Raw genomic sequence first — 144,179 nt, 5'->3', positions numbered from 1 at the left:
CTACCACCACCACAACTATGGCATGTTAGTAAAGGAAACCATCATTACCATGCATCCTTCGCTGTGCCTACGTTAAACATCAAACAAAGGTAAGAGAAGTTTGGGGAAGGCATAAATAATACTGGACATGTTTTCAATCAATTCACACACCCCTTTGAGTCCAGTTAAAGAATGCATAGACTAGAAGAGAGAGACTGACAGTACTAGTAGGATAACTCAATCAGTGAGGGGTGCTGCATCTATCTTTTTGTATCTTACAAAGTCTGCCAATTATTTAATGAAACACTGGCTATGGGCAGCCCTGCACCAGCAACGAAACAGTGTGATGTAAAACAGTAACCCCACCCACAAAATATTAGCAACATTGTATGTAAATTAGAAATATTGACTTAATAATAACCCTAACAAAAATAAACGATGTAAAAAACCCACAAAACCTGACCAACCCCTCTCCCTAACCCCAACCAATGTCCATAAAGAAGTCCAACCAAATGTCCAAAACCTCAACGCCCATTCCCACCCACCAAAACAATAAACAAAACAGGGGCAATAAAAAGGGTCTCCTAGGTTCAGCGGGATTGTCTTTTGAGGACATGCACCGCCTCCTCCAGTTGGGCGATGCAGCTCTTTAGAGCGCGGCAGTTGCAGCCACAGTGGGGGGCACCAGTGATGGAAAGGCGGTGGCGGCGGGCGGCTGCCAGGCGGTGGCGCCGTACCGCTGGAGGGCGGTGGCTGGGGCCCAAGGCATTGGAGTAGTGTTCAGCTGCTGCCGTCTCCTCCTCCTCCTCTTCCAGGACCACCAGCTATCGAGATTCCACTTATATCGCTTCCGGAGCCGTACCTTGGTGCCCAACTCCTTTCGATCTGGTTTGGAAGGAGTAGCTGTATATCAAAAAGAAAAAACAAGACTATTGTAAAATATACTCTTAGAAAAACAGTAAGACAAGTTAATTATACACATAGTGGCATGGTAGCACTATAAAGCACAGTACATAACATTTGTGGTATGTATCTATCCTCCCACTTGCTTGGTCTTTAACATTTGCGGCATCTTTTCAGGCATTTAACCAACCATGCATCAGATTCCTATCAGCCACCTTTGCAATTTGCATGCTTGCATCACACGTATCCTTCTCTCTGTCAGACATAAATATTAAATCTTGCCCGTCCTTCTTCCTTCCACCCATTTTTCCCTTTTTAGTTCAACACCAGGTGATCTGATCTGACTTTTAGTCTTCTCCATAAAACTTTCAAAGCGGAGTTGAAATCAGATAGAAGAGGCCATTGGTTACTCAATGCTCCCGCCCCTAATGCCTTTACTAATGCCAATTAAAGGGTGTCTTGACTCTTCAAACGTTCACAACAACTCTTACTTACTTAGGGCATCCTCATGCTAAAAGGGACCGCCCGCCATAAGGGCGGGGGTCCCGTGGGAGCAATTAGGATGCGCCCACCACAGTGGCAGGTGCATTCCGTATTTTTAACATTGCGGCGGTTGGTGCTAAAAGGACCGCCCGCCGCAATGCTAAAAATACATGTAGTGCTTTTCAAAGCACAATGTGACAGGCAACGCCGCGCGGTGCCTGCCATGTTGTGATTTGAAAGGCAGGGGGTATCATAGGCACCCGCCCATGTCCAAGGGGGCCCGCAATGGCCCCCCAAGCATACTCTGCATGCCTTTCTGTGGCGGCAATGCCGCCACGGAAAGGCATCCCAAAATGCACATTCTAATATGGCTGGTGGTGTCTTTCAAACACCGCCACCATATTGAACCCTTTTCCACCCAGTAAACATGTCTACCGTGCAGAAAAGCAGCGGACGGTCTTTCCATCTGCCGCTGACCCCCCAGCCATTTTAATATGGCGGGGGTCTTTTCTACAGGGATGGCGGGCGGTTTGCCGCCGCCGGGCCGGCGGTGACTAACACTGGCCCGGCTGGGGCAATCCGCCTTCCATCCTAATGGGGCCCTAAGTCTCAACAGTACAATATACATACAGTACACCCTTGCAGTGAGTGTAATGTCAATAGTTAAGGATTATGAATCTAACTTACCACCCCCGCCACTGGTGCTGGCTCACGCCCTGCATCTTCATCCCCAACTGCTGCATCCTCATCAGCCACGTCGCCTTCGCCGCTGGCCCCGGCACTGGTGGTTGCTAGTGAGCCTAAAAAAACATTACAAATGTTTTAGGTGTCATATACACCTCCCCCATTGGTCAGTAGCAAGATTGAAAAATTAGTTAATAGTATACAATACATCACTAGTACAAATCAGGTAGTACTAGAGTAGACACTAGTAGTTATATGGTCCCTTGGGTCATTCTAGTCTTTGCTTAGTTAGCCCGAGCCATGCAACCATTTTACCTTTGTGTCTTTTATTTTTGCACACGTGACGTTACTTCGCAGCTTGTTGTATAAAACACCTTTGAGCCCACATGACCTCATACTGCTACAGTCTAAGGGCTGCGTACAAGGTCAACCAAAACATTAACAAGCCACTTTTTTATGAAGTTGTGGTGTTAGTCCATATTGCTTATCCATCAAAATGCTACACTTTTTGGCACGGCTGAGAAATGCTTGCAATATACTAACGCGCACCATTTTTCTCATTACAGACGGAAGATTCCCTTTCTACGAACCAGAGCTTTGCAGAGCTTATGATGTAACAACTACCAGTACTAGGTTCTTCTAAGGTGAGGGGTCCCCAGAATTTGCTCAGAGATCTTCATTTAAAATTTTGTATAAACTATATTCCTAACAAGGGGATGGTGGTGCTTCCACCACTGTTCAGTCATCTTGATTTCCCTTTTTTCTAGTATGGACTTCTAGTTGTTGTAACTGTAAGTGTAACAATGTTTATTGTTTTAATGTTATGCATTTTCCTGTTGGTGCTGCATTATAGAACAACGTAGATAGATTGTCAATTAAAAATAAAACTTTTGAACTTACATAGACTCAGTGGTATTTGGTGTGGACTTACACGAGTGAGCGAGCGAAAGGAAGGGTCAGGGGCGTAACACAGGCCCCCGCAACCCCCGCAGTGCGGGGGGGCCTCACTCTCCAAGGGGCCCCTTATTGGAGCCAGCCAGCAAGCCTCTTTAAGACTTTGAATCATGAATGAAATGCTGCGCAGCCGCACACGGCGCCCAAGTCCAGGCGGCCTCTTCATTAAGTAAAGGCATCTTTGGTGCGCACGTCCGGGCCCCTCTGGGGCTCTTCCGCGTGTAATGTGAGTATATTAAACTCCGGACACCTCGAGGTGAGCCCAGAAGGAGGAGACAGTCTATGCTAGGAGATCATTGGAAGGGGCCGAAGCACCTGCGGCTCTGCTTCCAATCTCCCTCCGGCCTCCGGCGTAAAGCAGCACCCCCTCATCCCATCGGAGTAGGTGCTGTGGGGCAGAGGGCATGAGCTTGTAACCTTGTCCGGTGGCAGGGCCGGCTCTAGGTCGGTGCGACCAGTGCTACCACATCGGGTGCTGGCTTGCTGCTGCTTTCCTTCCCACCGGCAATTACCGGGCCTAACAAAACTGCCAAGTTAACTCTTGTAACTAATGTTCTACCCACCTGGAGAGAGATAGCTGTGTCCCGATGCAGCATGCAAGGCAGGGAGTCCCCGAGACGGCAGGTTTTACCGAGTAGGACACATGCAGCCTGGGCCTCCACCCACGGTGAGTGCTGGTCTGGTACTTTGCACGCTGAGCTGTGCAGTGCGTGCCCAGGGAGGGACGATCCTGGTGCCATTGTTCTTGGTATCGAGGGGAAGGCGTCACCCACTGCAGACATTGTTTATTGTGCCTAGCATGTTTGGATGCCCCGCTGTTTACGACGCTCTCAATGCGCATGCAGTCCCAAACATCGGAGTGCTTAAGTCAAACATTTTTCTTTGTACGACTTGCTGAATGGGAGTGCGCTTGTCAAACCGTTTCCCCCTTGGATTTGTTACCCCTCCCCTGCCTTTTAAATTTTCCGTTGTGTGGTTGCCTTTCAAACGTTCCTGTCGAAAATGCACTTAATCTAACCCTGTGAAACATCCCTTATCTGGGTTTTCAAAGATGCCTCCTACGTCTAACAGGCCTGCTTAGCTAAACTACCCTTCTGTGCTTTCACTTCAGAGCTGCCTGCAGTCGGTGGCTGGGTGCTGCTTGTGTCGCAGAACGGATTGTAGTAATGGCCTGGCAGTGATCTGTTGCGTCCAAGAGCAAACTAGTGGATTTCAGCCGTGAAGGGAGTAGCAAGGAAACGTGGGTGGATGATAATGTCAGTGTGTTTCTTAATTTGAAAAGTCGACATTCAATTTATGATTCTTACTTTGCTTTATAAGTTATTTTCGGCTTTGTTCCCAGAGTGACTTGATTGGTGCCCTTCCCTGTGCTAGAAGGCTTAATTGTATATTATGACTATTTTGCATAATTTGTTTCCCTTTTTCACAAATTTTTTTGCAAACTATGCAGCTTTTTGTCTTCTCACGTGTTTATATGGCCTTTAACATGTCAGTTATTTGTACTTCAGCGGTACTAGCTTCTGGAGATTACCATGCCCTCCCCCTGACGATCCCCCCTTCCCGAATTTAAGTGTCTTCTATGCCCGCACAGACAGACAGCAGGACATGCAGCCACCTAAACCGATTGCGAATGGACTCAAAAGCAGGGAATCTGTATCTTGTTTGTTGCACTCTGCTCTGACGGACATCCAGCAGGTGCTTAGAAGCGTGCCCTTCTGCACAGCGCTACAAAAACCTACTCAAACAAGGACATGTACATACCATGCAGTTGTCCTAAGAGACTTGTATGCACGAGGAAGGGCTTTGTTGTGCAAGGTGTCAGCCTGAAAGAGTTCTGTAAACTGGAAGACAGTTCTGCTGTCCAATAACAATGTTGTTATCCCTCTACAACCTGAGGGGTAGCCCTGCTGTACTGGTGTGAGCTAGTGGGATCCAGCAATCTGTTGTCTCAGGCGCAGTGAAACCTGGTGCACTAGTTTGTGGCAGTCCTGCCAAGTACCACTCATCAGGCGATTTGCATGGCAAACTTTAATGCTTGCACTTATGCAAAAAACGACCTAAAAGTGTCAGACTAAGGATGCGTAGCACTTGGCAGGGCTGATACCCTGAAACTGTTAGACAAAGATGACCCATACACTGGCATTTCAGAGCTCCCAGGCACAGCAACTTGTGCCCAGTGAACCACATACAGAGTGTACTCAGGATGAAAATGGGAGCCTTCAGTATTGCATTTCATTCTGCTAAGTGTTGTCACAAACAGGACCAGAGCACAAGGAAGCTGAGAGCAGCTGGGCTTGACATCACACCTGGCTAGAGGGGCAGTCTGAGGAAAACCTGACAACCTATGGTGAAAATATATCACCAGTGGATTGTCTTGTATACTTCGCACTTCCCCAGGAATTTATGAATACTTGATTGCAGCCTACCTCTAAACCAGGCCCCTAAGCTGCTGTCCGAAAGTGTACTAAGACAGTATCCATCCTTCTATTGTAGTTACAAGTCAGGTAACTATTGATACCTTCTCTCTCTCCATCCTTACCTTTGTCCCGTTATCTCCTTCCTCTTCAGTTTTAATTCCCATCCTCCTCTTCTCATTATCACCCCTTCCTCCTACCTTCACTCTCACTTTCCCTTTTTCTCGTTTTCCCTCTTCCTTCATCTCCTTCTCTTGATCCTTCCTACCTTAGACTTCGATCTTCTTCCTCTTGTCTCTCCTGTCTTTCTTCTTTTCTCCCAGTCACTTTTATCACTTTGCTTTAGGTCCTCCCATTTCCTCCTTCTTGTCTCACATTTCTTACTTCTTTTTGTATGTCTTCCTCTTGTTACCCTATTCCATCTATCTTCTAACTTCTTTTCTGTCTCAGTTCTTTTGTCTTTCTCAAAGCCTCTTCATCCTCCTTTTCTTCCTCCCTCTCACAAATCCTCCTTTTTCTTCTATTCCTACTTACCTGCCACACTCTCTCCTGGGGCCTCATTTATGAGAAATGACGCATCGCTGCGTGAAAGCAGCGATGCGTCACTTCTCAGTGCGCACTCCTTGCGACATTCCTGATGCGTCATATTTAATGTATGACGCATCATGTCGCAAGGAGTTACAAATACGTCAGTATTTCTGACGTATCTGTAAGCGCAAAAGTGACGCATTACTGGGGTGTGTCACAAAAGTGACGCAACTCCAGCAATGCGTCCTTTCACATGGGGCAAGCCCCATGTGAAAGGGCCTGCATCAGTCTTAAGCCTGCTGTGAGGCAGTCGCAAGATTTTGACGCAATGGTGTCCTAAAAGTGACGCAGTGAAATCTCATAGATTTTACTGAGTCACTTTTACGACCCTTCCTTGCGTCAATACGCCCCCCTTGCATACATTATACCTGGCGCAGGTATAATGTGGCGCAGGGGTTTACAAAGTGACGCATCTACCTAGATGCGTCACTTTGTAAATATGGCGCAACAAGGCGCATTTTTTACGCCACTGGTGCGTCACAAAAAATGACGCACCGGCGGCGTAAAAATGACGCACAGCCTCAAAATGAGGCCCCTGGTTACTCTCTCTCTTTTACCCTTTCAATTCTGCTTTTGTCCTTCTCTTTCCTCAAATCTCACCTACACCCCTTCTTTTTCCTGTCTCTTTCCCTCTCTCACATCTCTCCTCCTTTTGTCTACCTCTTCCCCTCTCACCACTCTTCCTACCCCCATTGTCTCCCTCCGTCTCTCTCTCCTCTCCCTGCTCCTGTTGTTTCTCTTCTTCTTCCTCATCCTTGACAGTCTGTGTGCTGTGCAGTCAGCTGAGACTGTGGGACACTTAGGCAGCTGAGATGCTTCAGTGTGTAACTTGTTCATGTTGGGCTCTCACACATCCTTCCTGTTGGGCCGGGTCCCATGTGGACAGAGAGACCGTTTCTGGTACTTTTTAGCATTTTTAAGATCTTCTTGGAGTTTCTCCATGCGGATCACCACACTTAAATGCGTTAGTCTAACTCCCAAAGCGTGGTACGTGGCAGAGCTGGAGATTGGAGTTTTGTATAGTTGATGTTTTGACTTATGTCAAGGTAGTGCAGAGGGTTAACATGCCTGCTGCAAAAAACGTGTACAATGTACATTACAGAGTGCATATAATTTTAATAGATCAACAGGTTACAGCTTTTAGAAGCGACATCCTTTTGTTCCTTGCTATTGATAACTTAAAGTCCTAATATAGAACAATGAGGTATGAACTTTCATCATAGAGCTGCATACACACTGCAAAGTATACATTAGAACATAGATTAATGTTACAAAAAGTGTTATTTTTATTAAAGAAAACTCCCAACTATGCTGTTTCTTTTTCGACTCTGAGTTTGAGCTTCTCCAAACCAAGCACTCCTAAACTATACGGCCTACCAGTATGGATGACACGTGACTCCTTAGTCCTTTGGCTTATGCAACATTTCCTATAAGCTGGTTTACAAACTTATGTTTGATTGTCTCTGTGTAATGTGTGTGTGATGCTAAAAGCTCTGACATCCTTTACTGGTATGAGTGGCGCTGTATAACTAATTCAGTGCATCTGAGAGAGAGTAGTTAGGGGGACTTGGTCACTGTTAAAGGGTGCTAGTGAGAGATACCCATGGTGGAGGGGGTCATGGGGGGAGGGCGGGTGCCAAATAACATTGCCTTACTGGGCGCCACCAGCGGTAAAGCCGGCCCTGTCCAGTGGTCTGGAGGAATCCTTGCGCCTCTGGGAGGCGAAAACCGCTGCTGCGAAGGCCTGGATCCGTCGCGGCCTCGCTCCCCCTTACTGAAGCTGTCACAGAGCTGGGCCTGTCCGTGCACATCTGTAGGCCCCTAACACCAGCAGAAGACTGAAAAGCAGAAGAGAATAGTCAAGTCCTCTGCCAGATCATCAGTAAATTTGATTCCTCTGGACTGCCCCCTGGATCAGCAGCCATGGCCCCCAGGCAGAAATCTCTGCAGCTTGGGCAGGCCCACGTTTAACAGCTCATCTGCCCTCCACCTGTGTTTGGAGGGCAGTGGGGGCACAGGATTGTATCTGGGGATTAAAAGACATAGCTAACAAGTTTAACAGACTCAGCTCACCATTGACTGCAGCACCATCTGAGCCACCCCCTCAGTCCAGAGAAAGAGGCTTGGAACCTGCCTACCTGTGTGACGCAAGCAGGGCCAAAGAGTCAAGCACTGCGCAGCATTGAGACACATGCAGTGTAGCATCCAACATTTCCCATCAGTGGGTACGTAGCCAGGCCAAAAGGGACATCTAACTGGTTAGAGTGATGTCTCTTTGGAGAGGTGTAATTTGGTATTTACCTATGAGAAGGAAGAGTTTGGATGTAATTGTCAGCCCTATGGTAAAGTGTATAGAGTCAAGCATGGCCAGGCATTGTGATTTATCCATAGTAGTGCAAGCAGGTGCAGTGGAGCAGGTGTAAAATTTAGGATGTGTAGAGATTGTGCAAGTGTATAGAGGCCTTTCGAGGAGAGTCTATTAGTGACATTCCATTCCAGGTGTTTTTGTGGCAGTTTCAAGATCTATTTAAAGCTTCTCATTGCTCAAGTGTCATTCCTAATATTTCTTTCCATACACTGGTTACTTTATTTTGCTCGCAAAAAATGTCACTCGTAGTCGTTGAATGTCACTCATAATTACACTTGAAGTAGGAAAATGTCACACATGGCGATCTGAAACCTTGGCAGCTATGAAGGCTATTCATCTCGGCCGCTGGCTACGCCGGTGCTGGGCATGTAGCGGCGTGCCAACTGGGCCGTGGAACACTTGCTTCAGGGTAATAGTTTGTTGGGGCCTCACACATCCTGTTAGGGTGGCCTAGTCGTGAAGGGCACTTTGTTAATGACCTTCCATTTCAAGTGCTGTGTAGCAGCTAAGTTAAGAGTTTCTCATTGCTCAGATGAGTGTCATTTCTGCTATTTGTGTTTTCCTCGTCTTCATCCCCTGATTTTGCTTGTGAAAAAGTGTCACTCATATTTGTGGAAATATCACTCATAACTACACTGAAGATATGAAAATGTCACACATAGCAATCTAAAATCCTGGCAGCTATGCCCCCAGCAGCCCCCGTTTACCAGCCTCCAGGGGCCCCAACAGCGCTGTAGTACAAAAACAGGCAGCACTACACTCTCTCGCCGGCGTTGGTTGTACCAGTGAGTTGTCTCATAACAGTCCTACCTCATAAATTAAATGGTGCGTGCTGCATGCTGTGGGTGCAGTTGACCTGAGCTTTCAGGCCCAGAACCAAGGGTTATTGAAGGCAACTGCCTCGAGGCCAGAGACCATTTGCATATTTACATACCTTTGTAAACTGGTTACAGAGGCTTAGGTTTTTTTTCTGTTCCAGTACCCCCTGGGCCCCCACTCTGCCTATTCCTTGTATTTGAAATATACATTTACTGCTGTAGTGTGAGAATGCATTTCATGAGAAGGAATATAAAGTAGGGTTGCCAAAAGAAAAATGCCAGCCATGTGTTTAAAGAGCCTGGAAAGACCCCATCTTGGCACTAAATAGGGTTATAAATAAAAAAGTATGTATTAATTTGTAATGTGACTTTTCTGTCTTTGTTCCCTTTAATTATCAGTCATGGATCTTATCATTGAGGCAGCCCTAGAACACAATTAAAGTCCTTTCTATTTACATTTGCTGTTCGAAGTATGCACAGAAAAGTGCTGATTATACGGCTTTAGGTGACTGCTTATTTTTGTCGGTGGGGCAAAGTGGTAGGTGGTGAGCCGGGCCGCTGTGGGGGGGCCCCCCCATTGTGCTTTGCAGGGGGGCCCCCTCAAGTTTCGTTACGCCACTGGGAAGGGTGTGCATATGCATTGCTTCCACGACTGAAAGGTCGGGTGTGTTATGTTCTGGGTTGTCTACTTGTTGGGTATCTTGGGGGAAGGGTTCGGAGAGCTAATAGTTATGACGAGACACTACTATAATTAGTCGGGCATGGGATTGTGGTGGGTTCTGAACTTCTGATTGAGTTGTGAGGAAGGTCCAACCTACCATCACCAACATCCTATTTTCTTGTGCAAAGTTCTGTATGTGCAAAATCCCTACAATAGTAGTAGTATGTCCTATCCTATCAAAATAGTAATAAATCTGGTTGGGCATTTGTTGGTGGGAATTGTTGAAAAGCCTCAAGATTAACAAAGATCAAGATCAATAAGACTAGAAGTAGTACAAGAGGACAACCCAAAGGACTGGACTCAATGGCTAGAGCTACTGGTGAATCTAAGTTTTATTTCAAACCTTTTAAATAAAGAGTGGCCAACTGGGCAAGCTTAGCTACTACAGACAGACAATAGTAGTAGTACAGAGAGTCATTATAGCAGAGGCAGGGATAACAAGAATTTTGAAACAGATAGTACAGATCAGGGCCAGCAGAAGAGCCCTCGTTGGTGTCCTCCTGTTGCTGGTGTTGTGCTCCTCCCGCTGACTGCGACCCTGTCTGCCTACTCCTGGGTGCTGAACAGGAAAGATATAAGAGAGAGACAAACATAGATGATTGGTGTGAAACAAATAACATATTTTAAAGAACGGTCAAAAAAACAGTTATGTAAACAATTGCAATAACTAAATTGACCAATCTCATCTGGTTAACAAGTAGTATTGGGGGATTTGCGGATCAACTACTTACTATTTATCAACACTAATCCAGTCTTCCATTCTGTTTCCAGAATACTAACTAAGCCTAAGTACGATGTACCACCTGACCTAGCCCACCTATTCCAGGCGTGCCAATTGTACATTAAGTATGCATTTCCACTTCTTTTAGTCCTCAATAATGCATATGGTCAAATGGAGGACACATGACTACATTTTTGCATACACCAAATTTTTGGTTGATGATTGATGCTGAATGCTGTTCTGCTAGTGCTAAGGCTATTACCACTCATTTCACAAACTAGAAAAGGTTCTACTAAAGACTGGGGTAGTAGCAGCACGTGACGTAACAGAGGGGGTATCACACATACCAGTAAAAAATTACAAACTCATACAAAGTAACTAAACCTAAGTATCAATCCGCCCCTATCTCTTAGTGACAGGGCAAAGTAAGGACTAGAGTCACTATAGCATTACGTAACTTAATTTCTCTAACATAAACTCTTACATAATCACGCTAAGCGAGCGCAAATGCAAAGTTGCAGACAAGTAAGATTACTAGCGCAGAAGAGCACCTGTGTCATAACAATCACAGAAGACTTTTAAACGTAATTTACCTGTAATGTAAGCAGCAGCATTCTGGCTGGTTTGAAAAAAAAGATATTTGCAATATATAACACAGAGCAGAAGAACAGACACAAAGTAGTAATAATTAGTTACTCACCAAGACCTGGGTCCTCCACTCCTAGCAGGTCCAGCAGGTCCTGCTCCCAGTCCAGGATATCAGACCACTGGTGCGTCAGTTCGTTCTGGGTGCGCCGGACCACAGAGCAGCGAAACACTGCCCGTCGTACCTTCCCCCACCGCTGCCGACCCAGGTCTGCCACCTGCTGCCAGGGTTAAGGGGATGTCACAAAGAAAACGAGTGCAGCCAACTCCACCTCCCCAAATAAGGCCCGTGCCTGCACCCCTTGTGGGTGCCGCCTTCCCCAAGCAAGGCAGTCGCGGCTCTGGCTGCGATGAGCCTTGTGGCCCTTTGCCATGGATCTGGGGTAGGCGGGGGGTGGAAAAGAAAAAGTAAAAATTCAAAAAGAAATGGAAAAAGCAGGTAATAGAAAAAGAGTGAAAAAGTCGTTAAAAAACACACAAAAAGTAGACAAAAACCAAAAATATAGAAGCAGGAAAATAGTCAGAGAGATAATAAATAAAATAGATTAAAAAAAAGTGTCTAGAAACAAAGGATTGAAAGGATAGAGGGAGGATTCAAAAGCAGGCCCCAGAACCATGCAATAGAATGAAAAACAAGATGGCCTGCTCCCATTGCGACCGCGTGGGCAAGTTTGTGTGATATTTTCTCCCCGAGCACGCAAAAAGCATTGCAAACATGTAAAAGCGTTCCCAAACAGGAAATACGTATGGCGAACGGGCGCGAGCATGCATTGTGTGACCCGGAACAGGAAATAAGCATCGTGAGCGGGAGGGACAAGTGAAAACAAGATGGCCGCGCCCATAGGCGACCGCATGGGGAAGTTGGCGAGACATTTTCAACGCAAACACACAGAAAATGTTGCGAACAGGCGGGAAAAAAACTACTGCGTCTTCGCGATATGTCCGCGTGTTTGCGGATATTTTTGACATTTTCGCGATAGTTTCCGAAAGTGAATTTCATTTCGCAATTCCACTCACCCCTAGTGTTAAACTGGTACTAATGTTGAATAAACCTAACTTGTTTCTGTGCCTCTCTTGCCTCTTTCTTCATTTCTCTTGCTTCTTTCTGCACCTTTATTCCTCTATCTCCACCTAACGGTCTTCTTTCAGCACTTCACTTGCCTCTTTCTGCACTTCTCTTTCCTGTTTCTGCACCTCCCTTGCCTCTGTCTGCACCTCTCTTGCCTCTTTCTGTACCTCACTTGCCTCTTTCTGTACTTTTCTTGCTTCTTTCTATACCTCTCTTACCTCTTTCTGCTCCTCTCTTGCCTTTGTGCATTTCTCGTGCCTGTTTCTGCAGTTCCCTCTCCTCTTTCTGTACCTCTCTTGCTACTTTCTGCACCTCACTTGCTTCTTTCTGCACCTCACATTTCCTTCTGCACCTCTCTTGCCTCTTTCTTCACTTCTCTTGCCTCTTTCTGCACCTCAAGTGCTTATATTTGCACTTCACTTGCCTCTTTCTGTACTTCTCTTGCCCCTTTCTGGACCTCACTTGCATCTTTCAGCACCTCTTTTGTTTTTTCTGCAGATCTCCTACCCCTTTCTGTACCTCCCATGCCTCTTTCTGCATCTCTCTTGCCTCTTTCTGCACCTCACTTGCCTCTTTCTGCCCTTCTGTTGCTTCTTTCTACACCTCTTCCTGCTCCTCTCTTGCCTGTTTCTGCATTTCCCTTGCCTGTTCCTGCAGTTTCCTCACCTCTTTCCATACCTCTCTTGCCTCTTTCTGCACCTCGCTTGCCTCTTACTGTACCTCTATTTCCTCTCTCTGCACCTCACTTGCCTCTTTATGCATTTCTCTTGCTTTCTTCTGTACATCTCTTACCTCTTTGTGTACCTCTCCTACCTTTTTCTGCACGCCTCTTGCCTCGTTTTGTACCTCTGTTGGTTCTGTCTGCACTGCTTTTGCTTCTTTTTGCACTTCTCTTGCTTCTTTGTACACCTCTTTTGCTTCTTTCATCAATTCTCTTGGCACTTTCTGCACTTCTCTTCCTTCTTTCCTTCTTTCTGCACCCCTCCTGCCTCTTTCTTCACCTATGTTGCCTCTTTGTGTACCTCTGTTGCCTCTTTCTGCACTTCACTTGCTTCTTTCTGCACCTCTCTTGCCTGTTTTGGCACCTCTGTTGCTTCTTTCTGCACTTCGGTTGCCTCTTTCTTCACCCTAGACTTAGAGGTAGTTTTGATCCCCCTGCCCTATAATGTACTAGGGACTTACATGGGAGATCATGCCAATCAGGGGTACCCTAACCCATAGTGTACCCTAGTGTGTATAGGTGTTTTCACTGTATTATAAGTGTCTTTCAACATAGCTCCAGGCCTGGTTAGTCAGAGTCAGTTACCACCAGTACTAGTCGGCACAGGATGACGTTGTAACAAGGCCTCTTTCTCCACCTCTGTTGGTTCTTTCTGCGCTTTTCTTCTTCTTTCAGCACATGTCCTACCTCTAGAGGCATAGTTAGAAACTAGCATTTAAAAAACCTTTGAAATTCACTGAAAAAAACATACGTTTCAGAGAAGTTATAGTTAGGAATTAGCATTTAAAAAACCTACGAAATTCACTGAAAAAAACATAGGTTTCAGGAACGTTATAGTTGGAAATTAGCATTTAAATTACCTTAGAAATCACTGAAAACAAAAAACCCACAGGTTTCAGGGACATTATAGTTAGTTGGAAATTTCACTCAAACAAAACCAGAAAAATGCAGCCTTTATAGTTAGTAGAGCTAACTATAACTCGTGCCCTCAATGCACTGCTGATAGCGTCACATATTACAGCACTCATTACATGGTTAGTGACATCACAGATGACATCACTGATGACATCTCAAATGACATCACTGGTCTTTGAACCTGGGATAATTTGGAAAATAAAGAACTTGGAAAATTGTTTCTCTGCAAATGCGACTTCATTTTCCACAAAAAGGATTATGTTTGATATATATATTATTACTACTGGCGGTCGCCAGTAGGTAATTATAGTTAGAACTAAGCATGGGCGAATTTAGCGAATCTGGTGTTCGCAAATTTGCGTATTCGCAAATTTGCAATCCGCAAAATCCGCGAACTCTCACGAATTTGCGGATTTTTTGTTTTTTTTGTGTTCGCAAGGGTTTCTGCCAGTTCGCGAGGGTTTTGTACCAGTTCGCAATTGCGAACTTACTTGTCGGCTCGCAACGGTCGCGACTATGTTGTTTCTACGTCTGGTTCATCATCACAGGTTCACAGCACCCTCTGTATCAACACTGCCACCCTCTGGTTCACCCATGCCACCCTCTGGTACATCACTGCCACCCTCTGGTTCATCACTGTAGATTATGGGGGGAAAAGCTAGCACACCTGCCCTGCATCAACTGACATGAATTAATTTGGGGTTGATTTATTAATGTGTCACTGAATTTAAACTTCCAGTCTGGCACCTGCTTCCTTATCTGTAATTTGCTTTCTGTTGCAGTGCAATTTTTTTTCCCAGGACCTTTGTGGCCTACTTGTAGCTCTTCTATGAGCCTGCTGTGAGGATCAGACAGGGTCATAGAATAGTTGCAAGTAGGCAACTGAACTCTGGAGGGGCCCCTCAGGAAGCACTACAGGGAATGGTTACTAATGATGAGTTTGAACTTTTGCACCTGCTGAGTGCTTTCAGTTTTGCAAAACTTGTTTTTCTGCAGAACAGCAACTGTAATGCCCCAAACAAACGTAGGCAACTGAACTCTGGAGGGGCCCCTCAGGAAGCACTACAGGGAATGGTTACTAATGATGAGTTTGAACTTTTGCACCTGCTGAGTGCTTTCAGTTTTGCAAAACTCGTTTTTCTGCAGAACAGCAACTATAATGCCCCAAACAAACTTACTTGTGAAAAGTTGATTTCTAATCCAAAAGTGATCCAAAGAAAGTCAAAAAGGCCTCAAATCCAAATATCCAGCAGCATCCACAAAAAGTAATCCTTCCAGGTCAAGAATCCAAATGAAAGTGACCAGCACATGAAGAAAGCACTGGGAGGAGCCTGCTGGACAGGAACAGGAAGTTGGAGACTGTGGGGCACTTCCTTCCTTCCCCCCCCAAAATGGACTCCTTGCAAAAAAAAGTGCAGGCAAATGTCAACCTGAGGAGTTATTCTGATTAAAATCATCATTTTCAGAAGGTTTATGCTGCTTGCTGGTGGATTTCTTGTGCGGAATTGCAAATTTTGTAATTTCGCGAGTGCGAGATTGTTGCTGCCCGCCGCATCTACGTGTTCGCAATAGCGAACTCCCGCGATACGTGATCACGGCGTACTCGCTGTGCAAGGTGGCAAGCCGCGATGACGTAATCGCGGTCGCCAAACTCCCACGGGATCCCGCAGTAAGATCCAAAATGGCGCAGCACTCGCAAAATATCGAGAAAAACAACTCGGCAAACGCTGAATGACGGTAAGTGAACGTCGCGCCCCGCAATATTGTATCACCAAGCAAAAAAATCCGCTGCGTGCGAATTTGCAGATTTTTGGCAAATTCGCGAGAGTTCGCGGATTGCGAATTCACCAAAAATCTGCGAAATCCGAGAGCGGAACGGATTTTACGCCCATGCTTAGTTAGAACCTAGTTTTCACAGGAAAAGTGTTTTTTGATTTGCTAATAACTTTGGCGTAGTTTGATGAATCTTCGCGAAATTCTCTAAAAAAAAAAAGTCTATCCAGGTCAGCATCTATCCAGAAAGTTTGGGTGTGATTCGTCAAGCGGGGGCTGAGAAAAAAGGGGCGTTCCAAAAAGTGTTTTTCGTGTGTTAATTTCCATAGGAAATTTTGAGACAGGCTACAAACCGAACTGCTGAACGGAATTACACCAATTTTGGCAAAAATGTAGTGCTTGGTTCAGAAAACGACCTTTTTTTAAATGGTGTAAATCCATTCAGTAGTTGCTGAGAAATTTAAAAAATAAGAGTCAAAAAAACAATTTCCCAATGGAAAACTTAGGCAAGGCTACAGCCCGAACTGCTGAATGGAATTATCCCAAATTTGGCAAAAAGGTAATGCTTGGTACAGAGAGTAACCTTTTCTTTCAATGGTGTAAATCCGTTCAGTACTTGCTGAGAAATTCAAAAAATAAAAGTTTCAATATCTATGACTGCTGTGGATTTGTGATCCCTCCCAACCACAAGCTTCATTCTAATTGGCTGTCAACACTCCATACCAGGAAGTGTTGGCAGTCATCTTGTGACTCAGTAGAACTGAGTCACAAGAAAACAGAGAATTAAGCATGAAAAACAAGAAAAGGGGCAGGATAAAACACCCTGACCCCCTAGGCCTGCTCAGGGGGTCCAACAAGGACCCCCAAGCCAAAGAAAAACTATTTTTTTCTTTAAAAATTGGCAGAATTTACGCTAGGTGCGCGAATCCAGACCGAAAATTTTAAAAAAACAAAGCACGTGCTCCCGCTCTTCGTTTTCAAAAAGCCCCCAGGTGGGCTAGGTCCCGGGAACACTCATAAATTATGTGTGCCCCAGGGTGGCGCGGTTGCACAGTGGTGCAAGGAGGGGGCGGGGCCTGACATAGCAAGTGTGCAAACACACCCCCAGGCACATTGTAAATTGGGGGATTAAGTCCCCTTGAATACTGAGGGTCCCTGGGGGCCAACTAGCCCACCAGGTACCTCAAGTATGCGCCACAGAGCTGCGTTGCAGAGAGGTGTAAAAAGGGGCATGGCCTCGGACCACCTCTCTGCAAAGCAGCTCTGTGGTACTTACTTGAGGTACCTGTTGAGCTAGTTGGCCCAGAGGGAACCTCAGGATTCAAAGGGACTTAATCCCCCAATCTACAATATGCTAGGGGGCATGTTTGCACAGTGGTGGAGGGAGGGGCGGATCTGATATAAGAAGTTAGCAATACTGCTGTGTGGGACTTACTGGTGGTAATAAAAGGGATAGTTGTCCCCCAAGGTTGACGTTGGGGGCTAACTACTTCTCCTTTTACCTCCAGTAAATACCACACAGTGGGATTGTAAAGAGGTGTTTCGAAGGCCACGCTCACCTTTCTCCACCACTCTGGAAACGCAACTGGTATGTTATAGTTAGAAATTAGCATGTAAAAAACCTTTGAAATTCACTGAAAAACCATAGGTTTCAGGCATGTTATAGTTAGAAATTAGCATTGTCATCAGTGATGTCATTGACCATGTCATGAATGATGTAATATGTGACGTCACCAGCAGTGTATTGTGAGGGGGTGAGTTATACAGCCAAATGCATCAACAGATGGAATTGCGATTCCTAAATAGCTATTTTTAAGGAATCGCTATTTAGGAATCGCAAAAGCCTATGCATGTAGTAATCGCTTTAAAAATAGCGATTCCTACACATTCCTTAATTGCGACTCACAAATTGCGAATCGCAATTAAGGAATACCTCCCCATTCATTCTTATGGGCCTAGAGGCCCATAGGAATGAATGGGAAGACATTCTCAATTTGCGACTCTTAATTAGAGAATCGCAAATTAAGATTGCAATTTCAAGGGTGCCAGGGTGTCAAAAGGACACCCTGTTGCACCCCTGAAATTCATCTGTGCACATATGTTGCACATATGTTGCACACACACATGCCCTAAGGGCATGTGTGTCCGCAACATGAAACTTTGAAAAATGCACAAAAGTGCATTTTTTTCAAAGTTTTTGCAAATTACCATGATGTTCAACTTCTTGGTAATTTGCTACTCCTATTAGCGAAATAGCTCCAGTGTCCAGAAAACAGTTGCCATACCTGCCTGGGAGCCCTTGACGAGCCGCCGGCACTGCTGCCTTCGCCGCTGCTCCATCGCTGCCTGCCACCTCCCCCCGCCGCAGCCTCCCTCTACCAGTGCTGCCGCAGTGTGGGGGAGGGTGTGACTACAACACCCAGCGGCCTCCGCGACCGGAAGTCGCGTTGAGGCGGAGCGCGCCAGGAGGCGCTTAAAAACGGCCTTCATCTCCCGCGACGCTGGAGCGTGCGGGGACGCGCCGGGCTAAGCCCGGGCAAAGGGCGGGCCCTCTGTAGCCCTCAGGGGACCGAATAGGACGGGACGGGCCACCCCCCTGACATCTTCTGCCGCATACAATCATCCAAGGTGAACTCTGTCTATTACACAGTACAGTTGTTAATCAAAGCGTAACTTAGTATATATTACATACCACTTCAAGTAAAAGGATGTCTAAAGCTAGGAAAACCCCTGTGACCACGAGATCTACAACTAGAACTAAAAATGTCTCCAATACGCCACTACCATCTTTAACTGCTATCGATCTCATGATCCAGAAAACGATTGGCGTAGTGGCGGATGCCATACAAGATACTGAGAGACGCCTTTCAGTAACCCCAGATTTGTGCTTTCCTGATCTTTCATTGCACACCACCAATAATATTAATACCATGGACAACACATTGAATTCCCAAGAGTCCATACTAATGCTATCGTTTACGGGGCTCCCAAGCTCCCAAATTAGAGACAACACACCATCAGATCTGTTTACACCCTCTATAGGTAACAGCAGGGATAGTAGTTCCATGCAGACTAGCAATCATGGCGACAATATATGTTTTCTGCCCACAGCCTCTCTAGTCCCAGGGGACGTACCCGTAGGGGGTTTATTGCCTATAACATAACCTGCCCCTGGAAAAAGTTATGTCACTTCTAATGTAAATCAGCGCTGTGGGAAAAAATGCAAAACAAAATCCTTAATGAGGAAAATTTATCGCTCAATAGCTAAACAGAAACACTCAGTCAAGGATATCTAGTCAAACTTCAGACTGGCTAAACTTGCCATAAATACAGCAATCCCGGCCTTACCACCATCCAGTCAAGGTCTAGATCCACTTTTACGCGAAAAGCGGGCTGTGCACACAAATACGGTAATACACCAGACAAGCCAGACAGACCAGCTACCGACAACGAATAATTCCCTCCTGAATGAAATAGAAACTCTAGTTAGGTCTCTCTTGTTGCCTATCAGCGAGAGAGTCATCAACATTGAGAAGGCATTAGGGAATTTTGAGAGGGCCCAAAACGATGCATCTTCCAGTTTGCTAAAATACTGAAAGCACCAAAATCGACTTCCACTTTCGTACCAGCAAGCAGCTCTCTTAATTCAATTAGTACCAAAAACGCGAGGGCCAAGAAAGTTATACAAAATGCTGCCACCAAACAACCTTTGCTCAATCGCCAGGGCGACACAGTTCCTACTAAACTAGTAACAAACCCACACGTAGATGACATTTCATCACAAATAGTGGCCACAATCCCGAGCAGTGTTCCAACCTTGCCCGTAATTGAAAATGATGAAAGCGAATGGGCCGCTGAGGGTTCCCCTGCCAAACCAGTTAAAATTGACACGGAGCCCCTGCGCCATACCAAAACCCCAAACCTGATTACAACCACAAATACAGTAGGGGACAAATTGTTAAAACCTGCGCCAGCTAAAAGACCCCTTCACATAAATCTCCCTCCTGAATCTAGCCCATACACCATTGTTTTGATTGGGGTACCTAAACTAGTTGGGGAGAGGTCAGAGACCCAAGTGGAATTAAAAAATAAGGTGAGCCACTGGCTGACCACACATAGACTGATTCCCCATCATATAAACAGTCACATTTCCCACGTGAGAAGGGTAGATTGGGTGGGCACTAGATTTAAATCGACTGAGGGCGACTGTATTGTGGTTAATTTTGGGGATAGTCGCGCGGCTAGTTTCATTAGCAGCTGGAAGGGTGGCTTGACAAATAGCCTGATCCGTACGATGGATCTAAGCTATTTTTACCCCTCTAATTTCTCTGGCCAAAATATAGCACAACCCCAAAGGATCCACGGACAGGGGGGGATGCTTGAGCCAGCAGTTCACTACCAACCAAGGGCAACTCCATGGCACCATGGCCAGGACATCACAACGGATCCCACACACCAAAGGCAGGAACCACTATGGGAGAGTAGGCCTAAAAATTATCTCTCAACATTTCATGAGAGAAGGGAGTTTTTACCCCATACACATCAACGAGATTACTCATACCCATATCATTTAAATATGCAATACGGGGTTCCCATCTCAAATAGATTTGATGCCTTCTATGCTCAAGATTACCTGGATGAGATTGACTGACTTACAGCACTCTCGCCCCTTCCTGCCCATTCTGACTCCTCACAACGGGTAGCACCACCCAATATAATAAAAAGCATCAACCCAGAGAGTGCACCAGCTCCCACACCAGAGTTAGAAATAACCTGTATAGCAGAGCCTCTAGCACACTGTCTTGAGAGCACGCTTTTACAAAACGGGTTTATCTCATCACATCCTACTACCCAAGTTTACAGCCCTGCCCTCAGCGAGGTCATCACCCGCCTCCTATTAGTGAAGCGCATGCAGATATAGTGATAGACCGAGCTAATCAAGTTCCATCTTCGCCCTCAAACATGGCACAGGAAGTAGGACCAGGTTATGTACCACCTAGCATTATAAAATTTCTCTCTTGGAATATAGCTGGACTGGCTGCTAAGGTAAAGGATCCAACCTGGGTAGCATATATAAAGAACTACACTGTACTGTGTTTTCAAGAAACATGGTTGGAAGAAAAAAACATCCACATTGAGGGCTTTCAGAGCTTTTTTTCACCAGCAGCCCCGTCGAACAGTGGCAGATCAAAGGGGGGTCTGGTAACATACATTAGTCTTGCACTTATCTGCCAGGTCACCAATAGACAACCTGAAAATAGAAACATTCAAGCTTTGGAGCTCAGGAGGGGTAAAAGGGCACTTACCCTGATCAACTTTTATAATGCAGTAACTCCACAAGGGGAGTGCAACATCCTTCAGTTACACAACTTTCTAAAAGCCAAAGCGGCGAGTTTGCCTCGAAATACATTAATTGCTGGTGACTTTAGTGCGCATCCATGTGGCAACCCAGAAGTGACATCCATTGGCTCTCTAGGTTGTAATAACAGGTCTGGTTTTCACTTTGATCACTCAATGCGTGGCACGCATGTTAATAACTTAATTGACGATATGAATCTAACTGTTGCTATGTCCATGACGGTGGATTCTCACATTTTTGATGTTCCCACTTTTAAAGGCTCTGGTCATGGTTCCTACATAGATCACATTTTACTTTCCATTGACCTTGCAAATCTAGCCTCTGACTTTAAAATTCAAACAAGTATTCACAGCGACCACAATCCTATCTCCATTGTAGTGGGAGCAGGTATTTTTGGGCAGCGGAAGACGCGTAAAGGCTGTGGGTCTCTAAAGTCGATAAATGGAAACCGCCGATTGAAATGGTCAATGGTGAACAGTGACATTCTGTATAGCTCAATTAACACCAGTTGCGGCCAAGAACTTGCACTTTGTGTTTCTCCAACTACATCGCCTGAAATGACTTTAACCGCCTTTTCTGTTGTGGTACAAAGAGTTGGTCAAATGTTATCTATGCCAGTGAAGGGTCAGTCTGATTGCCACCCAAAATGGTTCGACCAAGCTTGTTCCAAGGCCGGGCGAAACCTTAAAAAGGCTTTAAAGACTAAACCAAGAGACTCTGCCTGCATTAAAATCTTGCGAGCTAAATATAAGGCAACTCTGGCATGTCGGAAAAGAGAAGTAAAAGCACGCACCTGGGAGTCTCTGCTCGACCCTACAACCTTGGGTAACAGCTCAAAGTTTTGGAACATTATTAATAAACCATTATTTGATGATCCTAGCAACTCAGTACTTGGCACTAATATACCCGAGGAAGAGTGGGTCTCCCATTTTAGTTTAATTTTTAAAAGCGATGAGCCACAAGCGGAATATGACATTAAAACTCCTGAGGAAGCTTCTTTGTGCTTTACAGCCGGGGAGGTAGAAAAGGGGATTCGGGGTTTAACCTGTAATAAGGCTCCTGGCCCTGATGGACTCCCCCCTGACCTATTCAAATCCAACATCCACCTATGGGCTCCTGTCCTTACTGCAGTAATTAATGCAGGAGCATTAATTGGGTGCCCAAAGTCTTGGGGGTCATCAACCATAGTACCTGTATTTAAGAAGGGCGATTGAAACAGTGCAGTATGTTTTAGGCTTATTTCCCTGATTAACTCAGTTGCTAAGGTGGTGGGGGGTATAATTTTAAATAGGCTGGTAGCATGGGCAAACGATAATAATGTAATGTCGCCAACTCAATATGGGTTCAGACCAGGTCACTCAACGGTAACCCAGTGTCTGAATCTGTATTTAATTAATGGCAAATATACTATGGCCAGAAAAGGGACTGTCCACATGGCCTTTATGGACTTATCGTCCGCTTTTGATTGCGTTGACAGAGGCAGGCTTTGGGAGGTCCTGTTAAAAATGGGGGTCGAGCAAAACTTGATTAATTTTCTGGCCGACCTTCATTCGGACACAAGAGCAAATGTCCGCTACACCCAAGACATGAAAGTAACTAGGGATTTTACGATAAATCGGGGGGTTAGGCAGGGGTGTATTTTAGCCCCGTTCCTTTTTAATCTTTACATTAATGAATTAGAGGAGCATCTATTAAAAACAGGCACAGACTACCCATACATAGGAAGGAAGGGCGTGCCCGTCCTGCTATACGCGGACGATGCCGTCCTAATTTCTAGAACAGCAATTGGCCTCCAAACCTTGTTAGACTCCTTCTTTGTATTTATGAACTCTTGAGGCCTGAGTATCAATAATTCAAAATCATATGTTATGAAGACAGGATTAGGCTCTAGAAAGTTATGCTCCTTTTCAGTAAATGGTGAGAAAATACCGACAACTAAGACCTTTTCGTACCTTGGTGTTCTTTTTGACCACAAACTAACGTGGGCACCTGCAGTACGAAAGAAGAAGGGTGAGGTAGTGCGGGCAAATGCAGCGATAATAGATTTCGCAAGAAAAATGGGAAATAGCCCAGTGGCTGCTTTGTTGAAACTATACCAAGCTAAAAGCACCGCTGTCGCATGTTACGGGAGCAAAATATGGGGTTTTGTTCCCCTAGGCGATCTTGAGGTTACCGAAAATAACTTCCTAAAACAAGTATTAAGGGTGCCAAGGGGAACGGCAAATTTCTCCGTTCATGAAGAATTAGGCATGCCCTATTTAAGCGACAGAATAGCTGCTAATCCCTTGCTGTGCTGGCTAAATAGCTGGCTGAATACAGACATACCCCTCATCAAAAACATCTTACATGAAGCATTATCGTGGGAAGGGAGGTATAAGATCCCCTGGATAAAATATGTTAGAAAATGTCTTCTTGAAATGGGACGGCTGGACCTCTTCCTAGCTCCGGAGTCAATAACTAAACTAGATGTAACCTATGTGAAGAACACCTTTATGTCAACTAGGTACCTAGCTAGGGAGGAGAGAGAGCTTAAGAAAGACAGTGTGAGGAAGCATGTTCTGACAAAAACCTGTCTACAAATGGAACCCTATCTATCTTGGCCCATGTCTGGTTATGAACGTTTCTTGTTGACAAGGTTTCGCTTTGATTTGTTTCACCTACTGCTAGCTGTACCAAGTGGGGCCCACAGAGGTCAAGTGCTGCCAGCTTGCGGCTGCGACAGTAAGTCTCCGCAAGATCTGGCACACTTTTTATTCATTTGCTCCAATTATATAGTACCCCTTAAATTGTTTTTAAAACCTCTTCTTAAACAGCTGAATTTTGCACAAACCAGACCAGTACTTTATTACCTTCAAATGCTAAACTGTGACTGTACTATGTTTGTATGTAGCTTTTTAAAACTAGCACTCAAGTTTAGAAAAAGTATGGAAGGTTAATTAATTATGCTACTGACAGTTATATCTTTTTATCTAATTGTATATTTATATTTTTTAACTAGATATTCCGCTTGTGTCCTTCCCTCTCTGGAAATGCCTTTTTTACAATTTTATCTGTGTCAAATGTTTATGCTTTGAAATGTACTTTTATGATTGTTAAATGCAAACAATCGAATAAAGATATTTGACTTGACTACTGAGATCATAATCCCATAACTTTTAATTTTGAGTTAAACATTCCACCCACCCCTAGATCATGGTCTTTCGACCGCAAACTATTGTTTGATTTATCTTATGTTGAACATATGAATATCTGGATTCCTGAATTTTTTTCCAACAACAAGGGTACTGCATCTTTAGAAATAGTTTGGGACGCTTTCAAGTGTGGGGTTCGGGGAGAAACACTGAGCTACTCAATAAGAAAACAGAAGGAGACTAGAAAGCGAGAGGAACTAGAAATGAAAAATTTAACACTAATAGAGATGCAGCTTATGCAGGCGTGCAACAAAGGATTAGCTACAGAAACTATTATAAAGGAACTATTGGCTCTTAAAGTCAAGATTCATAAAGGATTTGCTTTAAAGTTTGCTCAGCAAATCTCTGCTTTTCGGACGGAAGTCTATGAAGTTGGAGAAAACTCAGGAAAATATTTGGCTAAGAGGGCTAGGCAGAAAGCGACATTTGCTAGTATTGATAAAATTAACAATCTGACTGGGACGACTGTTAACAAAATAGAAGATATACTTAAAGTATTTTGTGATTTCTACTCTAAATTGTATGCTGAGGATGTTACGGGAGACTGCTTAGATCAGATCACTCAGTTTACTTAATTAGCTTTGAATGTTACTTTACCTAGTCATGAGAGGGAGAAATTGGATTTAATTTACCAATTACCTGGGAGGAAATTGAACTTTCTCTGATGTCTTTAGCTTCAGGAAAAGCAGCAGGTCTCAATGCTATTCCTTTAGAGTTTTTTAAACATTTTCAGGGTGCCCTAAAATTAGAACTAGTGGACTTATGTCTAAGAGCTCAACAAGGTATTGCCCCTCAATCATGGCATGACTCTATAATTACTGTCTTTCTTAAAAAGGGCAAACCCCCCTATCACCTTCATCTTTTCATCCCATATCACTCATAAACGGCGACAGTAAAATTTTCTCCAAAATTCTAGCCTCACGATTATCCAATATTATTTCTCCTTTAGTTTCTATATATCAACATGGTTTTATTCCAGCCAGAGATACTGCTGATCATATTTGACGAGTGATTACGTTCTTGGATTGGTCCCAAGCAACTCGGTCTAATGTTGGACTTGTATTCTTAGATGCTGAAAAAGCCTTTGACCGGGTTGCTTGGGGCTACCTATGGGAAATCTTATCCAGGAAGGGACTAGGTTTTGGTATTATAAAAGCTTTAAAAACCTTGTACACTGCTCCTAAAGCTTGTATTCAAATCAATGGTCAAATCTCCCCTTTTTTCCCAATCACCAGGGGCACCCAACAAGGATGTCCTTGCTCACCCTTACTTTTTGCTTTTTATATCGACCCTTTAATCAACCGTTTTATTTTGGAACAAAAATTAAACCTATTCATCTAGCTAATATTAATTATCGAGCTCTAGCCTATGCCGATGACATAGTGATAACCACTACTGATGTTCAGACAGCTCTATTAGCGATTAATGACCTTGCCAAACAATTTGGGTCTTTCTCTGATTATAAACTCAATCTGGAGAAAACGCAGATTCTATGTTCTGGGGATAACCCACCTTTGAAAATTCCCACTATCTCAGAGGTCACATATTTAGGAATTAAGATTTCTCTGCCCATAGAGAAAATACCAGAGCGTAATATAAATCCTGTAATAGCTCAAATTAACATCACATTGCAGCGCTTAGATCATTTACATTTATCACTGTACCGCAGACTTAACATCTTAAAAATGCTGATTTTACCAAAAGTACTGTATATGTATCGCACAATACCATTAGAATTCCATTCGCTCTTTTTAAAAAATTTAGAAAGGAGTACTTCTCGGTTTTTGTGGGGCTACAAACGCCATTGTAAAGCTCTGAAGAAAATGATACTTAGCAATGAATGTGGCGGATGGAATGTTCCTTACTTTTTTTCTATTACTTATCTGCCGCACTACAATATATAAGTCCTCTAATTATGGGAGATAGAGTAGAAGTGCCGAACTGCCAAACTCCGTCAATCTATGAAATGATTATGGGCGAGAAAGTGAAGGGTAGCTTCCTCAAGGTTGTAGAGCCTAGCTACCACAAAAAAACTAAGTATAAGAGATTGAAGGCAGCCTTTGGAGTGTGGCAAAAAGTTCAAAAACATTTAACTCTACCTAAATTAAATTCTTATACCCCCTTAATATCAACGGGTCTTCTATCAGACATTTTCTGTGACCTAACGATGTATAGGTGGGAGCAGAAAGGAATACGGTATTTGGGAGACTTATTTAGCTACGGTCAAATTGCTTCATTTCAGGAATTAATGAACAACTTTTCTTTAGTAAGAAATGACTTTTTTAAATTTCTTCAACTTCGAAGCTTCTTACAGAGTCACCTCTTAACTTCCCCAGCTAAAATGACGAAAATTCAATTTTTAGAACTTTTGCAGAAAAAGCCCAAATAGGTACTCTTTATTCAAGCCTGATTCAGGAATGTGGGAACGATCTGGGACAATGTCAGTTGAAATGGGCTAACAGCCTAGGTATACCGGATGTCGATATTTTGCTCTCTATTAAAGTTGCTTCAGAATGTCTGATCACAGGGATGATGAAATCCCAACATTTTATGTGTATACACAATCTTTACTATACTCCGAGTAAAGTTGTCAAGTGGAGCACGACAACGGGAACGAACTGCAGTCGCTGTGGGCTATTTGCAGCTGATGAATTACATATGTTTTTTTCATGCCCTAAACTTAGCATGTTTTTTCAACAAATTGAAAATTTCCTTTCTGTTGTTCTTAAATGTAAATGTGAGATTAAAATAACTGCTGAACTGGTGTTACTGGGCATTGACCATACCTCGATTAGGTTAAAACCAATTTCTTATTTTTTATTTATATGTATGGCTGCAGTCAGGTCCTGCATTACTAAGGAATGGATTAGTCCGGATCCTCCTTCATTCTTTACTTGGCGCGCAAAATTATTGTTTATGTATAACATCGAATCTGCTATTTACAAGTTAAAGGGGGTTAAAAGAAGAGTTTTGGGAGAGAAAATTTGGGCACCAATTGCCGAATGGATTTAATTAATTATGCTGCTTGAATTATATACATTTTATAAATGTTTCTGTATTTAATGTGGGTGTCTTGTTATTTGTGTAACTGTGTACTGCTGTATTTCCTTGCAACAAAATTAAAAAAAAATAAAAAAAAAAAGCAAAGGGGCAGATTCTGAGAATCTGCCCGTTTACGACCATTTTTAGCTTGATGCATGTGGCTGATAGTTAGCTGAACTCACTATAAGGGCCGAATTTCTTTGGTTTTGTACGAGTGAAATGTCCAACTAACAAGAACGTGCATGAAACCTATGTTTTTTCAGTGAATATATATATATATATATATATATATATATATATATATATATATATATATATATATATATATATATATATATATGAAATCCAACAACATCCCAACCTCCTTTCAGCTTCAGCGATGGAGAGACACACGAACACCACTTCTTGTGATTCCAGGTTATTTTGTATTCTTTATTTTTGTATGCAGTGCTCCCGCAACCCGTCATAACGTGTTCCGGCCAGCCAAGGTGGCCTTGAGCACAAGTAAATCACTCAACGCGAGATTAGAAATATAAATACACACCGCACTAGTGTCACATGGTTTTCACATATGGACATAGAAAAAATACTCTATGATAATATGCATCAACCAATCCCATGAATAAAAAACTCCATAGTTTAAAATTTCATTTCATGGCTGGCAGTTCATGTAAATAAGCTATGTATCACAAATACCCACAACATACTTATTAGCAGCTATAAGTAAAATACAATATATCCAGTACAAAATACTGCAATTGTGCCTAAAGTTTGAGATCCGTCAGACTCCAGATGCATCAATAATTACAAAACTCATATCTTATCTGCAAATATAGCAAAACGGTGCAAAATACGCAAATAAAGTGCATAGCCTGGTAATACCAAATTTTTTGCCCACATTGCTAAATATTGGCTTACAGTGCAAAATACTATTAAACCAGTGCAAATCCGTTATGTGCAAAACATCGCTAATGTGCAAAATACGCAGTCCTGAGTTTGCCACCTGATATTAGAGTCTTTGAGATGGTACAAGGATGTGAGTCATGACGGAAAATACAGTACACATGAAAAGTATCAGTCCATAAAAACCATGTTAAAAGATATGTTTGTGATATAAAGTGCAAATAGATTACTATATTAACAATAAATAATCCCAATGAATTGGAAAAATGGGAGGTCAGGTAGGCTGTTAAGATATAACTCCAATGAGTAAATGTAAGAGATTTCGGTCTGATGATACATTTCCTATACTTCAGGGACAGCATCTATGGAGTGAACATCAAATCTACAAGAAAGTAAAAAAAATTAATATACATCTCTGTGTGTCTAAATCAATAAATAAACAAATCCCCTAATCAAATGGGTAAAAGACGAATAGACAACGCTGGCTAAAATGTATACCACAACTGTGGATGAAGAACATATATGGCTTGTATAATACCCTACATCAAACAAAAAGGGAAAGACATTTATTGAAAACTTATTTTCATAAAACTATATGTGTCTTATAAAAAATTATGTAGGTCTTCCGTATTATTCAGACCATTCGGGGCCTTACTGTCAAATTCCAAAATGTATGTTGACTCTAGCTGCCTAAGAAGTTTCTCTCTGTTCCCACCTCTGTGCAGAGGGGCAATGGCATCAATTACAAAATATTTAAGACACTGAAGATCATTAGCATGTGTCTTTTTAAAATGTCCTGCCACCGGATAGCTAGAGTCACTATTGACAATGACCCGGAGGTGCTGTAAAATACAGGCATGTGCCTGCAATTTCGTGCTGCCAATATACGAGAGACTACATGTGCAAGTTAAGACATATATCGCAAATTCTGTGCGACATGTAAAATATCCTGTGATTGGTCTCTCATTGGGGCTAAACAGAACTTTGTGTTTGGTTTTGTTTACCCCAAATTTGCTGGCTTTGCAGGTGGAGCATTTAAAAAAAACATTCCTGGTTTTAAGCCAAGTCCTCTTGTCCATCTCACAAACACTATCTGATTTGAGAACCATTCTCATTGATTTAGCCTTTCCTGAAAGCCATGGTCGGCCTATTAGCTAGTATGGGGGCCAACACACCATCTGTTTGTTAAATTGGCCAATTTTTATTCATGATCCCCTTGATCTGTCTATGCTGTTTGTTATACGTCGTGATAAATCTGGAGGCCAATTGGACAGTAGGTGTGCTGCAAGGTGCAGATGTCGTCTCTTCAGAAATATTATTTACATTCAACAGAGACTCTCGAGACCTGGTTTTAGCCTTACTTTCTGCATTGTTGAGAACTTTCTCACTGTACCCCCTCTATCTAAATCTGTTGATTAGGTCAGCCGACCACTTATCGCATTCCTTAGTTGTACTGCAGATTCTTTTACCCTGAGTAGATCACCATAGGGGATGTTGTTTATAACGTGTTTGGGGTGGCTACTGGTGGCATGGAGGGTTGTGTTGCCCGCTGTTATTTTCCTGTGCAGTGTAGTCTGAATGGTATTACCCTCAATATAGACTGTCGTATCAAGGAACTCTACACTAAATTCACTACTTTGTGACATGAATTTTAAATTGAGAACAATGTCATTTAGTAAATTGATGAATTCCTGTGCACTTTCAACATTGCCATCCCAAATTAAAAACACAACATCAATATATTTATACCATTTAATCACTTTGGTATTAAAAATAACACCATGCCTGCCTCTGAGAACCTGCTCCTCCCACATGCCAACATGTAAACATGCATTGATTGGGGAGAAGCAGGAACCCATGGCCACCCCTCGTTTCTGGAAAAAGAGCTCTCTACCAAAATTGAAATGATTGTTAAAAAGACACCATTTGATGAGTTCTAAAAGCATCGGATTGTGGGGATAAAAATTTTGCGGTCTTGTACCCAAAAAATGTTTGACCACTGCTAGGCCAGTTTGATGGTCTATGCTGGTATACAGCACTTCGATGTCGAGTGTAATTAAAAGCTGCCCTTGTGTCCATTCTGTGACTCTCAGTTTATTAACAAAGTCCCCAGTGTCTTTTAAGTATGAAGAAAGATCTTGTACTAAGGGTTGAAGGTAGAAGTCCACATATCTGCTGATATTTTCACTGACCCCCCTATTGCCGAAATAATTGGTCGTCCCGGAGTGGGGTTGACTTGTTTATGGATTTTCGGAATAAGGTATAAATATGGGGTAATTGGGAACTCATTATGTAAAAACATATATTGCTGATTGGATATTAACCCTTGTCTCTTATAATGCAACAAGGATTTCTTTAGGGACTCCTTAGCTTTTTTTAAATCTGACATTGTTGCCATTTGTTAACATGAAGAATCATTTAATTGTCTTTTGGCTTCCATCACATACTCCTTTCTTGGCCAAATAACAATATTCCCCCCTTATCTGATTGGCAAACAATAATTTCATGATTGGTTTTGAGCTTCGACATAAGGTTTCTATACATAATCTCATGGTGTTTTAGACTCTTTTTTGTCCCACATACCTTGCGGTAAAGTTTCTTGAGATCCTCCGTGATCCTTCCGTGAAAGGTGTCCACTGCATATTTCAGCATCATTGGTACAAAAGGTTGACTTCCCTGAAGGACTGGGTTATTTAAGACCCAGCGGTGCCAGGGAACAACACCTGAAACCTTTGTGGGTAACCTGCTCCGGCGTACAAGTGACAGAGACACGGGACACTTCCTTCGGCGTCAAAGATTCGAGCTTTATTTACTGCAGGGAACACAGAAGTCACGGCAAGTACAACGCATGCTACTTGTGGAGACTGCTTCAAATTGGTTCTGTGGATCGCTCCTTTTATACATAATCCACCCATAGGTTTACATGGTACACAAAGGTTTATGGCTTGGTTCCCATAGTTATCCCCCAGAGGGGTCGCTGTGGTCTCTTTGATACATTCAAGGTCCGGAACATAAGTGCGGAAACATTTGGTGGTTCCCAACTGTAAAAACCCATCTTCCCACCATTAGTATATTCCAATCAGCAGTAAAACAAATCGAAGAAGGAACAAGGACAGGTGCGGAGGAAGATGGAGACAGTGGGGAATTGAAAAGGGTGTAAAAGGGAAGGTATCGGGAAACACGAGCTACAGGCATCAAAGGGACGTGCCTAATGAGATGCACGGCTAAGACAATAAAACGGCATGGCAAGATGAGCCTCGAGCGGGGCCATTTGCCTTAAAGTATCATCCCCCTCATCATAAAGACACTTTCAAAGGACATGTGTCTTCCATACATATCTTGGAAATCCCCGGGTCGCGAAGCGGACAACGTCCGTTCGCTGGCTACTTGAGGGCAAGAGACAAAATGGATGCCGTATCTAAGATGGAACCCGTGGGTACAGATAGAAAACCCACGTAACAGACGAACGGTTTAGGTTAGCACAGCGAAACTGCGTACACCCACTAAACTTGTCATTTGCGGTTCATAGATACCAGACTCGACCATATTCGTGCGAGTCGAAAACATCACTTACAGTTGTCACGGAACCTCAGACGCTCATTTTGCCCTCATGTAGGCAAGCACTAGTCGGAATCATACTCGATATTCATCAGACCATCTAGATGTTGCTGTAACATAGCTCTGTCCAACCAGGCTCCCTTGGTAACAGGTGGTTGCCTTATACACGTTGTAGCACAGAGGCCATATAAGGCAGGACCACACTGCACACAAAGACAACACGTGAACAGGAACGCCACAACAACTCCGATGATCATCAGAATCTTCCAACCCCAAGTCGACATTAGGCCCCAAAACCACCCAAGTAGCGTCCAACCCCCTACATCCACGTGTATGGACTCAGAGATTTTATGCAGCTTTGAGATGGCTTGATAAACAGTCGGAGCGTTATCAGGAATGAAAATACAGCAGCTCGAATGGATCACCTTGCATACCCCACCTCGATCTGCTAAGATCACGTCTAAAACCATACGGTTTTGTAATGTCATAAGTCTATCCGCCTGAAGTTCTGTGGTGATATTACCAAGGGCACTGGCAGTAATATTAGCTGTCGATTCCACCACTCGAGTCAACTGTCTCAGGTTCCTACTATTAACCATAGGCCCCCAAAACGGGAGGAAACCCTTGAAAAAGTCTCCTGCCTCTTGACCGGCAGTGTCCTCTTCGCTAATTACGCCCCTCACAACTCTAGTCTTGTGATAGTCTGCATCTACAGTGAACGTCGGAGGCAACAAATTTGCGATAAAACATGAGCCCACAAAGTCGAAGGGCAACCATGCATACGCACGATCATGGCAGATAAAGTATGTACCCTTGGCAGCCAGAAACACAGGGGACGAGACCATCGGCAATATGTAATTTTCGGTGCAAGCACTCTCTCCAAGTCGGGCTTTCGATCTTCGGCCACGACCTATTAGACAAAAATTACCAATGTGGGGTACGACCCATATCGGGGGCGAGCTTTTAAGCTGTTTTTCACTAGCGAACACACTATACTCGCCTCTACTCAGGACCCTATAGGCTTGTACCTCTTCTTCGGGAATAAGCGAGGGATCATAGATATCGCTATCTAAATCCTCTATCGCTATAGACAAAGGCTTTTGATACGAGCCATGGCCAGAGTAGGGAGAACGTGGTTCTCGAATGGGGTGGAAACCTAGTGCGCTTCGAAACATTGTTTGAAATGCTCGAGCGGAACCCTGGGAACTGTACGGCAAAACTAAATATGGAATTCCCTTATCCGTGGTATGTGGCATCAACCCACACACCCAACAATTAGTAGTGTTAACCACTAACTGGTGCTGGTGAAGGAGCTGAATAAAGGAATTATTGCGAAATTCTGCACGTCTAGCCTGCTCGTGTTCGGGTAAGATATGGAAAGAATGAGGAGACACAGTAGAGGTGAATTTAGAGTCAGAAATAGAAGTAGGTGTAGGTATGGCAGAAGGTAAGAAGTACGACATCATATAGTATACCCCACCCGCCAATAAAGCAGAAGCAATCAAAAGCAATACAAATATCTGAAACATAAAGCATTTCGTACGACTAAGTTGCTGTAGCTCAAATCTTTGTGCCTGTGCTCTTTCCACATCCATCAGCTTTGAAAACGCCATCCCCTATGACCGTCCGCAACGTTTCTTGACGCACTTCGTTCTGTGTAGCAGTAGTCAATTCCTAGGAGTTCCCAGGAACCGACGGTCTTTAACCTAGCGTCAAGACCTACTAACCAGAAAGAAGTACGCGCGCGGCCCTACGCCCTTTATTTATAATATATATGCAATGTCTCTCAGCTGTGGAAGCAAAAATACGTAGGAAAAAAACCTTCAATATGTACAAGAATAATTACAATGATACAAGTGTTCGGACTGATCGTGGAAAACGAAATAATGCAGTTGTCAAGGGACAAAACAGGATCTTTTATTAGTCTTTAGTGCGGGATCGCAGAAACTATCGAGTTTTCCCAGAACGCGTCTGTTCGTCAAACAAAGGATCCGTTGAAAAGACAGCGTTCTGTTGATCAGTTGAATGTTCTGGTTTTGAGTCTTCTGATGATAAATGTTCAACAATGTCTTTCTGCTGCACTGAGGATTCTTCCACAGGTTGTGCGTCGCTGAAAGGAACAAACGCCGGCAATCCTTTGGACTCAGTTGATGCAATGCCTCTCCTCACCCACGAGTCTGCCGGCAACGGAATAGGGACTTTCTTCGTATGGGTGGCATGCACCCAATTTTTCCGACCCTCTAGATGAACAGCAGTTCTCGTGGCAAGGAGGACCTGGTAGGGTCCGGTGAACCTGGGCTCCAAGTTCTTCTTCCGAGAAAAGTTTCTGGTGACCACCCAGTCTCCAGACTGGAGCTGGTGGCCTGGACCCTCCGTCTGCGTCAGCAGTGCTTCGTAAACCTGTTGGTGAATTAACCTCAGTTTAGCAGTCAAGTCATGAAGATAATCGATCAACATTGGGTACTCAAGATCACAGAACACACCTGGTCTAGGGACCCCCCACACATTTGCAGGACGACCGAACACTATTTCATAGGGACTAAGCCCTACTCGGGAGTGTACGGTTGCCCTTGTTGATAGTAAGGCTAAGGGTAAAGCGTCAGGTCACGAAAGACCAGTCGTAGCCTGAATCTTCGCTAGTTTTAGTTTAAGGGTGCCATTATACCCTTCAACCAAACCAGCTGACTGGGGGTGATTGGCGCTATGGAATTTTTGATTAATTCCAAGGCCTTTGCACACACTCTTCATCACACTCCCCACAAACTCACTTCCGTTATCAGACCACACAACCCGAGGCATTCCGTACCGAGGAAAGTATTCCTTCAGTAGGATTTTTGCCATTGACAAAGCAGTGTTGTCCTTGAGGGGATAGGCTTCAATCCATCGGGAGAATGCACAAACCACAACTAAAACGTATTTCAGGTTATTGCATCGCTCCATATGGATGAAGTCTAATTGAATCACCTCAAAGGGACACGAAGGGGGAGCAAAACTACCAGGAGGAGTTGGGGTTCCCTTACCAGGATTGTACAACATACATACCATACAATTCTTAACCAAACGCTCAGTACATTTTGTGATACCATCATTCTTCCACACAGGAGACAGCAACTTACAAATACCTTTCACGCTAATATGTGCTAACCCATGCGCCATTGTCACAACAGCCAGCACATACGCATCCGGCAACATCCATCTCTTATGTTCCGACAAATCTACCCAACAACCATTTGCATCCAACTTTCCCGTACTTTTTTTCCACTTCATCCTTTCAGTCTCGGTGGCCTCATTCTGTATCGCTTTCACACTCTCGATAGTATCCTCACACATACTAGTCTCCGCAGGCCACCTAACCGAACTTGCCACATACATCCGAGTGCTAAGGTTCCGGGCAGTCTCCTTAGCAGTCTCATCCGCAAACGCATTACCACGACCAACATCATCTGTCACCTTACGATGTGCACTACATTTAACAATCGCTACCTGCTTAGGCAACGTAAGTGCATCCAAAAGATCATTCACAAGCTGGCCATGCTGAATCTTCGTACCATGCGATGTCATAAAACCTCTCTCTCCACAACCGTCCAAAGCTATGCGCGACACCAAATGCATACTGACTGTCAGTATACACATTCACACGTTTATCTTTCGCTAACACACACGCTCTAGTTAAGGCAATCAGCTCTGCAGCCTGGGCAGAATTCTGATTCAATCTTGCAGCTTCCACAACAGTACTCAAAGTTACAACGGCATACGCAGTGGTTACATCACCATTCGGCAATTTAAAACACGAGCCATCTACATACAATGTCCCATCTGGATCTTCTAAAGGAGTGTTTTTAAGGTCCACTCGACCTTTTGTTTCCTCCTCTGTTCGCAAATAGCAGTCATGGGCTGCTGTTTCATCTGACTCTGCACTAATGGGTAACAAGGTTGCCGGGTTCAGGACATTACAACGTTTTATCTGAATATGACTTGCCAACAGCGTCAACTCGTATCCAGACAACCTCGCACTTGTCAAGTGCTGAGTTTTCGTACGATTTAAAAGAGTGTCGACTGCATGCGGAACCATCACCGTAAGCATATTATCCATGACCAATCCTGCTGATTGTCGGATGGACACCGCAGCTGCCGCTGTCGCTCTCAAACAACTTGGCAATGCTCTAGCTACCGGGTCCAAGGTCGAGGAAAAATATGCACATGGACGTTGCTTACCACCAAAAGGTTGCGTTAAGACACTCAAAGCACAACCTTCCCTCTCGTGAACATATAACGTGAACGGCTTACTGTAGTCAGGAGTACCTAACACAGGAGCCGAACACAATGAGTCACGCAATTCAGAAAAACTTTTCTGACATTCTTCCGTCCATGGTAAAGGAGTTGAAACGTCCTTGCACGTAAGAGCCACCAATGGTTTCGCTAGCAATGAAAAATTTGGAATCCATTGCCTGCAGTACGACGTGATACCTAGAAAGGCACGCACATCTCTTTGTGTTGTTGGCACAGCCATTCGTGCAATCGCTGCAATTCTCTCTGGGGTCAACCGCCTTCCCTCCTTTGACAACAAGTGGCCTAGATAGGTTACTTCTTGGCAACAATATTGGAGTTTAGTAGGTGACACCTTGTGATGTAAGTCACAGAGATGTTGCAGCAACGACACCGTAGCAATTTTGCAAATGTCCTGAGTATCCGCAGCTACCAATAAGTCATCGACATATTGGATTAAGGCCGCACCAACCGGCAACGTAAAAGCATCCAGCTGACCCTTCAAGGCTTGACTGTAAATCGATGGACTCTCACAGTAGCCTTGAGGAGCGCGTTTAAACCGGAAGCTGCGCCCACCAAGAGAGAAACCAAAAAGGTCTCTGCTCTCTTCTGCGATCGGGATGCTGAAGAACGCATTCTTCAGATCGATCACCGAAAACCAAGACGCAGATGCTGGAATCAGAGTCAGTAGCGCCGTGATGTCAGGCACAACGGGGAACTGAGGAATCACAATTTTATTTACCTCCCGTAAATCAATAACAAAACGATAAACAGGCGGCTTCGAAGGATCAGTACGTTTTAGAATGGGCAGTACAGGGCTGTTGCACACGTTTCCCCGAGTTTCCTCAATAACATCTTTCTCGATCAGATCATAGATGATCGCTAACAGTGCACGTTCACCATCAAGAGAGATACGATACTGGGGAATACGTGGCAATCGCACATTAGATTTCAACTGAACAATATAAGGGGAGATGTCAAGCAGGCCCACATCATTGGGACCTGTTGCCCATAGAGATGCAGGAAGAGAACTCAATTCCGGTGGAAGCTTATCGAGAGACAAGTACATAGGAGAGACAACCCTCTCGCCTAACGTAAGCTTTACTCCCGCAGGAGAACAATACAAAGTTGCATACAAACGTTTTAGCAAATCCAGGCCCAAAAGGTTTTCACCACAACCAGTAGTCAAAATCAATGGAGCTTCAAGCTCACATGGCCCAATCGTAAGAGGCAGAGGGCGCGACACTGGATTGCTAACGGGGGCGCCAGAGAATCCAACGGAAACATTTGTTAAGCCAGACAAAGGTGCACCAGGGAGTTTCGAATGCATAATGGAACTTTTCGCTGCACCAGTGTCCAACAGAAAAGGCTCAACGACGCCCGATGTAGCAACTGCGACGTAAGGCCCTCTCTGATCTACCGGAACTGATACCACTCCCTCTCCTTGTCTATGGCTATCCTAGTAATTACTGTCGTCAGTTCCCTGATCGACGTAGTAATCGTCTACATTGTACTGCGCAGATCGTCCTTGCGATGATCCACGTTGATCAAAACAATTATTAGAATTTGATTGGTTATCTGAACGGTCATTCTGAACACCACGACCCCTACCGCGTGATGTCTGTTGCGAACCACCACGACCTCCTCTAGATGAATTACCACTATTACGATCGTTCAAAACAGGACAATTGAATTTTATATGACCCTCCTGTCTACAATAGGCACACTGATTGTACCCTAACGAAGATCTTTGAGATGGGGAGTCATTTCTAGATTGTGATCGATTAGATTGCGACTGCGATCTATTCTGTTGCGAAGCATTTGGATTCGATCGCGGAGGATATGCTTGTTGTAACAACACTTTAGTTTTAAGTTCTTTCGTCTTTTTATCAGCACGGTCGTTCTCTTCTTTCTCTCTGTTCTCATAATACTGTGCTGTAGCCAATATGTGAGCCGAAGTAGAAACGGCCCACGCACTTTCAGAATTTTTCAACTTACTGCCCACGTCAGGCAATAAGTTAGAGACAAATTTATCCACGAACAACCGTTGACCACCCTCAGTGCCCATATCCTGCCCGCTGTGATCAATGAATGCCTCCTCAAATCTTGTAAAGAAGTCGGCGACACTCTCGTCCTTTTTCTGCTTACAAGCTGACAATTTGTCCCAATTCACCCTCATAGCCGGCAGAAGAGTTTTCATTAGTGTAATTATTCTCTGAGGGAGAGCAGTAATCAACTGCTCCGGTTTAGCACCACCGGTTTGCAACCCATCCGCCGCTATAATGGCAGCCCAATCACCGCCCAATTCATTAGGATGGTTTTCCTGACGAATCTTAGCCCAGACCGGTTGCGGTACTACATTGCCAAACAGCATATCAATATCGGCAAGATTCATGATCGTAGCATCTACGAGCTGCGATAACTCTTTATAATACCCTGCAGGATTTTTGCGAGGGTCAGGCAAAGATTGCTTCACCTGTAACACTTCAGATCGTTTCCAAGGGAGATGAATCCATACTCTCTGGAAATAGGGTGGAACAATGGGATTAGCAGCAGGATCGCCTGGCATCCATACTGGTGGAACTTCCCGCATAGGAAACTGACCAGACGCATCTAACTGTCCTTCAACATCTTCAACAAACAGGGCTTGAGGTATAGGAGTGGGACGAAAAGATAACAACCGCTCAACCGCACGTCGAACGTTGGTATCCACTATTAGTCCATTCGAGAACTGAAGCTGTAGATCAGACAAAGCGGACAGCACCTCATCAGGCGCATCGGCAGATATCTGATCACGAAGGACCTTACACATTTCTTCGAACACAAATCTTTGGGTTGGTATATTAAATTGACAGAACGTATCGAGTACAACACGTGGTGGATTTCTAAGAGGATGTGTCATCCAACCCATCGCCATATTATATAGCGAAGCGCGTTCCCTGTTACCAGGAAGCTGACTACGTCTCTGAGGACCATCTGAACCAGCGGACCCAAGAACAGGTCCGAGAGAATGAAAGAAGCTAGCCGCAAGAGGAGAAGTACGACTACGAACAGGGGGAGAAGTATAGGACACAGGATTGACAAGAGAAGGAGTAGAAACAGAAGCAACAGCAGGAGTTAGTAGAGCAGGAACAGTAGCAGGAGCAGGAGTATGTGGAAGTGGAGGAGCAGTGGGAATAGCAGTAGGCAAAGGAGCAGGAACAGTCGGAAGAACGGGTGCAGGTTGAGGAACAGGCTGAAGAACAGGTGGAGGAACAGGTACAGGGGGAACCACTGGAGCAGCGGTACCCTGCACATACGGAGGTGGCGACTTCAGAAGATAAGACATTAAAGGATCCTCAACTGATTCTTCCTTCTTATCCGACTCCAAAGGCAAAGCAGGATAGCATTTATCTTTGGACATACGCTGTAGCCTATCAAACACTTCCTTTTCCTTATCCTCCTTATCACGCTGGAACTGCTCTGCTTTCTTTACAATGGTAGCCACACCATCTCTCTGATTACGTTTAGTCTGTCTGATTTCTTTCTGTCGGGCTTCTTTACGCCACAACCGAAAGGCATCAAACATGGCCGGCCTTGACTTTTTCGCAAATAATTTAGCCTCTAGATTATCTAAGATCGGAGTCTCAAAGCTACCATGAGGTGGCCAACTAAGGACACCATCCTTCTTAGTATACCGAATCCAATAATCATTAAAAGTAATCGGGCCTAGCCCGTGCTTACTGTACAGTTCATAAGTGGGAGTTCCAACCGGAGGTATCGGACACGAGTCCTCCAGTCGGGAATCCGTACCACAACGTCTGAAACAACTAAACAAAGTACTACCACCAGGCATCTTGCACACTGGCCGAGTTTCACAAACTTCAAGGGTTACGGGATTTACCAAGTCCCAGCAAAGAGCAAAAACCCTCGGTTTTTGGCGTCTGCAGTCGTCAAATATCACAACAAAGTACCAAGAACCACAAATGCAATGGAACCATGCAACAACTAAGTAACCACAACCAAGAACTCTGGGAGCGACCCACAAATACTTAACTCAAAGATCGATGGCGTCACCAGGAAGGCCCGTCAATCGTCTCGCTATACCAGGGTCTACGCCAGGCGCCAAAACAGGTCTACAGTCAGGGCAGCAGTCCGTCGCAGCCGTCAGGAGGCGGGAATCTTCGCGGGAAAAGTCTTCGGGCCACTTATTTCGACAACAGGATCGATGAAGCGGAGTGCACCTTCCCTCAGAGATTTCACACGAAGTTCCTCACGATCGTCGGGCTTGGACCGGTACCACTGATGCAGCCCCACGTTGGGCGCCAACTGAAGGACTGGGTTATTTAAGACCCAGCGGTGCCAGGGAACAACACCTGAAACCTTCGTGGGTAACCTGCTCCGGCGTACAAGTGACAGAGACACGGGACACTTCCTTCGGCGTCAAAGATTCGAGCTTTATTTACTGCAGGGAACACAGAAGTCACGGCAAGTACAACGCATGCTACTTGTGGAGACTGCTTCAAATTGGTTCTGTGGATCGCTCCTTTTATACATAATCCACCCATAGGTTTACATGGTACACAAAGGTTTATGGCTTGGTTCCCATAGTTATCCCCCAGAGGGGTCGCTGTGGTCTCTTTGATACATTCAAGGTCCGGAACATAAGTGCGGAAACATTTGGTGGTTCCCAACTGTAAAAACCCATCTTCCCACCATTAGTACATTCCAATCAGCAGTAAAACAAATCGAAGAAGGAACAAGGACAGGTGCGGAGGAAGATGGAGACAGTGGGGAATTGAAAAGGGTGTAAAAGGGAAGGTATCGGGAAACACGAGCTACAGGCATCAAAGGGACGTGCCTAATGAGATGCACGGCTAAGACAATAAAACGGCATGGCAAGATGAGCCTCGAGCGGGGCCATTTGCCTTAAAGTATCATCCCCCTCATCATAAAGACACTTTCAAAGGACATGTGTCTTCCATACATATCTTGGAAATCCCCGGGTCGCGAAGCGGACAACGTCCGTTCGCTGGCTACTTGAGGGCAAGAGACAAAATGGATGCCGTATCTAAGATGGAACCCGTGGGTACAGATAGAAAACCCACGTAACAGACGAACGGTTTAGGTTAGCACAGCGAAACTGCGTACACCCACTAAACTTGTCATTTGCGGTTCATAGATACCAGACTCGACCATATTCGTGCGAGTCGAAAACATCACTTACAGTTGTCACGGAACCTCATCCCTTTGAAAGGACTCTTGTCCGCACTGGGATGAATAGGAATGATGTTGGCCGATTTTTCTTGTAAGGATGTTGTATCTTCCTCCTCTATTGTGTTGTTGCCATCATTACCTAAATCATGCAAATCCACCAACGGAACTGCATCCAATGCTAATAAATTGCTAACACAAGCAGAAGAGGGTGTTGTACTTGAAGACGATTGCATCAGGTCCTTATTGCCTTTGATGGTGAAATCTTTTTTCAATTTTAACTTTCTAATGTAGGTGAATACATCCACTCTGGTCTTGCTGTAGTTAAAATTATTTTCAGAACAGAATGACAGCCCTAGTGCCAGCAATTGCTTTTCCGCCTTAGTCAAGGTTGTTTTCGAAAGATTGATGATGATGTTGTCCTCTAACGCTTTTGCCATTGCGTTCTCTTGCTTTTTGGCACCTCATACATATGTGGGTTACAAACTGGTGGCAGGGCCGGACTGACCGTAGGAGGCATCGGGCGTTTCCCCCGGAGGCTGGAAGGGTGGGGGGTGGTTTTAGAGTGGTGGGGGCCAGGTTTGTTACTGGGGGCTGGTTTCACAGCTGTGCTGCAATATCTGCCTCAGTAACAAGAGCAGCATTGCTGGGATCTGGTTAAGTTAGGCATCACTGCATCACATTTGTACCCTTGCCCGAGCCAACACCCCCTTACCCAGGCCAGTCTGATGCTTTGTGTTCTCAGTTTGGCCCTAACTAGCAGTCCCCAGTAGGTAGTTAGAGTTAGTGCCATGTTTCCATAGGAAAAGCTTTTTTTAACTTGCCTGTAACCTTGTTATCGTTTGACCAATCTTCATAAAATTTCCCCCAAAAAGTGTCAAGGTAGGTTCTGTGTGTCATGGAAAGTTTAGGGGTGATCTGTGCAGTGGGGAACAAGAAATAGGGGTGCGAAATCAGGGTATATTTGTAATGTTAATTCCCATATGAACTTTTAGCTTCACCTACAGCCTGAACTGCTGTACGGACTTACACCAAATTTTGCAGGGAGGTAGATGTTGGTTCAAGGAAGTGTCTTTTGCTTATTTGGTGCAAATCTTTTCAGTAGTTTTTAAGAAATTTAAATGGAAAAAGATAGTAATATTTATGGTTGCAAAGCCTTTGCGTTAAACGACAAACTAGTGCAGGGAAATTCACAGCTCTGATTGGCTGCCAACACTTCAGCTACAAAGTGATGGAAGCCATCTTGGGACTTGGCTTCACAGAGTTCCCCTAAAAAATAAAACAAAACAAGAAAAGGGAGCAGGGTAGGAATACCATGACCCCATAAAGTTTGTCCAGGGGTCCCATAGGAACCCCAACAGTGCAAAAAGCACTTTTTTAAATGAATAGAAACAGAAATTGCGATATTCGTGAGTCAGAAGCAAAAAATGTAAGTAAAGTAAATGCAGGCTCTTGCGCTTGCTTTCTAATAACCCTCTGGTGGGCCAGGTCCCGGGGGCATATAACAAAAATAGGAGGGGGGTGCATGGAGACCCCTCTTAGGGCTTATGAAAACCCACGGGGATAGCCAACTCCAAGAGGCATGTGAAAAATAATGTGGGGTGGCCGGTGTGGCCCCGCCCCAGCGACCACCACCTCTCAGGAGAAAATGTAAAATATTGCAGGGAGCCCCTTGGCCCCCCTCAGCCCCAGGGACTGCTGCTGCCCCAGCGTACTCATTAAGTTGCATGGAGGGAGTGCGGCTCCCATGCCCTGGGGACGCCCACCACCCTGGGGCTACATTTAAATAATGAAGAGGTGCCATTGTGGACCCTGGGGACCACCATGTACCCGAGGCTACAACAAATGATGCAGTGGGGCTGCACAGCCCCCCTGGAGGAGCCATACATTGCCCTGGGGACTGCCAACCCCCAATACTGGCTCTTGCTACCTCCTGAGGTGCTCACACTTGGGAGGAAGCTGCTGGCTATAGCTTAGTGAGAGCTTCCACTTCCTCACAAGCCATAGCAAACTCTGCTCCGATTCGTGCAAGCAAGGGCAGAAAAATGCTCTTGCTTGCACAAAGTAGAGCAGAATTGCTTTTAGACAGAGGAAGCTGCATGTTTAGCAGCCCCCTTTGTCCAAAAGCAATACCGGCTCCCGCAGGATGCGGGTAGCTGGCAGGGAATGTGGGAGCCTCCAGATTTCCCCCACGGTTCCCAAAGTGAATAACTGGGTGCCCAGGGTGGTACCAGGGCTCCGAGTATTGAGGCCAGGCCCCAGGGGAGGGGGTCCCCGGGTCTAAATTTGGCCCAGGTTGTGGGATCTGCAATCCCCTCTCTTGTTTTATAAAAAATAAAATAAAGGGCAAGCCCTGGGGAATAGGGTCTCTGGGGCCACAATCGTCACAGAGAGAGGGGGGCATGTGGCAACCCTTTCCTTTAGTTGAAAAAAGGAATAATACATTTTAAAAAGAAATGCCGGACCCAGGCAAATGGGGTCCCCAGGCCTGTAATCAACCCTAGGAGGAGGGGCATGTGGCACCCCCTCCCCATTCTAAAAATGTCTGATCCCGGGGAATTGGGTCCCTGGGGCCTAATATGGCCCAGGAAGGGGGTCCAACCACCCTTCTTCCCTTATCATTAAAAAACATTATAATAAAAAGCTACCTGCACAACTCTGAAGGCCCCACCCTCTTTCTCCAACACTCTGCAAATGCAACTCCTGTTGCTCTGCTTGATGGGTGAGGAAGTCTCCTTGCCTCTTGAGGGCCTCTGAACTAAAGTGGACTTCTTCCCCCAATGAGTAGTGTGTCAGGAGGAGTGTTTGCAGAGTGGTGGAGTAAGGGGGCGAGGCCTCTAACAACCTCTTAGCAATCCATCTGTGTGGGACTTAAAGGAGGTAACAGGAGAGGAAGTTGGCACCCATGGACCTTCAGCCATAAAGTGGACTTAATTCCCCAACAAGTGCTGAACCAGGAGGTGCGTATGCAAATTGGTGGAAAAATGGGGCGTGGCCTCTAAAGACCTATTAGCAATCTAGATGTGTGTGACTTACTGGAGGTAACAGGAGGGATAGTTGGCCCTCTGGAGCCAAGGGGACTTCATACCCTGCCTGCAGTGTGCCAGGAGGCGTGTTTGCAGAGTGATGGAGAAAGGGGGCGTGACCTCTAACAACCTCTTAGCAATCCATCTGTGTGGGACTTAAAGGAGGTAACAGGAGAGGAAGTTAGCACCCATGGACCTTCAGCCATAAAGTGGACTTAATTCCCCAACAAGCGCCGAACCAGGAGGTGCGTATGCAAATTGGTGGAAAAATGGGGCGTGGCCTCTAAAGACCTATTAGCAATCTAGATGTGTGGGACTTACTGGAGGTAACAGGAGGGATAGTTGGCCCTCTGGAGCCAAGGGGACTTCATACCCTGCCTGCAGTGTGCCAGGAGGCGTGTTTGCAGAGTGATGGAGAAAGGGGGCGTGACCTTCGAAGATCTCTCAGCAATCCCACTGTGTAGCCCTTACTGGAGGTAACAGGAGGGCTTGTTGACCCCCAAGGACACTCTGGAGCCAAGGGGCCTTCATCCTCCCACCATCAGTGTGCCAGGAGATGCATTTGCAGGGTGATGAAGAAAGGGGGCGTGGCCTCCAAAGACCTTTAACCAGTCATGCTGTGTGGGACATACTGTAGGTAACAGGAGGAATTGTTGGCCCTCAAGGATGTCCTGATGGGCCAACTACTCCTCCTGTTTCCTTCAGTAAGTCTCACACTGCAGGATTGTTGAGATGTCTTTGTAGCCCCACCCTCTTTCTCTGCCACTCTGCAAACATGCCTCCTGGTGCACTATTAGTTGGAGGATGAAGTCCCCCTAGCTGCTATTAAATCCTTGGGGGTGAACAGCCCCTCCTATTACCTCTCGTAAGTCCCACACAGCGGGATTGCTAAGAGGTCTTTGGAGGCCATGCCTCCTTTCTCCACCAATCTGCATACGCGTCTCCTGGTGCACTACTGGAGGAATGGAGACCTCTTGGATGCTGAGGGACCTTGGAGTCAAGAAGCCCTCCTGGTACTTTCTGTGATCTCTACACAGCAGGATGTCTGAGAACTGCTCAAAGGCCCGACCCCTTTTTCCACCAGTCTGCAAACACCATTACTACTTAAAAAACCATAGACATTCACTGAAAAAACTAAAGGTTACTGGGACCTTATAGTTAGGAATTCGCATTTAAAAATCTTAGAAATTCACTGTAACAAGCAGAGGTTACTGGGACATTATAGTTAGGAAATTGAATTTAAAAAAAGTAGTAATTCACAAAAAAAACAAAGGTTACAGGGACGTTATAGTTAGGCTTAGGTTTCACTTGTACAAAACCAGTGACATTAGCAGTTACCTGAGCTATCTATAACTTGTTCTCCTGCAATGCACTGCTTATGACCTTACATATTACATCACTCACGATATGGTCAGTGACATCACTGATGACATCTCAAATGACATCAGTGATGACATCATCCACAGAATGAATGACGCACCCACTCACACCCCATATAACCTTTCATACACCCACTTCAACTTCCAAACTACCATTCCAAACTTATTCACACACCCATACCAGTACTTACACGCCCACTCACTTATTTATAGGTGTAGACACACATCCTCTAGTCACCCATACAGCCATTCATACAGCCACTCACTCAGTAATACAGCCATTGACATATCCACTCATACACCGATACAGCCACTCACACACTGAATCAGTCACCAATAGAGGTATTCACATACCTACTCACTCACTCATGCATGCAGTGATTCACATAGCCACTTACTCGCCCATACAGTTAAACATACACACACTCACTTACTCAAAGAGATACTAACACATACTCACTCACCTATACAGTAAGTGACACAAACACACACTCACCCATACAGCCACTCTCACATTTAGTACTATACCCATACACTCACTCATACCCCATAGCTCACCTATACACCCTTTCACATTCCCAATTACTCACCCACATACCACTGACACATGCTCTCAGTCACCCACACAACCATACACAAACTCACACATCCATGCAGCCTTAGACAGATGCGATCACTAACCTTTACAGCTACTGACTCACCGGCTCACTCATCCATACAGGCAGTCACACACACTCTCACAAACCCACACATTCATAAAGGTACTCAACCAATCACTCATCTATACAGCAACTCATGTACCCAACCACACTGCCATTCAGCAACTTATACACCAACTAGCACACTGATATAGACATTCACACAACATGGTCCTCACCCATGTATTCACTAAGACACCTAATCACTCATTTATACAGGCAGTCACACAACCACCAAATAATTCATACAGGCACTCACGCACTCACTGATTTACCAATACACCTTGGTGTATATATATTTAACATTCATAAACTGGTTAAAAGCTGGCATAGTGACTGGATGATGTCATCAGTGATATCATTTTAATATGTCATCAGTGATGTCACTGACCATGTCATTAGTGATGTAATATGTGTGGTCATAGGCAGTGCATTGCGGTGGTGTGAGTTATAGTATGCTAACTGTAACTGCTATATTTCATTGGTTTCGTACAAATGAAACCAGAGCCTAATTATTACATCCCTATAGGCTTTGTTTTTTTAGTGCATTTCTATGTTTTTTTGAAATTCCATTTCCTAACTATAACATCCCTGTAACAGCCGCGGTCAGTAGTGGCATGACCTGCAGGGCGGTGACGTGGGGAGGGGCAGGGTGGGGGATAGTAATGTATAGATTACGGAGTTTTACAGGTAAGTAAACATATAAATAAATAAAGCGAATTTCGTTGCGCGCACTGCATCGCATTTGGTGATGCAGTGAACGCAATGAAATTCGCTTTTATTTATATGTTTACTTACCTGTAAAACTCCGTAATCCATACATTTTCACCCCCCACCCTGCCCCTCTCCCTCCCCACGTCACCGCCCTGCAGGTGATCCCACTAGCGACCGAGGCTGCCCTTTAACCTTTGTTTTTTCAGTGAATATATATACATATATATGTGTGAGTGTGTGTGCGTGTGTATGTGTGTGTGTGTAGATATATATATATATATATACAATATATATAATTAGATATAGATATACTGAATACAGAAACAAATTCAAAGCATTAGAAACATTCTCAGATGTTTTATATATATTTTACATTTCTTTTTCCTTTTATCTCTTCAATAAACCTATCTTTGTTAACCCACCCTTCAAAATATGTAATTCACAACATTCACATATCACACACCATCCATAACTAAACATTACAGACTATCATACATAAAATCATCTAATGTGTAGAGCCATAATTAAAAACACCCTTAGTCAATATGTTCACAAATAGACACATGGCTTGTTTATCCAAATTAGACCATTTATAATAAGTGCATCTTCTACTAATGTCTCCCAACACATCTGATTTTTATTGTCTTTCCCTTATATTACACACATCTAAAGGACGTTTTGTACAGCTCATGTTTTTCTTTTTCGTGGTGTCCCAATGGCTCTAGCAATGGTGCCGAGAAGCATTTTGTTGCTGGTGATCAACCGATCACCCAGCTTCTTCAGGACACACACTGATGGTCTATAGATCAATAGCCAATAAAAGCAAGGAACGGGGGAGAAAAACTTAGCGGCCATGTCATAGATTCAGTCTTGCCTACAAGGGAACAATGGCCAGATGGGTAGGGATCAATCCTCTTGCAGAAATTTTATAATAGATCATTTCTGGAAAAAACATCCTCTGCTATATATTTGTATTCTGATTGTAAAGGCTCCAAGGGGCGGGTCACAGAAATTAAACCTGATATTTCCAATGTCTCAGGAGCTGACCAATCCTGTGTAAAGTGGCACCAATGCATAAGATGGCCTCAGATTGTTCTTAATATTTGTCTTCGCAATAAGCCGTCATCAAAGTCTAGGTCTGGTATTTGCTCCTGCAGCATGAGAGAGAGCAGGTCACACGAGGACTCAACAATAATACATGTAACAGCTACCATCAACCCTATCCCACCCTGGAACTACAAATGTAGTAATCACTCAGTCAACACCAGGAAATGCCTTGGAACCACCATTACAAGTTGGAGGGTGCTATGGAAATGCAACTTGACAAGAAATTCTTCTGATAAAGTATGCCTCAGTAACTGCAAGCTCTGTTGTTCTTCTCTTAAAAATCACGCTGATAGCAGCTGGAAATTCCCCTCCTAGTCTGAGACTGCATGCCCACTGCACTGATAGCATCAGAGAGAGAGAAAACCCACACCATCACCTTGGCTCAGAACAAGCATGCTAAAGTCATTCCAAGAGCTCTAGGAGTGCATCCCCAAGATTTGCAGAATGCTTACCTACTGCAACTCTATTATTCTGAAAAAACATGCTCATGGTACCCTAAAGGCTCTAGACGAACATGCGAAAACCATTCCTGTGGAAGTGAGAGGGTATGCTACAGCATTTGAATGGAAAGGATACATAGACCCAGAGACAAGTCCTAAAGACAATCCAGAAAGAAAATACCTTACTTGGAGGAAACAATACTGTGCTACCAATAATTTGTTTATCTTATTGGATGTAACACTTCCTTGCTCATAAACCTCTGCGGTTCCGAGTGTAGGCTCACAGCATCTCAATGGTGCTTAAACTCATTTACTCATATCACCTCTGAAGTTTCCTGAGACAATTTTTTGGCACATTCCCAGATTTACCACACGTGGTAGACAGGGACCTCTTATCGATTTTAGGAGCCATGGGCCAATTGTGTTCTGGGGCCCCTGCTCGAAACAACTATGAACTTATGATCCAATTACAGCTCCTTCATGCCCTCTTTAGCCAGGACACTGACAGGGCACAGGCACCCAGGTCTAAATTCTAAATGAGTTTCCATCTAATATTCAATGACTAAAATGCATGTTTTCAATAGTGGAATACAGCAGCAGCTCACTAATGTTATTGCAAATCATCTCTGTGACTTCTCATATGTGATAGCCTGTTTCGATGTAAAAGAAACTTTTTTATGGATGTTATTTGGTGGTGAAAAACAAACATAACATCTACTGGAAAATGCCTCTAATAAACTTCCACATATTACCCTATTAAAAATAATTAGAAGAAAATAGTATTTAAAACAATGTATGTTAAAAAATCATTCACGGTCATCGGGACAGGACTGTTTTAAAACTGAGTCGCCTCTCTCAGGGGAACCCTAAAAGGCTGGGGCCTTGGGCCAGTTCCTACTTTGCCCATGCCTTTCAAATGTTTCTGATGGTACACCGTCAAAATGCTACCCCATCCTAAGGGGAGGTGAAACGTGGAGAAATATCTTTATTTTATTTTTTCTTCTTTCTACGTGTGCAATATTATAAAGCACACATAGTAAATGGAAAGAAGCCTCAGAGGATTGTTTTGGTGCAGGAAGATGCCCCTTTCTGCACATAACCTGCAGGCACTGTTACACCATGATGCAAGGGTGCCTGCGTTGGGGCTATGCAGCCAAAAGTGTCTCAGTGCAAGAAGAAGATTTGAATGTGTCATATAACGATAAGTATGGCACATTCCTGCCCTCTCCCTTTCACCCTCCTCAGCAAGCTGTCTTGCTGATTTGTGTTGCATGAAATATTGCTAAATATGCCTCTTAGTTTTAACACTGACCTTTTGATACAGATATTTTGGCTATTCAAAGACAATCAAACAGGTCCGGTCCACGAAAAGACTGAATTAACCGCATCGCATGAATAAATTGCACAGATTCAAAAATGGCAACTGTGTCATAAAATGGTATAAGAGCGCTATACAAAAGCTTCTAAACGAACACAACGTACATAACAACATAACATAGTCCAGTTGAGTTTTTTCATTAATTAATCACAAAAAAACTGTTTAAAAGTGGAGAGAGCTGAATAAATGTTTATCCAGACAGGCTCCAATTTTGGAAACGTGATTGTGTTGATATTTTGTTTGTAATGAATTTCCATTTTTTTAATCCTGCGTTAAAATTCATTTTGCCAATTCATGACTAGGGAATGAAAATTATTGAATTGATTGAGAGCGCTCCCAGCGAATCTGCTAAAAGGATCACATTCTCAAATATGTGTTCACTAAGAACCAGCCCACCTCCTCCCTTAGCTACCCACTGCACCTTCTTCCAAAAGGAAGTCGTAAGTATTCTAGTTAACAGTGTGTGAAATTCCTACGTTTTCTTCATAGCTTTCTTAAGTTCCATAAAAGCATTGACGGTTGAAGGTTTTTGTTAGGCCTGGGAGAAATGTAATTTGTGAAGGTGAAATTTTAAAAATTCCGGAATTTTTGTTTCAAGCAAGTGTGCATAATTTCTCGACAAGAAACATTTTCTGAACAAACCAGCCTCTTGCCAGTATATTGTATGCAATTTTTTAAATGATGTATGCTCTCTGTTCAAATAAGTCACACAATATACCGTAAATCACATTTCTCTCTCGTAACACAATTTCATGATTTTTTGTGATATTTAATAAAAACATTACGCAAGGTTGCACACCCCTACTTTTTTGCCATGGCAATCATGACTTTTGCAACAATTCATGTTACATATATTCTTAATATTCACTAACAAAGCCCTTCTGCAAGAGGAGTGTATCAAGGAAAACAAGATGGCATTCCAAGTGCCCTGGACATTGGTGTTGCAAAGCTGCATCAGCTACATTTCAACAATGGAGGGTGTAGTATTCACCAGGTGTGAATGATACTTCCTCCTAGTGCCAAAGTTTACTTCTCAGAATGAAACCTTTGAAATTGAATGTTTACGCACCAGAAACCACAGAATGTTCCTCTTATTCAAGTTTGCTCCATTCACATTTGTCTAAATTCTTCGTGGGGGAACGTGAAAGAGATGGTTTCGGCACGTGTGGTTAATTCTGCAATACTTCTCATTATGACGTTGCTATTACTCGAATCCCAATTCATGTGGCCCTCAGGAGGAGGGTCTAAATGTTCTTGTCCTGAGTATCGCGAAAGTACATACAAAGGGTCAGTTAAACTTAAAAGTGTCACTATAATAAAGTTACCCCATCCCTAATCATAGCATAGACTAATCACAGGCCAGCTAGGATTGAAAGTGATTATAAAATGTTTATTAGCCGTATAATCTTGTACCACAGCCCTACTTGGTTTAATATCTGTAGTAGATGTTTGTACTTACTACCATTCTTATGTGGTTTTAGACTTTAAAGTTTATCTGTTTGAATAATTTATGTTATTCATATACTCTGAAGTCCTTATGTAATGTAACTGGTTCTTTTGTAAAGTGCTCTGACACCTTCAGGTAAAGTTCGCGCTATACAAAAATGTATAAATAAATAGTTACCTCAGACTAGTCATCCGGGAACGAATAGCCACAAAATGATCCTGTATCATTGGAGCGCGCATCAAGAGTGTGCATAACCGTCATATTTTTATTTTATTTTTTTAACACTTATAAAGCGCGCTATTACCAATCGGTGTCCTGACGCTGAAGTGATAATCCCCAGGGAGAGAGTTTTCAGGAACTAGAGAGAAAAGAGCCATGTTTTTAGATCCCTTCTGAATGCCAGCAGATTCTCATTCTGTTTAAGGAAAAGCGGGAGGGAGTTCCACGCCACCGCTGCTCCCCTAACAAAACTCCTTCCGCCCCAACGCACCTTCCTGATCCGGGTCGTTTTAACCAGCCCTAGACTGGCCGACCTAAGTTGTCTACCTGGTCTATACCATTGAAAGTGATCCCGAAGGAACTGAGGACAGAGACCATGTAATGCCTTAAGCACTATACAGAGGGTCTTGAACAGAATCCGCTTCCGCACCGGGAGCCAGTGCAGCTTCTCCAGCTCCTTGGTAACTGAAGAAAACTTGGGCAGTCCCCCAATAAGGCGGGCGGCCGCATTTTGTAGGACCTGAAGTTTATTAAGCACCCCCTGTTGTGCCTCGAGAAGGAGACTGTTGCAGTAGTCGATGCGTGATAGTACAAGAGCTGTCACCACCGTCTTTCTGCTTCCCTCTGGTAGGAAGGGGAGAATCTTCCTAATAATTTTCAAGGTCCAATGTATGGAGGAGCTCAGTGCCTTGACTTGGGGTTTAAAGGAGAGTTGGTTGTCAATAATGACAACAAGGTTCTTTACCTTTGAAACCGGACAAGGTGGCGGTCCCATGTCAGTGGGCCACCAGCTAGGGCCCCAAAGACTGGTGTTTGACCCAAAGATGAGCACCTCGGTCTTGGAGGAGTTCAGTTTTAAACAGCTTTTTGCCATCCAGGAGCTGACTGCTGACATACAGTCCTGAAACCTGACTGCCACGCCCATCTCTGTCCCTGGGAACACCGAGACCACAATCTGGGTGTCGTCTGCGTAGGATGTTAACTCAAATCCAAAGGATCTGATCACTGGGGCGAGGTGGCTCGGGTTATATTGACAGGTTCGTGCTCTGATTAATTTAATAAGAAATGGGCCCAATTAACCTTTTATGGCCCTTATTAAAAAATCTGACATTGGATCCATTTTTATTTTGGATCATGCACCCGTTTATGCGGTTTTAGACCTTACACTTACCTCCTCCAAATTTAGGGGTCAATTAGGATTGCGGACGGAAGGACGACCACCGGGCTGGAGTAGGCGGAAAATGCCTTTTTCCATTCCGCCAGCCGTGGTCAGTCCGTCCGCCATATTAGGATGTTTTACACTGTCAAAAGTCCGTACGCAGCGGAAGAGCACGCACCGCCACGGAACTACACCCGACCCTGGGGCGGACGTAACCAATCCAGAGACACCGCCGTACGGAATGACGTCTCCGACCGTCCTCCAAAATCATGATGGCGGAAAACACACATCGAATCGCTGCGGAAAAACAACCTGCCTGAACACGGCGGATTCCCCACAGCGAAGATACAACACATTGCAGAGATGGGAAACGTCGTTTACGACGCCCCTTTTAGGACGCAGTGCTATTACAACGCAGACTTTAAAATGCATTCTATTTCAACGCATTACACTGGGGGGCGCACTAGGATAGGGAATAGTTTTAATTTACTATCCAACACCTTCCCTAGTGTCCACGGGGACTGGTGTTGGAATAGTAAATGAAAATATTCACTATCCAACACCCCTTAGTGTAATGCGTTGTCATGGAATGCTTTTTAAAACTTGCGTTGTTACAGCATGCGTGCTAAAAGCATGCGTTGTAACAACGTACATCCTGCAGAGATACCCACCACAAATGGCTCACCGTCATGGACCCAGCCCTACACGCATTTTCAATACTCTTCGTCCTCCACCACCAGCAAGTCATGGACCATCACCGACGACGACGCAGGTACGCCAAAACACCAATTGGTGTCGGAAGGGGAGTACCTGCCTGGGCTGTGACGTTGGGAGGGGGAGTGTCATGTTTGAGAAACTTCATGTACGATCACACCAATATATCCACAATGCAAGTACATAACCAGGAATGACAACGACAAACCACTACACATGATTGACTTGCTTTATTAAACATAATAGGGGTGTAATCTTACAGTAGCCAAGAGCATGGGCATTGGGTACAACAGAGCAGTTACATCAGAGGCAGCACATGAGAGGGTACAATGCAGAATCAGAACAGCAACAGGGCAGTGGTCGTAACAGAGCAGGTACATCGGAGGCAGCACATGAGAGGGGCCAAGTGCCTCAACAGTCCATGGCAAAGAGCAGGTACATATGAGGCTGCACATGAGAGGGGCACAGAGCATCAAGAGACCATGGCAAAGAGCATATACATCTGAGGCAGCACATGAGAGGGTCTAAGTGCATCAACAGTCCAAGGCACAGAGCAGGTACATCAGAGGCAGCACATGAGAGGGTCTAAGTGCATCAACAGTCCAAGGCACAGAGCAGGTACATCAGAGGCAGCACATGAGAGGGGCCAAGTGCCTCAACAGTCCATGGCAAAGAGCAGGTACATCTGAGGCTGCACATGAGAGGGGCACAGAGCATCAACAGTCCATGGCAAAGAGCAGGTACATCTGAGGCAGCACATGAGAGGGGTTAAGTGCATCAACAGTCCAAGGCACAGAGCAGGTACATCTGAGGCAGCACATGAGAGGGTCTAAGTGCATCAACAGTCCAAGGCACGGAGCAGGTACATCAGAGGCAGCACATGAGAGGGGCCAAGTGCCTCAACAGTCCAAGGCACAGAGCAGGTACATCTGAGGCAGCACATGAGAGGGGCACAGAGCATCAAGAGAGCATGGCAAACAGCAGGTACATCTGAGGCAGCACATGAGGGCACAATGCAGCATCCTAACAGCAACAGGGCAGTGTACGTAACAGAGCAGGGACATCTGAGGCAGCACATGAGAGGGGCACAGAGCATCAAGAGACCATGGCAAAGAGCAGGTACATCTGAGGCTGCACATGAGAGGGGCACAGAGCATCAATAGACCATGGCAAAGAGCAGGTACATCTGAGGCTGCACATGAGAGGGCCACCCACAGAGCATCAACAGTCCATGGCAAAGAGCAGGTACTTCTGAGGCTGCACATGAGAGGGCCACCCACAGAGCATCAACAGTCCATGGCAAAGAGCAGGTACATCTGAGGCTGCACATGAGAGGGGAACAGAGCATCAACAGTCCATGGCAAAGAGCAGGTACATCTGAGGCTGCACATGAGAGGGGCACAGAGCATCAACAGTCCATGGCAAAGAGCAGGTACATCTGAGGCAGCACATGAGAGGGGCACAGAGCATCAACAGTCCAAGGCACGGAGCAGGTACATCAGAGGCAGCACATTAGAAGGGTTAAGTGCATCAACAGTCCAAGGCACAGAGCAGGTACATCTGAGGCAGCACATGAGAGGGCGCAATGCAGCATCCTAACAGCAACAGGGCAGTGTACGTAATAGAGCAGGGACATCTGAGGCAGCACATGAGAGGGGCACAGAGCATCAAGAGACCGTGGCAAAGAGCAGGTACATCTGAGGCAGCACATGAGAGGGCATAATGCAGCATCCTAACAGCAACAGGGCAGTGTAAGTAACAGAGCAGGAACATATGAGGCAGCACATGAGAGGGGCACAGAGCATCAAGAGACCATGGCAAAGAGCAGGTACATCTGAGGCTGCACCTGAGAGGGCCACAGAGCATCAACAGTCCATGGCAAAGAGCAGGTACATCTGAGGCAGCACATGAGAGGGCACAATGCAGAATCAGAACAGCAACAGGGCAGTGGTCGTAACAGAGCAGGTATATCACTGGCAACACAAGTACGTGGGTCAAGCGACCCGTCCCAAGGACATCAACAATGCAAGGCTGGTTACAATGGACAATCTACACACCAAGTCAAATGACATGTGAGTGATGGGAACTACACTTCACATCACAGAATCTGGTGGACTGCTTGAACTACTTGCCTCGGACACACTGCCAGCACCAGAAACAGGAGTGTGAGACACAGCCACAGCTCTAGTGACTGACACATGAGCCATAGACCCAGACACACTGCCAGCACCAGAAACAGGAGTGTGAGACACAGCCACAGATCGACTGACTGACACATGAGCCATAGACCCAGATACACTGCCAGCACCAGAAACAGGAGTGTGAGACACAGCCACAGATGGACTGACTGACACATGAGCCATAGACCCAGACACACTGCCAGCACCAGAAACAGGAGTATGAGACACAGCCACAGATGAACTGACTGACACATGAGCCATAGATCCAGACACACTGCCAGCACCAGAAACAGGAGTGTGAGACACAGCCACAGATGGACTGACTGACACATGAGCCATAGACCCAGACACACGGCGAGCACCAGAAACAGGAGTGTGAGACACAGCCACAGATCCACTGACTGACACATGAGCCATAGACCCAGACACACTGCCAGCACCAGAAACAGGTGAGGGCACAACTGACACAGTGATACTACATGATGCATGACAGCAAACAACAGACACAGTGCCACTATCTGACACATGAGAGTGAACTGCAGATGCACCACTAGGACCACTGAAATGATGAGCCAATGGGCTGTAAGGGCCAGGAGGCAGGGTGGCTCTGGGAGCTGGGGATAGCTGTACTGGACCGACATCGGGGTGGTCAGCTGTGAATGGTGTGTGTCTACATTTCTTAGGGATATGTGAGGGCACCCTGGACATGACTGGACTGGTAAGTGGTGCGAACTCATCTGAAATATCACCCATCAAAGGTGGATCATGTGCTGGTGGGGGTCTGCTCTTCGGGGACGTGCTGGACCCTGCTTGTCGTTTGCTGTGGGCCTGCCTTCTGACCTCTGCATCATGTGTAATGGGGGATGCAACAACAGTGTACTCCTTCCTCTGCTTCTGACGGGCGTGGATGGGAGTAGAGGTATGGGGGGACTTCACCGGTGACACATCTTTTTTACGTTCCTTCAACAACATCATCCTCAGTGCAGCCAGGGGTGATGCATGCCTGTCCTTGATGGAGCTAGTGTATATGGGAGAACCCTTGTCCCTGGGATGTGCCTTGGCCATTGGAGGTGTCCTGTCTCTGGAATTTCCCTGATCCCTGACCGGTGCCCTGTCCCTGGGTGCAGACTTGTCCATTGTAGTGTACCTGTCTTTAGAAGCGACCTTTTCCTTGGGAGTGTCCCTGCTCTTGGGAGTTGCCCCTTCCTTTGTAGTGTCCTTGTCCTTGGGAGTGTCCCTGCTCTTTGGAGGTGGCCTTTCCTTTGAAGCGTCCTTGTCCCTGGGAGTGTCCCTGCTCTTTGGTGTTGCCCCTTCCTTTGTAGTGTCCTTATCCCTGGGAGTGTCCCTGCTCTTTGGAGGTGGCCTTTCCTTTAAAGCGTCCTTGTCCCTGGGAGTGTCCCTGCTCTTTGGAGGTGGCCTTTCCTTTGTAGTGTCCTTGTCCCTGGGAGTGTCCCTGTTCTTTGGAGGTCGCCTTGCCTTTGAAGCGTCCTTGTCCCTGGGAGTGTCCCTGCTCTTTGTAGGTGGCCTTTCCTTTGAAGCGTCCTTGTCCCTGGGAGTGTCCCTGCTCTTTGGAGGTGGCCTTGTCCCTGGGAGTGTCCCTGCTCTTTGTAGTTGCCCCTTCCTTTGTAGTGTCCTTGTCCTTGGGAGTGTCCCTGGACTTGGGAGGTGCCCTTGCCTTGGGAGTACCTTTTGTAGGGGTTGCCTGTGTAGCATGTGAAGCCATTTCCCCCAACACCCCTTGAGGATCCTGTGTGTCAACTCCAGTGTAGCTCACGTCGTCTTTGGTGAAAGATTTCCCAGTCCTAGGGGATGGTGTCTGTGCTCTCCGTGCCCTGCCTTGCTGCCTGTGGCTGCTTCTAGTGCAATAGCCTGTAAATGAGGCCTGGTCTGAAAATTCACTCCCCCCTGAGACATCAAGTTGTGTGGATGGGGGAACAGAAGTAGCACCCTGTCTATGCGACTGTACAATGGCTGAAGACACAGTCTTTACCAATGACTGAACTGTTCTGTGGAGACCAGCAACATCGCCATGCATCCCCTTCATGAATGTCACCACCTGCCCCAACTTCCTATTGTGGTCTTGGAATGCATTGATCATGTTGGTCTGCCATACACACAGCTGTCGCAGCAGATCAACAGCCTCAGCACAAAGTGCACTTTGTGTCACAGGGGTAGGGTCTGCGGTGCCAGCATTTAAGGCAACTCTGCTCCCCCTACTCTGGCGAGCACGAGCAGTACTTGTTGCAGTTGTTGGCAGTGTGGGCCCTGTGCGCTGTGTCCCGACTGAAGGTGTTGATTGCCCACTTCCTGTCTGTGACAACAGTGCTGACTCACCAACACTGTCTGAAGATGAGGACAATGGTGTTTCCACATTTGAGTCCTCAGGGACGGTTCTGTTCAGTGTCAGTCTGCGTGTGTGTGATCTCGGATCCGGATGCATTGCCACCACTCATCTCCGTCGTCTGTGGGTCAGTGCCTTTTGCCAAAGCTGAAACAGAGAGAAAAGAGGTTTAACTAAGTGCCACACTCACGTACTGAAGGTCACAAAATCACAAATTTCCTTACAGACTAATAACATGTAGGACCCATCCTGCACACGACCCACCCCTACCAGACATCCTCATATCAAAGAACCGGTGGTGGCTGTGAAACATGTACATCATACGAACAGGGCAAGTGCTTGTAGACCACCACACATGTCATGCCATGGGACCACAGACCTCAACGGCATGTCCTGGAACCCTCAAATACTAAGCAAGTGTCCTGTCCACCTGGCGGACATGGATGCTACCGCTCACTCCGCTAATGGCACCAACATGCAATTGCAGCTAAACAAACGCACCACGGATGTCACTACTGTGTCTGAGCACCAATACATGCATGCACTCACAAGTCATAGACACATACAGTCTGCTTACCGCTAGTTTGCTGTTCATCCCCTCTCAGCCGGTCGGAAAGGTCAGGATGCGTCACAGCAATGATACGGTGCATTAGAGGGGTCATGGTGCGGCGGGCCAGATGTGTTGATCTTGGAATCATCCCCAGGGTCATCTCAGCAACATTATTGCTTAGCCTGGATATGTCGTCCCAGCGCTTGTGGCAGTGTGTGTATCGTCCATTGCACACCCCCACTGCCCGTACATCACGTGCTATGGTCCTCCACATGGCCTTGCTAATGTGCAGCTTGACCTACCATGATGGGAGACAAGAGGGGAACATTAGTGGACAGTTTGGCTTTCACAAACATCGTAGAAACACGTATCTACATGCAGCCATGCTCAGTACAACACATGTGAAGGTCCCACAGCACACCGCCAAGCTTGCAGAAGCCAGGAGTCAGTGACCACCTCATGCCCACCAACATGTTCCCCACTGCACTTACCACCTGTCCGGGTGCACCGTAGAGCCGTTCATAGTGGCTGAGCACACCGTCCACAAGAACATCCAGCTCCGCTGCGGTGAAGGGACGAGACCGGATCTCTCGCCCTCTCTGCATGGCAAGGTCCAGGACTGTGGCACTACAGCAGCAGTTGTTGGTCAGCTCAGCAGCAGCAGGTCGAGGTGATGGTTGCAGGCAGCAGTTGTTGGTCAGCTCAGCAGCAGCAGGTCGAGGTGATGGTCGCAGGCAGCAGTTGTTGGTCAGCTCATCAGCAGCAGGTTGAGGTGATGGTCGCAGGCAGCAGTTGTTGGGCAGCTCAGCCGGTCGAGGTGATGGTCGCAGGCAGCAGTTGTTGGTCAGCTCAGCAGCAGCAGGTCGAAGTGATGGTCGCAGGCAGCAGTGGATGAAAGCAGTGAATGTGTGCTGCAGAAATTCACACATATATAGGCCCTTGAGCTCATATCAGTGGCACACGTCTGCAGCAATTGGTTTTCCATGGATGCCTCATTCAAAAAGACCCAATGACTGGCCCTGGTGTGGCGGGGCACGGCTTCCGCTATTTTTGAATGCGCATACGCGCCCCGCGTTACCTGTTTCCATTGGCTACATGTGCATGGACCGTCACGGTCACACATCGGCAACCGCATGTGCGCGCTCCTGCGACGGTGCATCATTTGAAAAAAATACTATCACTGGCGTCGCTATGGCGGTGCACGCAATCCGCGGGCGGTGCAGGCCAACACATACTTTTGAATCTGAAATTCGAAATGGCAGTTGATACCCCCCTTACAGTCACATTGCAGAATCCACCGCAGACCGCCGGTATTGGCTGCTCACACACTGCCGGTCTTGGCCGGTCACCCACAGCCAGCACCCGCGGGTGGGTGACTGGCCAGGACCGGCGGTGTGTGACCGGCCAAGACCGGCGGTGTGTGACCCGCCAAGACCGGTGGTGGGTGACCAGCCAGGCCCATCCATGCCATGGTGTCCTCAATGCACAGGCCACTCACCCACGGCAAGCACCCGGCGCCGGGTGACCGGCCAAGACCGGCGGTGGGTGACCGGCCAAGACCGGCAGTGGGTGAGCGGCCAGCACCCGGCAGTGGGTGACTGGCCAGGACCGCTGGTGTGTGACAAGCCAAGACCGGCGGTGGGTGACCAGCCAAGATCGGCGATCTGCAGTGGGTTCTGCAATGTGACTGTTAGGTGGGGTATCAACTGGCATTTCGATTTTCATATTCAAAAGTATGTGTTAGCCTGCACCACCCCAGCGGAAAGCGTGCACCACCATAGCGACGCCACTGAGTGATGATTTTCAAATGATGCACTGTCGCGGTAGTACGCACATGCATTTTGCGGGGTGTGACTGTGATGGTCCTTGACCATACAGCATATGTCATACACAATATCAGGATGAACGAGCAACTTCTGTGTAGAAGGCGTCCTCACATGGCGTATGTACAAACACTGCATGTTTCCACACACATGTAACGTTGATAGTCGTACTTGTGTGTTAGGACATGTTCAGAATGCAGCAAGAATGATGATGTCAAGACAATGGCCCGTGGCCACGTGTGTCTTTCATGTCCATTTTTGGCATGTGTGCTCATACTATTGACCTTGCCAGTGGTCAACAAAGGCTATTGATGTGCATCCAAGTTGCGTCACATGTGCATGGCGACGTGTTGATGTCTTGGTTTTGCGGACACACGTTTCCATTTGTACACATCTACACAGTACATCAAGGGTGTCTGACCACATTCAGAAGCTGTTGTGAGTGTGTGGTTTGTGTGTGCAAGTAACAATGATGGGGGTATACATGCATTCTGTATATGTGTATGTGTGTTGCCTGTTGTGTGCCCATGCATGTAATGGAGGATGCCCAGCATTTTGGGTGGGGTCATGGGTGCATGAAGACAAGGAGGGTGTGTTCCATGTTCGTGTTGTGTGTGCACATGTATGTGTGTCTGTGGTGACGCTTGTCCACATTTGGGCCCTCAGTCATGTGTTGTTTGCAGGTATTTCTACATGTGTGCATGTTACATTGTACATGTTTGCACACATGTTGTTTGTGCGTGAACATTGTGTGTGTAGTTATCAGTATTGTATTGAATATTGGTCACGTCACACATGTAATCATTGTCTGCAACATGTCTTATTTGCATTGTGTTGGTCAACATGTGATAGTGTGGCACAGCTATGCGTTGTTGGTTAATTGACATCTGCTCCCATCTACTCCCACACAGGAGGGCTCCAAATGTGCATCGACCATACACTGTGCTAGAGGACATGGTTGACGAGGAGGTGATCCGAAAATTCCGGCTTGATCGACATAGATTGCTTGAACTTGTAGCCTAATTGTCACCTCATCTGCAGCCACGCAGAACTTATCCAGGAGCTATTACACCCACAGCAAAGGTGATGGCGGCACTTCAATTCTTTGCAACTGGCACTTTCCAGTACACAGTTGGACATGCCGGGGGGGATGTCACAATCCATGTTCAGCATGGTACTGCGGGATTTCCTGAATGCCATGATGCTTTACAAGGATGATTACATCCATTTTCCACGCCCAGCAGAGTTGCCAGCAGTCGTAAGGGGGACTTCTATGCCCTGGCCCAGATACCACACGAGTGGGTTCCATTGATGGCACACATATTGCTCTCATTCCACCCCAGGCATGTGAACCTGTATATCGCAATCGAAAGCACTACCATTCGATCAACGTGCAAGTGGTGTGCCTGGCTGACAACATTATCTCCCATGTGCGTGCCAGATTTCCAGGCTCCGCACATGACTCCCACATCCTGCGGAGCAGCATTGTTCCCCAACTGATGGCTAATCTGAGTCCAGAACGTGCGTGGCTTGTAGGTGAGTATGCTGTGAGGACAATTGTGTTGTATGTGTGGCATGCTGTTCCCACCAATCCTGGTAATGATATTTGTGTCCGTCTTCCCCCCACCTAGGCAACTCTGCGTACCCAAACCAGCCGTGGCTGCTGAGCCCCATACGGAATCCTACTACCCTTGGTGAAATGCGTTACAATGAGGCCCATAGGAGGACACGTCAAGTGGTGGAAAGTACTTTTGGACTGCTGAAGTCTAGGTTTCGCTGCCTGGATAAAACCGGAGGGGCCCTGCCATACTCACCTGTCAAAGTTTGCAAAATCGTGATTGCATGCTGCATGCTCGACAACCTGGCATTGCGCAATAACATTGAACTAATCATGGACCCTGAAGACCAACAGGTTGCTCCGCCTCCCATCCCACCCATGTCCACTGATGAGGATAGTGGTGAGGAAGAAGGTGTGGACCAGAGGCGTCAGCTCATTGATCGCTATTTTCCTTGAATGTGAGTAACTACCTCTTGTGCAGCTAGACAATGCGTGATGTATGTTTGCTGGTGGAATGTGGATGTGGTGTGTGTATGCTGCCTGTTCTGGTATGTGCTGTTTACAAATGTGTGTGGTAGATGGTGTACATGCAAAGCTCCATGATGTGTGTCCTGTGATCCACTTAATTGGTGATGGTTTGTGGGATGTGGCAGTACAGTGTGTTGTGATGGGTGTGAATCACTTTCCTGACCTGTGTTTGTTGTTCTCTCATTATCCCTAGGTCACTCCCACAGAGCCATGATTCTCCAGAACATTAATACCTGCACCTGGTAATGAAAATTCCTAAGACAATCATGTGATTAAAACATGGAGGTCACACAGCATTGAGTGTTTATGTCATGTTTATTAACAGGTTGGAATTGATGTTGGTGCATATTTACAATTAGGTGTTGTGGGGGAAGTAAGAGTTAAAGGTCATGGCAGATGAAAACACCGTGTGGACACCATATTGTGTGATGTCCACCTAGTCCAACATACGTGTGCCAATGCTTGGAATTGTGGGACAGAATAGTTGACAGGGTGGACTGGCAGGCTCAAGGATGGGTGAAGTCATTTGCGGCCCCTCTTAGAGTGGGTAGATGAGGCATTTCCACTGTTCTCAGCTGCATCCAGCCTCGGACGGCCCCTCCGAGCTGTGGGGGCAGGTTGTTCAAGGGCCACCTCCCTGTCCGTGGGCTCAGGTGTGGGTGGCGGTGGTGTTGGTGAACTGTCCCGCTGGGCACTTGGGTGAGGGGGGGTGGCGCGGGATAACCAATCCCTCCACAGAGCAGTTTGCTGGCCCATGAGGTCGACAATTTGGCCAATGCGAGTGTCAATGGACCACAGCAGCTGGCTGCTCTCTTGTGAGTCTTGGTGGGCCCAATCGGACTGTGCCTGCGACTGCTCATAGGAGGCATGGACTCTGGTGATGGCTTCCATGGTTTCGGCGCCAGGATGGGGTGGGTGTCCTTCACCACCTCGCCGGACAACTGCACTCCTGGTTCTGAGCTGTGGCCTCACCTGTGTCCTCTCCCGTCCACTCTCCCTGCTTGCCTGGGATGTCGATGGGCCATCATCGGGTGATGGGTCAGGCAGGGTGGCATAGACAGGAGTGATGGTGGTGGTGGTGGTGGTGGCTGCACAGCTCACAATGGCAGGTGTTGGTGTAGTGACACAGGCCAAGGTGGTGGAGGCAGGGATGTCCTAGGAGCCTGATGGCCCTGGGAGTCTGCTTGGGCCCGCATCGTCCTCTGCACCCGAGCTGTCAATAGGATCGTCCCCAGAGAGTCCGTGCTGTGAGGGGGGCGACTGTTGCTGGTGGATGCTGCTTTCACCGGTCAAGTTGCGATCACCTGAGGGACAAGATTTTCAGAATCAATGTTGTGGACATGACATGTTTTTGGTAGCAACTTTCCAACTCACCATGTAATCAAGACATGGTTGTTTTTGTCATCATGTTGTTGTGGTTGACAGTACAGGCAAATATGGTGGCGTGGAGGTGGGAAGGCAACACTTGGATATGTGTGGTCCTCTCCTACTATTGTATGTTCCCCCTGTGAAGATGTCTATGTACATGACAGTTTGCAGGAGGAGATGCAGTGGTCCTCAAATGGTATGATGACTCAATCTTGCTCTGGGATGACACATGGGGGCCTCTATGGAGTTGTAGTGCTGGTCTCTCACCCCCCCAAACCCCAACACCCTCCCTGTGGACATGGCGGCCTCTGTGGAGTTTTAGTGCTGGTCTCTCACCCCCCTCAACCCCCACTACCCTCCCTGTTGACATGTGGGCCTCTGGAGTTGTAGTGCTGGTCTCTCACAACCCCAACCCCCAACACCCTCCCTGTGGACATAGGGGCCTCTGTGGAGTTGTAGTGCTGGTCTCTCACCCCCTCCCAAACCCTACCACCCTCCCTGTGGACATGTGGGCCTCTGGAGTTGTAGTGCTGGTCTCTCACACCCCCACCCACCTATCTCACACACCCCACCACCCTCACTGTGGACATGGGGGCCTCTGTGGAGTTGTAGTGCTGGTCTCCCACACCCCCCACCCACCTATCACACATACCCCACCACCCTCCCTGTGGATATGGGGGCCTCTGTGGAGTTGTAGTGCTGGTCTCTCACACACCCCACTCACCTATCACACACACCCCACCACGCTCCCTGTGGACATGGGGCCTCTGTGGAGTTGTAGTGCTGGTCTCTCACCCCCCCCCAACCCTACCACCCTCCCTGTGGACATGTGGGCCTCTGGAGTTGTAGCGCTGGTCTCTCACACCCCCAACCCCCAACAACTTCCCTGTGGACATGGGGGCCTCTGCGGAGTTGTAGTGCTGGTCTCTCACCCCCCCCCCCAACCCCCACCACCCTCCCTGTGGACATGGGGGCCTCTGTGGAGTTGTAGTGCTGGTCTTTCACACCCCCACCCACCTATCACACACACCCCACCACCCTCCCTGTGGACATGGGAGCCTCTGTGGAGTTGTAGTGCTGGCTGCTTTGATGACATGCAAGGCTGGGAACAAAGGAGCCAACATTTGTGTTTGGTCATGGTGGGTGCATTTGAGCCCAGGACTTCACATTTGGGTGACTATGTGGCCCACATGCATGCAATGGAGCCTGGGAGATGTGTCTTGGCAGTTGTGCAAGGCAGACCATGGCAGTGTGATGGTGGTCATTGGTTTGGACTTACCAGCCTCTAGTCCCTCTTCGATTCCTTCAAGGCTCTCAGGGTGCAGTATGCCCAGCACCTTCTCCTCTCATTCTGCATATGGTATGGGCTCCGGGGGAGTGCTGCCGCCAGTGTGGTGTGCCCGCAGGTGGTTCTTTGCCCTGATGCCTTTCACCCTTGTTTTGAGGTCGTGCCACCGCCTCTGGATATCGTGTTTGGTGCGGGGCACGGTCCCTGACGCATTGACTCTGGTCACTATCCTATCCCACATGTTGTTTTTGGTTGCCACGGTGGTCTGCTGGACTAGGGTGCCGAAGATTTGTGGTTCGACACAGATGATTTCATCCACCATGACCTTCAACTCACAGTCTGTGAATTTTGGATTTATCTTTGGTGCCTTGGTGTGTGATGTGCAAGGTGTTGGTGGGGTGGGGTGGGATGTGCAGGTGTGTGGTGTGTGCTGTTAGTGTTATTATGCCTCTGGCTTGCAGCTATGCTGTGATGCAAAGGATTGTGGTTGTGGGAGGGATCCATTTTATACTCTGTGTGGTGGTTGTGTCCCAATGGTTGTTAGCAGTCAGGTGTTCTGTGGGTGTGGTGATTTTGGTGCATTTTTCGGTGCTTGGGGGGTGTCCTTGGGGCGTGTAGTTGCTGGGAGTGGGTGTTTCAGGTGGGTGGGTGTCCTGTTTGGTGTGTTTTCTATTTACTTCCGTCTGCCATTTTGTAATCGGTTTGACGGCAGGGATGGTGTTCGTGTGGTCTTTCCGCAGTCATGCTCCGTTTCTCGATGCATTGTTTCCGCAGCGGTAGAGGAAGGTGGTGAGTTTCGTTGGAATGATGGCGTTATCCTAATCTCGCGGCCAGAGCCTCCGAGGTATGGCAGCGGTTGTGCCTGTTCCCGCGGTCTTGTTCGTCCGCGGTGGAGGGTGTTTCTTTGGTACCGTCTGCTTGCGGCGGTCTTTGGTGTGCTCCGTCCGCCGCGGACACTGTTTCATGTTATCCGTCCGCCGCGGTCAGAGTTTCTTCACATTATTATCCTAGTCGCAACCACGGAATATCCGTGGTGCGGTCGGGAGTATTTTTGCCGCGGCCATGGCGGACGGGACACATTTCCGTCCGCCATCCTAATGACCCCCATAGTCGCTGGAAATGTAACACTTTCTTATTATCTGATTCAGCCTTTATTAAAGAAGTCACTACTTTTGTTAATGAATTCTTTATTTTCAATGACCTATTAGATACTTCTGTTCCTAATAACTGGGATGCTTTCAAAGCTACTTTCCGTGCCTTCACTATTTCTTATGTTTCAAAAAAGAATAAGGCCACAAGAAACAAATATGAGTATCAATTACGTACAATTAAAGGATTAGAGCATTGTGGAATTTTAGTTTACGAACTGAACATCATCTGCGCCAGCTTGTCACCCACGTACAACATGCACGACCGCCATTTTAGGTATCATGGTCTCCCTGTCCACAATCAGTCGCCAGCGCGCCCCTCTCACCCAGCAAGCATCCTCCGCGCACCCTGGCTCCCCCTCCCTCCCCCTCATGAGCATGACCCTTCTGCATGACCCTGTCCTTGGGAGTCACGCCTGCGCCTGACCAGCATCTCCTCTCCTCCCATGAATGTCCCTCTGTTGATAAACCTTCCCTCCGCGCTCGATTGTCCACGCGGCATGAATACCACTCCTTTGATGACCCCTTCCCCCATGTCCAGCTGTCCACACAGGTCTGAGGCCATCGCCTAAGCCGGGAGATATCATTTACTGCCCCTTATTGTATGAAGTCGATCTTCTTCAAAGGACCCTCTATTGATCAAGACCTCCCCACCCCCTGGGATATGATCAGGCGCACACATCCTAAGACTCGACGGAATACTCAGCTGCGTGATGACCCCCTCCTCTTATCAGCAGGTTGAGGACCTCTATTGTGGAGGTATATGGGGGTGGGATTGACACGAGGATTACGGGGATGTTTCTTTCCTTACTTCACAATGTTCTGATTGTAATAAAGAAAGGTCACATGCCATAAACCAGTGTATAAGAGGCCAGGCCTCCGAGAGGCTGTTAGAGCACCTCGAGACGATACCTTGTTGTCCGATCTGATGTGTTCTGCTCCGTCGGAATAAAACTTCTGTTTCCTGCCTTCTGGTCTCCGGCGCCTGCCTCATTGCTTGGTAATTTGAATGGTACAAAGGCGGTTAGCGCCGGGCAAATCTTGAAAAAGGTCATACCCTTACCTTTTTTTACAATTGGCGTCCCAAAGCGTGGGGCCCATCAGCGACACGTGGATCCAGTGGGAGAGGTCCCATCTACAGAGTGAACGACTGCAACGATCGGGAGAGCTCGTGTCCGATAGACCCTCGTCTGACAGCCGATCATCCGACCTTCACTAGTTCCGAACAGACCTCTCTCGAGTGATCTACTGTCCTGACTGGGAACCATCAGGAGTGCCACGAACATCACGAAGAAGAGAGGACGATCGGGCGCTGGATTCAGAAGACAGGAAACCGTCCATGCGGTCCGGGTAAGGTCGTGTAAACACGACAAACTGAGAAATGATTGTTTGGTTTGGATAATACTAGTATTACGCTTTATTGATACCTCTGGAGATTCACCGTCTGCAAACGGAGAAAACAACAGGCTCTCTCTTTGCAAACAGTGAAGGATAGGTAACGCAGACTTTTGTCCCCATTGTAATCCGTCGTGCCTATCTTCCTCTCCCACTGTTTTCCCGAACTGTCGTTCGTGGATTGTTGTCTGGAGATTCTTTGTCTGCAAACAGGGAAGAACAAGGTCTCTCTTTGCAGGTAGAGAAAGAGTGGGTAACGCAAACCTTTTTCGTACCCACTTATTCTCCCCACTGATTGTTTGATTGACCGAACATTGATTGTCCGGTATTGGTTCTTTTGAGGTATTCACGGCCTACAAACAACGTAGAATAGAAATATTCTGTCTAGTCTTTGTCCGCCGTGATAAGATAGGTAGTGCAGACCTTTGTCCCCATTGTAACCCGTCATGCCTATCTTCTCCCCACTGATTGGTAGCCTGTACAGCCCGGATCGCTTATTAGAGATGAACCATCCAGCTCCACTGGAGGGCACCCCTAATAAGGACATGTTCACAAAACATGGACTAGTCGCTATAGCTTATACTAAGTTATGGCATAAATATACAAAGAAGAACCCTGAAAGTCAGTGGCCACTGATAGGTTCCTTTGATGATCATAAAATAAAAGCATTAGAAATAGCACTCCAGAAAAATAAGACTACGCCCAATATGCTCGACAGTATCGGCATGTGGCGCAAAGAAACGGAACAACGAAAGAAAAGAGAAGAAGCAAAAATAGGGAAATAATTACGAAAGGCAGCCCACCTAGCCGCTAAGCAACTAGAAGAAGAAATAAAAGAAAGAAAGGAAGCCACACAAAACCAAGAATTAGGGTCGACAGGTCAATGTCCTGTTAGGACCCCCTCTGCGCTCTACCCTGAATTTCCCTCCAAACAGCGGGCGAACGATGAGTTACTACTAGGTCCCCCAATCATCTACATGCCCCCTCCGTATGCCCCCTGCCAACAACACCCGCAGGCCCTAAGTGCAAACGAGAACGACCTTAGCGCTAGTGCACCGGCCCTCACGGCCTCCGCACCAGCCACATTAACAACATCGTCAGACGACCCCGAGGCTAGCAAACCACCACCAGCCAGACCAAATAGGTTGAGCAAAGATGAGCGGGATGGGATCGACAAAATAGCAAAGACATTAGTAGAACGAAGGGAGAGCGAAGAATACACAATGAACATATATAATTCACATGCCGACAGCCACAGACGGCATTTCATTTTGCGATTCAGCTACCACACCCTGAACGCATATGAAGATAGGTATCAAAGTAAGGGCCCCGCTAAACTAACAACGCTGTATAGGAAGATTGATGTTGGAGATGGGACTGAATGTGAGGCGGCGGAGCTCTTCATGCAGATGCTTGAGGTCTTCCGCCACCTCACGGAACAAAAACCAGAAACCAAGGTTACAGTCCCTGAAACGATCTCAGTAGAAGTAACCAATACTATGATGCCCATCAGAGAGGCGGCCCCTTACTGGATCCCGCCACGTGGCCAGGGAACAAGCGATGATATTAATCATGCAGATGCAAAAGGGAGGGTTGTGTACAATTGGGTTTACCAACCATGGGACCGACAAGATATCCTAACCTTTAAACAAACTCTGCCCGATTTAAGAAAGAACCCGACAGCATTCTATACCGAATTAGGCACAGCCTTGGGTTCGACGATAATGACTTTAGCGGACATTGACTTGTTCTTCGGGTTATGCCTGCCAGCTGACGTGTGGAAGCAAATCCGGAAGGCTGACCACGCGGATCTGTTTGGACATACCTGGGACCAACTCGGTAAACTAGATAGACAGCGAGAGCCTGGAAGGAAACCAGTAAAGGACATACTAGAACTCCCAGACAAACTAGTTCAGAAGTTAAAGACACTGATCCCAGAAAGAAAGGTAGATTGGTCGATAGTCACGGCCTGTCGTCAGAAACCCCAGGAAGATGTGTCAGAATACTTCTCCCGATTCGAGACAGTGTTCTCCGACTACAGTGGCCAAGACATGACCACCGCAACCGGACAGCACCTGTTCGTACAAAATTATGTAAAGGGCCTATCACAAGAAGTCTCCCAAAAACTGCAGACGAGTGAGAGTAGTTGGGGGGCCTCCAAACCAGCAGCTATCCTTCAGATGGCTCAGTATTACGAGCACCAAAAGAATGAGAATGATAGGGCGTCCGAGAAAAAGAAGAAAGATTTAAAGGAAAGGGTGATGATAGCCCAGATACAGGGTATAGCGGTAGGACGGGAACACCAAAGGGGGAACTACCAATCGACCACCCCCAGAAATCTACCCCCTAAAGATCACACCCCAACACCCCACACTGGGCGTAGAGACATTAGCAATGACCAATGCGCCTTCTGCAAAGGGTTCGGCCATTGGAAATCCCAGTGTCTGGTTCTGCTAGAGATGAATAGAAATAGGGACTCCAGGGATGTGGCAGGTGGTCCGAGAAATAGAGTGCAAGGACGAGGGCACACCAATGACACCAACAATGACAGATATGGGAGATTGAACACATTTGACCGCCCCCGACAGAACCAATATCAACTGTCCGATGGTGAGAATGCCCCCGACTTTGCATAGGACTGCCAGGGGCAAGGGAGGGATCCAGTCGAGCTCTGTGTTGACCAGCAAGGTCCTTATGTTACCGCTAAGGTCCTAGGTACAGAGTCCCCATTTTTGGTAGACACTGGGGCGACACGTAGTGTGTTATCGAAACGACTGATTCCAAGGGCACCCTTGTCTGGCTCACACATTACGTCGATAGGTTTCGATGGAACGCCCTCCACTAATCCCCTGTCCATACCTATCACCTTTGACCTAGAAAACAACACCACTGACGCGACATTTCTGCTCTCCTCCAACTCCCCTGACGCCATTATGGGCATTGACTTACTGAAACATTTTCGAGCTACCATTAGGTGTTCCCCAGATGGAATCCGAGTCATTCTGTACGACAATCCAGACATACCCAAATACTGCCCTGCACGGCACATATGCTCCGTAACTGATGCTGACCTATCCTTGCTCGATACCCTGCCTCCGTACCTATGGGCCAAGAATGACTCTGATGTGGGACGAATGATGATTGATCCTATTCACATAACTGTAAGACAGGACGCTATGCTCCCGAAACTCCCACAGTATCGGATATCGCCCGAGGGCGAGAAGGCACTGGTAGCGATCATTCAGTCTCTGGTAGATGCGGGAGTGGTTGAAGAGGTGGTTAGCAACGTCTGCAACAGCCCAATCCTACCTATTGTTAAGAAGCAAGGCGAAGGAGATGAGAAAGCATACCGCTTCATCATCGACCTGCGAGAAATTAACAAAGTGGTTGTACCCCAGTACCCTGTAGTCTCCGATATCACCACCATTCTGACCCTCATCCCGTCCACTGCCACCACCTTCACTGTTATCGACCTTAAGAATGCGTTTTTCTCTATCCCCATCCATCCAGACAGCCGTTATCTCTTCGGCTTCACTTTAAAATCCCGCTCGTACCGATTTTGTAGAGCCCCCCAGGGGTACACTGAAAGCCCCAGCATTTACAGCCAGGCCCTCAAAAGACAGCTGGATGCCTTCCAGCTACCAGATGGAGTGGTGTTGATCCAATATGTCGATGATATCCTTTTGGCGGCCGACACCACCCCACTTGCAACGACAGCCACTGTCCAACTCCTACACTTTCTTGCAGAAAATGGCCATAAAGTCTCCAAAAAGAAGTTACAGTTCTGTCAGCCACAAGTAACTTACCTAGGCCATCTCCTGTCCAAAGAAGGGAGGAAACTTACACCCGACCGAATCCAAACCATCCTAGACACCCCCATCCCAAAAACGCAAAAGCAAGTCCGCTCTTTGGTTGGCCTAACCTCTTTTTGCAGACAGTGGTTACCTAACTTCAGCCTCATTGTAAAACCCCTACTTGCCCTATTAACCAAAGATGCCTCCTTCCCGCTCCCTTGGACCCCTGAGTGTCAAGCATCCTTTTGTGAGTTACGAAATGCACTCTGTTCAGCACCCGTCCTAGGAACCCCGGATTACTCCAAACCCTTCTCCCTCTTCACCCACGAAAGGGAGGGGTGTGCATTGTCTGTCCTAACTCAATCAATTGGTCCTAAGCAGCGCCCTTGTGCCTACTTCTCCGCCACTCTTGATCCTGTAGCCAGAGCTTTACCTGCCTGCCTTCGAGCAGTAGCTGCTGCTGCTGTCTCTATCCGTCAGAGTGAGGGAATGGTACTTTCAAACTCCCTCACCGTGTTAGTACCCCATGCAGTCGACACCCTTCTGAACCAAACCAAGACTCAACATTTGACTAGCGCACGACTGACAGGGTACGAATTGACGCTACTTGCACCCCACATCACACTAAAGAGATGCACGACTTTGAATCCTGCCACATTACTGCCCCTGCCTGAAAATGACCCCGACGTTCCTCCCATACACGACTGTGTGACCCTCACGGACGACCAAACTAGGAGTAGAATTGACCTCCGAGACACTGCTTTCACTGACCCCGATGGAGAGCTATGGGTAGACGGCTCATGCATCAAACTCCCAGATGGCACCACTTCAGCTGCCTATGCAGTAACGACAGCCCGAACAGTAGTTGAAACAGCCTGCATCACACAACGATCTGCCCAGGCAGCAGAGCTGATAGCCCTCACACGAGCATGCATCATAGCCACAGGGACCACCGCGAACGTATATACAGACAGCCAGTATGCCTTCGGGGTGGTCCACCATTTTGGACTCCTGTGGAGGGAGAGGGGATTCCTGACGTCCCACGGCACCCCAATCCTCCACGGAGATCTAGTCTCCGCCCTGATTGAAGCCGTTCTCCTCCCCAAACGATTAGCGGTGATCAAATGTCAGGCACACAAAAGGGTGACAGACTTAGTCGGACAAGGGAATGCACTGGCCGACATCACTGCACGAACCACAGCTGAGAATAGGACGGTGACACGCATGTATGTGACCAGGTCACAAGCAGAGAAATGGAGTGACGCAAGGGTAATGATCAGAGACATCCAGTCGGCCAGCACCCCTCACGAACTGACTAAGTGGGCAGGGGTGGGTTTGAAGGACGATGAGGGCTGCTGGCGAACGAAGGATGCAAACAAATGGTTGCTGCCCGACTCATATCTGATCCCCATACTGACGATGGCACATTCCCCCGCACACATAGGATCTGCACCCATGATCGAACTCATTTCCAAAGTCTGGCACAACGACAAAATCCCCGACTCAGCCAGACGCCTAGTCCAGCAGTGCCTTATCTGTCTGCAACACAACCCCGGGAAAGGAACTGTGGTACCCCGGGGAGGGTTTGGGACCCCCAATCACCCCTTTGAGGTCCTTCAGATGGACTACATCCAACTAGAGAGATGCCAAAGCTTGAAGTATGTACTAGTCATCGTATGTGCCTTCAGCAAATGGGTAGAGGCCTATCCAACCCGTGACAACACTGCCATGACTACTGCCAAAGTACTACTGAAAGAATTCTTTCCTCGCTATGGCCTTTGTCGAATTTTATGGAGCGACAATGGCCCCCACTTCATAGCTGAGGTTATCCAATTAATCTTAAAGGGGTTGGGGGTGAAGCAAAGGTTTCATGCGGTCTTCCACCCCCAATCCGCCGGTCTGGTGGAACGCCATAATGCCACACTGAAGTTGAAATTATCAAAAATAGTGGCAACCACCGGACTTAAATGGCCAGACGCTCTCCCTTTGGCCCTGCTATCGATGCGCTCCACTCCCACCAAGCACCATTTGACCCCCTACGAGGTTGTATTCGGGCGACCGATGGACCTCTGGACTGCTCCCAAACCGACCTCCATTCATGACGTCCCGGACGTCCTACTATCTGATTATTTGTGCAAGTTAACTAAAACGTTGTCTCTCATTCATCAACAGGTGCAGCAGGCCATCCCCGATGCTTCCAGGGGCTCCGGCCACGACATCCAACCGGGAGATTTCGTTCTAATACGAAATTTCCAACGGACCAAGAGTCTGGAACCCCGGTGGACGGGCCCCTGGCAAGTGCTGATTACCACACGGACGGCGCTTCGAGTGGAGGAGAAGAGGCACTGGCTGCACGCACATCACTGCCGGAAGGTCTCTGCAAACCTGGCCACGACAGAAAGCGTCAGCACCCACGAAGAGCTCCTGAACAAAGACTGACCGATATTGAACTGTTATCCCGATACTGAGGCACTCCAACTTGCAAAATTCTCTGATCCCACTGTGCCATCCAGAGAAGGGTATTTCCTGCGTCGAAAGGCGGGAGCTTCGGCTAAGTAGGCCACGGACTAAGTTGAATCTCAGAACGGTGACCTAAGCACAACCAAGGGTTGCCGGGAGAGAAGTTAAACGAAGTCTGTGGTTCTGCCCGCTACCGAGCCCCTTGAAGGTGATGGAAGCGCCAGATATGAAGAGGATGGAAGCGCCAGATAAGAAGATGATGGAAGCAACAGGAAATACCCACTATAGAAACCCAAAGACTGACAACTTGCACAAATCAAAGACGATCGCCCTCTTTATTGTCTTCGTCTTCTGCCTCCTCCTCATGACCTCCTTCTGGATTCTGGAGGAAAGCACACCGGCTCATGAGGCATTGCTACCTACTGCACAACCAACACCCCTGAAAGAGCATCACCTAATCTCTCTGTCGCCTCAGCTCCGAGAAAGGCGCAGGGAATTCTGGAACAATTCCTTCGTGCAACTGTTGCACCAACACAACCTTGCTGCAAATGATACGAACTGCTGGATCTGCGGGTTGCTCCCGCATGCCACTGGACACTCCATCCCCTTCATCCCTTCTCCTTTCTCAGTTCACGGCTCTTGCCTCGCCTGGTTGATCCTCATGCAAGAGAGCCACAAGGACAACGCCACCTCCAGCCAGACAGTGTCGCACTTCTACTCTGGGTTCTGGCTGAACAAAACAGGAAAGACCTCTGCTGCCCTGTGTCCTGCGCTCACGGGCACCACCTTCCTTAAAGACATTCCAGCCAAAGAACGAGTCGAAGTACAGGTGCTCCACAATCCAGCCAGAACCACCTTCTCTCATCTGCAAAAACAAACTACCGCCACTCTGACTGTGGCTCTGTCTGTTATCAATGTCACAGGTCTTGTGTGTCTCGAAGGCCATGGAACACAGCTGGTGGGTCACAGTGCCTGCCGAATCACCAGAACATTGGACTCAGTTGACCCTCCTTCCTTTGTTGCTTCTCCAAATATGTACTTTGTGTGTGGCACCAAAGCTTACACCTGGCTCCCGAAAGGTTGGAAGGGCATCTGTTACATTGCCTTTGTTCTTCCACCCACATATGTAGCCCCTGCCAACCATCACCGGCAGAGGCGTGCAGATGACATTGGACAAGCCGACTCCACTGGAGCACAGTTCCTAGATGCAGCAAAGGACTTGTCCCTCTGTGGGGCCCAATGGCAAACAGCAGCGCTATCCGATACCTGACCCAGGCAGTAGAAACAACGATCAACATCACGGCTGGCATCCTCGCTAACAACACGGCGGAGCTTCAGGCGGTCCGCCTTGTGACCCTTCAAAACCGCCTTGTTCTAGATGTGGTCCTAGCCGACCGAGGAGGAGCATGCCGCATCATCGGATCTAGCTGCTGCACCTACGTGCCAGATAACTCGCCTTCAGTCTACAAAGCCATTGAACACCTCCACAGACTTTCCTCAGAGGTTCACCAAGAGCAGGAAGGATGGTCGCTTGGGAGCTGGTTTTGGGACACTTTGAGGAACTGGGGTTGGAGGTTGTTTTCCTTCGTACTGATACCTGTTGTGATATTATGTGGGTGTTGCTTGGGTATTCAATGTCTACCCTCCTTGTGCAGCTTCGTTTCTAACTGTATGTGCCCAAAGACTTTGGACTTCCGAACTGAGCACATGAGTCCCCTCTACGAAGTAGAAATAAGTGGCCTTATGGGGATAAATCCGAACTGACAAGTTGGCGAGACATGTTAAAAGGGAGGACTGTGGAATTTTAGTTTACGAACTGAACATCATCTGCGCCAGCTTGTCACCCACGTACAACATGCACGACCGCCATTTTAGGTATCATGGTCTCCCTGTCCACAATCAGTCGCCAGCGCGCCCCTCTCACCCAGCAAGCATCCTCCGCGCACCCTGGCTCCCCCTCCCTCCCCCTCATGAGCATGACCCTTCTGCATGACCCTGACCTTGGGAGTCACGCCTGCGCCTGACCAGCATCTCCTCTCCTCCCATGAATGTCCCTCTGTTGATAAACCTTCCCTCCGCGCTCGATTGTCCACGCGGCATGAAAACCACTCCTTTGATGACCCCTTCCCCCGTGTCCAGCTGTCCACACAGGTCCGAGGCCATCGCCTAAGCCGGGAGATATCATTTACTGCCCCTTATTGTATGAAGTCGATCTTCTTCAAAGGACCCTCTATTGATCAAGACCTCCCCACCCCCTGGGATATGATCAGGCGCACACATCCTAAGACTCGACGGAATACTCAGCTGCGTGATGACCCCCTCCTCTTATCAGCAGGTTGAGGACCTCTATTGTGGAGGTATATGGGGGTGGGATTGACACGAGGATTACGGGGATGTTTCTTTCCTTACTTCACAATGTTCTGATTGTAATAAAGAAAGGTCACATGCCATAAACCAGTGTATAAGAGGCCAGGCCTCCGAGAGGCTGTTAGAGCACCTCGAGACGATACCTTGTTGTCCGATCTGATGTGTTCTGCTCCGTCGGAATACAACTTCTGTTTCCTGCCTTCTGGTCTCCGGCGCCTGCCTCATTGCTTGGTAATTTGAATGGTACAAAGGCGGTTAGCGCCGGGCAAATCTTGAAAAAGGTCATACCCTTACCTTTTTTTACAGCATGAATATTTTTCCTCTAGGTCTCCTGATGCCCTTCATGTTTTAATAACAGCAAAGACTGCACTTAATAAATTAGCAACAACTGAAGCTTGTAACATTCTGCTTAAAATTAAATCTAAATATCATGGAGGGCAAAAAAAGCGGGTAAGATGTTAGCAAACTGTTTAAAAGTTAAGTCTGAAGGTAAAACTGTTGGCCCTATTCTTAACGAATCTACTAAACAACTTGTCTCATCGGATGAAGAGATTGCTGAGGTCTTGCATGAATATTATCGGTCTCTTTATTCTGATGACACATTCCCCTCCAAATGAAAATGTAAACACTTTTTTCTTTGGTCTCCCCTCTCCTCCACCTCTTCCTGATGGATTTGACGCATTAGAGAAAGATGTTACTCTTCAGGAAATTATTAATGCTATCCACTCTTTGAAAAAATCGAAGGCACCAGGTCCTGATGGGTTACCTGTGGAGTTTTATCCTACTTTTAATTCTATTTTTGCCCCTAAACTTTTACAACTCTTTAACTCCTTTATTGCTGATGCCAAAGCTTCTGGGTCATTTATGGATGCCTTAATTGTTATAATTCCCAAACCCGATAAAGACCATTCTTTATGTAAAAACTATCGTCCTATATCATTAATTATTTATGACTGTAAAATGTTTGCTAAGATTCTTGCGACCCGCCTTGACATCATCATTCCTCTTTTGATCAAAACGGATCAAGTTGGATTTGTGAAGGATCGATTAGCATCTGACAACGCTCGAATGTTCACTAATATTATTTCCCATAGCAAAAAAATTAAGGATCCCCTTGCAGCCCTATCTTAGACGCTGAAAAAGCATTTGATCATATCAACTGGCAATTCATGTTTCAAACTCTCTAATGGTTTGGTTTGGGACCCTCTTTTATCTCCTATATTAAACTTTTGTATTCATGTCCTCCGGCCAGTGTTTTTGTTAATAACCATTTCTCCAAATGTTTTTCTTTATCTAGAGATACTGGGCAAGGTTGCCCTCTTTCCCCTTTATTATTTATCCTGTGCCTCGAACCATTCTTAGAGCGTATCCGGGCTAACTCTCTAATTACTGGCTTTAAAATTGCCTCTGTTGAAACTAAAATATCTGCTTATGCAGACGATATTTTGATTTATATGTCTAACCCTGTTGACTCTCTTCCACATTTTATGAATGAAGTCCAGCTCTATTCCTCTATCTCTGGTTATAAACTCAATGTATCCAAAACAGAGGTTTTACCCGTTAACTCTTTTTGCCACTAATTTATGTTCAGTGATACTAATTTTGCTTGGTGTCCCTCCAAAATTAAATATCTTGGTATTTGGTTCTTGTCCACCCTAAATGATACTCTTAAATACACATTTAATGCATTAATGAAGAAACTTCAATCGCTCCTCCTCTTATGGTCCCCCTTATTTCTTTCATGGTGGGGTAGACTAGACACTATTAAGATAATGATTGCTCCTCATTTATTGTACACAATATCTATGCTTCCTATTAAACTCCCTAATGTATATTTCTCCCGAATAAACTCTATTTGTATAAAATTTTTGTGGAATAATGAACACCCACGTATTGCTCTAAACAAACTTATTCGTCCTAAAAATGAAGGCGGAGTACGCTTTCCTAACTTTGAAGCATATCACTCAGATTCTTTGATTAAACAATCTTTCTCATTAGCTTATGATTTTTTGGATACCCCTGTCCCCAGATGGATCCTTTTTAAACGTTCATTATTAAAAGATTTTTCCTTTCAACATATTATTTTTATATCAAATTGTACCTTTCTGCCCAAGAACCCTGTTTTGAAATACTCCTAAACTTTACTCTATAATCCTTTTTCTAAGGATTTGATGCCTCTTCAATGTTTTTTATCATCTATTGTATGGTATAATAAATTTCTTAAATATAATGGCACATTTTTTTACTACAAAAACTGGAAGGACAAGGATATCACTTTTGTTTAGCAATTTCTCCATAGTTATTCTATTATCCCCTTTCATGAATTACAAATACGTTATCAGTTGCCTGACTCATTTTTAAATGAATACAATATCATTGCTACTGCCATACAATCTCATTTAGCTACTTTTTCACTCCCACCTGACTCACCATATTTAACCCCTTCTACTCCTCTATATCCTTTATTTTCAACCCACAGACCTAAAGCCGCTTTTGTATATAAGTTATTGTTATCTAATGTTACTGATAGTTCTAAGTCAAATGTTGAGATTGCATGGGAAAATGATCTGTCCGTCTCTTTCCCTGTTGCAACCTGGGAGAAACTGTGGTCCAAGTTGTTTAAAGTTTCTGCTGCGCGTATAACTCAATCTTTGTATTTTATTTATCACAGAGCTATTATTACTCCTGTTCGCATATGTAAGTTTTCTCCGACCTCCTCCCACTTTGTTGGTCCTGTTCTAGTGAAACGGGCATGTTGAAACATCAACTATGAGTGTTCTCCTGTTTTATCTTTCTGGCCTTCAGTTTGGAATGTTTGCATGTCAATATTTAACTTTGATGCTCCTTTATCAATATTGCATGTTTTGTTAGGATCTTTATCATCTGAGGTAGATGTTGCATCCTCTGTTTCAAAACTGTTTGACCTTTTTACTGCTTTAGCTTTTAAGGTAATGTTGTCTTCCTGGAAAGACAAATCCAAATTATCGCTACTTACTTGGTGGAATGTTATTTGTGATGAACATAGGATTGCTACTGTGCTTCTTCTTCAGTTTCTCAAAAAATCTAATCTGATCTCCTTTGGCTTCCCTTTACTACTTACCATTCTTCTAACCCTCCTATACGTTAACTCTTTTTCTTTCTTTTTCTTTTCATAATACTATGCTCTATCATTGTCACTCTTCCTTGCTTTTCTTCCTTTCTTCCTCTTTCCTTTTCTTACTTCTTGCTATCCTTTCTCTTTTATCACTTTCTAATTATATATTTATCCTATGTTATATGCCTGATTGTTTATTTTACTAATGTTCAATATGTACTATTACGGCCTTTGTTTTGCTTTTGAAAATTTTAATACAAATGTCTTAAACAAAAAAAATAACCTTTTATGGCCCTATTGTGGTTACAGGTTCATGTTTCCCCAGAACGTCACTGGGCTCCAATTGTGACAGTTGGAGACTCTTACCTGTGATGTCCTTTGCCCATCGTTCTATTCGATCCAAACTGGATTACCAAGTATTTGTCTCCAGCTCTTTACTCTCTGCAGAGTAGAGACGCAGAGAAGACCATCGTTTGCTCAAGGAGGTGGAGAGGTTAGATTCACAGAATTCAGAAAACATTCTAACATACATTCAAAGCTGAGGGCTGATTTAGAGTTTGACAAATGAGTTACTAGGTTACAAACATTACAGATATCCTGTCCACCTTTTTACAAATGCCGACAGATGTATTGAAATTGTAATGAGACAGGCAGGATATCAGTCACTGATGTTACGAATTAACCTGTCTGACATAAACAGGCAAGAAAGTCCAGTTAATGATGTAATTTATGAAAAAAAACAATTCAATACACATAGAACTCTCTTAGATACATAAATGGATTATGGACAAAGAAAAACAGTATTTTCTAGCTCTTTCTGGGCCTGAGCTAGCACCACACTAATATGGCACCAATGCGCAAAGCACTGTACTTCTTTGCACATTCGTGTAAACTAATCCTCCTTTGTAGAACTGGTACTCTTGGGGCGGGTTACTGGTTACGGGGACCGCTTTCACTGCTACACTTCCGTTCCTCAGGAAGGTGCAGGGGTGGGACCACGTTCTAGTTGCAATTAAGGTGGAAGATGAAAGCATGGCCGCTGAACGGATGCGCGCAGTGGGCGCCCCACGGGCACGCCGAAGGCGCACGAAAGGCAAGCCCATCTGCACCAGTCCGCGCCTGGCCCGTGCTTAGGGCCCCGGATGCTACAGGCTGTAGTCCACAGCCTGCCGTGAGGCTCACATACACCAGGGACCAACTACTTGACCTGAATAAAATCGGTAGGTGTTGACGCAAGGTCAGCTCTAGGTTCTATCCTTCCATGGCACCTTTTCAATGCCCTGAGCGTAGTTTTGTTATTTGCCTTTCCATACCTCAATTGATATCAGTAGATCGCACTCATACTAAGGTTGAGCGGGAAGGGTTGGGAGAGGTATTAGGCACTCTAATAAATGCCCGCTCCCTCTGTAAACATGCTACAGAGTTTGTGCTGTTTGTAGAGGCACACGATGTAGACCTAGCCTTTATTACGGAAACCTGGGGGGAAGCTTCCTCAGACCCTGATTTAGCTTTGGCGGTCCCTGTGGGGTTTACTATGTTTAGAGAAGACAGGGTGGGGAAAAAGGGCGGGGCTAGCTGTCATCTATAGAAATATTTGGAAAGGGACCTTCAAGGCGTAAAACAATAGGCCCATGTTTGAATCTTTGATATTCAATATTTTAATTAACAATCATTACTCTTTTAAGAGAATTTTACTCTATCGGCCCCCCGGTCCCCAGGCTGAGTTTATGGATACCATTGGTAATTCTTTGGACATTATATCTCAGATGTCTGACTTTACGCTCTTTGGCGATTTTAATCTCCATCTTGTAGATTCTTGAGACAGAAATGCTGCTCATTTCCTTGACATCACGAACAGTGTAGGAATTATTCAGCAGGTGAAAGGTAGCACCCACCCAGGAGGTCATTTGTTGGATGGACTGTTCAAAAACAACAAGCCCTTGCATTGTCTTCCTTCTCTACCACTTATATGGTCAAATCATAAAGCAGTAATGTTCTCACTTCTTGTTCCAAATCCTCAGTCAGGGATTGGTAAACACAAACAGCTGAAAAGGGGTTGACCCTGGAACAGGCTTCCTATTGAGGATCTCAAAAGCACCCTGGCACAGAGCCCCCCTTTTTTCAGAGAATCCGTGTGAGGCAGCTGCCACTTTTGGGGTCTGTCTAAAGAGCTCCATAGATCAGGTGCTTCCAGTCAAATCTTCCATCTGCCACAGATCAACGTACTCTGAACCATGGTTTTCAGAACAACTTAGACTGAAAAGACAAAAGTGTCGCCATTTGGAAAGGAAGTGGAGACTGTCCAATGGCATTAATATCAAGTTGGTCTACAAACAAGCCTTACTTGACAATAAAAAGTTAGTACATAAGGAGAAAGCTTCTTACTTTACCACAGCCATACTAACAGCAAAAAATTAATCGAAGGAACTTTTTTCCACAGTGAAAAACCAGTCAAATGCCCCGAGGAGACAATTTTACCATTGAACGAAACATTCTGTAGCTCCCTAGCCACGTTCTTCCAAGACAAAGTGAAAGTGGTGTATAGTAGGTTCTCACAGAGTGCTGCCCCAGGGATGTCGTTACCTGTAGGGACTCCTGGTACTGTTATAGTGGAAATGGAAACCTCTTCGGTATCCGCGAATAGGATTGATCCGCATTAACTTTTCTCCTTTCCACTATTAACAACGGAGGATGTCATTAATCTCATGATGTCCACCAAATCTGGGTCCCTCCTTGATCCCTGTCCACCCAAAATTTTAAATCTGCTGTCAGAGGTTCTTGCCCTACATTTGACGCTCATTTTTAATCAAATGTTTCTTTCTGGGATCTTTCCAACTAATTGGAAATTGGCGTCTGTTCACCCCCTAAAGAAAGTTAATCTGGATGGAGCAGACCCTAATAATTATAGACCAATTTCCAGGCTCCCACTGCCTGCAAAGATGGTGGAGAAAGCTATGAATACGGCTCTCTTGGATTATCTGGAAAAGCATGCATGCCTAGACATTTCCCAGTTTGGATTTAGAATGCAACACAGTATGGAAATGGCGCTGATTTCTGCTTCTGAAATGATTAGTTAGACCGTTGATGGTGGAGGCAATGCAGCACTTGTGCTGCTTGACCTCTCTGCAGCATTAGATAAGGTTAGCCATCAGAAATTATTGCAAGTTCTGAAGGGTATTGGTATCAGAGGAAAAGCGCTTGCTCTCTTAAAATGATTTCTGTCAGGTTGGAAACAGTTTGTGGCTCTAGCTGAGCACAGGGCACTGAATTTCATACTGCCATGTGAGGTACCACAGGGCTCGTCGTTGAGCTCTACCCTTTTTTAACATCTATGTTGCCTCACTGGCAAGGCTAATTAGATCTTTGGGTTTCTCTGCTATTTCATACGCAGATGACACCCAGATTGTGGTTTCAGTGACTGGCTCTCCTGATGAAACAGCGGCTCAGTTCCATACATGTCTTTGCCAGGTGGGGGACTGGATGTCCGCTAACTGTCTGAAGCTAAATGCTAGTAAGACTGAGGTCTTACTTTTTGGCAAAAACACCAACTTTTGGGTCCCCGCACTGTGGCCCCCTGAATTTGGCCCACTTCCCAATCCAAAAGATAAGGTAAAAAACTTGGGGGTGACTTTGACTCTATGCTCTCCTTTTAAGGTCATGTCAATTAAGCATGGGCGTAAAATCCGTTCCGCTCGCGGAATTTGCGGATTTTCTGTAAATTTGCAATCCGCAAATTTGCACGCAGCGGATTTTTTCTGCTTGGTGATACAATATTGCGGCGCGCGGTGTTCACTTACCGTCATTCAGCCTTTGCAGAGTTGTTATTCTCGATATTTTGCACGTGCTGCGCCTGTTTGGATCTTGCTGCGGGATCCCGCGAGAGTTTGGCGACTGCGATTACGTCATCGCGGCTTGCCACCTTGCACAGCACGCATCGCGAGAGTTCGCGATTGCGAACACGTAGATGCGGCGGGCAGCAACAATCTCGCACTCGCGAAATTGCAAAATTTGCAATTCTGCACAAGAAATCCACCAGCAAGCAGCATAAACCTTCTGAAAATGATGATTTTTATCAGAATAACTCCTCAGGTTGACATTTGCCTGCACTTTTTTTGCAAGAAGTCCATTTTGGGGTGGGGGGGTGGTAGGTAGGAAGTGCCCCACAGTCTCCAACTTCCTGTTCCTGTCCAGCAGGCTCCTCCCACTGCTTTCTTCATGTGCTGGTCACTTTCATTTGGATCTTGACCTGGAAGGATTACTTTTTGTGGATACTGCTGGATATTTGGATTTGAGGCCTTTTTGACTTTCTTTGGATCACTTTTGGATTAGAAATTTCACAAGTAAGTTTGTTTGGGGCATTACGGTTGCTGCAACTACAATTTTGGAATTTTCGATTTTTGGGCTGTTGTTGGGGCCTTTTGCCCAGGGGTAGTGAGTGGTGCATGGACTGAGTCTTTCTGTGGGGTCTCTTTAATGTAAACATCATGGAGGGCATGGATGGCATGGGATTTGCTGATTTTTGTGTGTTTTTCGATTTTTTGGCTGCTGATGGGGCCTTTTGCCCAGGGGTAGTGAGTGGTGCATGGACTGAGTCTTTCTGTGGGGTCTCTTAATGTAAACATCATGGAGGGCATGGATGGCATGGGATTGTGCTGATTTTTGTGTGTTTTTCGATTTTTTTGGCTGCTGTTGGGGACTGGCCATGTGGGTGGGGGCCATTTTGAGTGCTGGTACAGGCAGGCTCTGGCCATGTACGGGGGGCAAGGGGCCATTTTGAAGGCAGGCAGTGTTCTCAGGCCTGCACCCATTTTGCCTAGCTTTCATCCTTTATGCCCAGGGGTAGTGAGTGGTGCATGGGCCTAGTCTTTCTGTGGGGTGTCTTGAATTTAAACATCATTGAGGGCATGGATGGCATGGGATTGTGCTGATTTTTGTGTGTTTTTCGATTTTTTTGGCTGCTGTTGGGGCCTTTTGCCCAGGGGTAGTGAGTGGTGCATGGGCCTAGTCTTTCTGTGGGGTGCCTTGAATTTAAACATCAAGGAGGGCATGTATCGCATGGGATTGTGCTGATGTTTGTGTGTTTTTCGATTTTTTGGGCTGCCGTTGGGGCCTTTTGCCCAGGGGTAGTGAGTGGTGCATGGGCCTAGTCTTTCTGTGGGGTGTCTTGATTTAAACATCATGGAGGGCATGGATGGCATGGGATTGTGCTGATTTTTGTGTGTTTTTCGATTTTTTTTGGCTCCTGTTGGGGTCTTTTGCCCAGGGGTAGTGAGTGGTGCATGGACTGAGTCTTTCTGTGGGGTCTCTTTAATGTAAACATCATGGAGGGCATGGATGGCATGGGATTGTGCTGATTTTTGTGTGTTTTTCGATTTTTTGGGTTGTTGATGGGGACTGGCCATGTGGGTGGGGCCATTTTGAATGCTGGTACAGGCAGGGCCTGGCCATGTGCCTGGGGCACGGGCCATTTTGAAGGCATGCAGTGTTCTCATGCCTGCACCCATTTTGCCTAGCTTTCATCCATTATGCCCAGGGGTACTCAGTGGTGCATGGGCCTAGACTTTCTTTGGGGTGTCTTGAATTTAAACATCATTGAGGGCATGGATGGCATGGGATTGTGGCGATTCTTATGTGTTTTTCAACTTTTTGGGGGTGTTTTTGGGACTGGCCATGTGGGTGGGGGCCATTTTGAGTGCTGGTACAGGAAGGCCCTGGCCATGTGCTGGGGGGCAAGGGGCCATTTTGAAGGCAGGCAGTGTTCTCAGGCCTGCACCCATTTTGCCTAGCTTTCATCCTTTATGCCCAGGGGTAGTGAGTGGTGCATGGGCCTAGTCTTTCTATTGGGTGTCTTGAATTTAAACATCATTGAGGGCATGGATGGCATGGGATTGTGCTGATTTTTGTGTGTTTTTAAATTTTTTTTGGCTGCTGTTGGGGACTGGCTATGTGGGTGGGGGCCATTTTGAGTGCTGGTACAGGCAGGCCCTGGCCATGTGCTGGGGGGCAAGGGGCCATTTAGAAGGCAGACAGTGTTCTCAGGCCTGCACCCATTTTGCCTAGCTTTCATCCTTTATGCCCAGGGGTAGTGAGTGATGCATGGGCCTAGTCTTTCTGTGGGGTGTCTTGAATTTAAACATCATGGAGGGCATGGATGGCATGGGATTGTGCTGATTTTTGTGTGTTTTTCGATTTTTGGGCTGCTGTTGGGGCCTTTTGCCCAGGGGTAGTGAGTGGTGCATGGGCCTAGTCTTTCTGTGGGGTGTCTTGAATTTAAACATCATGGAGGGCATGGATGGCATGGGATTGTGCTGATTTTCGTGTGTTTTTTTATTTTTTTGGCTGCTGTTGGGGCCTTTTGCCCAGGGGTAGTGAGTGGTGCATGGACTGAGTCTTTCTGTGGGGTCTCTTTAATGTAAATATCATGGAGGGCATGGATGGCATGGGATTGTGCTGATTTTTGTGTGTTTTTCGATTTTTTTGGCTGCTGTTGGGGCCTTTTGCCCATGGGTAGTGAGTGGTGCATGGACTGAGTCTTTCTGTGGGGCCTCTTTAATGTAAACATCATGGAGGGCATGGATGGCATGGGATTGTACTGATTTTTGTGTGTTTTTCGATTTTATGGGCTGCTGTTGGGGACTGGCCATGTGGGTGGGGGTCATTTTGAGTGCTGGTACAGGCAGGCCCTGGCCATGTGCTGAGGGGCAAGGGGCCATTTTGAAGGCAGGCAGTGTTCACAGGCCTGCACCCATTTTGCCTGGCTTTCATCCTTTATGCAAAGGGGTAGTGAGTGGTGCATGGGCCTAGTCTTTCTGTGGGGTGTGTTGAATGTAAACATCATGGAGGGCATGGATGGCATGGGATTGTGCTGATTTTTGTGTGTTTTTAGATTTTTTGGGGTGTTGATGGGGACTGGCCATGTGGGTGGGGGCCATTTTGAGTGCTGGTACAGGCAGGCCATGTGCTCGGGGGCAAGGGGCCATTTTGAAGGCATGCAGTTTTCTCAGGCCTGCACCCACTTTGCCTAGCTTTCATCCCTTATGCCCAGGGGTACTCAGTGGTGCATGGGCCTAGACTTTCTGTGGGGTGTCTTGAATTTAAACATTATTGAGGGCATGGATGGCATGAGATTGTGGTGATTTTAATGTGTTTTTTGACTTTTTGGGGTGTATAACTGATGTTCCTCTGTCTTCCATTGCTTTTAGGTGCACAAGAGAACCACCAGTGCCTGGAAGAAGTCCTGCAGCGGTGTGTGCAGCATAACGTCACGCGACGCTACGTGTGGCCACAGACAAGACAACTCTTCAACTCGTGCAACTGCGGCCTGCTGTTCTGACTTCTGAAGAAGATGGCCCCAAAAAAAGTTCCCCGTAGCTCCTCTAGCAAGAAAGTTGCCAGTAAGGAGCAGAAGAAGCAAGTTACCAAGGAGACTGGTGTGCCGCCCGCCACATTTTTTGGGAATAAAAATAAAAAGTATGCCTGCAGCAGCAGCGGGATCTGCTGGGGACCAAGCTGGGAGCAGCACCCCCGCTCCATTGGGCTCAGTGCCACCATCACCACGCCAACTTAAGTCCAAGCCCTTGAGTGCTGCAGAGGTAGTTAGTCTAGTCAATCACCATCGACCAGTGATGTTGGCTCATCGCAAGAAAGTAGCAGCAATGTCCGTCAATCAACACAGGTTGTTGTCACTCATCTGACGAGTGTTCAACAACCACAGCCGCAACAACAACCACATGTGCAAGTACAAGCCCAAGTACATGTGGAAGGAGAGGCAGCGCAAGGAGATGCGCAAGCAGAGGTGCATGGAGGGGCACAAGTGCCCACAATAGTTGTTCCTCCCGAAGTAGGGGCACATCAGGAAATCGACATTCAAGCCGAGGTATCATTTGAGGAAGCCACTCCTCCTGATCCTTCATTGTCTTCCACATCCCTAGCAAGGAAAAGATCAAGGATGGTGTCTACATCTTCTTCAAGCCCCCTTCCTTCTGATGATATTGATCCAAACTTGGGAACCACCACTGCCGTCTGAGAGTGAGGCACACCATGATCTGACAAAGGTAGCTAAGCGTAAAAGGAAGGTCCCCGAAAGTCTCATAGTTATGGGGTGTGATGATGACGCTGAAGAAGTGGCGTATACTACTCCTGCTGATGAAGACTCTCACGACGACGACGCAGTCATCACACACGCCACTCCAGCCTCAGCGGGCATGCAGCAAACAGATATTTTTACCCTAGCCCGAAAAGCTGCTGAGTGTGATGTTGTCGACGAGTAGGCAATGAGACCACCATCATTGGAGTTAACTAGTACACCACCACCTACCGCTTCCATATTTTTTTCTCGCCAGAAGGGACCTCCATCCACCACGACCTCCATTTCCTCAATTAGTGGTGGTGCATGTGCACAACGTAGTAAAGTTCGGCAACACACATCCTCCACTTCATCTGGCATTAGCAGCATGACCAGTATCGCCTCCTCCGCCCCTCACAGACATTTGAAGTCCGCAGTTTGGGACTTCTTTAGTGTTTGCACAACAAGGGAAAACAAAGCCATTTGTAGCATTTGTAAGCTTGCAGTTAGTCGTGGTAAGCTTGGTACCAACTATGGTACCAGAGGCCAGAGAGGCCATCTTGAGAGACAGTGCACTGTCCAATGGCATGCGCACCTAAAGGAGATCAAGGAAGCCCAAATTGGAGGTCAACAAACTCTATCCGTTGATGTTTCATCTGATGATGACGAGGAGGAAGAAGCGTCAAACACTTCACTTACACCCAGTACCCCTGTCAGCAGCACACCCCCTGTGAGCCACACTAAGAGTGTGGGAGAGAGTGAGACACCAATGCGAAAAAGTTCATCATCACCGAGCGTAACTGGGTCGAAGAAGTCATCATCATCATCATCCCGTAAAATCATGGTCCAGCCCACCATTAGAAGCATGTTGTTTTCAGATGCGCCATTTGAACGCAACCACCCAATGACGCGTCTGTATAACACTAAGCTGGCTAAAATGCTAAGTCTGGACCTTCTCCCTTTTTCTTTTGTGGAAGGGGTTGGTTTTCTTGAATTAGTGGCAATGCTCTGCCCTAAATGGAAGGTTCCTAGCCGGTTCTATTTTGCCAGAGTTGCGGTTCCAGCACTACATGCAGATGTGCTGGAGGTGATTGGGGCAGCTTTGCAGAAGAGTGCTGTTCACACTATACATCTGACAACAGACATATGGACCAGTGGCGCAGGCACTGATTACATGTGCATCACTGCACACTGGGTCTCTTTTTCAGGAGTTACAGCAAAGCTAAGGGCAGGTGTTGACCCGGACAACGTTTTTAAAGCTGCTCGGAAACATGCAACACTAGCCATTAAGCATGGGCGAATTTTGCGAATCTCGCGTTCGCAAATTTTGCGGATTTGCGAACTCGCAATCCGCAAAATCTGCGAATTCTCGCGAATGTGCGGATTTTTTTTTGTGTTCGCGCGGGTTTCTGCCAGTTCGCGAGGGTTTTTGTACAATTTCGCAAACGCGAACTTACCTGTCAGGTCGCAAGTTTTGCGAACTTGTTGTTTCTACGTGTCCAGCCTGTTTGGGACACTCTTCTTCATCACTGCCACCCTCTGTCACCACTGCCACTCTCTGACTACTCATGCCACCCTCTGGCCCACCCATGTCACCCTCTGTTTCATCACAGCACCCTCTGGTTGTCCAGTGTACATTATTGTGGCAAAGCAAAACACACCTTCCCTGCCTCAAGTGACCTGAATTAATTTGGGGCTGATTAATGTGTCACAGAATATTTTTTTAGCTGGCACCTGCTTCCTTAGTGCTTCCTGATTAGTGATCTTTTGCACTTGCTAAGTGCTTTCATTGTTGCAAAATTAGTCACAACACCTGCCCTGCCCCAACTGACAATAATGAATTAGGGGCTGATTAATGTGTCACTGGATTTGAACTTCCAGCCTGGCTCCTGCTTGTCTCCCTTAGCTGTAATTCAGGACCTTTGTGGCATATGTGTAACTATTCTGAGGGTCAGAGCAGGGTCACATAATAGTTGCAAGTAGGCAACTGAACTCTGGAGGGGCCCCTCAGGAGGCACTACAGGAAATGGCTACTAATGATGAGCTTGAACTTTTGAACCTGGTAAGTAGTTTCACTTTTGCTAAGATCGTATTTCTGCAATTTAGCGCTTATTCGCGGGGCGCGAAGTTGAACTGGGAAGCCGCGAACTCACGCGAACAGTGCGAGCAAGCCATAAAATCCGCTGCTCGCGGATTTGCGGATTTTGCGGGAAATTCGCGAATCTCGCGGATTGCGAATTTACCGAAAATCCGCAAAATCCATGAGCGGAACGGATTTTCCGCCCATACTTACTAGCCATGTTTGGCATGGAGACAAGTCATACAGGAGAAAACATTTTGCAGGAGTTTAACACAAAGGTCTTTCAATGGCTGTCCCCAAAAAAACGCAAGATTGGTTATGTTTCCACGGATATTGGCGCCAATGTAGTTAAGGCCATGGATATGGGTAACTATTTCAGAGTGCTATGTTTGGCGCACTGTATAAACCTGGTTGTTAAAAAACTCTTGAGTGAAGAAAGTCCAGTGTGCGAGTTTCTGACCACCTGCCGAAGAATGTGCACACATTTCAGCCATTCTTTTAAGGCCCGGAAGCATCTGAGGGGCCTGCTACATGAACGTCGACTGCCAGTGAAAGCACTCATCCAGGAGGTGGCAACACGTTGGACCTCAACCTTCTACATGCTTGAGCATCTGTATGAGCAGTGTACGGTAGTTAATCAGTATTTCTATACACAGGGTACAGCTATGAAGGACCTGAGGATACATGCGGAGCAATGGAAGCTAGTTAAAAGCCTGACAGACATGCTTCCTCCTTTTGAGGTCTTCACGCATGCAGTCAGCAGGGAGGACTGTAACCATTGTTGCGCATGCTAGAGCACCAACTGAAGGCGGTGTCTTCTATGTTTTTCAAAAGATGAAGAAAAGCAAGAAGCTTTTGATTTGGCGGAGAAATTATTACAGCGCCTACTTTGCAATGAACGTCTTCAAAAGATCCACACAGAACAGCTTTACATTTGTGCTACTATTCTGGATCCATGCTACAATAAGGCATTGGCAGGCAGAGCATTCTTTCCTTTTGGTGACAAAGATGTTTTAAAGTACAAACGTTGGCTAGCTCTGTCAGCCATGAGGTTTGAAATAGAACGGCAGGAAATTGAAGGAAAAGGCAGTACATCAGCATCAGCAGGCCATCCGGAGTCAAAAGAATCCACTTCTGCACCTGTGGCTGTGACAGAAGTGAGTGATTTTCCCTCTCAGCTGTTAAAGACACCAGCAACCAGATCATCTGCACCAGACACAACAGTAACATTGTGTGAAGAAGAGGATTGGCTAACTCAGCTTGGGTTTGCTTCACAAAGGGTCCCAGTAAAAAGTAAGCAAAGTGGAGGAACCGTGGAGAACCTTGAGTCGATGGTGCAGGACTATCTGAATGACTCAACAGAGGTCTATGTTCATGATGACCCATTGGCGTATTGGCATGGGAAAAAAGAATTGTGGCCAGAGATCTCCAACCTGGCTATAAACTATGTGTCTTGCCCACTCGCAAGCGTGTCTTCTGAACGTGTTTTCAGTGCTGCTGGTGGCATTGTAACTTGCAAAAGGACCCGCCTCTCGCCCAAAAATGTGGAGAGGTTAACAATGATCAAGATGAATCAGCACCTCATACCACCAGATTACAAAATACGAGAATACACGCCGGAAGAAGACGAGGAGGACACCAACTTAGATGAGGGAATTTCTTCTCTGTTAGGTGACCTACTCCTGCCTGAATTCGCAGAGTATGAGGACAAACTCTTCTTCCCTGACACCGAGCCCTGAAAATGAGCCAATGAATCAATAACTTTCTTTTTCATCCTTATTCTCTTTTATTCCTGTGTGTATGTCTTTCTTTGTTTTGCAAAGTCAATATAAATAAAAACTTTTATCACCTAATCACAAAAATAAGCCCATCAGCAGAACTGTCTTCACTTATTTGCTTATTGATTTGAAGGTGCCGCAGTCTGCATTCCTCAGGTTCACTAGTTCACAAGAACATGCTCCTCTATCCTCCTCCTCCAGACTCCTATTTCCCTCAAAGCAGATGGCTGGATTACGCCCAATGAAGAAAGACTCTGCACTTGTAGGGGTGTTCTACTTCTTTGCGGGTGAGTTGACGGCTCTGGGGCCATTGCTGGGAAGGTCTAATACCGGATACAAGTGGTTTGGAGAAAATCAGAGTTGAAAAAGTTTTTGCCTTTTTGCTCACTATCATGTTTTCGGGGGCATTTTTGGGTGGGTTCCTGGTGTTTGGGGGTGGGTTTTGGGGTCTGAGAGCACTGCTGGCACAGTCTAATGTTGATTGCATTTGTTTTCTAGGACATCCATGGTGGAAAAGTGGAGTTATGACCTAGCTGGACAGCGCGTTTGGACAGAAGGCCTAAAAATATTGTAAGTATGAGATTTTCCATTTTTGCTTTTTGCCTGTTTGGGGGTGTTGTGCTTTTTTGCGGGGGGGTTGGCGGGTCTTGGGGCATTGCTGGGAAGGTCTAATATCGGATAAAAGTGGTTTGGCGAAAATGAGACTTGAAAAAGTTTTTGCCTTTTTGCTCACTATCATGTTTTCGGGGGCCTGTTTGGGGGGCTTCCTGGTGTTTGTGGGTGGGTTTCGGGGTCTGGGAGCACTGCTGGGTATGGATACTTTTGATTGCAAGTGGCTTGAAGAAAATCCATGGTGGCAAAGGGAAGTTAGGGCCTAGCTGCAGAGCGCGCGTGGAGTGATTTTGGAAATTGGCCTGAAAATTACTAGGTCCCCATTTTTGTACTTGTGCTTTTTGGCTGTTTGGGGGTCTTCTACTAGTTTCCGCCTGGGTTGACGGCTCTAGGGCCATTGCTGGGAAGGTCTAATACCGGGTAAAAGTGGTTTGGACAAAATCCATGAGGAAAAAGTTTTTGTATTTTCTGACATTTCGCTCAATTTAGCGTTTTCGGGGGCCTGTTTGGGGGGCTTCCTGGTGTTTGTGGGTGGGCTTCGGGGTCTGGGAGCACTGCTGGGTATGGATACTTTTGATTGCAAGAGGTTTGAAGCAAATCCATGGTGGCAAAGGGGAGTTAGTGCCTTGCTGCAGAGCGCGCGGAGTGATTCTGGAAATTTGCCTGATAATTTCTAAGTGCCCATTTTTGAAGTTTTGCTTTTTGGCTGTTTGGGGGTCTTCTACTAGTTTCCGCCTGGCTTGACGGCACGGGGGCCATTGCTGGGAAGGTCTAATACCGGATAAAAGTGGTTTGGCAAAAATCAGACTTGAAAAAGTTTTTGCCTTTTGCACACTATCATGTTTTCGGGGGCCTGTTTGGGGGGCTTCCTGGTGTTTGTGGGTGGGTTTCGGGGTCTGTGTGCGCTGCTGGGTATGGATACTTTTGATTGCTAGTGGTTTGAAGAAAATCCATGGTGGCAAAGGGGAGTTAGGGCCTAGCTGCAGAGCGCGCGCGGAGTGATTCTGGAAATTTGCCTGAAAATTTCTAAATGCCCATTTTTGAAATTTTGCTTTTTGGCTGTTTGGGGGTCTTCTACTAGTTTCCGCCTGGGTTGACGGCTCTGGGGCCATTGCTGGGAAGGTCTAATACCGGATAAAAGTGGTTTGGACAAAATCAGAGGCAAATTTTTTTTTGCATTTTTGCTGACTTGCTTGTCTTTGAGGTGCTGTTTGGGGGTTCCGGGTGTTTGTGGGTGGGTTTCGGGGTCTGGGATCACTGCTGGCACAGTCTAATTTTGATTGCATTTGTTTTTCAGGAAATCCATGGTGGAAAAGGGGAGTTAGGGCCTAGCGGCACAGCGCGTTTGGACAGAATTGAAAGAAGGCCGAAAAATATTGTAAGTATGAGATTTTCCATTTTTGCTTTTTGCCTGTTTGGGGGTGTTGTGCTTTTTTGCGGGTGGGTTGGTGGGTCTTGGGGCATTGCTGGGAAGGTCTAATACCGGACAAAAGTGGTTTGGAGAAAATCCATGCTGAAAAGCCTTTTGGCACTTTTTGTAACTTAGGGTTTGTTAGGGTTAGCACTAGCAGCAGTATTCCATGTGTTTGTGGGTGTTCTAGATTTTTGCAACTGTGTTCTGGGGTCTTAGAGCACTCGTGGGAATGGGTTATTTTGGTTGCATGTGATTTGAAGAAAATCCATGGTGGGAAAGGGGGGATTTGGCCTAGTTAAAGAAAGTGTTTGCCACTATTCTTAACTTAGGGATCGTTAGGGTTAGCAGTATTGTATTGCATATGTTTGGGTGGGGGGCTGTTTGTGGGGGGGTTTGCGAGTCTTGGAGTGATGCTGGGTATGGATACTTTTGCTTGCTTGCAAGTGGTTTGAATACAATCCACGGTGGGTAAGGGGGGATTTGGGCCTACTTTACTTTCAAAGTACGTTTTGTCACCATTTTTCTACTAGGCCTCGTTTTTTTAGATCTGATTGGGGTTCTTCTACATTTTTGCGACTGGGTTTAGTAAGGGTCTGGGAGCACTGCTGGGAAGGTCTAATTTTGTTCTAAAACACGGTTTACAGTACACCTAGCTTGAGGGGAAAGATCCGCTAAATTAATTCGCCCATACTTATTTATCCTTCAAAAGGAGACTCAGACAGAGTACGCACTTTCAAAAATATTGTACTGTCTATTAGGAAACTCAAAGTGTGAATTTTTGCACTACACAGCGTACATACCTTATATTTATTTGTCAGTGGTGTTCTAATATCACTTCCTGTTTTTCCATCAATAATTACAAGCCAGGTTTGAGTCTGTGCAATGGTAAAAAAAGGATGAAGTCAGGCTTCACATTAGCGAGCCGCAATTCAGCATCCGCCAGGCAGGCAGTGGACAGGGTGTCTTCTGGTCACCAATATTGATGGACGGAGCGTCAGCTGGAATGGAGGAGTCCCGCTAATAAGAGGAATGGTTTGATGCATGCAACTTACCAAATTCAACAGGACAACTACAACAACATACAGACACAGTATCCGTTCTTTTCTAATTATCTTTTAAGTAATGTTATTGCTGTGAACTTCTATGAGTGTGACTCTGCATTTCTTTGATCTCTGCTTCTAAATTCATCCCTACAGCCATTCTATGGGTTTTACTTGTGCTATTTTTTAAACCTAATTTAATGTAAGAAGTGTTTCTCTGAGTGCAGAGATAGGCAAGTGAAAACGCATAATTAGTACTGCAGCCCTGTACTGTCTCATTCTTTCATTCATGGTTGTCGAAAGTACTACTTACTTTCCAGTAACCATGCATGCAGTAGTGCATGCACTTCCTTAATGTCACTTAAAAGATTTATGGTTAGCTTTGTACCCAAAGATTTCTTTATCTTCAATTATTGTTTGTCCATGCTGTGCTTTTTTTTTCTTCTCTCAACAAAACTTTCCCAAAATCCCCCATTCCCATCCATTTTCCAAACCATAACCCTCTTCCCCGGGCTGTGTGGTTTTGATTGATGTGTGACTAAATGACAGCAATAATTCCACACACTTGCTGGGGAGGATAAGGTCATAGCAACAGGCTGGTGAAGGAATCCGAGGATATATTCTATTCTTACTCAGCTTGACACTCAATCACTATTGGCAAATGAAAGCAGATTTTCATGTGCTCCATCAACTTGATTGGTCATCAAGAACATCCTCCTCCTAGACGTGGCAAATTATTACGCTGCTGTGTCCTTACCCTTCGGTACTATTTCTTGCAGTAGTAGCCAATGTCAAAGAAATTCAACGCAAGTACTAGTTATACATTCAATACTTTACTATTTGTTAGGCTACATTGTGGCAAGTTCTAGTGTACTGTCACCTGCTATGTTCTCTATTGTACCGTTCTAATGCTACGGTAAGGACAAACAAGGTTTAATTTTCTTTTTTTTCAGATGCTGCAACTGCCACTGTGTAACACCACTAGTACCACCGCAATGATGACATTTCATCCGCCCAGGATTGCCAACCTTAATCGTTATTTGCAGTGCAGCCAGCCCTGTGCCTAGCCCTATTTCCAAACACAAATTACAGGTAAGATAAGCGTTTGGGGGGAGGAAGTTTAATGGAGTATTAGGAGAGACGAGAGACTGACGCTAGTACTAGTAAAGTCCTAGGACTATTGATTGAATTCACTTACTCTGTGAGAGGCACTTAGTTTTGAAAACATTTGGGCAATTAATTACACAACTTGAATCAAGATGCCACTTAAGTTTCAGGAAAACAAACTTACTGTTAAACCCCCACCCACCAGCCTCAAAAGCAGAAAGAAAAACACGTATGCTAAGATAAAGTTTAAAGTATATTTATATCCCTAACAAAAATAATCTCCCGCAAGACCCAACCCACCCCCACTCCCTAACCCCAATGAATGTCTGTGAAAAGTCCAAAAAACCCAACTCCCAATTCCCACCCCCCAGAAGTCTTTAAAAAAGGGGCAAGGGACAGTCTCCTCCTACTGCTGGCGGCTGCTGTTGACTTTCTGGGCCAGGTCGGCATGCTCCTTGTGGAGGGTCTCGAGCAGGGTTTTGGTGTTGAGGAGCTCCTGCTCGAGGTAGGAGACCCTCAGGGAAAGGCGGTGCATCCTTTTTTTGTAATTGCTGTGGGGGGCAGCTGATTTCTTTGCTGCTCGGCGGTGGCGGGTGGCTGCGGTACCCCGGCTCCGTACCGCTGGAGACCTGCTGCGCTGACTGGCTGACCCAGGGAGCGCGGAGGAGGATGCAGGTGTCGCCGTAGATGTTGTAGACGTACTCTGCGTGTCCTCCTCCTGGGCCACCAGCCGCCGATATTCGGCGACAATGGCTTCCAGCCTCCGTTGCCGGGCCCGTCTAGCCAGCTCCTTCCATGTTGGTTTGGAAGGAGCATCTATATGAAGAAAGAAAAAGACATAGTCTGTAACCAATGCTCTTTAAGATTAACACAAAATGATTCAGCAGAAAGTTGTGTCACAGTAGAACTTGCAAGCGCAGTACATAACTATTGTGGCCAGTATCTATCTAACCTCCCACTTCTTCATCCTTGCTCTAATATGAGTTGGAGTTGAAGGAATCAATTCTACGAGCACTATGGACTCACTCCATTAGAGTCGCCTATGACAGTACACCAGTCTTATTCTTCTTCTTCTCTCTTGTTTAGCAAAATTGGTACGTTAACTTCTGCAAGCCGTCATAATGCCAGTGCAGTCAACTTGCACCCGAGAAAAACAGACGCCCGCCATGATGAGTGAGACAAAATTGCGTTACTGTACCAGTCCAGTACATGCAGGTGGTGATGCTCTTACTTTTCTATTATGGATGGCACTGAGAATACTCTGTTACAAGGGCTACTGCTTAATTAATTTAACTTTCACCCTACAGTGCCAATGAATACTAGAAAAGGAAAATGAAGGAGATAAATAATCTGATTATCTATCACTGCACATGGTATGTATTTGCTTACATATGGAATGACTTTAGGTGCTTTGCTTTTTATTGAGTGAACAGTGATATATCCACACATGAATGACCGAGTTCTACTAAACTTATTAACAGAGGTAGTGAGTGGCCATCGTAATAGCTGGGTAAATGCTGTGCTTGCAATACAAACTACTGCTACTATTCATGGTAGTGTTCGGACAAAATTACAACTTCTTTTCCTTGCCTTTCCTACACTGGGACGGACGTGCGGGTGCGGTGTTACATGCTCTTCAAAGTAACACTTAGTTCATCCAGTGACCGTCTACTCTCTCTAGATACACATAAGCTATCTAAGAGTCAGATAGTACCATGATCCAGGCATCCATCCATTCAAACTATATGTCAATCATTCTTCTTCATGTCTCTCATCTGGACAAACCTTACGTTTTCTCACGGGGAGCACACTATGCAGTCTGCAATCTCAATAAGTAAGGAATATAAGAGCTTACCAATGCCCGCCACTACCGTGGCAACCCGCACAGCAGCTTGGTCCGGCACTTGCACCGCCTCCTCCCCAGAGCTTTCCTCCTCCACCTCCGCGCTGGGCCCAGCACCAGATGTTCCACCTACAAAGTACATTTAAGAATGTTAGATGTCATAGACATACACCTCTCACTAGTATATTTTGTCTAGGAATGAAGAAATGTGAATACAGAAACCAATCTAATAATTTGTGACTGTCTACTCTAAAGTAAAAATGTCCCTTTTTCCAGGGAAGGGTGTTGTCTTGCTGCACTTTTTGGCACAACTGATGAATGCTTGCTTTTTAACACGCACCATTTTTCTCATAACAGACAGAAGCTTCACTTCTAAGAACAAATCATCATAACTAGGACAAAAGGACCAATGATTCAGCACCAAAAAGAAAAATTAAAGTTCAAACCAGGTGAGAGCTCGGCTTGCCCACAATAAATGTGTGAAATAAATCACTATAAGCCCTTTTCCATTTTTAATCAACCGTTTATGTTTTATGACAAACTTGATTTTAATAAATATTTTTACTTTTAATAAAGCTTTAAAACTTAAATAGACTCTGTGGTTTTTGGTCATGAGTGAATGAGCAAAAGGTTTTGCAATTTGCAAGCATGAGTCCGTGCCTCTGACACTTCTGGTCTCTGACTCCTTACTCTTGTCCTGCGTTGGATAATCATCATTGGAGATCAATCATCGATTAATTCGGGAGCTAAATGACTATGCCACACTATCTAGTCAGTAAGGAGATTGGGGGTTCTTCAAAGTCTGATATCACTGAGGTATGTGGAAAGTCTACCTGCGCCTATTATAATTGATAAACAATGCATATTTAGTGTCCATAGTTCTGTTTGTGCAGATTTGTCCCTGCAACCGTAGTAGTATGGATTGTCCTCCTATCCAAACCAAAAGTAAAGTAGTATCTTATTCTTTCTTGGTGATCATTCACCTTTTTATTGTTGGTAATTGTCAAAGCATAAACATTTAGAAGACTTGAAAAGACATTATGGACAATCCCAGAGGACTGCTCTCAGTGCATAGAGCTATTGCTGACTAGAATATGAGTTTCGTTTTACACCTTTTGCTAAATGTGCAATCTTAGTTAGCTACACAGACAGACTAATAGGAATAATCTAGTAATACCACAGGGAGTCATAGTCGAGGCAGGATAAGAATTTAGATACAGTCTACAAGAAGATCAAAGACGATTTAGAAAAAATTGAATGAGGAACGCTAGGAAAAAATAGGTACTCTATATTTAAATTAAAACTTACCGGGGCCAGCAAAGGAGCCCTCGCCTGACTGATCCTGGCCTTGTTCAGCAGCAGCAGCAGCCTCCTCCAATGCCCTCTTGCCCCTGGGGGGAAGCTGATGTACAACATGAAAGTTAGAAAGACCAGAAAACATGGATGATATTTGTCAACCAAATCAAACATTTCAAAAGAACAATAACAAAACATTTTGGCGAAATAGCAAATAGACAACTATTCCACGGGATATGTGGTCTACTACGATATTAGTATTGCTTGATTTGCGGACCGTCAACTTGAAGTAATCAGGGTTCCCAAGGCCTACATGCTCCGAAGATAACCCACTTACATTCAAGAACTGTTGGCACAGAAACTGTAAAAGTCAAAGAACAAGTTTATTAAGACCCCATGGGGTGGTGGTACACTCAAACAGCACCCTTCGGTAATGCAAGAGGTATCACCCCGAACATCGGTGTGACCCTTTGTTTTATATGATTCTACAGGTAATAAAACGTACACGCGGCACGAAGTTACAGAACATTATGTACATATAAGGGCATATTTTGGAATACTGCCAGCTCATTGGAGGGTTTCAAACCCACTGGTCAGTTTGCGGCACATTCCTGAGGAACGACTGGTCAGTGTGAACTGCGCATGTGTGGCTTGACCAGTACTAAAAATAGCCTGTTGCTGGGCAGACTGAAGTGGTCAGTGGAACGGACAACGGACTAAAGGGCACGCCAGCCACGAGGCTGCTTATGGTCTAAGATGGCCGCCGCAACATTCAAAATGGCGTTTTCGTATATAGCCAATTTAAGGAGGACAACGTGTAGGTTCAGTTAATCGCTAACGCGGCCATGCCAATTACGACAGACGACCCTTTTAGCGTTTAGCTGAATCTACCTCATAGTGAACATAATCAGGATGCTCGTCCTCGATGTCTATTAACATTATTTGTGTCACCTCTTTATGAAGCATCATTTTGTCATGAGCAAGAGCCCGTCTGGATGGTATGCAAGCTGATAGGCACATAGAACATAAGGATGGACCACATTGGATACATAGGCATATAAAAAACATTGCTCCCACAATCGTACATAGAATCGTCAACAGTTTCCAGCCCCAGGTAGCAAGCATGGACCAAAACCATCCCGAAAGTGTCCAAGTTCCATTGTCCGGGTGTATCTCAGCTGCAATTTTGTGAAGCTTGGATATAGCATCATAAACAGATGGAGAATTGTCCGGAATGTATACACAACAGCTGCTTCCGATAATTCTACATGCCCCCCCACGATCAGCCAAAACGACATCCAACACCATCCTGTTTTGGAGCGTAACAATTCTAGAAATCTGTAGTTCCTCAGTGATGTTTCCCAGGGCAATGGCAGTGTCGTTTGCTACAGCCTCGACAACGCGGGTCAGTCGTCTTATTTTCCGGCTGTTCAGTGCAGCCCCCACAAAGGAGAATAGTCCCAAATTAAAGTCCACATACTGTTGCAAAGCAGTATCAGTTTGGTCAATGTCATCCAAAACAACAGTTCGCTTAACCCTATTCAAGACGAAATCGTGGTACAGGGTATAATCATTGTGATACATTGGTGGAGCAATGAATACAGGAGGTAACACAAACGATACGTAGCACGTGCCCAACCACCCCAATGGAAGCTGATGGTAACCCTTCGTTCCACAAATAAAATACGTATTCCGTGATGCAACAAATGAGATGCCATTCGGGTTATCAAAAGTGAGAGTAGTATTACATTCGCTTTTCCCCACTGCAATCGAACCCTTATTTCTGATACATAAATCGGCTTTTGTAGCAATGACGTTAATGACATGTGCGCTTGATACATTAATATTCCTCTGATTGCTGTACACACGTGGGGCAGACACATTATCGGGCTTGTACTCCTCCCATTCAAATCGAGTACCCTCAGCCCGCGGAAACCCATCCTTGTCATGAATGCATATTTTATTCAAACGGAAAAGCACCCCCCCCCTTGGTTGGCCATCTCAAAGTAAAAAGGAGGGTGTACCAGGCGTTACATGATCCATTATGTGAAAACGGGAGTGGAATAAGTGGGGTGCCCCCTCTCTTTTGGTGCCCTGGAAGCATCCCACACACCCAGCAATTTGTAGTATTGGTCATGTTATGTGTGTGGTGAAGAATCTGAATGAAGCTGTCATTTAGATACGTTTGCCTATGTCGTTCTTCATGAAAAGGTAATGTAAAGTGGAAGTATTCAGACGGAGCCGGGGTAGTCGGCAGCAAATGTTCACGTACAGGCACCACGAGTTCGACTACCCATGCTATAACAGCTATCACCACAATTGTCAAGACAAAAAGAAAGGCACCCAATATTCTTTTATCTCGTGATACCGTTGATGCCATAGTTCGAAAATGTTCATGCAGAGTCCCAAGTAACACAAATTGTTCACAAAGTCTCAGATACACATGCGTGTATACCTAAACAATAGAAAAATGCGGTGCTGAACTCCGAGGTAGCCGTTGTTTTCTTCTCCGGGCCAAGACGGGTGTCGCTACACTGGCAGAACTGACCCCCCCCCCCTTGGAATTCCCGGTTTCCGTTTCACAAACCTGGAGCGGTAACCAACCAGTCATAAAAAGGCAAAAAAAAAATCTTCTTATCGAGGGCGCAAGTTGTAGCGCTCTCGTCCGGCAACAGTGTGGTCCGGGAAGGCTCCCTCAACTTCGGCCGACGTCACAGCTGGGCTCTTTTCTTTCTCTAAGATCTCTTTGTAGTCGGTCAGTACAGCAGGAGTCACCAGATCCGGAGAGACACGGCGACAATGTGTCGAGTGCACCCACCGCTTCCTGTTGGTCACTCGTACAGCGGTGCGGGTTGCAAGGAGGACCTGTTCGGGGCCCTTCCACCTGGGCTCCAAACTGCTTGCTCTTTCAAACGAGCGAATCATCACGTGGTCACCAGGGCGGAGATCATGGCCCTCTCCAGTAGAGTTGTCAGGGAGCGCTTCTCGAACCTGTTGATGAATAGAGAGCAAATCATTTGTTAATCGTGCCAAATAATCATTCATCATAACACAAGGCACATCATGTATTAGTCGCGGCTTGGGCACCCCCCAGATATTCATGGGGCGCCCAAACACCACCTCATAAGGCGTAAGGCCAGTTCGTGAGTGGGGTACTGATCTAAGAGAGAGTAGTGCTAGCGGCAAAGCATCTGGCCACTTCAACGATGTAGACGCCACAATTTTGGCCAGCTTAAGCTTCAACGTTGCATTGTACCGCTCGACCAGACCTGCTGACTGAGGGTGGAATACAGCGTGGAACTTCTGCTGAATCCCTAACCCCTTCAGTACATATTCCACAATCTTTCCAACAAAATGAGGCCCATTATCGCTCCACAGAAATTTGCAAACTCCAAAGAATTCCTTAAGCAACACCTTAGCTGTTGTCAAAGCCGTATTGTCTTTCGTGGGGTAGGCCTCAACCCATTTGCTAAAAGCACATACCACCACTAGGACGTACTTCAGGTTATTGCAGCGTTCAAGTTGGATGTAATCCATTTGGAGTACCTCAAATGGTGCAGAAGGTGGAACGAACCCTCCTTTCGGAGTATGGGTCCCCTTTCCAGGATTGTGCTGCAAACATACCAGGCAGGTCTGCACTACTCTCTTTGCAGTATTGGCAATCTCGGGATGTTCCCAAACTCGAGTTAAGAGCCGAGTGATTGCAAGAGCTCCGACATGCGCCAGTCCATGTGTCATCTGGACCATCGCCTGCAAGTAAGCTGCAGGCAATTTCCACTTCTCCATGTCTTTGCTTCTCCAACAACCCTCGTCATCTAGTACCCCATCTACTGCCCATGCCGCAAGTTCAGATTCAGTGGCTGACTTTTGAATGTCCAATATTTCTGCTCTAGCATCACTCCATCGCTCAGCCTGCGATTGTACCACATACATGGGGGAGCTAGTTCGGGACATAGCCGTTTGTCTTGCTATGCTATCTGCAAAGGCATTTCCTTGGCCCACTTTATCCGTAATCTTTTTGTGGGCACTGCACTTCACTATCGCTACTTTCTTTGGGCCAAGCAGCGCATTTAGGAGATCACGCACTAGCTCTCCGTGCATAATGTGCTCTCCGTGAGATGTCAAAAACCCACGTTCTCTCCAGAGTAGCCCGAAGTCATGTGCCACTCCAAAGGCGTACCGGCTGTCCGTGTATATGTTCACACATAGACCAGCACTCAATTCACAGGCTCTTGTTAAGGCTATCAGCTCTGCTGCCTGAGCCGACTTTTGTGGTATCCTAGCTGTTTCTACCACTGTCTTAAGTGTCGTGATCGCATAGGCTGCGGAAGTCGTGCCATCTGGCAGCCTTAAACACGATCCATCAACCCACAGTTCCCCATCCACATCTGGAAGTGGTACATCCTGTAAGTCGACACGACCCTTTGTCTGTTCCTCGGTCAGGAAAACACAATCATGATGTTTTTCTTCCTGACCCTCCTCAGCCGGATAGGGCAATAAAGTGGCAGGGTTCAAAGTAGCGCATCTTTTCAGTGTAATATGTGGCGCCAAAAGTGTCAGCTCATATCCTGTTAGCCGTGCACTCGTAAGGTATTGGGTCTTTGTTTGGTTTAGCAGGGCGTCTACTGCGTGAGGAACTAACACCAACAGTTTGTGTGATAACACTATTCCCTCACTCTGCCGTATGGCCACTGCTGTTGCTGCTACCGCTCGAAAACACCCAGGCAACCCTCGTGCTACAGGATCCAGAACGGCAGAGAAGTATGCACATGGTCTCTGCTTATCCCCGTGTAATTGCACTAATACTGACAACGCGCACCCATCATTCTCATGTACGTACAATGTGAAAAGTTTTGTGTAGTCTGGTGTGCCTAACACGGGTGCGGAACAAAGGGCCTGCCTCAACTGTTCAAAAGCCTTCTGACATTCATCTGTCCACTCAAGGGGCATTGGTGTAGCTTTGGACAGTAACGCTAGCAAAGGTTTTATGATATGTGAAAACCCCATGATCCATTGTCTACAGAAAGACGTCAACCCTATGAAGGCACGCACATCTCTCTGCGTGCGGGGGACTGGCGTGTCTAAAATTGCTTGAATTCGATCAGATGTCAATGCACGCCCCTCCTTAGACAACAGATGACCGAGGTAGGTCACCTGAGGTCTACAGTATTGAAGCTTTTTCTTCGAAACCTTATGATTGTTCTGTGCCAGAAAGGAAAGCAACGCAAGTGTACTTTGTTCACATTGAGCATAAGAGTCAGCAGCAAGTAAAAGGTCATCCACGTACTGGATGAGGGCTACGCCAGACTGCAATTGAAAGGAATCCAGCTGCCTTTTCAAAGCTTGGCTGTAGATACTAGGACTTTCAGTATATCCCTGGGGAACACGACAAAATCTATACGATTTATTATTGAGCGTAAAGCCAAACAGATATCTGCTATCAGGATGAACAGGGATGGAAAAGAACGCATTCTTTAAATCAATAACACTAAACGTGGTGGCCGTTGGTGGAACCAAGGTAAGCAAGGTCGTAATATCGGACACCACCGGGTATTGGGGAACGACAATTTCATTGATTTCTCGCAAATCAATAATAAATCGATAGATCTTGCCGTCAGTATCTCTCTTAAGGATCGGCAGAATAGGACTGTTGCAAACATTATAAGGGACCTCCTCCACAACCCCTGCAGAAATCAAATCCTGAACAATATGTGTCAATGCAATTTCACCTTCTCTCGAAATCTTATATTGAGGCACTCGTGGTAGAGGGGCCCCCTCCTGAACAGTAATATGTATCGGTGGAATGCGCATCTCTCCCACATCCGTATCTGAGGTCGCCCATAACGTGTGCGGGAGAGAGGCCAAAGCTGAAATGTCTGAGATGGCATAAAACCTGTCGGGGTCAGGATAATTGTCATTTAGGATAACCCGCACTCCCTCCGGAGCGCAACGTATTGTCGCTCGAAAATATTTAAGCAAGTCAATACCCAGGATATTGTCTGGGGTATGGGGTGATAACAAAAATTGACCAAAACTAAAGTATTTGTCAAGACATAGTGCAAGGGGCTTGGACAATGGGCTGGGGGAGGGTGTGCCATCAAACCCTACACATGTAATCATTTCGCCAGACAGGGGAGCCCTCGGAACCAAGTTTTTCGACAAAGCGCTACGTGTAGCTCCTGTGTCGACTAGAAATTGATCAGTAGAACCCAGAATACCCGCTGTTACATATGGACCCTGCTGATCTACCGACACTTCAACTGATTCCTTACCCCATCCTACGCAGTCCTATGCATGCACATAATCCTGGTGTTCCACATTCTCTCCCTCCGAAATCTGATATTGATTCCGCCTATCAAACGTATTTCGTTCATCCTGGCCACGGCCCCTCTCCTCAACCTTTCCGCGATCACCTCCGCCACCTCTCGCTCCAGTATAACCTCCTCTTGACCTTCCGCCTCCTCGACCACGCTGACTACGCTGCTCACGAAGTACCGGACAATCTTCGGCCCAATGCCCAAACTCCTTACAATAAGCACACTGATCCTCCGCTATGTCCGTACGACCATACGACGTATTTCCTCCACCCCGTCTACCTCTCTCATTCCCTCTACCCTTTGTTCCCCGAACCTGCGCCAACATCACCTTCGTTTTCAATTCCTTCGCCTTTTTCTCTACACTTTCTTTAGCCTCCAATTCCTGCCGCTCATAGTACTGAGCCATAGTTAACAAGGACGCAGGGGTCGCTGTGGCCCAGGAACTTTCACTCAACTTCAATCGTTTCGCAATCTCCGGTAGGAGATTAGCCACATACTTATCTACAAACAAATGCCGACCCGTATCATCTGTCAAAGATTGACCACTGTAATCATGAAATGCCTCCTCAAAGCGTGTAAAGAAATCTGAGACCGTTTCATCGAGTTTCTGTTTGCACGACGTCAACATAGTCCAATCAATCTTTTTAGAGGGAACAAGCGTCTTTAATTTAATCAGAATAGCTGCCGGGAGATCTAGAATTGACTGACACGGCTTACACGCTGGTGCCCTGTCTAAATCTGCCGCATTAATTTCTTTCCATGTGCCCCCCAATATCGTTTCATCATTATTTTTACGAATTTGCCGCCACATATCAGGTGGCAGAATTAGCCCAAAGAACAAATCTATATCCACAAGAGTCATCACACAAGACGAAATAGCCCCTTCCACCCCTTCGTAAAATGCCGCCGGGTTTTTTCGAAGATCAGGTAAAGAATTTTTCAACGCCATAACATCTGCTCTATTCCAAGGCGTATATACCCAATTATACACAAAATACCCTTTCGCATCCTTCGACAATTTATCATCATCCGTACCTTCCCCTTTAGGTGGAACATAAAAGGGTGCGGCTTCACGCATAGGCATAACATGCAATGCAGAACTCTTATCTGAACCACGGAGAGAACACTCCTTAATCTGCCCATTATTTCCCGATTCGGACTCCTTTTGCCTCCTTTTTCGCTCCTCCCGCAATCCGGCTGTCTCATCCCGCAGCTTGATCAGTTGCTTGAATAGGTCGTCAACATCTGAAAGATCAAAATCACCTTTAGCCAAATTCTCACGATATACTGACAACGATTTAGGCTCTAACGTGTCTGAAAAGTCACGATATGTGCCTACAACTTCATCCGCCAAACTAGACAAAAAATACATTAATTCAAGATCCAACCACGCGTTCTTTTCTATTAGCAACTGCTCCTGAGTAACACAATTCTTATTCACTTTACGAGCCCAACTATGTAAATGAGCGGACCTCTCCGCAGTAAACCTGAGAGCGGATACACCCTTCTGGACCGACTTATCCTGTCCTTCACCTTCTGAATCCACAGCTGGAGCCGTCAGTGAAACGTACGGAGGTGGTGACCGATCTAACAAAGAAAAATCATCAATTTCATTATTAAGGACAGGATAAAGTGGTCGGCGGATAGGAAATTGACCAGTCGTCTGCAATTTACGTTCCCGTTCCTCCCTTTCTTTCTTCTCTTGAGCCTCCTTCTCCTCAAGCTGTAAAGCCTTATCCCGAGCAGCCTTGCGCTGCTCTTTGTCCGCCAAGGCAACCTCACGCTTCATTCGCTCGCGCACCGCTTTCTCCCACATTCGCACACAATCAAACATGTTTTGTCTAGACCTGCGCTGAAACAAACATTGCTCTACAAACTGTACTTTACATAAATCGAACGACCCATGTAGAGGCCATTGCAATTCGGAATCGGCCTTTGTATACTTATGCCATAATTTGCTGTACATAATAGGGGGAAGGCCATGTTTGATGTACATCTCACGATTTGGTGTTCCCTCTGGGGGAGCCGGCTGTGCTTCCGCTAACCTAATTGAGGTACCTTCTCCAAGACAGCACATCCCTCGGAGTGTGCTAAAAACAGGCATGTTCAAAAAGTATCACGAAAGCGTGATACCGTATAAAATGGCACTTACAGTACTTCACACAAATGTGCCGTTCAGAGGAAAAAAAAAGAAAGTTAGAGAAACATCTCTACATGCCTGCCTATGTGAAGTGCACTACACATATAAGTTCAAAGATCACAAAATCACAATGTTAGCTAACTCAAATCAAAACATAGGACTTCGGCAAGCGTCCGAGAACTACCCTACCGATCACAAATCACGGAATTTCAGTAAGCGTCCGAAGACTACCTTACCGAACACAAATCATAGAACTTCAGTAAGCGTCCGAAGACTACCTTACCGAACACAAAGCTTACCCAAATTCTCAAATGTCCAGATTCCAACTGCCAAGGTCTTGTAAGCCAAATCAGCCAAACGGCACTTTCTCAGCGATGCAGACACTCGAAAACTCAGTCGGAGACCGGCGCCACCTGGAAGGTCAGATCGGAAGGAAAGGAAAAAACACCGTGGCAGCCGAGACTCGGGTCACTCATGGCAGCGCGCGTCCATGGCGAGTTTCCGAGCCTTCGTCACGACCTCTCCTTCGGGCATCCGAGTCGCCGATGAGTCCCTTCGTGGTCGCCAATTTGAAGTAATCAGGGTTCCCAAGGCCTACATGCTCCGAAGATAACCCACTTACATTCAAGAACTGTTGGCACGGAAACTGTAAAAGTCAAAGAACAAGTTTATTAAGACCCCATGGGGTGGTGGTACACTCAAACAGCACCCTTCGGTAATGCAAGAGGTATCACCCCGAACATCGGTGTGACCCTTTGTTTTATATGATTCTACAGGTAATAAAACGTACACGCGGCACGAAGTTACAGAACATTATGTACATATAAGGGCATATTTTGGAATACTGCCAGCTCATTGGAGGGTTTAAACCCACTGGTCAGTTTGCGGCACATTCCTGAGGAACGACTGGTCAGTGTGAACTGCGCATGTGTGGCTTGACCAGTACTAAAAATAGCCTGTTGCTGGGCAGACTGAAGTGGTCAGTGGAACGGACAACGGACTAAAGGGCACGCCAGCCACGAGGCTGCTTATGGTCTAAGATGGCCGCCGCAACATTCAAAATGGCGTTTTCGTATATAGCCAATTTAAGGAGGACAACGTGTAGGTTCAGTTAATCGCTAACGCGGCCATGCCAATTACGACAAACTTGGAAAGTTATGTAACTCACTAAACAAACTACTAAAAAGGTTCGCCTAGGACTGGCAGTCAGCAGTCCGCAGCAGGCGAAGTGACAGACAAAGTCCATTGTGATTGCAGATCAGCGACAACACTAAAAAGTTTCCTACTACATTAACCAGTCATTAAAATACTCAAACTATCAATCCACCACCAATATTTCTTCTTATTGCCAGGTGTACAAAGGAAGGACTCGACTTGAGTCTGTAGGGGCAGATTTAGAAGCCCCTTGCGGCTCTATTGCTCCATTGTTGCGTGACTTTTGTGACGCAGCGGCAGAACAAAAGAGGCGCCATGGTGCGGCGTATATTAACAACGTGACGCATATGGGAGATGCATCACGTTGTAAAGCCCTGCGCCATCAAGGGGGCGTTTCGGTGCAAGGGAGGGTGCCTTGCACAGAGTAGTGAAGAAATAGCTACTACTACTCACCAAGCCCGCGGATCTCAAGGCCGAGCAGGTCGATCAAGTCGCGTTCCCGGTCCAGGAGATCCGTCCAACAGTGGGTGGCCTGGTTGTAGGTGCGCCGGGCCCGAGGGTGTTGGTACATGGCCCGGCCCGGCACACCTTCTCCCACCGCTTCCGGTGCTCCCGGATCCCGTACCCGCTAGCGATCTTGCCGCCTGCCATGATGGTCCTGGGGAGGCGGCGCTGAACATAAAAAACTAGTGTGGCCACCTCCTCCGCGCTGAAGATCTCCCGGGCTGTGACCTGCTCCCCCCTCTAACGCCCGCACGGGAGCCGGGCACGGGGTGCGAGACCCTTCCCCTTCTCAGGATGCTTCCCGGCTCCCTTTACCATGGTCTGGGCAGAAAGGAAGGTAAATAATAAAGAAGAAATAGAATAGGGAAGAAGAAAAGAAAAGAGTTTAAAAAAGTAGTTTAAAATTAACCAAAAGTAGAAGAAAACACAAAAATATAGAGTTAGAAAAATAGAGGGATAGATAATAAGTAAAATAGATAAAAAAACTTCAAACAAGCAAAGGATGGCAGAGATTCAGAGAGGATACAGAAAGCATGCCCAGAACCATAGCAATGAATGAGAAACAAGATGGCCGTGCCCGTTCACGACTGCGTGGGTAAGTTCGCGCGAGATTTCCCTCGCGATCACACGCAAACTTGTACTAGCGAGCCGCACACTTTGCGAGATTACACATCGCGCCCGGAAACGGAAATACGTCATGCAAACAAGATGGCCACACCCGTGAACGACCGTGAGGGTAACTTCGCGCTGTTGCACTACAAACGGCTCGCTAAAACGCACAAAACCTTGCAAACTAACACGCTGCAAAAAAACAAATCGCATATTTGCACGAATTTGCGGCTTCCGAATTCGATCTCGCGCAAATTCGCGCCCCGCGAATCCCGCAAACTTGCAGAAAAACGAGTTTTGCAAAACTGAAGGCACTCAGCAGGTGCAAAAGTTCAAACTCATCATTAGTAACCATTCCCTGTAGTGCTTCCTGAGGGGCCCCCAAAGTTCAGTTGCCTACTTGCAACTATTCTATGACCCTGCTCTGACCCTCACAGCAGGCTCAAAGAATAGCTATAAGTAGGCCACAAAGGTCCTGTGAAAATAAATTACACTGCAACAGAAAGCAAATTACAGATAAGGAAGCAGGTGCCAGACTGGAAGTTTAAATTCAGTGACACATTAATCAACCCCAAATTAATTCATGCCAGTTGAAGCAGGGCAGGTGTGCTTGCTTTTCCCCCCCATAATCTACAGTGATGAACCAGAGGGTGGCAGTGATGTACCAAAGGGTGGCATGAGTGAACCAGAGGGTGGCAGTGGTGAAACAGAGGGTGCTGTGAACCTGTGATGATGAATCAGACATAGAAACAACATTGTCGCGACCGTTGCGAGCCGACAAGTAAGTACGCAATTGCGAACTGGTACAAAACCCTTGCGAACTGGCAGAAACCCTTGCGAACACCAAAAAAAGAAAAAATCCGCAAATTCGCGAGAGTTCGCGGATTTTGCGGATTGCGAATTCGTGAATATGCAAAATCGCGAACCGCGAATTCGCAAAATTCGCCCATGCTTAATGTCAATCAGGTCACTTCCGTCTCCTTCCATACCTAGAAAATATTAAGAAGGATTCTTCAGTTCATTCCAGTTGACTTGAGGAAACTAGTGGTTTGGGCGCTTGTATTGCCCAGAACAGATTATTGTAATGGGCTTTTTATGAACCTCCGCAAAAACTGCCTCAACAAGTTGCAGACTGTGCAACACGCAGCAGCGCGTCTTTTGCTAAACATCCCAAAATATAAATCGTCTCTACGGCACTCAGTGAACTGCACTGGTTGCCAGTGAAAAGGTGGATAGAATGTAAGGCTCTCTGCATTGCATTTAAGGCCACTCACGATGAGGGGCCAGTATTTAAAAAAAAACCTGCAGCCCTATGTTCCTACCCGCCAGCTCCGCTCAGCACACTCTCACAACCTGGTAGTTCCCAGGTTTAAAAAGTGTGCTTGGGGGGAAGGAGCTTTCTGGTCAGTACAACCCGACTTTGGAACACACGTCCGGTACACATTAAGAAAGAAAATCACATGTTGCCATTTAGGAAGGCTTTAAAGACGTGGCTTTTTAATCTTTAGGCTGTCTCCATTGCTCTTTTCTCTTTTGTGCGGAGCTAGCACCATGATACCGTTGGGTGAATGTTTTGCTCCCTATAAGTCTCTTTTTAATTTAATTTCTATAACAACATGGTGCAAAAATGGTCTTCTGTAAGTCACAATGTCTACTGTTGTCGTCAAAGGGGAGTATGTCGTCTGTGTATAGTGAAACAGCATGAGCCACATCATCCAGGGGTATTCCCAAAGATTTCCCCCTTCGGCGAAGTCGTAGGCCAGAGGCTCCATAACGATGGCAAACAGTAAGGGGCTTGATTCATGATGTGGAAGAGACGGAGGATATTCTGGGATTTGTTTCTCCCCATTTTGGTCTGGTAGAAATTGTGCATATCTATCAGCCACGATTTTTTTAGAGGTTTATATAGCGCGAACTAGACCAGAGACATCGGGTATCAGAGCGCTTTACATGATCACCAGTTTTGCTACAGATGAACATATTCATTTTTGTTAGGTAAGGGGAGATTAAGTGGTTTGCAGGATGTGGAGCGTTGTTGCCGAGACTCGTACTGGGTTCCCCTGTTCAACGTCGACCGATCTAGCTGTAAGGCTACATCCTCTCCTTGTAGTCGGCACTAAGCATAGAGATCGGCTTGTACGAGTGGAAATGGATAGGGTATGTGTCTGGCTTCGTAAGAGACACCAGAAGGGATTTCCAGAGGGACGGGAGAGTTCTCCAATGCGGAGACCTTGTTCTACATCTCCTCCAATTGGGGTGCTAAGCTCTCTGTGAAGGTGCTATAGTATAATATTTAATTGGGAACCCATCCTGGCAAGGAGTTTGTGTCAGGCCAGGACTCGGATGGCTTATTTGATTTTAGGGACTTGACTGTGATATAGGCATCCGGGCCAGCCTTAGCAGCGGCGGGACATTAGAGAGAGTAAGCCCTGTAGGAAAAGTGCTTGTGACATTCGTGTCCAGAGGTAGAGGCGCCTTGTAAACAGAGGAGCAGTAAGCGTAAGATGCATTTAGAATATTCTGCTGAACATGTAGGGTACCATCTGTGGGGAAAACAATTTCTAGGATCGGGCCTGGATGGGCATCTTGCCGATCTAGCCATGCCAGGAGTCTGCCTGACTTGTTGCCCTCTCAGTGTTTCCTCACAACATAAGCACTGGTATTGAAGCTGTTCAGCTGCCCCTGTAGGGCGGCAAATCGGGTTCTGGCCTCAGTCAGTTTGGGCTTTTAGAGGGGTCGAGGATCATGACTCTCTCCAGAGTGGGAATGCATTTCTCAGCCTCACCGATCTCTTCCTCCAGTAGCCTGCGTATCCCTGCCACCTCATTTAGACAGACCCCTCTGGTGACCACTTTGAGGGATTCCCACTTCCAGTGCTCTAGTGGACACTGATGCCTGGTTCTCCAAAAATAGTGTCTAATATGCTGTTTCTGAGGTTCATAAAACACAGTATCTTCTAGGTGTTCCCAAGGGAGATGTCACTTGGGCAACTGGAAGATCAGGGCATTCCACACCACATCTACTATATGTACAGCATGTTCCAAAACTACACATCCCAGGTAGTCTGCATGCCTGACTGTGTCTAAGGCAGAGGAGGTGCATTGGACTCAATCGAGACCAAGGTGTAGGTATTAAATTGCTGAATAGAATGAGTAAACACAGGTTTGGGGGTACAGAGTCCTCCAGGCATCTGCGAGAGCCCATTAGCAAACCCAGCTTGTAAAATGTTCAGAGTGAGTGTGTGTGGAGAAGCGGAGGCATGGCCGGTGTGAACGGTCCAGCTGTGTGTTTAGTACGCTATTATAGTCTCCATGGTGTGAGGGTCTGAATTACCAACGTCCCCAAAAGTTCAGTCCAGAACGCCCCTTATCAGTACTCGGGTGGAAATATTGCCTATACGTTTGCGAGCACCGTCGTGATGTCTGTCTACCGGCATCTTTTGACCTCCTGCATCTATAGTTGTGTAGCACGGTATACAGACAAAATATTGAGTACAAAATATCGAAATAAACAAACATCGACTTCAAAATATAGAATGGACAAAATAACGCATGGACAGAATATAGTCATCAAAAATATTGTTTTTAAGGTAAGTAATGTAATATTGATTTTAAAAATAAAGAAAGTCAAAATATCGAAGTATATAATATAGATTAATAAAATAATCGAATTTTTAATAATATAGAATTTTTTAAAGTGTTTTGTATGTTAATATATGTGTGAAAAGTGTATATTTGTTTTGTAAATTATTTTAAGTAATTAATTTTATGCTATTTAATTTTTGCGTAATTTAATTCTGTAGCGGGTTGTGGGTTTATAGGGGAAGAGTGTGGGAAGTAATTTAATATAATTAATGAAATATGTTAATTTTTTTATTGGTATTTATTTTGAATAAATTGTTAATTAATTTTTAATTAGTGATTAATTAATTCTTAATTGGTAATTAATGTTATTAATTGATTAATTGGTAATTATGTGAATAATATTAATTTATTTTCTGTAGCGGGTTGTGGGTTTATAGGGGAATAGGGTGGGAAGTAATTTAATTATAATTAATTAAATATGTTAATTTATTTATTGGTATTTATTTTGAATAAATTGTTAATTAATTTTTAATTGGTAATTAATTAATTCTTAATTGGTAATTATTTTTTATTAATTGATTATTTGATAATTATGTGAATTTTATTAATTTATTTTCTGTAGCGGGTTGTGGGTTTATAGGGGAATAGGGTGGGAAGTAATTTAATTATAATTAATTAAATATGTTAATTTATTTATTGGTATTTATTTAGAATGAATTGGTAATTAATTTTTAATTGGTAATTAATTTGTATTAATAGTTAATGAATTTTAATATTTAGGTTTAAAGTATTTTATTGCAGTAGGAAAAGAAAAGGGACAACATTACAGACAAATAACCACAGGTGCTCCCCAAAATCAGCGTGCACAATACAACAGATGCGTGAAGGCAGTCCGGTCAGTGCGATGGGCACGTTCGTGCCAAAGTCTCACGGCTAGCGCACCTGCGGGTGGGAACAAACCAAAAGGGAAGGAAAAAAAGGCAACCCCCCCCCTCCCGACCAACTTCCCCCCTCAACCCCCCAATTCTCCCCCCCCCCCCCCCCACCCCCTGTACTGTGCCGTCAACCACTCGCTGTCTCACTGTGGCAGCTTGGTATCCATCCTTCCCTCCAGTTGCCTACATGGCCAGTTCAGTCCGGCGGATCTGGCGGCGGCGTCAGCCGTAACAATCTGAGATACCTAGGGCAAGTGATTTCCTTGAATTCCGATCTTAACAAAGTGTGGAATGGCGCCCACAGCTCTTCAAAAGTGTCCACCTCCCCCGCCACCACCAGGGACAGCTTCTCCATGCCCAGGACATGCCACAGCCTGTGTAGCCAGCCAACAACAGTGGGAAGTGTGGTAGTGCGCCAGTGTATGAGTATGTTCTGTACTGCATATCCCAGGGCTATCGCTGTCTGTCTGCCTCTCTTTGACTTAAGTGGGTACATTACACCATTTGGCAAGCCCAGTAGGACATATGCGGGGAAGCGGGGTAATTCAATCCCAAAGCACTGGTCAATCTCATTCAGTACCTCCTCCCAGTAAGGGGCCAGCAGGGGACAGTCCCATAGTATATGAGTGAGCGTGCCAGTGTGGCCGCAGTTGCGCCAGCATGTCTTGGGTATTGAACGGTCCATGTCATGTAATTTCTCGGGGGTGCGATACCAATAAGTCGTAATTTTGGTGAAGGACTTCCTGAGCCCAGTGTGATAGGCAGAGTGCCGTGCCCGGTAAGAAATGTGGTCCCATTCAGTGTGGCTCAACGCTCGACCAAGTTCTCGTTCCCACCGCTCCCTCCCCGGGTTGTAGATGTGAAAGGGGGGAGGTTGCAACATCTTGTAAAGGTCGGAAATGAGCTTGGCGTACGATGAGCGAGTCACCAGCCAACGCTTATATGCTGTGATTTTCCGGTCCGCCGTAGCTCGCACCTGCGGTTGTAGCGCCCAGTGGCGCGCCTGCATATATCGCATGCGTTCCGTCTCGGGAAGGCCGTAGTCCCGCCGCAAGTCCTGGAAGGAAACTACACCCTCCGGGCCATACATATGAAATAAGGCAGAGCAGCGAGCTGCTCGCCAGAGTTCATAGGCTCCCGACTCCATACCTGGGCCAAAGTCCGGGTTACCAACTAGTGGCGTGAAAGGAGAGGGAAAGGTGGTAAGGTCATGCTTGACAGATACGGTGCCCACACACGGAGCAGGACCCGTGTTACAATGGACGCATAGAGGTTGGGGGGGCGGTGGGCCCTCCGCAGGAAGGGCACCTCCTGCAGCGTCCTGCCCGCCACCGCCTGGTCCTGAAACAACCAGTGTTTGTCCGATTCCCACCGGCTCCACTCCACTAAGTAGCGCAGTTGAGCAGCTTGAAAGTACTTATTCAGGTCTGGTATCCCAAGGCCACCAGACTCAGGCACCAGCGTGGCAATGGCTCTCTTGATCCTGGGCTTACGGCCCTGCCACACAAAGCGTGTGATAGCAGACTGAGTCTGCGCTAGCCATCCCTTGGGGGGTTGCAGCGGGAGAGCTCGAAATAGGTACAGGATTTGTGGCAGGAGGGTCATTTTCACCGCGGCTACTCTTCCCAACAACGACAACGTGCCCCTGTCCCAGCGGGCCAGTTCCTCTTTGATCTTTGCGCTTAAAGCTGAGTAGTTGGCCGTGACCATTGCAGGGAGAGAGGGTGCTAGAAGAATCCCCATATATGGTATCCGGTCCTTAGACCAGCTCAGAGGGAAAAGCCTCTGTAAGTCAGCCCTGGTGGCGCTAGACAGCGAGATGTCAAGGGCCGCCGACTTCCCAAGGTTTACCTTGAAGCCCGCCACGGTCGCAAAGGTTTCCAGTTCTGCGATACACGCAGGCAATGACCTCTGAGGATCATCGAGCATCGATATTACGTCGTCCGCGTAGAGACTCAGAGCGTGTTGGAACTCCCCCATACGGACACCTATGACGTCGGGATTCTGGCGAACTCTTTGTGTGAACGGCTCCATATAAAGAGCGAAAAGCAATGGTGATAGTGGGCACCCTTGTCTGGTGCCACGCTCTATTGGGAAGGGCTGAGAGCTGCACCCGTTCACCCTCACTACCGCGGATGGGAATCGATAGCAATTGAAAACCAGGTGCCTGAACTTCTCTCCGATGCCGAATTTGCCCAGGACCTTCTCCAAATAAGGCCAATGCACTCTATCAAACGCCTTTTCCGCGTCAATGGAGAGGAGCATACGTTCCCCGGGTATCCGCGAGGCCTTCTCCAGGATATGGGTCACCCTCTTAGTGTTGTCGACAGTCTGCCAGCCCGGCACAAACCCGGCCTGATCCGGGTCAACCATGCCCGGGAGGTGGAGCGCCAGACGTGCCGCTAGGATACTTGTGAAAATCTTCAGGTCTGTGTTCAAAAGGGAAATCGGTCGGTAGGACCCACAAGCCGTCCGGTCCTTGCCCGGTTTCGGAATCACCGATACCGTAGCCTGAAGGAATTCCGGGGGGATAGCGCCTGGCTCAGAGAACGTGTTAAATAGGCGCGTTAATAGTGGTGCGAGATCCTGACAAAAGGTCTTATAGAAGAGAGGGATAAAACCGTCAGGTCCCGGGGCCTTCCCGGTTTTGAGTCGGGAGATCGCCGTGACCACCTCCTCAATCCGAATCTCCCGCTCAAGATGTTGGGCCTGATCTGGTGTCAGGGATGGGAGTGACACCGACTCTAGATAGTCCTCTTCAGCTCGCGCTGAGGGGGGAACGCCAGCATAGAGATCAGCGTAAAAGCCACGGAAAACTTCCGCGATCCGTCCGTCCTCCGTGACCGTCTCTCCGGTGGGGACCGCCAGTTCCTTCACCCGGTGCTGTTGGTGCTGTACCCTGAGTTTGTGCGCCAGAAGCCGGCCGCACCTGTCTCCGCTGGTGTAGTACTTATGCTTCAGGCGGAGCACTGCATACTCCGCTCTGTCCATGTCAAGCGCGGACAGGAGTTTCCTGGCGGCCTTCAGTTGTCTCCAGACACGGGGGCACCCGTCCATTGATGCACCTGCTCTAGCTCCCGTACCTGGTGGGTAAGCTCGTCTTTCTTAAGCTGGCGATCTTTGTTCTCCTCCGAGGAGACGGCGATAAACTCACCACGGAGCACAGCCTTCAAGGCGGCCCATTGCGTCGCGCGTGTGGTGTCGTCGTTGTCATTAACTCGTTGAAAGTCCGCTATGGATTCATGGATCTGTTTCACCACCGATTGCCTATGCAACAAGGTGTCTCTGAGGAGCCAGACCCCTCTCGGGGAATATACCGGAGGCAGTCGGAAGGTGCCTTCCACTGGGGCATGGTCCAAAAGAGGTAGGACCCCTATGTCGGCGCTCGAGGCCAGTTCATACATCGGGCACGTCACCAAGAGATGATCCAACCTGGCATATGACTTGTGGGCGTGGGAGTAATAGGAGTATGCACGGGTCATGGGGTGGAGGCGGCGCCACATGTCGTGCATATCAAGCTCCTCCAAACGGGTACGAACCGAGCCCGAAAGCTCCCCCGATTGTAGGCGCCTCTGCACCGACCTGTCCAAGGATGCATCAAAGACTGCATTCAAGTCCCCCCCAAGCACAATGTGTCTATCAGGAGTGGACTTCACGTCTTCTAGTGCTCTGTGTAGAAACTGATCCTGATGGTCATTAGGGCTATAGATGGAGCCTACAGTAAACACTAAACCTCCCGCCTTGATCCTATACGCCAGGAGCCTCCCCTTCTGTTCCGCTACCTTTTGTAAAACCTCCCCTTTGAACCTCTTGGATATCATAAGCGCTACTCCTGCTGTCTTGGAGGCGCAGGAAGAGAAAAGCTGCGTGGGGAACTTCGGGGTCTGCAGCCTGTGACAATCTTTAGCCAGCAGGTGGGTCTCCTGCAGAAGACAAATGTCTGCCTGTGAGTCCTCCAGAAGAGACAGCACAGCCCGTCGTTTAACCGGGTTATTCAGCCCCTTCACATTCAAGGTAACAATCTTAAGGGCCATCAGTGAGGGGGATACCAGAAACGCATATCAAGGCGGGCGAGGCCAACCGGACATAACTCAAAGGCCACAGCAAGCGGCTCCAGCGCACAGAAAAAGCAAACCACCCCGCAGCACAGTACAGTCCCCGAACCCCAAAACCCCCAACTGTGTGAACCCCCCTTCCCCCAGGGCCCCACACTCCCAACCCCACACTCCCCCATCCCCCCGCCTCCCACTGAACCCCCAAACCCCGAACTTGCCCATCCAACTCCCCTACCCACCCCCCTCACCCCAAACCATTCAAAATGCGTCATTGTCCCAGTCCGGTCCTTAGCGGACAAGGCCGTGGAAAGTCGCTCTAGTGGACGTCCAGCCACCACCACCAGCACCCTTGCCACCCCCCCACCCCCGGAACCCCCGCACCTGCGGTGAAGATAGGCTACTGTAGACTCCCCCCGGAGCAGGTTCAGGCCGTCAAGGCCACATCGCCATTCGCCGTAGTCCTGGAGGCCTCCTGAATGGCGCTAGACATTTCTGCTCGAATCGTGGGCGAGTCAGGCCTCGCGGGCGGCGGGGAACGTCTCTCCCCGACCAGCTGCCTGCCATCTCGCGTGCTCCGTCTGCGGCGACGCGCCGGGCTGTCCGTGTCCGATGCAGTGATTCCTAGTACCCCGCATACATCCTGGAGGGACCGGAGCTGGTGCAAAGTTCCATTCCATCGAAAAATCAGGCGGAAGGGATGCCCCCATGAGTACTGCGTATCATGTTCCCTTAGGAAGTCCGTGGCAATCTTAAAGGCCTTCCGTTTCTGCAATGTTATCACGGACAGGTCCTGATAGAGAGCCACCGGGTGGTCTCTGAAGCGGAAAGGCTGCTGCCGCCGCGCCTCACGGAGAATCCTCTCCTTCAAGGGGAAGTCCGGCAAGAAGGCCAAAATGTCCGGGGGAGGCCCCGAGGCCCTGCGAGGCCGGCCAACTCTGTGCGCTCTGTCGATCCGAATCTGGAAGTCTTCGGACTCTCCTAGTATCTCACGGAACAGGGCTCCTAAGTAGGCTGCCGCGTCCTCACCTTCTTCGTTGGATGGAACACCTCGGACCCTGATGTTGTTCCGCCTGGACCTGTTTTCAAGGTCCTCGGTGTGGGCCTGTAGAGCAATCTGTTGGTCCCGCAGCCGCAGGACCTCCTGTTGCAGATGGGTGACTTCCTCGTCTCTGGAGTGGCCGGCCGCCTCCACAGTGTTCACTCGCTCTCCCAGGGAGTCCACCTCTCTCCGGACTTCCCGGACCTCCCCGGCCACCTCCTGCTTCAAGGCTGAAAGTCCTCTCTCAAAGAGCTGAACAGGGACTCCAGGAATGATCTAGTCACCAGGGGTTCCCCACCTTCGGCGCCCGGTGAGCTGGACGGGGGGCTCGGGGCGGGCTGGGTCCTGTCTTGTCTCGGGGCGCCGCGCCCCAGCATGTCCGGCAAAGTTCGATCGCCCTTCCTCTGCCCCCTGGCATTCGACATCGCGGAGAGGCGGGAATCACGAGGGCCCGCGGGCCGCGGTGAGTAGGTGTCACAGGCCGGAGCCGTGGTCCAGCAGTGGGCGGCAGGTCACACAGTTCATGCCGGCGTGGGAGCACTCCCCGCTAGGAGCCCTCGTATGAGGGCCGGTGCAGCCGCTCCGCACCCGTTCAAGATGGCCGCTCGTTCCGGCTCAGGGAACCGGCGCCGAACCGCCGTAGTCCAACTCCCAGGCTATGTGTCGCGCTGCCCGGCGCGGGGGTCCAGGGCTACCAGTGCATGTAGGCCCTCTTCGAGCAGTCTCTCCGGTGATCGCCCCCAAAACCACGTCCGATGATTCCAGCTAGGCCCAGTCCCGGGGATCGTGGCAGTTCCTCCCCACGGGACCACTCGAAGATCGCGCAGCCGGGGGCCAAGTTCGTAGATGGTGCGGCAGCCGGAGCCGAAGGTCGTGGAGGTGATCGAGGGCGCCGGGGACCCCGGCCGCTCTCAGCAGCAGTCAGAGGAGGGGCTCCGGGACGGGCCACATGGCTCAGGCCCTCCGGATCCCCGGGCTTGCGTAGTGACTTCCTGCCGACTCCGCCTCCGCTCCCACCGTCCATGCAGCTCCGCTCCGCCGATGAAGGCCGCTCCGGCACCCACCGGGACGTCAAGTCGTGTGCAAGCTGGCAGCCCGCCCCGTGCTGCAGGCTCTCCTCGTCGGAACACCAAAGCCTCGAGGACTGTGGCTCCCGGGCCTCTCGACAAGTCCGTCGGCGGCCACCGCCTCAGCTAGTTCTCTAGCGGTACCACTGCCACGGCAGGGTAACTGAGGGCTGCGGTCCGTTCCACACCACCACGGGGAACACTAGCTGCGTTTTCCGCTCGATCCGGCGGAGATCAGCGGTGTAGAGCGGTGCAGGGTTTCCAGGGGCTCGGGAGCTCACGACAAGTGCGTCCTCTCAGCCCGCCATCTTGGCCACACCGAATTTTAATATTTAATGTATTTTATTTGATTAATTATTATATTGTATTAATTTGGTATTTACTTTCAATTAATTTTTTATTGGTGTTGATATTTAATTTATATTTATTAATATATTAAATATTTACTTTCTCTACTGTTAAGTTAACTAGAGTGGGAATAGTAATTTTAACCCCTACGCTATCCAACACTTTCCCTACTTTTGCACTCTCTGGAGTGGGAATAGTAAATTTTACCCCCACGCTATCCAACGCTTTCCCTACTGTTGCACTCACTGGAGTGGGAATAGTAATTTTTACCCCTACGCTATCCAACGCTTTCCCTACTGTTGCACTCTCTGTAGTGGGAATAGTACATTTTACTCCTACGCTATCCAACGCTTTCCCTACTGTTGCACTCACTGGAGTGGTAATAGTAATTTTTACCCCTACGCTATCCAAAGCTTTCCCTACTGTTGTACTCTCTGGAGTGGGAATAGTAATTTTTACCCCTACGCCAACCAACGCTGTCCCTATTGTTGCACTCTCTGGAGTGGGAATAGTAATTTTTACCCCGAACCTATCCAATGCTTTCCCTACTGTTGCACCCTTTGGAGTGGGAATAGTAACTTTTACCCCTACGCTATCCAATGCTTTCCCTACTGTTGCACCCTCTGGAGTGGGAATAGTAATTTTTACCCCTACGCTATCCAACGCTTTCCCTACTGTTGCACTCTCTGGAGTGGGAATAGTAATTTTTACCCCTATGCTATCCAACGCTTTCCCTACTGTTGCACCCTCTGGAGTGGGAATAGTAATTTTTACCCCTACGCTATCCAACGCTTTCCCTACTGTTGCACCCTCTGGAGCTGGAATAGTAATTTTTACCCCTACGCTATCTAATGCTTTCCCTACTGTTGCACTCTCTGGAGTGGGAATAGTAATTTTTACCCCTACGCTATTCAATGTTTACCAAACAGTTGCAGTTGCTGGAGTGGTAATAGTACATTTTAACCTCTTGCTATGCTACAGTAAAAATGTTGTACATTTTTAATTAATATTAAGGTAATACATATATATGTGTTACAAAAATCAAGTTGTATTTTAATTTTTTTTAACTTAAATTCATTATTTAATAATGTTTAAGTTATTTAAGTATGTTTAAGCATGTTTAAATTAATTATAGTTATTCTTTCATTAATTTTAAATTATTGTTAAGTTATTTTAATAAATTCGATATGTATATTTATTCGATATTTTTGATTCAATATTTTTGTACTTACCTGTTTGTAGATAGGATTTCGATATTTTGTCTTTCGATATTTTTACTTCAACATTTTTTTCGTCTATATTCTTGTAATCGATATTTTTTCAGTGATCCGTGAAGCACTTGGAAGGGGACTTCAAGCCAGATCCAAATGGGTACTCTACGGGCGTATGCAGAGTAAGGTGTGACTAATATGGTCCTGCCTTTTCCTATGCAAGCACTGTAGTTCTGTGGATGTGGTGTGTTTTTTTTGAAGAAATATGATTTGCATGTTCTGCCATTTGAGGTAGGAGTAGATAGACTACCGTTTCTTGGATGTGTGGTTACTGCGTACGTGCAGGGTAAAGAACTGTGTTTTAGCGGAGGGTGCCATTTTGGAGAGATGAAGTGTGTGCGGTCAGTGCCACGAGTGGGCACACAAGTGGGTTTGCAAAGGTGTAAGCATGGCTGCCTGGAGTAGAGTGTTGTGTGCTCGCCTGGTTAAGTCATTCGTGTATGAACATTAGAACCCGGGAGTTCAGAAGAGGGAGTAAGAACAAGTAGAGTCTGCTGGAAACTGCAGCACGTCCAAACTGACTGGACTATCTTACCATTGGAAAGGAAGTAGGGTAGTGGCTAAGCAGTAAAAAAAAAAGAGGTTGTGGAAGGGTATTGCAACCTGTTGTGTTTACGGTCTAGTTATATGGTATCCAGCATCAATGCAAAGGAACAGTAGGGTCTCATTGGTTCTACCCGCATGTGACTCAGTGTGTCACTGACAAGTCCAGTGTGTAACGGGGACCCAGACCACCGTGGCAGGACTTGGTGATTTGGGTGCCATCTCCCATTCATAGCTTTAGGAAAGGCTGCAAGCAATCTGTATACTGGGTCATGCACTCAAGTGGTTTCAGAATTTCCTGACAGACAGACAGCAAACTGTCATCCTGGGCCCGTACTTATCACGTAAAATGGCCTTAGACAAGGGTGTCCCGCAGGGCTCATGTCTGAGCCCCACCTTGTTCAATATCTATATGGTCCCACTAGCGAAGATTGCAGAGCACTTCGGCTTTGAGATAATATCATACGCCGATGACACCCAGCTGATGTTAGGCCAAGACCTGATAATAACAAAAAAACCTTTCGCATCAGGCATGTTAGCAATCTCCAACTGAAGATTGCTGCTTGGCAAAGCCCCCTCCAACTGGTCGGATGACTGGTGGCCTCATCAATTGGGTGCTACTCCAGTGCCCAAACGAACAGTAAAGAACCTGGAGATAAAACTGGATCAAGCTTTAACGATGAAAGAAAAGATTGCAGAAACTATGAGCGCATGCTACTACAATCTGCGTCTGTTGCACAGAATTTTTTACTTCTTCCCTACCACGGCATGTAGAACATTGGTCCAGGCCATGGTGATAAGCAGACTGGACTATGGATATTTTTGACAGAGGTGAACAAAACACTGCTCTCCAAGCTCCAGGTGGTCCAAAACACTGTGGTCAGGCTTATTCTGAATCGTCCTTCTGGAACCTCCTCAGCTACCTTGCTGAAGGAACTGCACCGGTTGCCAGTGAAGAAGCGCTCTTCTTTTAAGATCTGTTGCCTTACTTAAAATGCCTTAAAAGGAAAAGGCCTGTTATATCTCTGGAAAAAAATAACAGCATACTCTCCTAGTCGTAATCTCAGATCCGGCAATAAAGCCTTCCTGTGTGATCCCCGCATTCACCAAACACACACTGGGGTAAGACCTTTTCCTATCTTGCCCCAAGTTACTGGAACAAACTACCCTTGCCCTTGCGATCCACTCCCAAATACTGTAAATTTAGGAAACTACTATTCAGAACTATCAGCTACGTTTTTCCTGTTCTGATCAGCATCAGCACCGAGATGCCCTTTGGGGAGTTGTGCGCTATAGCACATAGCTTTAACATAACATAACATAACTAGGCGGGGGAGGCCATGCCTCAGGGGTGACAATGCAGTGGTTCAGGCTATAAGAGGACAAGAGATCTATAGTGTCTGTAGTGTCACCAGCGGTGGGGTCTGAGATCCCTCTCATGGGCCTTCTGTTATGGTGGAATTGTCCTCTGAGGAGAAGATATGGGGGCATCTATCCCCCTCCAAGGAGCTGGCAGTGTACCCCAAGGATGCTGCCCCCTTCAGAGCCCATCATCAGTACTCAATGATCTGTTCTAGAACTGGTGGGTTGTCGGGGGCCCTGGGGGTGGCCCATCTGGTTGTATTGGTCCTCCAAAGTCTTTTCAGGGATGAGTGTGGGCCATCTCCTGATGCACTGCTGTGGTGTTCAGCAACCCAGTCCTAGCGGTGTGTGGGTCAGTAGAAGAGGGATTTGCCACCCTCCAGGATCTGAACACTGACTGGGTGCAACAGTGAGCACTGGACAATCAGTTGGCAGAGTCTCCTCTTCACTGCCAGAAAGGAGGCATATTGGCATTGCATCACCTAGGTGTAGTCTGGGAACACCATTACAGTGCCAATCTTCAGCTATAGAGGCCCAACCCATCTATCTATTGTAGCAATGGCATCTTGATCCCTGAAGGGGAGGAGTTTAACCAGCATTGGGTGCTGCAATACTCTCGGGACAGGTCTGAAGGTTGGGACCCTATGTGAGATGAATAGCATGAGCCCGGAGGAGGGGACAAACGATTTGATCCAAGTCTCTAAGAAGGCCAGCATGTCGTGACCCTCCACTCCCTCTGACAGTCCCAGGTTCCAAAGATTAAGTCTTCGAGAGTGCCCATCCACGTCCTCTACCCTCTCTTAAAGCATCTTCACTTTGTCTCAGAGATTTCGAATGGCGTATAGGTGTTTGGTGGTGGACTGCGGTTGTAGTTTGGCTAGAGTCTTCTCTCCCTCAGCAACCCTGTCTGTGAGCTTATGATGATCATCATGTAGGAACCCCAGCTCTAACACCGAAGAGCCAATCTTGTTCTCGGAGGAGATCCAGGATTGTCTAATAGCCACGAGGATCATGTCCTGCTTGTTGTGCTTCGGTGCCATAGAGTGCTGCATGGCATCGGGCATTGGAGTCTCTAGCACCAGTGTAGGTGTAACTGCTGTGATAGGCACCTAAGAGGGCTTGGCCGATTTCAAATGACCCATCTCAGGAGGGACAGTGGTGGTGGTTAGGATCTGGTTTGGAGAGGATTGGATCTGCCATTGTCCAGTTTGCTTAGTGAGGTGCGCTGCCCCAGTAGCTGGAGAAAGGGGACAGCAGGGAGCTGTTGTGACTAAAAGTGGCACCACAGCATGGCAGGCAAAGCAGTGTCTGCCCAATAGGTTCCCCAGGCGACAGCTAGCTGATGAGGGTAGCCAGTAGTTATAAGTTCCAGAGGGCAGGGAGATGGAGGATTCCTGTTGGCTTGGGCTGCATGATGAGTGTCCAGTGCGGTCCCCAAGAACAGATTGATGCTAGTTCTGGATGGCAGGCATGCTCATTACTGCTCCCTGGGAGCACTGTGTGTGGTCTGGAACAGGGCCTCTCCCTCACAGAGGGGATTCAGAGCTGGCAGTGCCACCTTCTACTCAGCATGCAGGGGCTCTCTGGGTACCTGGAATCCTCTACGGTGTCTTTGGGGGAGGAGGGGAGTGAGTCATAAGTCCAGCCCCTTCTCCACCTGGGCCGTTAGTTTGTGGGTCCTCTGGCCCTCAAGCAATGCTGTTCTGGTCCAAGGGTAGGTTCTGGGGGAGGCAGGGTCTAAGGCCTCACCTACTCCTCTATAGTGCAGCCTCCCGGTTTTGGGGACCAGGCCGCGTGATACACAGTCCCTCATCTGCAGTGGCTCATCCCATTGGTGGCAGTCCAGCCCATTCATGAGTTACGCTGTGGCCATCAGTGCTGAGGGCTGGCCGTCCTCTAGATGCCGCCAGGAGCAGGGTCCTTCCCCCAGATCCATTGGTCTTCTTCCCCCGCCCAGGGGGCTGTCACAGGTCTGTACTGCCAATGTCACAGCTGCCACAACAGCCAGGACTGGGCCTCATGGGTAGGTCATTGTCACTGTGATTTTTAGCTGCAGTATCTTGGGCTCCCCGATTGTGGTCAGGGAGCAGGATGGTGGTCCGTATTAATAAGAGGGCTACAGCAGGGAGTCTGCACCCCATTGCGGCAGATATATGTGCCGGGAATGGGGACTTTTAGAAAAAAGTGACTGCCATGATGGCTGGCTAAGCCACGCTCCACTGGAGCAGGTACTGTTGGTGCTACTTCCTTTACAGCAGCTGGTATCCTCATGGCCCAGGATGACACAGACTTTAAAGAGGCTCCTACAAATCCACTCACAGATGGGATGATGTGCTTGTCCCAGCAAGCTCTCCTCTGCAGGGTACATTCCAGCAACTTCCTTCCTTAGCAGGTAGGAAGTACCTCAGGATTTTAGTCACCTAGTCCCAAATCTAGCAGGAGGGAGGGTGTGGCCAACTGCTGAACAAGATGGCCGCTTCCTAGAGGGGCTCCGCCACCCGTCAGCCTAATTCTCCAAACATCAGATCCAATATCCATCCTTAACAGTAATCTGTGAGCAACTCTCTCATTGCTGATCACTGGGGATGCCAGTGAGCTCTTTATTTCCATGAGGCAGCACCTGCGGTAGGAGATAGTCACTGCAGCCTGTGTGATGTGGCAGAGCCCCGGCCTTGTTGCTGCGGCATGGGCCGGGGCATCCACGCAGCATAAAATTGAAGGTGCAGGAGTGTGCACAGCGATGAGAAGATTGCCCTGGCAGCCCGGCGACTGTGGCACCACCGGAGACCAGAGACGCTACCGGTGAGAGGAATGAATATCCAGGGAGGCCCAGAGCCACGAAGGAGCATTGCGAGGATGTCAACGGGTGCCTGAGAGCCACAGTGCCACAATCCGGCCGGACACTGGGACTGACAGTGCGGTGAGTGTCGGCAATAATAATTCCTCATAAGACATTCTGCAGAAGCTACACTTTGGGGGCAGGAGCAATGTATTAGCCTGCATCCAGACTGAAATAGGCTGAGAGGGAAACGGTTGGATTGTGGCCCTCAATCACCCCAGTAGGGGAGAGCAGCAAGGCCCTCAGAAGGACTAGAGCAGGCCTAAACTCCAAGGGTGGGGTAATTCTCCCACGCAACGATGGCCCCCGGTTCACCTGGGGGTGAGACACCCAACGGAGTTTCGGTGGGGCTGGCAGGGACCCCCTCCCCTGAGTAAACATTACAAGGGAAGGCAAATACACCAGTCAGCTTATTGCTCCCTTCTTTTACTGATTCTGTCTGTGCCTAGACGCCTCAAGACAAACTCAGGCTAGTAGCCAGGTGATTTCTCATAATGATTCTGTGCTGGGCCCTGGAGGAGGTTAATGTGGTGGAGTACCAGCTTTCCAGTCCCTTGCCCAGCACTTTACTGGACAACTACAGGAGCGGGATCACCAGGTGGGGCCCCAGCGGACACTAAGGACCATCTGGGGGTTGGATAGCTGCTGGTGTGGGGAGCTCATGGCAGGAAACCCGACAAGATGCATGGAGTCCTTTTGTAAGCTGGCAGGCGGCGGTGAGTGCTCCTGGGGTACTGCTCCTCTCCCCTCCCCATTCTCTATTAGTGCTGTGACACTCAGCGAAGTGACACATTAGTTATAATGGGCGACAGAGGTAGAAGGGGTGGGCACCAGACTAAGCTTGACAAGTACACTCCCCAAGGAGATGGTGACTCTGGAGGGATCCCGAGACCAGCATTGGCAATCCACTACCATATATCCACAATCCAGGGTGTGATCACATCCCTGGAAGCTAGAATTGATTCAGTCGCAGATTTCTCACTAGTGAGAGTGGACCTCCACAACATGGGTGCAAAAGAGACGTAAGTGGAGGACTCTGCAGCAGCCCATAACGAAGATACAGCGACATTAAAGGCTCAGGTTGGGGAACTACATGCTACTACCAAAAATTTGGAAGCTTGTTTGGAAGATTTCGAAGGGTGCTTGCGGCGTAGCAATATTTGCATCATTGTAGTCCCAGAGCATGTGAATGGTCCTGCAGTAGACCTGTTCATGGAAGAACTCGTCCTTAAAAAACTGCAACCCAGGCCCTTTCCAAATTATTTTCGGTGGATAGGACCCACGGTTTCTGGCTGCACAACCTGGGCATTGTCCCATACTAGCCCATTGTTTCAAATACCGCGACCAAGGCATTGTGCTTCAGACATCCTGCAGTGCTCCTTCGCTGACATACAAGAATGCCAATATAACCTTTTTTTCCAGACTTTACTAGTAAGGTCCAAAAGCAATGTCATAGCTTTCTGAAGGTCAAGAGGGCCATAAGAGACAGAGAGATACAATACTCAATGCTTTTTCCAGCAAAACTGAGTTTGGTGGCAGAAGGAAAGACTTGGTACTTCACATCACCTGAAGAAGCCTCAGAATGGCTTAATGGATGTAGAACAGTGAGCGGCTCTGAGCATGGATTGGGCCTGAGAGGACGGAGGCAGTGAGCTGATCCAGCAACCAGACAAGACACAGCAGAAGGCACTCAGGAATGGGATAACTTCCCACAGATCCAGGCATCTTGATAACCTGCACTCTTTAGCTGATGGTCCCCAAGGTACCAGCTCCTGGGGCGAACAGCCTCTGAATCCCTGGGGTGACTTTCATTGATAGCATTTGAGTGAGCAGGCAGTCCCCTGGGCGAGTCTGCTAAGGTTGAACACTTGGTCGACACGGTGATGCTGCTGGGGCCAGGGACTTGTCGGTGCAGGCAACCCAGAGACACTGAATGAACTACCACATCATTGTTACCTTTCTTTGAGTGGGGGTGGGTCATTGACATTTGAGAAAGCCACAGCTAACCTTTTAGTTGTCCATGCAGATTTCTTGTATAGTCCAAAATTTGGGGGCTACTCGAATCGAAACACAGCATGGCCACTGCAAGTTATGAGATACATAAATGTATGCTTAAACAATTGCCTTAGACATAGAAACATTTATGAAAATATAGAAATAGTTATTGTTTGTTACTTAAAATAAATGATGTTGACCAGTAAGCAATGTATGATTAAATCACGTTTCCAATGGGAATTATGTAATTCGTTGTTGAAAACAGTACCACCGGTCACATACAATCAATGTCCAAAGTTCACTGTCCATTTCTTTTTGATATATTCTATATGTAAATCACATGACTGGATTGGTTTTCTAAAAGTACAATACTTTAGTACTGATCTTAGATAAGAATGATAAGTGACATTCAATTGTAAACATATATAGGAGTTCCTCAAGCAGCCTTTCGCTGTGATTATTACCTCATTAGCAGCTTTCCAAGTTGTTTCAGAAAGCATAAACCTTGAAATTAGTTAATGCTAATTGCAATAAAAGGGTTTCTGTGTTACATGCTTGTTTAGATTTTTTCCCCTGCTTTTCGTCCCACAAAAAGAATGGTTACCACCACCTCCTCCCTCACACTATACAGTAAGGCCAGAGTAAATAAAGCCTATTATCTTTGTTAGTTCTGGACTTCCCCTGAATCTACTGAAAATAAATGATTGATGTGAATTCATCAAGGCTCTGTTTACATTCAAGCAGTGGTGCTGGAATTAATTTTTAGAGTAGGGGTGTTATTCAAAAACACGACCTTCTCTGAAGCACAGTGTTTCTTCACAACACACAAAAGGCTGCCGGGAGAAAAATCTTTGAAGGACCTTATAGGAAATTGAGTTGTTAGTTGAGATGGGTGAGAGCCCCACTCAAATAATAAACACGATCCTTGTCAGGGTGAACCACAAAAGTAACAAAATACACCTGTGTTTAACCCTCTGGTCGCTTGTCACAAAAGCAGCCAGGCTTAACTTGGAAGCAGCGTATAAAGTATTTAAACAGCACTCACACAGTAATAATGTGAAAACACAACACAAGAATAATCACAAACCAATTTAGAAAAATAGAGTAAATTTCAATAAATAAAATCACATTAATACTGTAGTGTAGTTCCTATATTCCCAATAGGCTCTGCGCATTGGAATAATATATTCAGCAGTGTAGACGTAGGACTGAGGTCGACTAGGTCTCTACTGACTATATTAGACTTAAGGTTTGCCAGTTAGCTCAGAGGTCCCTAGAAACGTTCTCGACTAAAGGAGGAGGAGTTTAACCTCCCTGGATAGACAAGAAGGGATTAGCTTCCGACAAACATATAACATGACAACTTCGCTCCCTCAGAATAAGAGTGTATCTCTAGAGTTGTGTGAAAACAATAGACAGCTATTTCACTCAGTCAAATGTGCGTACTTAGTTTCACCAGAGAAAAGAGAAAAGAGAGACGGGCCTTTTCAATAAAAAGGTGTATTTTATTGAGCAGTCTTCTTTCTCATGCAAGAGAAATGATTTGCCATTTTTGCAATACTTAATGTAAAGTGCGTACAGTAAAAAGAGTATTATAAAATAATACTGTAAAAGCGATGATATGGTTTCTTAGCCATAAGATACTTTAAAATGGATAAAATATATACATACATTGACCAACGTACTCAACTGGTGCTTCTAAAATACGCCTACCCCGGTGTACCTGACCTAAGCCTAATACGTGGGAAGGAGTAAGTAAGTAGCAGTTTAAGTTAAGTTGGTTTTGCCAAGAATCTGACTCAAGAATTCTCTTCAAGGATTTAGTCAGCTCCGTACCTGGGTAATAGAATGAAGGAGGTCTGGTATCTCTCTTTCAGGACTCGATATCCCAGCAGCCCGCGAAGGCGGCTGAGAACACCGTAGCTGGATTTCTCAGCAGGAGAAAAGACAGCGTCTCTCTCAGTGCGTCAAAGAGGAGGGGCAGCGTCTGTGGGCTCTCGCATCAGCTGGGCTCTCTGGCAAGTAGATAGCTCCTCGGCTCCAAAACCACCACCGTGTGTTTGCTTAAGGCAACGTTGGTATATTTATACCTGAAAGGTGCCGAGTTTGACGTAAGGTTTGGACATAAGACGTCAATAAAGATGTCACCAAAAACTGACTATTCCTTTAGTGTTCGCAGGAGTTGAATGATAAATCAAAACAAAACCAAATGGGGATTTCCCAGGTTGATGGAGGTTTGGTGTGTTGAAAGAACTCGTTGTGCTTTCTAGGAATCCAAGGAAGTAGCTTCTGCCGTGTTTTGGACTGCAAGAGCTATTTACTTAAATATGGATCTGATTCTTATGCCATTGTAGGGATATTATTGATTATAGCCATACAAGGGCATAAAATAGCAATATTGATTCGGTTCCTAGATAAAAACACAATACCCACTCCACGATCTAATGTCCATCATTACTAAAACTAAGCAATAGTAAACATTTAAAGATGCATGTGTATTCCAACCCACCCCAAAATACATTTTATGCATTCGAAATGGTGTATGCGAAATACACGAAAATGATAATTGTACTGTACGCTTTTCAAGCAGTGTAATCATTCAGTCAAACATGCTTATATATTGTAGCTGAACGATTTGCGAAAATTACACATGAAATGGCTCTTAATACAGAAAAGAAGGTCGAGACCATTCTATCACATATAAATACAGTTGCTGTAAATGTGCTAGAGGCTGAGGTAATATATTGTCTCTAGAGTTCCTAAAAATAGAAGCTCTGTTCTTTAAGAATAGTTCTACTTTAAGCAGAGAACATGTGCCAGAAAAGGGTAAATATTTTGGAAGTTTGAAAAAAATGATTTCGTTTGCAGGGGAAAAAATAGTTCCAAATGTTTTCAGTAGCTTTTGTTTATCAAAGCTGAAGGCCGAATTCAGAGTTCAGGGGAAAGCTGTGTGCTCATTGCTTAAAAGTTATTCTTTCTGTTCCGGGGAGAACATCATTTCAGACAGACTCGCAAAAAATTGGTCTACGACATCAGGTGAAAGTTCGACCAAGTTTAAAAGTGCTGCAACACTGCAGTCGTGAGAATGATTGCTATCATCGATGTCAGGATCAGCAATGCTCACAGAAGGTCGTACCTGGGTGATACTGCTCTCATCTCGTACTTCACTGAAACCTAATCGTAGTGGTGAAGTCTAAACGAATGCCGTCATCAGTATGGGTAGCCGCTGGGGACAACACAATGCATGAGCCGTTACAGGACTTAGCAAAGTATCTGTATCCAAAGGTACTGCTGATAGTAGTGTAAGACAGACGTCCAACACGCATTCTTCTCCGCATAGCATACATCGAAGCACAGGTAGGATGCAATTTTGCCAGATAGGTCTGAACGAAAGAAACCAGGTCATATTCAGATCTCTTAGCCGGGCTAATCCAAGGACTTTAGTTATGCGGTCCCGATAGAGTATAGCTAGGATCGTTTCTTCCATTGTTGCTTGAGTCTTGTTTGCGACTTGGCTTGCCATATCGGAGCAGAAGGGTCAAAAATAAAATTCCTGCTACGAGTCCCAAAAGTAGTGGTAGGCCGCCAATGACAGAATGGACAAAATTGAGAAAAATGCCCAGAACTGCTTCGAAGGGTGTTAACAGTCCCGAAAAAATTGTCTTAAATATATGTGGGATACCACTGGCATCAGACTTATTTAGGATTTGGCTTAGCATTTCTACAAAATGCACGGGGCAATTTGTTGATAAAAGGGTATGTATCTCTGCCGTTGTCCTTGTAACTAGAAGATCATACGTTTCTTTTGATGACGTTAAAGGCACTGTTGTCTGTAAAAGAACAGACTTCATTCTGCTTAAAGTATCAATTTGTATAGAAGAGATATTCAAAGAATGCAAATCGTCGCCTCCGTATCTGGAGAGCTGTTTGGATACAATACTTGCATATAGCAAGTGACCATGGAACAACGCTTACGAGATAGGCTTTCCCTGGCACCATGCCACAACAGCTGTGGTCCATTATTAGAATATAGCTCCCGTTAGAAAGCCGTCTAAAGAATGGCTCTATTTGTGTTGCAGGTGTGCCGTGCTGGTGACATGAAAGGTTATTTGAAGTCCCCTCACAGGCCCCATGCAAATTAATACCTTGGCACAGAAGTATACCGCTTAGTGATTGTTAACAATTGTTACCACTAAGAAATACATTCTGTTTCTTTTCACTACAACATGTGTGTGTGTGTAAGGCAATTTCCGTGATGACTTAATGTACCCTTTACCCAACCTTTCATACTGGCCCGTTGGTATATACTCTTGGCAGTATTTAAATTGGAAAGTTGTTATCGGAATTGTAATTATTCCGTGTATTATCCATTCAATGACAGGTCTTTCTGACATTGTCAATGGTAATCTTTCAAGTTTTTCAATGCTCAGAATCGTATAGTCTGCTCCTTTTTGTGCCAAACTGATTTGTTTATCAGTAAGTTTAAAGATAGAGAATAATGACGCTGTGTTTATCAAACGCCATGGCACGTAGCCTGAACGCAGATTTTGCAACGTCCAGCCTAGCTGTACAATAGAACGTAATTGGGACTGACCGTGTTGTACCATTAGTAAGTCCTGATCTATTATATCGATAGCAGATGATACAATACTGTCCAGTGAATATATTCTGGAGGACAGAGTCATTAACCCATTGTCCACAACAGAAAGTGATTTTTCCAAATGAATACGATCAAGTTCTCGTATTTTCTCTGCTGTCTCAATTTGAGTTACTTTCCAAGCTTCGTTGTACGCAGCGTATATACCGGCCGCTCTGAAACGTTTTTGACGCTGTTTGCGAGGTCCCATTATGAAATCACGCAAGTCAGCACCGTCTTTAAGTAAAGTCAAGTGTTGCTTAATTTCAGCCAGTGTGGATGTTTGTAGCCATTCAAGGCATAGTTTCCCTACACTGTATGTTGTTACTATCCCTGGATGTTGTCTCTGGGAGTATCTAGGGTCTGGTCTGGTCATTTTGAACCCCTGTGTTTTGTTCAGGAATCTATCTTGACAGTTATTTGTGTCTGTTGGCCAGATCAACCACTTTTTCCAATCAGGATGTGTTCTGTTTTGATGTAAAATATGGGATACGTCTATCTCAACATCTGTAGTGGTATTACTATCAGGTATTGGCTTTGGAATAGACGGTTTGTTTAAGTCTTTAATCTTAGCTAGGCCAAGACAAGTAGTCTGTTGAATGGTGTCATTCAACAATATTATTTGTTCTGGGATCATGCAGGCTCTAAATAATGCTTCTAAACCTTGGACTTGCCAATTTTTTGTACCCCAGATGGATTTCGTTTCAATGTTATTTTTCCAGAAATCAAAACCAAATGTAATCATTTTTTCATATAATGTTTCAGAATAATTCAATTTAGTATTTGTCAACATTGTTTTTATCCCTGTCTTATTTAACAGTTTAAAATAAAACGTTTCTGCATTACTTGTGTTCAACCCTGAGAAGTATGGAAATTTCTCATAAAATGTTTTCGAACTGCCTTTTGGTGGAGTTGCACAATGTTCCCATTGATTATACTTTAAAACATTTCTAGGTTGAGCAGATTTATGTAAATAGTGATGTGCAAAGTGGTTGTAGCAGTAAATTTTTTCATAATTCGACGAACCCTGTAAGTAATCATGTTCTGTAAATTTTGCTGACATTACTAAATCTGACATCATATTATTTATGCTTTCAAAGTCCCAATCATCAGAGATTGTACTTGGTTTTACAAAGTCACTTAATGAAACCTTGAACTGATGTGGATATTTCAAGAGTTCAACCGGGCCATAGATTTCGTAATCCGTTTTGTCCCAAGCTACCCCGCCGGTTATTGGAATGGCTGTGACATTCACTGATGATAGTTTTCTTTTCTTGATGTGAGTTGACTTGTGCGGCTTTAGGACCAAGGTGATGTTCTGACATGCTGTGTCCATTGTACTGTATTTTCCCTCAATGAATTTTCCCAAACAAAGTACCATGATGAGCCAAAGCAGGAGGAAAAGTACACCTAACACAATCCAAAATTCAATCCATGGAGAAATCAGGTAGGTTTCTTTGAGTTGATGAAAGAGTTCAGTTAATTTGTCTTTGAAGATTTATGTTGCTGGCGTTTCTTCAGGTTAGCTTGGATCTTCAGAAAAGTTATCGAAATTGATGAAGTAGCCAGATGCAGTTCTGTCAATTGTTGGAATTGCTTCCGAATTTTCCTTTTTTTTAAAAAAATTTCTTTCATTAGCACAGTCTGAGGCTACATCGTTGTAGACAGGTGTTTCTTGACGAACTGTTTCAATTTGGGTTGCAAAAGGCCCAAGTTCCATGGCATTGTTGCATGGTCCTTTTTTATTCACTGCAGGTTTATCAAATGTGATTAGTCTCTCAGTTTGAACCTCTTGGATTGTAGCAAATTTTGGTATTCTGCTATTTCTTGGGAGTCCACTGGGCCTACTACTTATTATTGGCCACATGATTGTGGTTTTACCGGGTCGATGGATACAACTCGGTTCTCCTTTTTACCAGCAAGGGGCGGTAGTACAACTGATCTTGTTCCGCTGACAGCTAAGACAGGCACTGCTTTTCTGTAAGAAGGTCCAAATTCCTTCTTCACTGCGATCTTCTCTCTGACCAGATCCCCAAACTTTGGAATCCAGATAGGCCTTGATGGGACATGTGTTTTATCTTCAGTGGCTGTTGGCTGCTGTTTTAACTTTATGTTGCTCAGGTCTTTTCTTGTTTCATTTAAGTCCTGTAAAACAGTCAAAAGATCTTTAATATCAAAGCATTTTCTTTCTACCACTGAAGTCTGACTATCTAAATCCTGAATATGCATTCTAGTTCCAAACAATAGTTTGTATGGGCTTAAACTTTTTAGAGAATTTCTTGGCAGATTGTTAAGACTACGTTGGACACTTGTTAAATGTTGGATCCACCCATCACCCGAACCTAATACCCTCGCCGTTATAGATTGCTTTATGTCCCGGTTTTGTCTTTCCACAATCCCATTTCCCTCAGGATGGAAGGGACAAGAGTACTGCAATGCAATGCCCATGCTGGTCATAGCCTCCTTATAAGCTCGAGAGCTAAAAGCAGGACCCTGGTCAGAATGTAGCATGCCAATTGCGTATCTGCCGATAAAGACTCGCAAATCTTTTATAACTGTTCTGGCGTTAGCCGAGCGCTAGGGCCACATCCAAATGAATCTCGTACAGGAATCCACTGCGACCATGATGTATTTATAATTACCATCCCTTTGTAAGGGACCACAGTGGTCCAGGTAAACACATGCTAATGGTTTATCTGAGATTAGAAGGGGTGTCTGCGCAGGTCGTTTCACTGTTGATACTTTCATTCTTTGGCATATTTCGCATTCTAGAACATATTTCTTAGTTTGTATTCTCATGCGCGGCCACCAATATCTCTGTTTTAATAATGATATTGTGGCGGAAACACCAGCATGTGCAGAAGCGAGCCCTTCGTGTGCCGCTGTAATTAGTCCTAACTTGTGTTCCATGTTTGGAATTGCCCTATCCCCCACTCCAGGGATTCGAGCAAATGGAACATTATTCGCATCAGTTATGTATGAGTACTTTACTGGAAAGCCTTTCGGGAGTGTTTTTCTGTCCTGTTTTACAGACAGCTTGCATTATATCGCTGTCTATTTTTGTTTTTGACCGTGTGATAGCAGCTACGGAAGCCGTTTGCACAGCTGCCTTTGCGGCTTCATCAGCCAATGAATTCCCCGCAACGAGAACACCATCACGTTGATGACTCAGTGTATGTATCACGTGAGTCTTTTGTAGTTCTTTCTGTAAAAGAACTACTTGTTCCCAAAGCGTTTTATGCTTGATTGTGCCACCTTTTGCATATTTGAAACCGTTTTGAACCCATTTTCGCAAGTATTCATTATAAGACTGAACGCAGTAATATGAATCGCACACTATTAGTGTGGGGAATTTGCGATCGGTATTTTCAAGCGCCATCTTAAATGCTAGTAGTTCGGCTCGTTGAGCTGTACAATCTCCTAGAGATTGCGTTTTAGTGACCAGTGGTCTAAATTTTCCTTTGTGCCAACGACCTTTAACAATTGCGCACGCAGCACTGTAAGCTTGTTTACCCCCAACAGTGGTTGTGCTGATCCGGCTGAATATATTATACAGCCGTAGTGTTCTAGAGGCAGGATTTCGGTTGAAAGAGGACATTCATATTCATATTGTAGAAATTCTTGTGTTTTTAAATTAGGATCAAATTGTTATACTATGTCCGTTGCAGCAAGAGAATTAACCCATGGGATCCATCTCGGATGTAGTGCCTTAGCATTTGGAATGCCTGCTTTTGTTACTGCTTCTAGTGCTGGTATCGGTGTAACGATTATTATTCGTTTACCTTGTGCTAGGGCTCTTTCTTTTGCTACAGCAGTCTGAACCGTAGTTAGAATTTTTTCAGTTGAACTGAATTTCATTTCAGCTTTTGTGTACAAATGTGATTTGTAAGCTATTGGTACCGTTTCTCCCTCATTAGAGGTCAGGTACGTGAATCTGCATCTTCCTGGGATGACTCGGATTACAAGGTTGCGTGTGTTGTCGCGAGTTTCTAATTTTGTTTTAGCTAACATGTCTGTTTGCAATGATCTCAAAATCTCTGTGTGTTTCTGAGTCCAATTGATTGGTTTAAAATCAGGTTTTATTAATTCATAAAGAGGTTTAACCCTCGCTGCATAATTTAGAATGTAAGTTCTTCCGAAATTCAGGAAACCTAGTATTGATTGTAAGTTCTTCAGCGTTTTTAGTGCTTGGAGTACAGCGCACTTCTCTAAGAAGTTGTCTGCTAGGCTTTTGCCTTCACTTCATATTTCATATCCTAAAAACAGGACAGTTAGATGGGCAATTCGTGACTTTTTAAAGTTGAATTTGTAACCCTCTGCTGTGAACCCAAGTATTATGGTGTTCACTCTTTTCAAGTGAGTATCCAGGTCATCATCTATGAGATAGATGTTGTCATCGACAAAAGATAATGCCTCATCATCATATATTTGTAGTAACTCTGTTACCCTTGCTGAGAATAATCCTGGGCTATTCTTGAATCCCTGCGGGAGTCGACAGAAATTTCTGTGACCCCATTATTGAGAAAGCAGTTAAATACCTGCTTTCAGGTGCAATGTTTTGACAAAAGAATCCATTAGAGATGTCTAATGTTGTCTTGTATTTTTTGCGAACGATATTATTCATTAGTGCTGCACTGTGTGAGTTTTGTACAGCAAATGTCTTGCAACATGAGTTAAGGTGTCTGTAGTCCAAGACTAGACGATATGAATCATCTGGTTTGGAGACAGGAAACAAAGGATTGTTCATTTGAGAGGTGCATGTTTTGATCACCCCTTGGTATTCAAGTTGATCTAAGATCTCCCTGACTTGTCTTTTAGCTTCTTGCTTAATTGGGTACTGCCTTTGTGCAGTTGGTTGACATTTTAACTGGATTTTGTGAGGAGGAGAGTCCTCATACCATCCTACATGATTTTTATATAATGCAGGTGCTTGAGCTACTGCCCATTTTCTTGCATATATGTATTTTCTATGATTTGGAAAATGATTTGAGAAGGCAGGCATAATCATTTCTTTGCCACAAGGGCACTCCCTGACAAACTGTGGTGGCCAGTCTTTCTCAGCTAATAGGATGTCATAGCCTTTTGAAAGATTATCCCAAAACTGACCCCTTACTTTCCTAGTCTTATCTCCCTCTATACGCAATGTTATTTCATATATTTTATGAGGGTCGCTAACTCTGGTATCTGCAGTTTCCACCTGAATGTATTCATTTGTGTCCACTGTCTCCAGATGATTCATCAGGATCTTGCGAGATATTGTCACTTCTGCTGCGCTGTCTAGCATTGTCTGGGCCCACTCTCCGTTTTTCAGCTGTGTACTCAGTATCCTCGGCATGTTTGATTATTTTAATACTGGCTACCTTCTTTCTTGGAAATTGTAATTTTTTACTTGAGCAGGTTCCTTGTTGTTGGACTTGACGTGCTCTTCCCTGTGTTCTGACCGTCCTCTTCTTTCCGATTTCTGCGAGGAAGTCTGAAAGATCGAGAGGGACGTGTATCAATATCTTGATATCTATCAGGCTTTTTCAAATTATCCCTATTTCTAAGGTTGTATCTTTTCTCAGAGGGCTCCCTCTGGGGAGACTTGTGTCTTTGGTCCAGAGATCTTTCTCTCCACCGAGGAGACCTTCCTCTGGACTGGAATCTTTTTTCTTTGGGAGTGGATTGTTTATTTCCATCCCAGCTCTTCTTCGGAGTGTTTAGATTATTTTTAATAAATATCTTTTCAAGATTTTCAGTTAGTTGGGGTTTTACCGGTTTCCCACCCAAACTATCTCTACCTAGTTCTTCATAGGATTTTTCTATGATTCTGGCAAGTTCAATTGGTTAGTCTGCTATATCTGTTTCTTTCAATTTCTGGAGGTAAGTTATATCCTCCATTGCCAATTGAACTAATTCTCTATCTGCCTTTGTTAATTCTTTTATTTTAACTAAGAGTTCTTCGCTTGACATTTTATCAATGTCTGGATGTGGTGTGTAGCTGGCTAGAACCAGCCACGTTGCTCCTGGTCTACCTAGTGGACCGAGCCTGGTGATGTGATCATTATGTTTTAGGGCGCCTTTAAACCAGAGCAGGTGCTCTTGGTAATTTAGTGGGATTTCAACCTCCTCAAAAGGAGTGTATTCATCCGGAGGTTCCTCTATTTTGTAATAGTGGAATTCGTGTGTTACAGCGTTTGCTGCTGGAAAGTTTATCCATGAATAGAATACCTCTGTCTGCCGATATTCATGGTCCTCTACCACGAATATGACTGTACCACCTTGTGATGTCAGTTCGTTTTCTATAAGTTTAAGAGTTATAATTCTTCTTAAATTTGCCGGGATGATAATTGCACCCGGTTCATTTTCATTAAACCCTGTAACATCGAAACCCCTTTATTTGCATCTACTGCAGCTTCACCGGTTTCGTTGCTGTCGCCGTTAATTGACATTGTTTTAATGAAAGTTTACAGAGCAGGTTTACAGGGATACAAAGATTAGGTGCACAATATTTTGGAACACTGTATCCTTCAACGTTGACTAAACCAAAAACTATACATAGGAATCTCTTCCTACTAAGTTCCGGCGGATTTTAACCTCTTACCCACTCCAGACGTCTTTTGGAGTATTTACGGGAAAAAGGGTCTGTGTGAAAAAGCACGACTGAGTTACTCTAACGTCTTGCGTTAGTTTTATCGCCTTACCAAACGTTGGGCGCCATGTAGTGTAGTTCCTATATTCCAAATAGGCTCTGCGCATTGGAATAATATGTTCAGCAGTGTAGACTCAGGACTGAGGTCGACTAGGTCTCTACTGACTATATTAGACTTAAGGTTTGCCAGCTAGCTCAGAGGTCACAAGAAACCTTCTCGAATAAACGAGGAGGAGTTTAACATCCCTGGATAGACAAGAAGGGATTAGCTTCCGACAACCATATAACATGACAACTTTGCTCCCTCAGAATAAGAGTGTATCTCTAGAGTCGTGTGAAAACAATAGACAGCTATTTCACTCAGTCAAATGTGCGTACTTAGTTTCACCAGAGTGCAGAGATAAGAGAGACGGGTGTTTTCAATAACAAGGTGTAATTTATTGAGCAGTCTTCTTTCTCATGCAAGAGAAATGAATTGCCATAATTGCAATACTTAATGTAAAGTAAAGTGCGTACAGTAAAAAGAGTATTATGAAATAATACTGTAAAAGCATTGATATGGTTTCGTAGCCATAAGATACTTTAAAATGGATAAAATTTATACATACATTGACTAACGTACTCAACTGGCGCTTCTAAAATACGCCTACCCCGGTGTACCTGACCTAAGCCTAATACGTGGGAAGGAGTAAGTAAGTAGTAGTTTAAGTTAAGTTGCTTTTGCCAAGAAACTGACTCAAGAATTCTCTTCAAGGATTTAGTCAGCTCCGTACCTGGGTAATACAATGCAGGAGGTCTGGTATCTCTCTTTCAGGACTCGATATCCCAGCAGCCCGCAAAGGTGGCTGAGAACACCGGAGCTGGATTTCTCGGCAGGAGAAAAGACAGCGTCTCTCTCAGCGCGTCAAAGAGGAAGGGCAGCGTCCGTGGGCTCTCGCATCAGCTGGGCTCTCGGGCAAGTAGATAGCTGCTCGGCTCCAAAACCACCACTGTGTGTTTGTTTAAGGCAACGTTGGTATATTTATACCTGAAAGGTGCCGAGTTTGACGTAAGGTTTGGACATAAGACGTCAATAAAGATGTCACTAAGAACTGACTGTTCCTTCAGTGTTCGCAGGAGTACAATGATAAATCAAAACAAAAGCAAATGGGGATTTCCCAGGTTGCTGGAGGTTTGGTGTGTAGATAGAATTCATTGTACTTTCAAGGAATCCAAGGAAGTAGCTTCTGCCGTGTTTTGGACTGCAAGGGCTATTTACTTAAATATGGATCTGATTCTTATGCCATTGTAGGGATATTATTGATTATAGCCATACAAGGGCATAAAATAGCAATATTGATTTGGTTCCTAGATAAAAACACAATAATACAAAAAAAATACAATAAGTGGGAAGAGAGTTAATAATTTTTAAACTTTCATGTGAAGGAAGGCTAAAAAGCACAAAGCGCCACTTGCAGTTATCTTGTCAAACTAGACCAAGTCCAAATCATAGGGTCAGGCTGACTGCAAGCGAATGTGGGTCAGATACAGGTACCAGGTTTGACCAAATGAAGAGATTACTTTCTCACACAGTCCAAGTCTTTGAGAGGAACCACAACCAGAGTTCAAGCTGGTAGGAGCCACAAGGAGATCATTTTTGACATGAAGGGGAAGTTTCCGGTGGAGTTTCGCATTGGTGAGAGAAGCAGGTAGTTACCTTTGGAGTGAAAAATAGGTTGCCATCAGATCTTTGCATTGGTGGGAGACGCAGGAGGTCATTACTTATGCAAAGAGTCTGATAGCGGTCACGAAGAGCCCAAAACTACTGGATTTCTACTTGTAGTTCAGATCTTGCAGTTTGCAGGTTGGAGGAGTACACTCTGATGACAGCCAAAGGTCCAGGATCTGGCCAGGCACCTTTTACGGATCAGGACTCACTCCAGCAGAAGCCAGTAGAAGAGCTCAAACAGGTCCAGTTGGTGCTGGTCAGTTGGGCAGTTGTGGGGATGCCTCTGGAAGATTGTGATGTCCCTGCAGCTGACATTGGAGGCCAGCCAACTGACCCTTGGAGTCACTTCTGGGGATCCTGCGTTCAAAGCAAGCACCCTTCTTAAGATAGCATGGCAGCCTTCTTCTGAATCTTCCAATGATCCAGGAGTTTTCTCATGAGATGACTTGATGTGCCTCTTTTACACCAAATACCGAACTTTGTGTCTCTGGGTCCCTCTCTTTGTCTACCACTAAACTGATTCTGATCTGTTCTGCTCCTACCCTGGGTTTGGCTCTGAAATGTCTAGGGTAACCAGCTGCGGTCCATTCAGATAACAGGGATGGGGCCGGGTAAGGCTACACTTTAAATCTCAGGAAGGGCTTAGTACAACTCGAGGAAATCCTGCTCAGGAGAGGAACTCCCTTTCCCATGTTCTTTTGTTCCCTGTCTGGAAGGAATCTACATCACACCACAGGAGAGTCATTATCAGTCATATGACACTGGACCTAACAGAAAGGCACATTTGGTTTAGACAGGAAAATGGCAACTTTCTAAAGGTGGTATTTTCAGAAAAGTGACTTAAATTTCAACTTTAACTTTAAAGATTTTAAATTACAATTCAAATGAGTTTAAGAAATATTTCTCTATGTGCTTCCAAACTGAATGTATTACTTATTAAGTGTAATAAGGTAACCCATTGTTAGTCTATGGAAATGGCAGCCTTTGAAAAGTGGGAAAAAAATGGCTTTCAGAAATGTTCACTGTCTGGCAACAAAACTTAAATGCACATGTCCTACTTCTTAAATACCATGTTCCATTCCATAGGAGCTGTTAGGGCCTAACATAAAGGTAACATTTGTATTAAAATGGAAAGTTTAGGCCTAGAAAAGGATCATTATGCCAGTTTGAAATGGCAGCTCCTGCACCCGGAGTTCCATCACCACTGATTTCAAACGAGATCGTTGCGGTGAATGTTAGGGGTTCACTCAATCTGGCGAACAGATTCCACAGTTCAGATGCAGGTGCTGGACACTGTAAAATCTTGAACTCATAGGCCACACACGATTAGGAATGTGACTTACTAAAGTGCAAACCAATTTTATGTATAACTTTACCACACACGAATAACAACTGCACTTACAACAAACAACTTGCATTCTACTGTTTCTGTGCTTTTGTGTTGAACTTTTACTGTGAAAGGCATGTTTTGCAATTAATTGTTACTGCAACTGGTGGAGTTACTTAAAGTGGCATAATGACGCAATTTCAAGAATTTTGCGTAACAAGCGTAATACAAAATTGCTTAAATTACGCCAGAGTAAATTAAATGTCGCCCAGTCCTAGTAAAGACCCGCTTTCATCCCTTACCACTACCTTTCCAGGACCCCTTACACCCCTAACACCTTAGCATTACCCATCCTTGTACCCTAAAAAACCATTATTAGCCCTTAACTCTACACTTCCCTAACACTTAAAACCCCTTAACGACCTTAACTCTAACTTTCCCTGAATTCTAAAATTCCCTACTACAACTAAGCACTACCCATCCATGAACCCGAAATACTTCTGATGACACCTTAACACTGCCCTATTCTGAACCTAAAACTCCATGGGGCAGCTTTACAAGCCCCTTGTTCCCCTTTTACGCCGCCGTTGCGTGACTTTTGTGGTGCAGCGGTGGCGCAAAAGAAGCGCCATGGTGCGGGGTACTTACATTGTGACGCATCTGGGAGCTGCGTCACGTTGTAAAGCCCTGCGCCAGAAGGATGAGTTCCTGCGCAGGGGGGGCGTTACGGCGCAGGAACGCCTCCTAAAAGTTGCTGAGTGAAATCTACAAGATTTCACTCAGTCACTTTGGGGCCCATGCTGCGTCAAAACCCTGCGCCTCCTTGAAGCAGGCGTAAGGATTGACGCAGCATTAACAAGATAGAGCCCGCCAGAGCCTTGCTGGAGCTGCGTCGTCCTTGTGACACAACACCAGCAATGCGCCGCTTTTACGGCACAGATGCGTCACGCATCTGGGCCGTTTTTGCCCATTGGTGCGCCGCATTGCAAATGCGGCGCATCAATGGTGGCGAAGGCATGGCGCACAATAAGCGGTGCATCCCTGCTGATATGCAGGGATGCGCAACTTATTGTAAATCTGCCCCCATATTCCGAATAGTATTAATGGGTAGTAAGGATTGTTTTATGGAGTAGAAATGGATTGTGTTCAGCCGTAGTAACGTATCTTTTAGTATTCAGGGGTGGATAGTTTTGGGGTAGTAAGGGTGTTTAGGGTCAAGGATAGGTAGTGATTAGAGGTAGTAAGGATTTTTAAGGTTCAGGGATGTGTAATACATTGGGGCAGTAAGAGTGTTTTATAGTCTTAGGGATAGATAATGCTGACCGGTAGAAACCTTTCTTAATTTTCTGTGTATGGAACGGTAATCTTGAGGGGTTATATGGTTATTTTGGGGTTTTGGGTTTGTGTGGTGTTCTTTGATAGTTTAAATTTGCATT

The 144,179-nt window shown here is 46.1% G+C and overlaps 1 protein-coding gene across 1 annotated transcript; it reads right to left on the bottom strand.

Moving 5' to 3' along the window:
* Positions 1 to 28,593: 28,593 nt before the first annotated feature.
* On the bottom strand, positions 28,594 to 134,944 carry LOC147711699 (uncharacterized). Its single transcript, XM_086919520.1, is given in 2 exon segments — positions 28,594 to 28,633; positions 132,750 to 134,944. Coding segments are annotated over 2 exon segments (2,235 nt in total).
* Between the last annotated feature and the right edge of the window lie 9,235 nt (positions 134,945 to 144,179).

The sequence above is a fragment of the Lissotriton vulgaris genome, chromosome 5, assembly GCF_964263255.1.
Source record: "Lissotriton vulgaris chromosome 5, aLisVul1.2, whole genome shotgun sequence".
NCBI lineage: Eukaryota > Metazoa > Chordata > Amphibia > Caudata > Salamandridae > Lissotriton > Lissotriton vulgaris.
Note: the sequence above shows the minus strand (reverse complement) of the source record. Positions and strands in the feature narration are given on the sequence as shown.